This window comes from Panthera leo, chromosome D4, assembly GCF_018350215.1.
Source record: "Panthera leo isolate Ple1 chromosome D4, P.leo_Ple1_pat1.1, whole genome shotgun sequence".
Taxonomy (NCBI): domain Eukaryota; kingdom Metazoa; phylum Chordata; class Mammalia; order Carnivora; family Felidae; genus Panthera; species Panthera leo.
In genome coordinates, this window is record NC_056691.1 from 55101029 (window position 1) to 55226409 (window position 125381).

Consider the following 125381-nt stretch of genomic DNA (forward strand, 5'->3'; position numbering starts at 1 on the left):
GTGGTGGCCTCCCAAATAGACTGTGACCTAATAGTATTATCCGGCAAGTTAAAAAATCTTTATAAATGTTTAATGGGTTAATTAATTACTTGATTCACTGGGTCAACCAATTTATTTATCTAGTATTCATTTTGGGTCTATAAGAAAAAGCTAAAATTCTTGTACAATAAGGAAAAACAACCATTGCCATGCAAGCCAGGCCTGCCTCTGGAATTTACAGGTTCTAACCTTATAACAAGTTAGATCATCAAGAAACTCCCTGTTTTAGCTGCACACACTCCTCATAGAATTATAATTTCATGTAATGCTCTATTGTAATGATTAATTTTATGTGTCAACTTACCTGGGCCATGGGGTACCCAGACCTTTGGACAAACATCATTTTCGGTATATCTTAGTGTTTCTGGATGAGATTAACATTTGAATTAGAAGACTGAGTAAAGTAGATCGCCCTCCTTGGGGTGGGTGGGTCTCACTCAATCTACTGAAGAACAGAGTAGAACAAGAAGACTGAATAAGAGGAAACTCCTCTTTATACCATCAGCTTCCCTGATTCTCAGGCCTTTAGACTCAGACTGGAACTACATACATATTGGCTCTCCTGGGTCTCCAGCTTGCCAAATTGCAGATTTTGGGACCCCTCAGCCTCCATAATCACTTGACCCAATTCCTTGTAATAAATCTTATTTGTTTATTTCTTTAAATACACATCCTATTCTGTTTCTCTGGAGAACCATGGCCAATATAGTCACGAACTGGCCATTTGAAAACTATTTCTATATCAATCCCCATTGAAAACCTTGTCTATTAATTTAAGTGCTCCATTGAAATAGTAATAGATACAACTTGAGTGTGCTGCTGATGCCCAAATGTATATCACATCCCTGAGTTCCATACTTACGGATTCAAGTGTTCACTTTACATCTCAACTGAATTATCTCATAAGTAACTCAATTTGACCATGTCCAAAATAAAACTCCTGATCTTGCTCTCCAAACCAGCTTATGCCCAGTCTTTGCTATCTTAAAAGATGGATCATCACTCATCCATTTGTTCAAACCAAAAACCTAGAACAATCTCAATTCTCTCGTTCTCTTCATGCAGCTAATCAGCAAGTCATATTGATTCTGCTTCAGTCCAAACACTTAATCCCACCTCCACCAACTTCATCCTGGACCAAGTCAGCATTTTCTGTCACTCAGACTTTTGCAATAGTCCCAATAGGGACTCCAGTAGAAGACCCAATTGTTCTCCCTGCTTCCACTTTTGCCTCCTGCTGGCTGTTTTCCGTATAATAGCTAGTGGGAATCAGAATTAGACACTACAAAAGATAACAAAACTTTGCCTCTTCAAAATTTCCAAAAGCTCCCCAATCACACTTGGGGAAAACAATCCAAATCTCTACAAAGCCAAACATGGCTACCTTCTCTAGCTTCATCTCCTACCAGTCCCCTGCCACTCACACAACTGCTATATCCCTCTCCAAGTTTCCTCCAGTCTTACTGGTTGATTCTCAAATATATGAAGTTTTTTCCTATCCCTGGTCCTTGGAACTTGCTGTTTCCTTACCTGAAATGCTCTTTGCATGGCTCTTCTTATCATTCATGGTAAGTGCTCATATGTCACCTCCCCAGAGAGACCTTCCCCCTGCCTCCCCAGCACTCTCTATCCCATTAATCCACTTTGCCTTCAGAGCACTCATCACTATCTAATGAGTTCTTGACTCTCTCTCTTCACCAAAAACCTCATGAAGAGAGAGAATTTGTTTTTCTTATACACTTCATATCCATGGTCTGGAACACAGCACTTGCACAATAAGTAACTGAATGGGCAGATTCTTCTAGTATGTAATACCTAAAAAAATTCAATGTTTGCAAACTGATATGTATCCTATGATGAGACATGGAAATTATATAATTCATCATGTTTCTCTTTTTTCTTAACTTCTAGGAAGCCCAATTCCAAATTTTGTATTTAACAAAATTTTAATTAAGTAAAAAATTTTAATTTAAGTAAGAAAGCAAGAGTTATCTACATAAAAAAGAGAAATTGATTTGGTGAGCTGGACACGGAGGACCCACAGGCAGAGCTAAGCTTGACATAAAACTTAGTGGAGAGAAAATCTAGAAGGGATGAAATGTTGTCCAAGAAAATTCTCCTGGAAAAACTGGTAGAGAGAAAGTGACTCAAGAAGAAAATAATTTTAGGATGTCTGAGGAGGGCCTAGAAGAAAGGTTAAGGTATGGATTTAAATCTTGCTGGAGAAATAATGAAGAACCCTTGGCAAGGTGGATGGGATTGAGGGGAGGTGGGATAAACTTGGGATTAAAGGGATGGGTGCAATAGATGACTTTGTCATTAACAATGACTGAGGACTGGAGGTGGGGATGCTAAAGACATCCCTTCCATCTGCCTGTGGGCCCCAGACTGAGGGGAGAGACACAAGACAGGGGAAAAGACAGGGAGAGCTAAGTTCTGATAGAAACCTGGCAGGACTGCCCTTCTCTGTTAGTTCCTGACACTCAGCCTAATGTCCAGCAGACATGTTAAAGACCAGCACTAACTGTGAAGGCCAGGGGCAGGAGTAGATGCTGGCATGGTGGATATAGCGGTTGTCCCCAGGGGCATCTTTCCAGCTGGCTGGGTACTTCACAAAACTCTTTGGCAGTGGCTACAGTACTAGACAAGTGCAAGGTTTTGGATTTCTGTAGGTATTTCCCCATCCCCACATGCCCCTTGATTCCACAATTTGCCTCCCTCACACCAAGAGAGGGCCTTGAGATCCTCCTTATTAAACAAAATGGACAAGCACAATCGAAGGAACACAGTAGACATCCCACATCCACAGCCTGTTTCAGCACCCAGAGCCTTCTAATGGACACTTTACTCAGACATTACTGTCTATACAGGAGCCCAGAAATAGCAAGGACAAAATGTGAAGTTTCCCCTGAAAATTCTGCCAAATGACTGCATGTTAGTCAGAGTGACTCATATAATATGTTAGGGTCTTTGTAGGGGTTTTTTTATGCTGAGTACAGTTTTCCATCACTGAGACATTTACCTATTCTAGAGCAGGGAATAGATAGATGGTAGAGCCAGTTTTTCAACATGCAGGGGAGAGCACTTTTGCTCAAATGACTTTTGCCTTATTTGGGGCCAGACCTAGAACCACTGACATGTCATTTAAAACCCCTCATAAGCATTCTTTAAGAGACACATTATTAACCCTACCAAGAAATCAGGCTACACTGATGCAAGACCTAAGAGGTCATTCATAAATCTAATTGGTATAGGCAAACCAAATGGAATACATTCATGGTAAATCTTGGAAAAAATGGTCCACTAACAGCTTCCATTACCTTCCATATGGCACGCCATATGCATGGATGGAGGATCCCCTCCATCCTCAACGCACGTGCTCATTCTATACTTACCACACATACATACATTACATTTCATACTTACTATCTTCCAAGCACCATGTTTACAGCACCATCTCAAAAAAGCCTCCCAACAACCCTGTGAGGCAAATACCACTATTACCCCATTTCACAGATGAGGTAACTCAGCAAGGTTAAGCCCTCACCTGGTTGGTAGAGCCAGCATTCAGATCCAAGTGTTCGGACTCAGGAGTTCCCATTCTCAGTCTCTAGGCTATGCTGTCTCCCATCGGATGGCATAGGGCCATTAGTAGAAATGCCAACATGCAACTGCCTCTGAAGAGAAAGAAATGTTCCAACTGACCAGGATGGATTATGCGTCAGAGGCAGAGGAGATGGGTCATCTTGAAGCTCTGAGTATACTAACTCTGTATACAAGTGGTTTTGTTTGCTAAATTAAATCATATTGTCAGCTAAACTTACAGTAATGCAGCAATCACTTTCACTTTCTTCTAGTTTATAATATTTGAAGTTTCCTCCTAAAAAACAACCACTTAAGCTTAAGAAAACACCTTCTAAATGATTTCTGAAGAGATGAAACAATTGTAAAGACTTTGCTAACTGATCCCAATGCAGAGAGACTCTTAAACCAAAAACACTTTTTAATAATTTTTTATTTATTTTTGAGAGAGAGAGAGCCCATGAGCAGGGAAGGGAGGGGGCAGAGAGAGAGGAAGACAGAGAATTCAAAGCAGGGACCATGCTGTCAGCACAAAGCCTGATGTGGAACTCAAACCCACAAACTGTGAGATCATGACCTGAGCCGAAGTTGGATACTCAACCAATTGAGCCACCCAGGTGCCCCTTAAACCAAAAAGTTTAAGCTCTGAGTCTCAAATCCCTGCAGAACACCACACACAGACACACACAGACATGCACACATACACACCCCACATATTCATCACACAAACATAAAATGCACATACTACACAAACAACACACACCACAAGCAAACACACCACACACATACCACACACTCCACTCACACACCACAGCACACATTTATTCGTCACAAAAAATATACCATAAATAGCACAATACACCAAACACATGTACATAACACATATATGCCCAACACACAAACCACACACCCATCATATATACACACATATACCACACACACAACACACACTCAGCATGTACACACGGCACACATACACGCTAACAGTAGAGTTGCACCTGCTGCCTATGCTTGTGATACTTAATTGTGGTGTGATATTTATGATGGAATTCATTTTCAATTTGAAGAGTACAGCTCCATAGGGGCAATTGTTTAAACTTGAGAATAAATTAAATGACAATTTTAGTTAATTTTTATAGTCAAAAATGCAGTTTATATTAAAAAAAAAAGTATGAGGCTTCAAAAATCATACTCTTAAGCCTACTGAATCACTGTAATTTTAAAATCTTGAATCTGCTATTAGTGGGGGGAAGGAAATCTATTTTGCAATCTGGCACATTCTTATGATGAGTTTCTTACTGTGACTCATGCCATAGATACCTTGTGCAAATGTATAAGAAAATAACCAGACTGGTATGTGAGGAGAATTTCAATGATGAGAGAAAAGCTGTTTGGGTGCATCAAGCCCTTCCCAGCCTTCCCAGCCTTCCCAGCCTTGGGGCTACTAAGGCTGCACACATCATGCCAAAAAAAAAAAAAAAAAAAGTATTCTCACAGAGTGGGGAAGAACTTCATAGGACACCAGTAGGGAAAAAAAGGGGAAGAATTTTTAAACTTGCCCTATGTCCACTGAAAACCACTCTTAAATCTAATAGCTTATATTCTAGCTCTTTTCTTCTCCTAATTCAAAATCTTTTAGCTAAATAGAGCCCCTCAACTGTCTTCAAGCTTAGAGCTAGGGAGAGTGAATGGAGGTGACGCAAAAGAAGGAAGTTGAGGAAGTTAATGGGAGATTAGGCTTAGTGGCTTCCTCCATGAGTGGGCTTCTCAAGAGGGAGAAAAGAAAGGTTGAAGCGCACAGGGCTGAGGAAAGTGCAAGATGCACATAACTCAGAAGTTCTTGCCTAATTCTTGACATAGTATGTGCCAAAGAAGTTTATTAAATCCATGATGTACATTCCTTAGTGATTTGGGGTTACACTGCAATTTGGGGCTATCCGTGACCATGTAACTATCTCACCCTATTACTTACTACATTGTGTTTAAGTTTCAGGGGGCAAACTGTCAAGAATTCTTTTATCTTTTTAAATCTACTATATTGAAGAAATCAGGTGTATTTTTTTTTAGTTTTTTTAATGTTTATTTTTGAGAGAGAGAGAGAGAGACGGAGACAGAAGCAAGTGGCGAAAGGGCAGAGAGAGAGGGAGACACAGAAACCAAAGCAGGCTCCAGGCTCTGAGCTGTCAGCACAGAGCATAATGCAGGGCTCGAACCCATGAACTGCAAGATCACGACCTGAGCCGAAATCCAAAGCCTAACCGACTGAGCCACCCAGGCACCCCTCGGGTGCGTATTTTTATATAAATGTTGCTTACAACCAGTCTTTAAAGAAGATCCTAGAAGTTTACTGTGAATCATTTACAACAAACAACATTTGAGACATTCATTATTCTCTTTAATAAAAACCACTATTAAAATAATACAATTTGTTTAAATAATATTTCAGAAGTGTTAGAGACAGCAAATTAAACAATGGGTTTATTATGTGCTACAGGAAAGGAACAGATTTTTTAGTACTAGAAAAATTCTTATCTTCTCCTTGGGTGTCAGGAGCTTCAAAACAGTTACTTCAATGAAAGGAAATGCATTTGTCTTAGATACTTTTCTTGAACCTTCAAAATCCAACTAACAAGTACTTTACTGATAAGTTGATCTTCTGTTCTTAAAGTGAAAAATCATATTTCTGTTCGTATAATTTTCTTTCTTTCTAAAGAAGGATTTATGTGATTTTCTTCCATACCCCAGTTGACATAATTTGAAAACACATTTTCATGGTCCAGGTAATTTTCATGTTCTAATAATCCATTACAGAGCATTAAACTTAGGGAAAAATTCCCTTCATTTAATAAATTATACATATGCCTCGGGCACCTGGCTGATTCAGTCAGTGGAGCTTTGTGACTCTTGATCTTGGGGTTGTGGGTTCAAGCCCATGTTGGGTGTAGAGATTACTTAAAAATAAAAATCTGTAAAGTATACACAGAGATACATATACATATACCTGAATCGAAAAACAGAAAATGAGAAACCAAGCCCCTTAAAACATAGACATAAGTTTTAGGATCAAAACTGAAATATCCAATATTACAGCTATATTTAAAAGTTCCTTGAATATTTTGGCAAATGGGGGTAGGGAGAAGGCAATAAAAAAAAAGAATAACTATCAGAAGAGAGAAAGAATTCTCACATGAGGGTCTATTTAAAAGCTTCAGGATATCAACTAATCATAACTCATCAGAATATTCACTGAGGGGCTAGTTATGAAACAAATTATCCAAATTACTAACTTTCCTATATATTAGCAAAACCCAAAAACGCGATGAAAAATTTAACTCCAAAAGCAAAACTCTTTACATGTAAAGAATAACCACTATCAATAAACTCAAGAAATGTGGAGGATATACTTTGAGAGAAAATTACAAAACTATGCCATAAGACATAAAGGACGATTTGCACCAGGTCCAGGAATGTTCAAGAGTTGTACAACTGAAGTCCTCCCAAGTCCACTGAGGCCCCACTGAAGGCCAAAATCAGTGACTCTGTGATGCCCAAACCCAGAGAAATGGGCTTCCTTCAGGACCCTTCAGGTCATCCATCAGTGGACAACAGGTAAGAGACCATGCCAAAAGGCATGACCTGGGCCATTTGCCCATGTTAGTTCACACACACACACACACACACACACACACACACACACACACGTGGAGTTGAACTATTTCCACAGGCTGCCAGGTTTCCTGGGGTGGGACTATGCTACTTTATATTAGTGAAAGCAATGCTTGCCACTGTGAAGATCAACCCCATTTTCTTTTCTTTTCTTTTTTTTTTCTTTTTTAGAGAGAGAGAGAGAGAGAGCACAAGCAGAAGAGAAGGGAGAGGGTGAGAGTAAGAGACAGAGAGAGGGAGAAAGACAGAGAGAGAGAGAGAGAGAGGGAATCTTAAGTAGGCCCCATGCTCAGCATGGAGCCCGATGTGGGGCTCAACCCCAGAACCCTGGGATCATGAGCTAAGCCAAAATCAAGAGTCAGACACTCAGCTAAGCCACCCAGGCACCCCCAAACCCCATTTTCTCAATAGCTGAAGAAATGGAAATTACTTTTTTGCATATTTATAAGTCCAATCAGCCTGGGATAAGGAGAAAGGACAGGAACCAGGTTGATGGGGACCCTGCCATCAACAATACAAATAAGAAGACTCTTATTTAATAAGAGTTAATAAAATAAAAACTGATTTTTTTATAGACCAAAAAAAAAAAAAAAAAACTAGAGTTTTGAACTCAATCTCATAAACAGAACAACTTCCAGGAATATGTTGATGACTTTCTCCTTGGAAGACTTCTGCCTAGAAATCTGCTGGATACCATTTTTTTTTTCTTTTTGGATACCATATTAAACAGAGTTTCAAGAGCCATCAAAGTTCTGGCAAGTTTATAATAACCAGAGCCACAGTCTAACCTATACTAGAACTATGAAGAAAATGCACTTAGCTGGGAAAGAATTCTGGATAACTATACTGTGTTATAAAGGCTTTTCAGAATCCACTTCACTTTTCTAACAAAAACAGTGATCATTAAGTGTGTGAAACCAATATTTATTTAGTAGGTTTTTTCCTCCTGGTATATACTAAGGGGATTCCACAAGACAGCTTCTGCCTAGCATTTTCTCCCTATCATGCATGAATCTCTATAAACATGCAAATGGATTAAGGCATGAACTCCACAATACTCTTGTTTAAATGAATACATTCACTGGAAGAGTAATGTATCAGTTAAATACTACCACAAAAAAAATGCTGCTTAGCAGATTACCCCAAAACCAAGGAACATGCTACAAGCATTTACTCTCATGTTCATAAATCTGCAGGTCTGCTGAAACAGCTCAGCCTCACACTGTGGGTATGTGAGTCGGTTGGGGCAGCTCTGCTCCACGTCATCATTCTTCTGGGTCTAGGGGAGAACTTAGGATATATTTATGGCAACACAGAAGCACAGGAGGGCAAGCCAAAACACATCAACATATTTGAAGCCTTTGTTGTCATCATGTTCACTAATATCTCATTGGCCAAAAGAAATCACATGGCCCATCCCAACATCAGTAGGACAGAAAAATATACTACACCTCTGGTAAGAGGAACCACAAAGTCACCTGGCAAAGGGTGGCTTAGTCAGTTAAGCATCTGACTTCGGCTCAGGTCATGATCTCACAGTTCATGAGTCTAGCCCCTAAGCCTGCACTGTCAGTGTAGAGCCTGCTTAGGACTCTCTCTGCAGCCCTCTCAAAATAAAGAAATAAACTTAAAAAAAAAATAATAATCTCTCTGCAATGCCATCAGCAAGAGCCAAATTATGGAAAGAGCCCAAATGTCTATTGACTGATGAATGGGCAAAGAAGAATTCCACACACAATGGAATACTAGTTGGCAATCAAAAAGAATGAAATCTTGTCATTTGCAAAAATGTGGATGGAACTAGAGTGTATTATGCTAGGCAAACTAAGTCAGGCAGAGAAAGATTTCACTCATATGTGGAATATAAGAAACACAACAGATGAACATAGGGGAAGGGAAGAAAAATACGATAAAAACAGGGAGGCAAACCATAACAGATTCTTTAATACAGAGAACAAACTGGGGGTTGCTAGAGGGGAGTCAGTGGGAAGATGGGCTAAATGGGTGATGGATATTAAGAAGGGCACTCATTGGATGAGCACTGGGTGTTATATGTAAGTGATGAGTCACTGGGTTGTATTCCTGAAACCAATACCACACTGTATGTTAACTAACCTGAATTTAAATAAATAATTAAAAAAGAAGAATCATCTCTCTGCAACAATCCTCTCTATAAAAAGGTGTGTGTATGTGCACGCGCACGCGTGTGTGTGTATAAAATTTTTCTTTCAAACCAGGTAGATCAGAAACTTCCTAGAATTTAAACCTTGAACATAGTGACACAAAACTGAAAATGGTAAGAGTTCACTCATTCTTCTGGTTGCCCTGAAGATGCCATTTTGTGATTACTGCTTTCCAGATTCTCAGAGTTGCTCTATACTTCTGACCCCTCTGAGTCCCCCTCTTCACATTTCCTTCAACTCTGTGAACCACCCTTTCATCCTACCAATAAATATATTTTTGGGTAAATATATTTACCCAATGAGTAAAATTTATTTCTGTTGCTTTCAAAGAATTCTATCAGGTGCAGATCCCTTTCCATTTTCTAACCTCCAAGGAGATGAGAGAGAGAGAGAGAGAGAGAGAGAGAGAGAGAGAAAGCAAGTGCAGTAAAGATGTCTTAAAGCAAATAATAAGGCATGCCTTCACTCAAGAATCTAGTATCTAAAATCATTTCATGAAAACGACTGTTGCCGTGGCAACCTTTCAGTGTGCATTCAGTGACTTTATGTGCATTGATTAACATTTTAATGTAAACCAAACTGTATTGGCTTATTTGGCCTTGATTCCTTTTTAAATATAGATTGTTCTGTCTCATAAAAGTAATCAGAGCTTCTATTCAAGATGGCTGACTAAACAAGTAAATTTACTTTCCCCCTACAGTTCCTATTGGAATGACACTGTAAAGGAAAGCCCTCCATGTTTATCTCCCACCCACCATTCTATACACCTACATACGCACGTACACACACATACACACACACTCATGAAAACCACTAAAGTCCCAAGTCCTGTCATCAGAATCTGTTCTGATGATCCAACATGGTCAATAAGGTTAATATCCCTCCCATTAGTTGGTAAATTAAATACAGTCAAAGTCAAAATTCTGAGACTTTTTTATTAGATTCTGACAAGTTGAATAGGAAATTCATCTGGAAAAGAAACTGTAGACAAGACAATAAAATGTTAAAGAAGAACACTGATCAGACAGGCCATGACCATAGAGAAAGTCAAAGTGGATAGCAGAAAAGTGGCCCAAAGAGTCTAGAGAGATAAAGCTCTAGGGAGAGGTGTGCCTATTTCTCATCCTACTGAACCACCCACAAGCACTCCCTTATTATCTGCATCCAGGACAAGTTCAGCCAGAACTTTAGGTAGCAAATTGTTTCCAAGGCCGTATAAACCACTGAGCACCATGTAACATTCATGTGCTACCTGATTCTGAGATTCAGCAGCTCATTGACTCAGAAAACAATTTCATCCTTCCTGAAGAAACCAGTCAGGCAGTCAAAAAAGATAAATAAAAGGAAATAAAGAGGTGGATTCACATGTATTGATGTCAACAATTGATTTTACATCTTCAGAGAACTTAGGGAAAATGTTTAAATATAGTCATAAAAAGAAATAGATTTTATACACACACAAAGGATCAAAAGGATGAAGCACAAAGAACAAGTCAACTATAAGCAGCAATCCATCCAATGGCAGCATCTCACACAATGCAAGACCCAGAAAGGTGACATTAGGCAGCAAAGAAACGCAAAGGTGCTGAGTACGAGAGGCACAAAGATTCTACAGTGAAGAAAACAGAGATGGAAGCTTGTACCAGTTTGTCTCACCCTCATAGGAGTGTCCTACAAGCTCAGCTAGGTGAAATGAAAGTAAGAGTAGAGAAAGGAGGAGGAGTGGGGAGGAAAAGAAGAAAAAGAGTGAAGAATAAAGAAATTCTACAAAACCATGGTAACAAAAATTGAGAGTTTAGTAATAGCTCAATATAACTGAAATAGGGAGCCCATAACAGACTTGTGTATGTATTAAAATTTAGTTCACCATAAATGTGGCATTTCAAATGAATGAGAATGAAGGCTAGTTTAAAACGAGTTGGAGTTAGATAAAAATTGAAAAAATAAAGATGGATCCCTATGTCACACTACCAAAATTTAAATGCCACATATAATGAAGATCTAAAGTAAAAAAAAAACAAAAGTATAAAAGTACCAAAAGAAAATATGAGAACATATGGATAAGGAAGGCCTACTTGAGCAAAATATAAAATCCAGAAACAAGAAATTAGTTTTATAAAATGGAATGCCTGGGGTACCTGGGTGGCTCAGTCGGTTGAGCGTCCCACTCTTGATTTTGGCTTGGGTCATGGTCCCAGGGTCATGGGATCAAGTTCTGCATCAAGCCCACATTGGGCTCTGTGCTGAGCATGGAGCCTGCTGGGGATTTCCTCTCTCTGCCTCTGCCCTTCTCCCCCCTTCATGTTCCCTCCTCTGTATGATGAGAGCATAAAAAAATTAAAGATTATAAAATTAAAAGGTAATATTTGTAAAATATTTGCAATATAACTAAAAAATTTACTTTCCCCCTACAGTTCCTATTGGAATGACACTGTAAAGGAAAGCCCTCCATGTTAAAAGAGGGAACTCAAATTTTTTTTCATGTGCAAAGGAATACTGGTAGACACTGTTCAATGTCTCTAATTTACATTCTATGCTGCTTCTGTAATAATAAAAATTTTAACTGAGCATGGATTTACCAAAAATAAAGGTTATATTTCACAGCTGCCCTTAAAGCTTGGTCACCTTTGGCTTGTGGCTGAATTCTGGCCATGGTAATACAAAAAGAAGAATCATGGAGGAGATTCCAGGAAACTTCCTCAAAGAGTATGTGTGAATCCTTGATCCCCCTCTTCATCTTTTCTTCCATCCTCCTGCCCAGAACACAGATACTTCCATCTTGGACTTGTGGTCAAGGTGAGGAGTTGGATTTGTATAGGAAGGAGTTCCCCATATCCTGTGGAAGACAGTCAAGAATGGTATGCATGTAGATGAGTGGCAGCAAAGGGATGGAAAGTTGAGCAAGATAATACTTACTGGCCTCAATGTGCTTCATGAAGCAAGAGAAAACCTAGCTAAGAGTAAGGGAAGTGACAACTTAAGGACAATGGTACCGACATGGCACTGTTCTTGAAAACAATGAAGAAAGAACCTGAAAACAGCAATGCCACAGAATGAAAGGAGAGCCTAGCAAGAATTTAAGGCCATAAATGTGTAGTGGTACCAATCTGCAAGGTTTATTACAAGATCTACTGATACTTGTCTCTAACATCGACTAGCTTATCTGAAGATAGAAGCAAAGGAAGCAAATTGAAGCATCAATCCATGGTTGGGATATAATAGAGTGGGTTTAGCAATAGAATAGAAAGGAGTATTTATGGGAGAACATTTTTTTAAGATTTTATTTTTAAATAATCTCTACACCCAACGTGGGGCTAGAACTCACAACCCCGAGATCAAGAGTCACACACTCTGGGGCACCTGGGTGACTCAGTCAGTTGGGCATCCAACTCTTGATTTCGGCTCAGGTCATGATCTCACAATCGTGAGATTGAGCCCCACATCAGGCTCCATGTTCAGCACGGAGAGATTCTCTCTCTCCCTCTGCGCCTCTCCCCACTCACATGCTCTCTCTTTCTCTAAAATAAATAAATAAATAAATAAATAAATAAATAAATAAATAAATAAATAAATAATAAAAAGAGTCACATACTCTACCAACTAAGCCAGTGAGGCCTCCTTATGGGAGAATATTTTAGATGATCAAACATGAGGCTCATAGAGAAGAAAGAAAGCCTAAGATGGGTTTACTAAACTGGGAGGAAGTGGCAGGACCAAGAAATTGAAGATTTTGACAATGGTGAAAAACAGAGTGGAAATGAAGCTATAGAAAAGCTAAGGGCTGGACCCAAGGATCAGGATACTTGAATTTTACTCAAAAAAATGTAATGAAAATTTTCTTCTAAACATTTCTTCTGAGGTGCCTGGGTGGCTCAGTTGGTTAAGCATCCGACTTCAGCTCAGGTCAGGATCTCGTGGTTCACGAGTTTGAGCCCCACATCGGGCTCTGTGCTGACAGCTCAGAGACTGGAACCTGCTTCAGATTCTGTGTCTCCCTCTCTCTCTGCCCCTCTCCCACTCACACTCTGTCTCTTTCTCTCAAAAATAATTAAAAACATTTTTTAAAATGTTTAAATATTTCTTCTAAAAGGAAGATGTTCTAGAAGAAGGCCAGTTCCAGAATATGACCATGGAAGAGACAGGAAAAGTGTAGCACAGTGGTTAAAAGCACAGACTTTGAGCCAGGAAGAATTTCTGTTACTAGTTTTGTTATTTATCTTCACCATGCCTGTTTATAAGATTGTTGTGAGGAATAAAAGAAATAAGTTGCTTAAAGAGCTTTGTTCAGTGTCCAGCACATAATAAGCTTTCAATAATTGATAGATTTAAAAAAACAAAAAGGAGAAAAAACATAGACATGCCCTATTATTCTGTCTACTATTAATTAAGATACACAACACATTATGAAGTGGGAAAATGTAATACCTTTAACACTGATGGTAATTTTGCCTATGGGCAGCAAACATTTCCAAATTGTAATCAAATATCTAATAAGAAACAAGTGAAAAGCCTAATCCAATCATGAGCTCTTCTTTTACTCTGATTGAAAATGTCTAAGAAAATGAATACGCACTATAGTTCAGAAGGAATGCCTATTACAATGAACAAAGTCAGCAATTACAGCAAAAACTCAACCCCCTCAACTGAGCCAACATTTTGAAAAGAGGAAATAAGTATTTTTAAATGAAAGATATTTTTAATGAAAAATATTTTAAATGAAAAAGAACCGATTTCCAGACAACAAGTAAAAAATAATCGTAAGTAAACAACCATGGAGCCAGTAGGCTTAGAGATAGCAGAATTATTCTTGGTAAAGCTGGAAAGGATGTCAGAGTTACCTAGTGCAGTCAGCATGATTGGTGTCAGAAAGCTTTCCCTAGTCCATATGCCCTTATCACTCCTCCTTCACTCTTTAAATTATCACCTGAAGTATGGGAAATGTGTACTGCACATCAAAAGTATTAAATAAACCAATTCAGCAGAAGCCCTTACAATGCAGCTGGAGAAAAGGTATAGCCCTGTTATGGGCTAAAGGAATGACTGCACACTTGTTATCTGCTAGTTAGGTTTTAGGGCACATGGTTTGTTTGTTCTGTGATATACCAAAATCCATTTAACTCAAGTGGCTTTAGACCACACGACTATTAGGCAATACCTGCTGTTCAGTGCCTGGCACATAGCAGGTACTCAACAAAAGTTATTAAAATCCATTTGTTTACTTATGTACCCAACATTTAGTGAGTGCCTAATATGTGCCAAACATTATTCTAAACATTAGAAATACAGCAAACCCATTTTTAAATTTTGTCTTTATTTTGGTGCTATTTGCATTATGAAAGTAATGCATGATTATTGCTCAAAGTGAAATACAAAGACATATCAAAATTTTCTTTGTGGTCAAACATGGGATCAACTGTTTTAAATGTTCCATGAACATATGGGGAGAAAAGTGTTTCTTCTCTATTCAAAGGATGAAAGGTCTTTTTCCTATATTTATGAGTGCATGTGCACATGTGGGTGCTTGCATACACATGCAAAAAGTTTACTTATTCTACTGTTCAAGTCCTACATGTCCTTATTTTTTTACCCCCTGGAGATGTCCAGTTTTGTTATGCACACACCAAAATCTCTTACGATAATTATTTTATCTCACCAGTCAATGAAAATGGAGATTGAAGAATCATACAACAATGAATTGAGATGCAAGAGCTAAAGTAATCCCTTTGTTAAGCACCAAATGAATCAGAAAAACATTAAATGAGTTGTTAATAGAACTGTCTATAGCCAGACTTCAAGCTGTATTACAAAGCTAATATCAGCAAGACAGTATGGTACTGGCACAAAAACAGACACTCAGATCAATGGAACAGAATAAAGAACCCAAAAATGGACCCACAAATGTATGGCCAACTAATCTTTGACAAAGCAGGAAAGAATATCCAATGGAATAAAGACAGTCTCTTCAGCAAGTGGTGCTGGGAAAACTGGACAGCGACATGCAGGAGAATGAACCTGGACCACTTTCTTACATCACACACAAAATTAAATTCAAAATGGATGAAAGACTTAAATACAAGACAGGAAGCCATCAAAATCCTCGAGAAGAAAGCAGGCAAAAACCTCTTTGATCCTGGCCGCAGCAACTTCTGACTCAACACATCTCTGGAGACAAAGGAAACAAAAGCAAAAATGAACTATTGGGACCTCATCAAAATAAAAAGCTTCTGCACAGTGAAGGAAACAATCAACAAAACTAAAAGGCAACTGACAGAATGGGAGAAGATATTTGCAAACAACATATCAGATAAATGGTTCGTATCTAAAATCTATAAAGAAGTTATCAAACTCAACACCCAAAAAACAAATAATCCAGTGAAGAAATGGGCAAAAGACATGAACAGACACTTCTCCAAAGAAGACATCCAGATGACCGACACATGAAAAAATGCTCAACATCACTCATCATCAGGGAAATACAAATCAAAACCACAATGAGATACCACTTCACACCTGTCAGAATGGCTAACATTAACAACTCAGGCAACAACAGATGTTGACAAGGATACAGAGAAAGAGGATCTCTTTTGCACTGCTGGTGGGAATGCAAACTGGTGCAGCCACTCTGGAAAACAGTGTGGAGGTTCCTCAAAAAATTAAAAATAGAACTACTCTATGACCCAGCAATTGCACTACTAGGTATTTATCCAAGGGATACAGGTATGCTGTTTTGAAGGGGCACATGCACCCCAATGTTTATAGCAGCACTATCAACAATAGCCAAAGTATGGCAAGAGCCCAAATGCCCACCGATGGATTAATGGATAAAGATGTTGTATATACATATACAATGGAGTATTACTCGGCAATCAAAAAGAAGGAAATCTCACCATTTGCAACTACATGGATGGAACTAGAAGGTATTATGCTAAGTGAAATTAGTCAGAGAAAGACAAGTATCATATGACTTCACTCATATGAGGACTTAAAGACACAGAAGAGATGAACCCAAGGGTAGGGAAGCAAAAATAATATAAAAACAGGGAAGGGGACAAAACATAAGAGACTCTTAAATGTGGAGAACAGAGTGTTACTGGAGGGGTTGTAGGAGGAAGGATGGGCTAAATGGGTAAGGGGCATTAAGGAATCTAACCCTGAAATCATTGTTGCACTATATGCTAACTAACTTGGATGTAAATTTAAAAAATAAAAATAAAATAAAATAAAATTGTATACTGTAAAAAAAAAAAAGAACTGTCTATAGCTAAATACATTGTGGATTAAATGATAAAATGTTTTTTTCTTCAGAAAAATCCTTTTTCTGTTGATGTCAAATTAAATCCCTCAAAACACAACAACTACATATCAGATCATTTACTTCTTCTATGAGTCATAATTATTCCTGTTGGCTCATTTTTAATGTGGGCTTTTGTATGGTTGAAAATGACTGTGCAATTAGGTAATTCTGTTAAAAAGACAAAAATTAGGTTTTTCTCTCCAGAAACAGAAGCCATATGAATACAGTGATGAGAAACTAAAAAGCAGTTCAGAAACACTTTTAACTATAATACAAAGTCCTGTTTGGCTAGCCTACAAACATGATTGTGAGCAAATAATCTGCCTGCATTGTTCATCTTTAAAGGTCCTTCACTTTCCTTTTAGACAACTCCCCTTCAGGTTTCAAATAAGGAGCAAATAATGTGCAAAACACAATTATGTTACGTGTATACAGTAGCCCAATCCAGAAAGAAATGAGCCACAGAAGGAGATGCCCTGCTGATCATCTTTGCTATTAGTCACATTGTTTAAAGCTTCATAGGTTTTGTATGGATAGAACACAGAGAAAACCTTTCCATAACAAAGGGCCCAGAGGATGGATACTATGGTAAGGACAGGTGTTTATAGTTCTACAAAATGTTTATTTTTCATACAGTACAACAAATGAGTTCATCCACACCTGGCCAAATGACAGGGAGTTTAATCTTGAAGTTGACCACAGCTCCAAACACTTGTGAAGTAAATTCGCTTAAAATCTTCACTCATCAGATTATTTTCCCACTTCGAAAACGTAATACTTTATTAAGTAATGTAGAAACTAGTGCTGCAAGCCCTTATCTTTAGAGGAGGGACTAAAGATTATTTAGTTTTTCTTGAAATTCTTTTACATTAAAATGACTTGTTTTGTCAAGAACACTTTATTTGGTCTGAGGGTATATTTGGCACCTACCAAAATGAATCTAAAAACTATTCATTTCTGCATCATTCCTTATGTGAGCAAAAAAACAAAAACAAAAACAAAAACAAAACAAATAAGAATTCCTATGAATAGATTGAACCAATTCTACCATTAAGTTTCCTTTGAAAACAATTCTTTGCCATAATCATCATAGTTATTTAGTGACCATCTACCCAGTGCTTTACCCTCATTATTTCATTTAATACTCTCAATCATCCTACAAGGAGTGCCTGGGAGGCTCAGTAGGTTAAGCATATGACTCTTAATTTCGGCTCAGGTCATGATCTCATGGTTTGTGAGTTCGAGACCGACATCAGGCTCTGTGCTGACAGTGCAGAGCCTGCTTAGGATTCTCTCTCTCCCTCTCTCACTGCCTCTCTCTCTCTCTCTCAAAAATAAATAAACATTTTTTTTAAATATTCTCAGTAATCCTTAAGGGTAGACAATATTACAGGTGACCTTATGAAGAGGACTAAGGAAAGTATAACATAACAAGGCCATCCAAGTTACTGCCTTCACCTCAGCCAGGTTTAGTCATTCTCAACTTGTCTGCTAACGTGCCGTGACATAAATTCAAGGCTCAGTAATCAGTTTAAGGGAGATGTTATGTGTGGGTGCAGAAGGGGGCACCTAGACGTAAGGAAAGAGTTCTAACTTCGGATTATCCAATCCCCCACTCCCTACCTTAGACTGGGTCATTACCTCACTGAGCTGTAAATTCCTCAAGCAAAGTGAAACTAAAGCCATCTTCCCCGTGGCATTGCTGCCAAGGCTGGTGACTGGCACAAATGGAGCCTCAGTACTGTTTATCTAGTGCCTCTATTCCCAGCAGACCGTATTACCTAGTTCTTAGCAGGAGAGGGAAGAAATCTCATCTTGAAGGGACCAATTTCTATTTCTCATGGCAAACATAGCATGGCAATTCCTTTTGTCCCCAAAGACCTCCCTGTCCTCACTGCCCACCTCCATGCCTGGGCAGCCTAACGCTCTCTGTGCCCATCTTGCTCTTATGAATGAGTTCCCATCTCTTTCTCAAAAAGTAATGCCACTCTGGTGTCCCTGCCACCACCAGTAACTAAAAAACAAACTCTGCCTTTATAGAACACTGTGCTCAGCAGGTCAGTCAGGCTCCTGGAAATGCAAACTGGAGTTTCAAAAGGATGAAAAGATTCCTGGAGGATTTTGTGGTGTTTTGGAGAGTGCCTCTGGGCAGATCACACACTGTGACAAGTTCTTTCCAAATTGTAACAATTCAGTCACACCTTCTACAAAGAACTGATTTTTTCACAGTTACCATGGTGGTAGCTGCCCTTGCTCATTTTCCCCCAAATCTTGAAGTGACTTGGGATTATGATACTGACGCAAACGCATGGTTTTCTAAACACTGCTCCCATTCCAAGGTGCCTATGAACTGGCAAATAAGAACAGGCAGGAGGTGAGGGAACCCTACTGATGGCCACAATGGAGTTGGAAACAGTTTGGCACATCAGGCCCAGGGAAGGCGTCCCACTCCCCACTCCCACTGTTGTCAGAGGAAGAAAAACCAGCTGGACGGGAAGTGGAGGCCTCACATTCTAGTCTAAGTTGCATGGCCTTCTGCTGGCAGTTTTACGTTTCTCCCTTGAAATTCTTCTCTTTAATCACAGATTCTCATTACAGGGAAGAAAACATTGGGAGGGAAGGAAGAAACAGACACTTCATATAAAAAATTTTCCCCATTAGATAATGCTTAAAAATTCTTTAACTAGACATTCACAGGCAAAGAAATAAATGAATCTAGACACAGACTTTATACCTTTCACAAAAAATTAACTCAAAAAGATCACAAACCAAAATGTAAAATACGAAACTATAAAACTCCTAGAAGACTACATGAGATAAAATCCAGGTGACCCTGGGTTTAGTGATAACTTTACAATACCAAAAGCACAATCCATAAAAAAAAATAATAATAATAAGTTGTAAAATAAATAAATAAATACATACATAGTACTTCATTAAAATTAAAATCCCTCAACCGGGGACAAAATTTTTTCTTGTACAAAAAAAGCTGAAATGCGAACTCCAATCTTGAAAAGATAATGTTGAGGTTTAAAATCATACTAAATATAAAAGACTAACAGCAGATCCTTGACCAGGCCATACTGTTTCATTTTTGTGGTGAAGGTAAGGAGAAAAGAGATGAGACTACCCTAACACAATTATTTATAAGAAAACAGGAAAGAAAAATATCTGTGAAACACACAAGGAACAAAACCTTATCCTAGGGAGGGATAACATGATATTTTCATTTTACCACCTTGAACATATGACTTCTCTGACAGACACAAGGAAACCTGATGGCTCAGGTGCTGAAATCAGATTAAACATTTCCTTGCTATCAACAGCCAAGGCCATCTCCGTAAGTCTCAGTCCAACCCAGCATTCAATTCACAGTCTTAAATATTTTCACTATTTTAAAAATTCTGATAAAAAGAGATGTCTTAATACTAATGTATATGAACCCGGTATTTGACTCAAAAAATATAGACAAAATAATAAAGACTAAAGAATTAGGGCTAAAACAAATTATAAAGACAGTCATGAAAGTAACAAATCCAAGAGTTACTTTTCTGAAAAGTGACACTTTAATTTTTTTTTTTAATGTTTATTTATTTTTGAGAGACAGAGTGTGAGCACGGGAGGGGCAGAGAGAGAAAGACACAGAATCTGAAGAGGCTCCAGGCTCTGAGCTGTCAGCACAGAGCCTGACACGAGGCTCGAACTCACAAGCCATGAGATCATGACCTGAGCCGAAGTCAGACGCTTAACCGACTGAGCCACCCAGGCGCCCCTGAAAAGTGACACTTCATAATAAAGTGTCAAGAAACACATAATAAAGATATGAGAAATAAGAACAACAGAGATCAAAATTTCAAAAAAAAAAAAAAAAAAGAATATATAATCTTTGCTAACATCTATCAAAAACCATTGAATAGATCCAATTTCTATCCAGGGGGAAAAAAACCTTCTTCAAATTCCCCTCCTATATTCTGTAGTTTTCTAGACCTCTCCAAAGTTCCCACTTCCCAAAGGCCTCAAAGTCTTCCCCAAATGTTCACCTCATGTATCTCTTTTCATCCTTCTCCTCCCTCCCTCTTTATCATGTAGGGTTGGTTATCATGTAGAAGTCAGATCTCCATCTCTCCCATTACTGGAATTCTCTACCACAAAGGATACCCTAGAACTAATCCAGCAAGCCAAACTCCTAACCATTCTCCTCCTGATTTTCAGGTCCCATTTGCTCCTCCTCTTCTCCTCATGCTTTACATCAGAAGTCTGCGTTCCAGGCCACAAAGCTCTCACACATGAACTAATCTATAGAATTCACCCCCCATCCCCATCCATCAAAAATATATCCTCACGTCCAAGCAACATTGAAAGAGTAGCCCTCAGGAACCAAGAGGGTCATCCCCAGAACTCAAGGATGGTCCAAAATTGGAAGTTAATATAGCATGCCACATCAACATAATACTCAAGATAAATTATGGGACCTTAATGGCTGCTGAAAGACATTTATAAATACAAATAGGAAGTTGCTAGGACAAGAATTTTGAACAAAATATAGTTGATATCTCTGTGAAAGAGACAGAGATTAAGGTTGGGGGCAGACAAATATACTTCTCTAGATCTAGTAACAAGGAAATCGGATCCCAAACTTGAATTTACCTTCACTTGTGTCCTCCTCAGGCCCAACTGAATCTGTTATAGCCTGAAATTTGGCCTTGCAGGATGTCTTTCTGCCTCTAGAGGTCTGGAGAACTTATCTTATTAAAATTATTAGCCATTTTTTGTTTTATTGGCTATTAATATAAGTAACTGAACGTGGATTACATTCTGTGATCTATTTTTTAAAAAATAAAATCTAGGTTTTCTCACATTCCCAAATACATATTCATTGTACCTGATTAGAAATCTGCGTAATAGGGGAGCCTGGGTGGCTCAGTCAGTTAAGTGTCTGACTACTGATTTCAGCTCAGGTCACAATCTCAGTCACAGACTCACAGTAGTGAGATTGAGCCTCTCTTTCTTTCTCTCTTTCTCTCTTTCTTTCTCTCTCTCTCTCTCTCTCTCAAAAAAAAAAAAAAAAAAAAAAAAGAAAGGAAGAAAGAAAGAAAGAAAGAGAAATCTGTACAATATAACAAAATTTAAATTACCTACATTCTCACCATCCAAAAATGACTACTAATTAACATTTTAGCGTATTTTCTCCCAGCATGAATTTGGGAATATAAGCACTCTTGGTGTTTAATAAGGACATAAGTTTGTCACTGGAGTTATAACAATCATTTCTGTCTCAAACCATTCAATGGGACATCAGAGGCTACTAGATTAAAGAGTTTTAACAGAGTCTCAAGGCAAGAGATTAAACATTTGTCTACCCAAAGCACCAAGGGCATTAGATGCCCTTCCATGGTATTCACAGAGTGAATTTCTGTGTGTGGTTTGGAAAAAAAGCCCTACCAGATGGTTCAAAATAATTAGGGCCTATGTGACTTACACATCTCCACATACACACATGGACACACACACCAGTTGAGAAACTTTGCCCTAGGAATTCATCGATGACTGATTTGTTTGAAAATGTATGGAGAGGGTCCATAGCTTTCACCAAATTCCCTGAACCCATGACTACTTCAAAATGTCAGGAGTCCTAGTTTGTAGAATTCTTTCCAGCTCTAATATTCTGACACTGTTTCAGGCTGGGGCATTTTTCTGCCTGCTTAGATGACAAAACTCTTAGAAAAGCTGGAGGATATAAATGAAGCTGAGCTCTTTTATCAGAAGGAGATTTTGAGGGAAGCTAACCCATGGAAAATGCACACATACCCCTTTACCTTCCCTGTATATCATTTGTCTCACTTTGACAGTGCTTCTTCTAATATCAAAACACCAGAGACTTAACAACAATTACATCAATGTAAAAATAACCCCACTTTTCAAGGATATGCCCAGAAGTGTCTGCTCCCAGCACTACTGCTCCCAGTTATACTTTCTGATGAGAATAAGAGTTACTAATCCTGGGGTCAAATTAAGAAATGGGAGGAAATAAGCTATCATATTTTCAAGGCCTACCATGCATTTGACATGCCTTAAAACCTTCATCTGATAAATTCCAGAATCAGGCCTCAGCCATGGCTCTAGTTAATGTTAGAGTCTAACCTCCAAGCCAAACCTTCTCCCCTTATCATCAATCATGCAGGTTTTACATTCTTACCAATACCTTGGCTGTCTCTCAAACTTCTATCTTAATTAGGAGATCAGTTAAACACACACCAGCCTTATTAAAAAAAAAAAAACTTGGGGTGCCTGGGTGGCGCAGTCGGTTAAGCGTCCGACTTCAGCCAGGTCACGATCTCGCGGTCCGTGAGTTCGAGCCCCGCGTCAGGCTCTGGGCTGATGGCTCAGAGCCTGGAGCCTGTTTCCGATTCTGTGTCTCCCTCTCTCTCTGCCCCTCCCCCGTTCATGCTCTGTCTCTCTCTATCCCAAAAATAAATAAAAAACGTTGAAAAAAAAATTAAAAAAAAAAAAAAAAAAAAAAAAAACTTACATATTTTACTTTGAAGCATTGATTCTGAAACATAAAAGAATTTTGTAAAACCATTTTGAATTATAAAGCAGATTAAGAATTTATTGTTCAAATACTGCCATCTGGTGGCCAAAGATAGTAACCCAAAAAAACAGATTTCTCCTAGAAAAGATACGGAAAACCCCAACAGCCCTGATCACCTGGTTTGTTAGCAAAGATTGAAATCTGGAACGTTACATAGGAAAATATTATCTGGAACATTATATGAGAAAATCTTAACATGTTTATGTTCCACTAATTCTGATCCATAAGAGATACGCTGTCCATAAACAATGGCAACAGGATGTTTATCAAAATGTTTCTGAAAGTCAAAGATACAGCCTCACAACACATTTGACAGTTAAATTAGCTGTAACAGAAAGAGTTCTGTTTTCTTTTTGCTTTCAAAGCATGACATGAGGTTTCATTCACTCAACAAAATTTTATTGGGATATCGTTATGTTCTACGTTCACTGAATTTCATTGGTACTTGATGGAACATCAGTAACATGTTGTAGAGAACATCATGGCCTGGTGAAGAATAACATTCCCACCCTATACGATTGGGCATTTGTGCCGTACCTGGGCCTCTGCTTCAGGGGTGAGTGTGGGCTAAAAGCTCCCGCCTGCAGGGGCCACCTTCTTGTCATTCACATTAAGGGGACATATGGTCTATCAGTTTCTCAGGTAGGTAATTCAGATAGGTGTGCCTACTGGGGACTCTCCAAAACCTTGGGTCTCCTACCTAATGCCTGACCAGCCAGATGGATCACATTTTAGTATTTGACCTACTTCCTACCCTTGCTCTGTCATGAACATTTTCCCTTTTCTGGGTTCTTGAAAGCAAAAATAAGTTTCTGTTCCCTAGTCACTGGGCAATTCTCTAGGTACTTAGTAACCTAGAGAATATTTATGATAATGGAAATGCTGTCCATAGTGGATAAGAATCCAGCTGCTCAGCTGGCTTTTTAAGCACACCTGAAAGCCTCCTTCTCTGCCCTGGCCCTAGGCTCCTATCTCCAGAATGCAGCCAATGAAAGAGCAGCAAAGGCTGATGGTCTGCTGGTGAACCAGGACATAGAGATGCCCAAGGACGCTGGCAACTCCAACCAGCATTGTAAGAGTACACCCTATAGTTTCTGGAGAAATTTCTGCAAAAGGTCCTTGGCCAGTAGCTAGTCATTAAATTTGAAAATATGATATAGTTTTTCTTCCAATCAAAGCAAACAATACAGGACAATAGTGGGGGCAGTGGATTGTGTCAACTTTTCAACTTGGAGCTGCCAGAAGTCCAGAACTGTTTGCCTCCTTTTCAGTCTTAGATTCCATGGCAACAGTGCAGAACCAAAGAGCTACCAGCACATGGGGATGATGTGTGCAGTCCACATGAGTGGTAAACAACTATTGTTTTTGCAAACTGCTTCTCCCTCGTCCATGAAATTCTAGTGGGGCCAACAGTCTTTTGGCCCTCCACCCCTCACCTCAAGATAGTCCTGTTACTTGAGATGGCCAGAGTATGCCACCCACCTAAGAGACACAGTAATTAGTCTAGAGATGAGTATGTGACCTAAGCAAAGAAGTCAGGGTCCTTTCTGTGCTTTGGCAGAAATGTGGAGGGGTAAGGGATGGAGAGGATTGAGCTCTCTCACTCTGAGGCCCACAACTGTTCTTACTGCTCCCTAGACAGTCAACCCAAAAAAGCAGAACTAAGAAATGAAAAGGGAGCCTAATGATGTCATTTAAACCCCTAGAGATTCAGCCATGCTCTTTGCCTCCCTGATAGGTCCAGAACCAGCACAAAGTGGGACAAATGAAGACTTCTTTAAAAACTTACTTTACAGATTAAGGCAGGAGTGCAAAGAATTTCTTGTGCTTTAGAAAGCTTATTGGCTAATTTCAGTCTTAGAAAAAAAAGAAAAAAGACCCAGAGGACAGAGCAATGGGAGCTAACAGGCTGAAAGCTGAGGACTTGTATCTTACAGGGAGGGACTTTAAGTATAATCTAATCCAAGGCCCTGGTTTTAAATATGAGAAACCAAGGGGCACCTGGGTTGTTCAGACGGTTAAGCATGACTTGTGATCTCAACTCAGGTCTTGATCTCAGGGTTGTGAGTTGAAGCCCCGCATTGAGCTCCATGATGGGCATGAAGCCTACTTAAAATACATACATATATACATACATACATACATATGAGAAGTTGGAAGGTTCGAAGTGCAAAAGAGCTTGCTTGAGAGAATATTCACTGAGGGTTCACAGATCAGATGGGTTTAGTTTGGGAGAGGTGTTGCGACCGGCGCAACAAACACCGAGATCAGGGTCCTGAGGGTAGGGGAATGTAAGAAAAAAAAAGAGAAGAGAAGCCAGTTTGGGAACAGGAGGGTCCCCTGGGCTGATGGCCCAAGTGACGGCTTTATTGTTGCTGTACACAATCTTTTATATCAAGACTCTTATGGATCAGGTCATTCTAAGAATAAACAGGTTTCACATGATCGCTGCCAGCCAAAACATTTAATTCTGTGTACCTTATGAACTTTCTAAACGGGTCACAAGACCTTGTTGATAGATTGCTAGCAAAACACAGTTCCCCTGTTTGTTTCTCTTTGACCCAGGGTAGAAAAGGGGGATAACATTACTGCCAACACCCAAAGACCACAGGCTTCAGGAATTAGCTTTCTCAGCCTTGACAAGGCTTTCGTATGCCTTTGCAAGTGGGGGAATGGGAGGGGGAACCACCGGGTTGGCTGAGTCAACAGGGAGCCATTGCTCGACCCGGTCTCAGCCTGGCACCGGGGTCCGGCCTCCCAGAGAGGAGACTAGGACTGAATGCTGGACCATCCCACTACCAGGTCCTTTCCACGTTCATGCTTGTTTAATCCTCAGTCAACATGAGAGGTACATATTTTAGTTCCATTTCACAGATGGTGAAATTGATGCCAGAGAGGTTAAATGACTAACCCAGTGCTACACAGCCAACATAGAACAGAGCTGAGCCTCGAATACAAGCTTAAGATGATTTTTTTTTTCTACTCTGCATTTACATGAAAAAAATATTATGAGGCAGGACAGAAGTGAGTGGGACTTAGGAGAGTAGCCGATCCTTATTCTCAAATAAGATATCAGTGTCTATGCTGCCTGGCTGGCTCAGTCAGTACAGCATGCATCTCTTGATCTTGGGGTCGTGAGTTCAAGCCCCACATTAGGGGCAGAGTTTACTTAAAAAAAAAAAAAAAAAAATCTCAGTGTCTGAGAGGATCCGGGAACAAAGAGATGAGTGCAATAAAGGCCAAGATCTGGTTTAAATTGTTAAATGAGCCCCTTAAATCTCCAAGTCCCAGCTGCCTTCTAAAAATTGAGGAAGTTGAAATAGATGGTCTCAAAATAAATTTGCAAAATGGAACAGGCAAAAAGAGTTGAACAGTGAGTGGCCCAGAATCCTAGAGGTCTAAACTCCTTTCCCACTGCCCCACATCCTGGCCACTCCCTTCCCTAAAGTTTGGGTAGACAGCAGCTGCTGACAAAGGAACACTCAGGCACTTGAGTGTATCTCTGATTTGATGAGTCATTCAACAATGGCCTAAATAATGCTAATAACACATGAGAACACTAATCATTAGTAGACTCTAAAACTCAAAACCCATTCCTTTATGGTAGAGTTTGTTAAAAATTTTTAAAAAGAAAGGAAGAAGAAAAGACAAAGTTAAGAAATTAAGATATTAAGAGTAGATTACTCCCGTTCAGAGATTCTAATGGAATTTGAGAGCCCTTTTCCCCAGCTCTGACTTAAGATTTGTCATAAACTATTTAAGGTCTACTCTTCATGTTCTCATATAAAGCATTCACTTGTTCAGTTTCAGGTTTCCAGTTCAGCTCTGTCATCATATCTACCTTCTCTTTAAGCAACAAAGGAACTCCATTTTAAATCTGGTTTCTTGGCTAGAGTTGAAGTAACCATATTCAACCATTTTATTTTAATAAAACAGCTGCCTTGCCTAGGTATGACGGGGCTAAGGTAAGAGGATAGTCCCTAATGGAGGAAATACAACTTAGAGTCACAAAGGTGAGTTATGTGCATTTGTCCTATTTTTTCATGCCACTATTCCCTGTTCCTTGAGAAGACTCCACCCAACTACAACACAGTAATAAGTCTGGGATAAATAGGCAAAGTAAGACCATTTTTTCTAGTGATCATGTAACAATAGCCCACTTGGGAGAGGGGGTGGCATGGGACCTATATACCTAAATATTTCATGTCCTTTTTCTGACTCCTCATTTTCTCATTTGTTTTTCTAAAACTTCTGTTGTTCAAGGTCACAGGGTAGCCTGGCTAAACAAAGAATGTAAAGGTGGTCACCTCACTCTTCAACATTTCCCTCATTATATCTCACATGTATCACATATATCATCATATATCACATACACTGTGATGTAGTCTCTCCTTGGTTGCAGTTTCTTACCATTCTCATTGTGATTTTAATATCAACATGCTAAACTATATAACATTGTTGATTAGGTAGAAAATTAACTGTTTTGGCAATACCTATTTTTAAAAAGTTCACTGGGCACCTTATCTGAAGTTCAGTTAAATGTTCTGCAATTCCCAAGTACATTGGCTGAGGCCTCATCGAAATCTCTGCCTTAGTCAGAGATTACTTACTGAATCCAGCACAGTTTGTACTGTTAACATACTGTACCCAAGAGATACTGCCATTCCCACTATCCTGGGATACATTCATGATATAGCTGATCTATTTATGCAGATGACTGGTTTTAGTAATGTAGATTCACTGCCTTTTAGATAGCTCATGATAAGTCGGCCAGTCAGGGTTCCTTAACCCCTCAGACCTGCTGAAGATTTCTCCATTTCCCAAGATTCCTGCCTGAATGTGGTGGCTAAACTAGAGCGAGCAGCTCCTGGGCCTGAATTCCATCTCTAGTTAGAAGACCCCAAGATGTGCATGCACCAAAGGGCTGAGGAAGGAGCAATGACACCAAAGGAGAGCATCTCAGGGATATCCTGGAGATAAGGTCTCTCCCCCTAGTCCTCCATAGGAGGTGTCTGGGATCTCCAGACACCTCCATAGGAGGGGATCCCAGATACCTCCTAAGCTCCCATGCAAAGTGGTGACTTTTTCCTTCAGAGCAGAGGTTAAGTTGGGGTTCACAGACCCCTTAGGGAGTCCATGGAAGCACTTTAAGGGTACATAAAATGTGTACACATTATTCTGGGGAGTGAGCTTCATGGCCTTCATCATATTTTGTTTTTTAAATCTAGTCTATGGAAGAATCTTCAGAGCTCTGTGGAGATCTCCAAGTTGTAGCTACTGGGACAGAGAGAGGCAGTTAGGCCAATTCTGACAGAGATCAATGCTGAATCTCTGACATCCAGCCATATCCAGTGTATGTGACTGATTACCAGATGCCAGACTCCAGGAAGCATCCCTGAACCTGCAAGGACTCTTAGTGGACCATCTCAAGTATGGTCCGGTCCTGGAAAGGACCATTTGTACCTGGATATCTCAGACAGACCCAGAAGAGGAAAAATATATAGGCTCTGAGCCTAAGGTTAGCTGAGTTCATCACAGGTCCCAGACCAAGCCTTTGTGACTGATGTCTGAGCAAGAAGGGATGGGAGCCATTGAAAAGAAACAGTTGGGGTGCATAGGTGGCTTAGTTGGTTAAGCACCCAACTCTTGATTTTGGGTCAGGTCATGATCTCATGATTGGGTCTCATGATCTCATGCATGGGCTTCTCTCTCTCCTTCTCTCTCTGCCCTTCCCCCCTCATGTGAGCACATGATCTTTCCCTCTCTCCCTCAAAATAAATAAATATTTTAAAAAAGAAAAAAGAAAAGGAAGTCATCAGCACCAGGCCTGGTCCCAAAAAGCTTGGAGCCAGGGGCGCCTGAGTGGCTTGATTTCACTTCAGGTCATGAACTCAGGTTCATGAGTTTGAGCCTCAAATCGAGCTCCACACTGTCAGTGCAGCCCTGCTTGGGATTCTTTCTCTCTCCCTCTCCCTCTATACCTGCCCTGCTCTCTCTCTAAATAAATTTTAAAAATTAAAAAAAAAAAACAAACAAAAACAAAACATGGGGCCAGGGGGCCTCCCCCAAATCCTGCAGAAACAAAGGGCTGGTCCCTATAAGTAGTCATTCTCCCTTATCTAATGCCCAAAGTCTCCCTGGGTCCTGAAATAAAATTGACCATGCAGAGGGAAGGAAGGCCTGCAACTAGCCCAGAAAACCAACCAGGAAACTGTGTGTGTATCCTGGCAGGGGACAGTCTAATCTGGAACTTTCAGAAATGCAAAGTGCTTTGAAGCCCAGACTTCATTTATATTGTGGTTCTCAGACTTTAGTATGAAAACGGTCATCCTGAATGTTTTATAATACAGATTCCTAGGCCCAAAGGATTGTGATTCAGTGGTTTTGAGATAAAGCCCAAGTGTTTACATGTTGTAGAAGGACACTAGCAATTCTGATCTCAGGTATCCATGGAGTGTACCTTTAGAAACAGTTTCTAGGGGCTTTAAGGCATCAGATGTGGAAAAGGGGCTTTAGAGGAACTGACTGTCCTCAGAGAAATCAATGATAAAATGCCACGAAGAGCTTTTGGTCAGCACAGACCCAATGCCCCTATGAGTCTATGGCCCCTACTGGTTAGTAATACATTTATATTCTTCAACTAATAGGGAAAATGAGTTTGATGCCCCAGAACCAAAACCAACTTTGAAGCCCAGGGTCCTTTACAGATTATTAAATTCTTCCCCTTTAAAGGGTCATAACAAGAATACCTACCCCACAGAATTACATACAGTGAGAAATGGGATAATCTGAAAAAAGTATTAGAATAATGCCTAGATGCACAGGAGTTGAACAAATGTTAGCTGCTATAATCATTAATTACTACTATTTAGGACTATATGACTATACCCATGCTCAACCAAAAAACCACTGTAGCATTCTGTTTGTTTATGAAAGACTGAGGTCAGATACGGTCTCCACAAATTGGTTTTCTCCAGAGAGAAGTTATTATTAAGGGTATTCTTTTATTTTTTTAACAAACTCAAGAGCAAAAAGAGCCACATCCTCAAATGGATCACCAATGCAATCAAAAGCAACATTTTAGATTTCCTTTTACCTTTAGTTCTGACATTATCCAAAAACAGATTTGCTCCAACAGTGACATCCAAATTTGTTCTGAGTAAAAAATGAAGCTATGGGGTTCTATGCAACTTTTCAGTTAACGATGATCTCTACATGCATCAGAACGGAGTTTGTGACTATTACCTGAACTCCCAATAATTTTCAACTACCTAAGAGAGCTGCCCCAAACAAATAACTTTATTTTCAGACAAAAGATCCAAGCAGGCCAGCAAGAAGGCTTGACAGCTGAACCCTGATGAACAAACATTTGGCCGAGTATTTCCTCATCAGCCAGGAACCCCTGATATTAGAGGAAAAAACCCATCTCTCCACCCCCTCACCAAGCCTATTTGCTCAGAGTGAATAAGTACTGGTGAGACACTTTCTGAGAAGGAAGCATGGATGGTTTTGGATAGAAAGGAATGAAAGGAACAGAAGAAACTAATTTCTCCATGAAGAAAGGAAAGAGTCAGAGAAAGACAAATATCATAAGACTTCACTCATATGAGGACTTTAAGACACAGATGAACATAAGGGAAAGAAAGCAAAAATAACATAAAAACAGGGAGGGGGACAAAACATAAGAGACTCTTAAATATGGAGAACAGAGGGTTACTGGAGGAGTTGTGGGAGGGAGGATGAGCTAAATGTGTAAGGGGCACTAAGGGGCACTACTCCTGAAATCATTGTTGCACTATATGCTAACTAATTTGGATGAAAATTTAAAAAAAAAAAGAAAAAACCCTGAAGATTTAAAACCAAATAAATAAGCAAATAAATAAGTAAATTAAATTAAGTTAAAAAAGAAAGGAAAGAGAAAGAATATTACAGAACAGATTAAGATCAGAGAACAAGACCAATTAGTACCTTTAAGCTAAATACCAGACCTCTCGAGCTTCTCTTCCTCTGGGGAGGAAGGATTAAATGTACAGAACAGAAATATATAGCCTGCTCTCTGATTCCATATCTTGCATTAGGTCAGTGTGAACATGGCTTTGCTCCCCGTGAGTCAGACCTGACATGGATCCTGGAGATCAGGGCTCAGGCCTGTCCCAGCCACCATCACCAGAGAACACATCCAAAACAACCCCAAATTCCTAATTCTTGAACTATTTCAGGTCATCCCATATTGGAGCCACTCAGGAACAGAAGAAGCTTTGTTTGGGCGGGGGAAGCTGCATGTTTTAATTCAAGAAATAAAAGTTCACAAGCAATCCAGAACAGGTGTCAGAAATTTGCTCTAAACAATCAGCCACACCTGCTGCAAAAGTTCAGGCTCCACAGAATCACTTTGGCCAGTGTCTCCTGAGATGCTCTTTCAGCTGAGGAATGGAAGGCAGCAGCTGCTGGCATTCGTGACAACGGAGGGGCAGCTTCAAGAGCTCAGGCATCCCATCTCGGACACTCACTCTGCCAGTGGTCTGTACCATCTCTATCACAGCTGCAGGCAAAGGAAAAAAGTTCAGAGCCCAGCTACTCTAGAAATCCAATACAAGATACCCCCCCAGAAAAGAAACTCTGACTCCACATAAAAATATGCCAGGTATCCTAAAGCTAGTAAACTTGAGGTTAAACTCACTGCTGGGAATCAGATTCTAAATCTGAGCAATCTGTTTTTGAGGTAATTACATTCCTTCAGGACACACTGTAAGGAATCCATATTATTACATCAAAAGTTTGTATCATAGTGCTTTACCCTTGGTTAGCCCTTGGTCAGTGGTAGCTGCCATCATTAACATCCCAGCATACTGAAGTTCCACAGTACATACCCTGGGAAATGCTTCCTTCTATATATACACAGCCTTCCCCTGTTAATCAACCACTCCTCACATGAGGCAGCCCCCAAGCCCCTACCCAGCTGATGGCAGAAGAGACAACTGTTAAGAGCTTTCATGTCTATGAACTCCAATAATTCTCAGGACAACCTTTAAGGCCCCTGTTGTTAGAACAAAACGTACCTTTCTGACTCTGATATAACAGCTTTCTAGATCTCTACCCTCTAACCCCACCAAGAAGGCTGCTCACAGCAAAGTGGCAATCCTACTGAACCCAAATAATCCAGTTTATTTTAATGGGTGAATCTTTATAGGGAACACAAAGCTGTACATGGGCTTTCGAGGCCAGGTTATTATCTAGGAAAACAACTAAAGCAAATATAAGAACAGGTGAGAAAATGAAACAAATGTGAAAACTAAACAACACTGTTTACCTTGCGATTCTATGAAGTATTCTGTATTGAAAGAATTCCAATGTTTTTTGTTTTTGAGGCAAGGAGAATCAAAATCCTGGCTGATCACATGAAGATGTACATGGCTAGGTGAGAGGGGGGGAAAAAAAAGACCATTAAATCCATTAAAAACTATGGCTTAATCAAAATGACAAACAGTAAAAGTACAGGTATATAAAATATTGCTAGTGTTTCCATTTAATCCAATTCATTCACCCATTCACTGAAGAATATGTAATGCTTGTTAAAGGGCCAAGGATTATTCTAGCACTGGGAATTTATCAGTGAACAAAATGAGAAAGGCCTCTGCCCTTACAGAAATTATATTCTAATAATGAAGACAAATAAAAAATAAGTAAACACATAAACAAGGAAAATTCAAACCATTAACACTAAGAAAAAAATAAGCCAGGGAAATGGGACACAGAGTGCTCAGGGAGTAGAGGTTACCGCTTCATCTAGCCAAGAGTGTTCAGGGAAGGCCCCTGCCAGGCAGTGATTTGGTCTGAGAAAGCAATTAGGCAAGCAAAGATCTGGGGAAAGAGTGTTTCAGGGAGTGGGGAGGCCAAGTGCAGAGGCCCTGAGATGAGAAAGAACTTCGTGCAACTGAGGAACAGAAAGGTGATAAATACATCTGGAATGGCTGGAGCCAGGGAGGTAGGGGCCAGAACATAAAGAGTCTTATAGGTTGACAAGGGGTCTGCACTGTATTCTGCTTACATGGTCTCTGATTTGCACTTTTAAAAGATCACTCTGGCTGGCCTGCAGAGAAGGAACTATAAAGAGGACAACGATGGATACAGAGACAAGTTAGCAAGCTACTGCAGAAGTCGAAGCTAGAAATAAACACACCTTAGATTAGAGCTGTAGTATTAGGAATACATTTTGCACTCGAACCAGTAGGACTCCCTAATGTGGAAGGATTGGATATGGTTTGGGGGAGGTGCCACTTACAGAGATGGGAAAGCTTAAAAGAAAAGCAGGTTTGAGGAAGAAAATCAAGAGTTCTCTTTTGGACTTATTAAACCAAGTAAGATGCCTTTTTGTATAGCTTTGACTCTTAGAATCAGTAATATTCCTATCCCCGCAATAAATAATCAAAACCAACCAATACATGCAGGAATTCAAAATGGAATATAGGCAGTAACAAACCTAACAGTATTACAAACAAATAAGGGAACCACACTGAAGGGGGTCAGGAAAAAAATAACTTGCCAAGTGAACTTTGAACAACAGTAGTTTGGATACCGTAAAGATAAAAAAAAGCTGTATACAAATACTGTGCCCTAATGAGTAAATGTGTTTCTCACAGGGGTGTGGGTTAGCAATTCTGTAACTATTTTATGTGTACACTAAGATCGAACAGGTAAGCGAATTTATGATATCTAATGAGAGCCAGATTTTTCACTGTTGGACAAAGAAATTACAACAAAAGAAAGGGGGAGACAAGAATGAACCTTGCAGAGTTGAACTAGAGCGAGAGGTATTAGTATAAATTTTTGCTTTTCCATACACATACACAAGTAGAGAAAGAAAGAAAGAAAGAAAGAAAGAAAGAAAGAAAGAAAGAGAGGAAGGAAGAAAGAGAATGTCTGTGTGGGTTAGGATTCATGCATGTATTTCCAGGCTCTATCTGCTTAGAGGACCTAGGAGCAAAGGCACTCTGGAATCAACCACTTCTCTCAATATAGAAACTTAGTATGCATGTCTTGGTTTATAAATATCATTATCCAATAAAAGAACTAAATAAAATAAAAGGTTCCTTCCAGGGCTAGAACAGAAAAAAATATAAGATGAACCTGGAACATCTTGCTCCAGAAAATAAAGAAGTGCTCAAAAAATGTTAGGGCCATATCAAAATGATACAGGACCCAACGTAAAGGAGCTTCCAAGGACCAAAGCCAGAACAATTTGAGAAATAAAATGAGTGACAAATTAAAACCTATAGAATAAAATAAACATCCATGAGTCCTTACTGATAAATAACTGAATAGATACATAATGGGGGAGAAAGGACAGCTCTTCCATACAGAAGAATTCTAATAAATAAATTAAAGAGAATGACGGAAACATAAAAGCACCATTAGGTAATGTGGGAAATCAAATAGCTCTGTCCTGGTTAAGGAGATTATAGGGAATGCATTACACTGCTTTCTGGCTCTGCTGAAAACAGCTGACCAGTATCTAGTTAACGTGTATTTAGGGTTGCGTGTGCTCATGAATTCCTTAGACCATGTTATCTATGGAATATCTTATCTTGTTCACCACCCTGCTTTCCGGCATCTGCTCTTTTGCAGTCTGGGGAATACCTTGTTTTTTTGCACGCTTTTCTAGACATTCTTACTGGCACCTACGTGCCAATTTTCATATTGCACAGTGATTTCCCTATAATGTATGCCTAATAAATACGGGAGCTTGAGAGCAGCTTGGGGTGCCTTCCCTTAGCCTCTCTTTCACGTCTCTTGACTTTTGGAGTCTTAAGTAATCCTTTCTGCTGTCCTCAGCTTTGCTGGACAAAGCCAAAAGCCAAACCCACAACTGGTGACCCCGACATGATAAGCTAAATCAGCAAGATAAACACCACAGTAATAACTGTTGCAGGCAGGACCTACCAATAAATCCTAAAACCACTGGGTAAAAGTTTGAGGACAAACAGGATAGCAGCACAGTTCCAAACTATTCAGGATATTCATCAATTACAAAGGGAAAACAGTAACTCAAGAGAGAACCCTGGCAGACATCACCATAACAAAGTGATCAAGGTTAATATCATGAGTAAAAAGCCATCTCAGCATTATGCACTCCTTGATATGGTACACTTAGAGGGACCCAACATCATCTCTGGTGTTTTGAAAGGAGGAGAAAAAAAAGAAGAAAAAAAGTATAACCTCAACCTAAACATGAAAAAGTAACAGACAAGCCCAAAATGAGAGACATGCTATAAAACCAACCAGTATTCATCAAAAGTGTCAGGGTCATGAAAACCAGGAAAGGAGGAGGAAGTGTCACAGATTAGGCGAAACTAAGGAAAGACAATAAATAAATAAATGCAACACAGGATCCTGGACTGCATCCTGGAGCAGAAAAACATAAAAAAAAAAAAAAAGTGAAATTCAAGTAAGGTCTAGGGCTCAATTAGTGGTGATGTTATGGAAGATCTTTGTTCTGCTTCATACTTTATTTTTTATATTTTCTAAATTTTTTACAATAAAAAAATTTGTTACCTTTTCCTTTCCACAGTGTTTATTCAAAATTACAGGGATCTTAAAAGGATATGTAAGCAGCAACTTTACTTACTGCTCATTTTGCTTCCCACCCACACCTGCCATAGCTTTTTTTACCATTCTTAGCACAACAGCATTTGTTATATGATGAAGGTATGGACACCATGATTACTATGTGAAAAGTGCTCTACAGTCAAGGGCTCTGTTAGCCACAGGCTGCACAGCACTGGAGAAACAGAATTATGATTATGGGTGACTTTTGTCCTAAATTTTTTAGTAAGGTTCTAACAATAAACCTTATTAAACATATACAGTTGATCCTTGAACTGACCCCCCACACTATCAAAAATCCAAAAGTGTAACATTTGGCTTCCCAAAAACTTAACTACTAATATCCTACTGTTGACCAGAAGCCTCACCAATAACATAAACAGTCCATTAACACATTATTTTGTATGTTGTATTATATACTGAAGTCTTACACTAAAGCAAGCCAGAGAAAAGAAGCTATTAAGAAACTCACAACAAAAAGAAATACTTTTATAGTATTTTACTACACTAAAAAAAAAATCTGCATATAGGTAGACCTGCACAATTCGAATCTATGTTGTTCAAGGGTCAACTGCATTTTTAAAAACATTTTTTTAATGTTTATTTATTTTTGAGAGAGAGAGAGAGAGAGAGAGAGAGAGAGTGTATAAGCAGGGGAGGAGCAGAGAGGGAGAGGGAGACACAGAACCTGAAGCAGGCTCCAGGCTCAGCACAGAGCCTGTCATGGGGCTCGAACTCACTGACCGCAAGATCATGACCTGAGCCAAAGTCCGACACTTAACTGACTGAGCCACCCAGGCGCCTCAAGGGTCAACTGCATTTTTTTAACTGAGTACAACATACATCTACCCTTAGACCTAGCAACTTCACTTGTAGGTATTTACCCAAGAGCAAAAACATGAAGTATGTCCATGATATACAAGACAATATACATGAATCTCAAAATCACAATGCTGACTAAAAAAGGTCAGACACATTATATGATTCCATTTATATGAAGTTCTAGAACAAGCAAAACTAACCTATGTGGAAAGAAATCAGAACAACACGAGGGTTGAGGAAAGGACTAACTGGAAAGGAGCACAAGGGAACTTTCTGGGATATGACAGAAATGTTCTGTATCTTAATCAGAGTGATAGTTACAGGACGTATATGTTTGTCAAAACTGACCAAACTATAAATCTGATGCAGTTTGTTGCATGTAAGCTAAGCCTCAACTTTAAAGAAAGAGTACTGGGACGCCTGGGTGGCTCAGTTGGTTGAGTGTCTAACTCTTGGTTTTGACTCAGGCCATGATATTGTGGTTCATGTCCTGGCAGTGCAGAGCCTGCTTGGGCTGCTTAGGATTCTCTCTCTCTGTCTATCTCTCTCTACCCCTTCTTCGCTCATGTGCTCTCTCACCGTCTCTCAAAATAAATGAATAAACTTAAAAAAAAAAAAAAAAAAAAAAAAAAGGAAGAGTACTGATGGGGAAAAAATATGGCACAAAAATTTCATTTGGTTAAAGTCACCCATAATTTAAGTCATAATTATCTAAATAAAATGTGAAGAATGTTGTTGGGTAGTTAAAAAAAAAAAAATAACCAAAACAAATTCTGATACACGCTACCACATACATGAACTTTGAAGACATTATTCTAAGTGAAATAAGCTAATCACAAAAAGAGTTTCTGTAGGATTCCACTTCCATGAATCACCTAGAGCAGTCAAATTATTAGAAACAGAAAGCAGAATGGTAACTACCAGGGACTGTAGAGGGGAATGGGAGGTAGTTTGGGAAGATGAAAAAGGTCCTAGAAAAATGATGGTGATGACTGCACAACAATGTAAATATACTTAATGCCAATAAACTGTACACTTAAAAATGGTTAAAATCCTACTCCTGAAGTCATTATTACACTGTGCTAACTTGGATTTTAAATAAAGTTTTTTATTTTTTTTTTTTTAACGTTTATTTATTTTTGAGAGAGAGAGAGACAGAGCATGAACGGGGGAGGGTCAGAGAGAGAGGGAGACACAGAATCCGAAACAGGCTCCAGGCTCTGCGCGGCCAGCACAGAGCCCAACGCAGGGCTCGAACTCATGGACAGCGAGATCATGACCTGAGCTGAAGTCGGCCGCCCAACCGACTGAGCCACCCAGGCACCCCTAAATAAAGTTTTTTAAAAAAATGGTTAAAGTGGTAAACTTTGTTACGTGTATTTTATCACGAAAAAACAAATGAACAAATACAAGATAAAAACTGCGAAATCCAATTAATCTGCTTATCTTGTTGCTTAGCTCAGAAGAACTGGAGGGGTGCCTGGGTGGCTCAGGTTGGTTAAGTCCGACTTCAACTCAGATCACGATCTTTGAATTCATGAGTTTGAGCTCCATGTTGGGCTCTGTGCTTACAGCTCAGAGCCTGGAGCCTGATTCAGATTCTGTATCTCCCTCTCTGCCCCTCCCTGCTCACACTCAGTCTCTCTCAAAAATAAATATTTAAAAAAAAAAAAAAAAAGAACAACAACTATGGAGATCTGCCTTGGTTGAGTTCTTTGAACAGGTTCTGCATTTTTCTCTCATTTTATTTTAAATCTTAGATCTACTGAGCTATCATGACAAAAGTCAGTGATGTTTGTCTCCTCCAGAGCAATGGTCCTTAATCACTAAGGAGTTATAGATGCTTCTGAAAAATCTAATAAAAGTCACAGGCAAATCAGGGAGAAGGGTGGAAGTTTCAGCCCACCTTCCTTGGAAACATCCCACCCTACTCCCCTTGGCCTTGAGACTATCAGCACACCCAAGCTGAATCCATCTGTCCACTTAGAACCAGAATACACTAGCACTACCCACAACACTTACCTCATGCTGGGAATGGCATGGTAACCCAATCGGAAGCGGAGTTTGCTGGACCCAGCAAAATCTGTAATCATCTTTTCCCCCACAGTGTGCATGTGTTTAAGGAGCTCAAGATGTTCCCTGGTCACAGCCTTCAGACTGGAAATGGAAGCCCATGGTAAGACCAGCCAGTGGTGACGAGCCTTGGGGTATTTATCCTTAATCACCACCACCTGCTCATCTTTGTAAACCTAGGATGGGGCACAAGAGAAGGAAACAGATATCTACCACACATGTTCTGTGTGTCAGGTACTGTCATATTCACTAACTCACTTCATTCCCAACACAATCTTACGCAAAAGGTGTCAGTATCCCAATTTTGTCAGATGACAGCAGAGACTCAGATGAGTGTCTTGCACAAAGTCACATCATTACTAAGTGGGAAGTCTAGGATTTCAAACCAGATCTAGTTGACTCCAGAGCCTGTGTTTTCAAGCACTACACTACAGAGAATACGCAGGAAATTCACAGTACAAAATAGTTCCTATGGATTGGATGTAAAATCCCTGCAGGCATAAATTCAAAGGCACCCTTCTCCACTCTAACACAGCAGACCATGTGACACAATCATGTGTTCCAAGACGCCCTATCAGATCTGGCCCCTTGTCACCCCAGAATGTAACTTAAGAACTCACAGACTCCTCCCAGGATGACACCTGACTATTAATCCCGGGGCAGCCCAGCAACTGCAGTCACAATACATTACCTGACACTCCCGTGAAAAAAACCCCACAAAGGTTAACTCAACTTCCCTTAATAGCACCCAGAAGTTTAGGAGGAATAAGGAAGAGGAGATCTTCAGTTGAAGAACTTAGCTTCTCTCCAAAGAATTCCAGTTGCTAACTTACTGACGATGGGAAAAGCCACTTGTTCTCACCAAGTAGACCAATAAAACAAACCTCATTCAGAAGGATTGATCTCCTTTGCTTTCATTTATCCTCACTCTGTGGAGTAGTCACTTAAAAGACATGTAATACATTTCAATGCCAAAATTTTATTCTGACCTGCATTTTGGGATCCTGCATAGAAATTTTTAAGCCTTGACTCCAGTGGCCCAATGATTCCTGAAACAAAAAGGGGCAATGTAAATTGCAAATGTCAGTAGCTGTATTTGGCATTAGTTAATATTGTATGTGTCAGCAAAGTGCAACCAAACTTAGTAATGATTCATTTTTTTTAACCCTCTCTCAAAAGGTTACTGAATTTATTTATTTAATGTTTATTTATTTTTGAGACAGAGCATGAGTGGGGGAGGGGCAGAGAGAGAGGGAGACACAGAACCAAAACAGGCTCCAGGCTCTGAGCCTGACTGACTGAGCCACTCAGGCATCCCAAGTAATAAAATTCATTTTTAAGATTTAAACTATATCTGGGGCACCTAGGTAGCTCAGTCGGTCAAGTGTCCAACTTCAGCTCAGATCATAATCTCGTGGTTCGTGAATTCAAGCCCCACATCGGGCTCTCTGCTATCAGCACAGAGCCCATTTTGGATCCTCTGTCCTCTCTCTGCCCCTCCCCTGCCCGCGCCTGCTCACTCTTACTCTCTCTCAAAAATAAGCATTCAAAAAAAAAAAAAAAAAAAAGAACTCAACTATATCCACTTTACTCAATCTTTTCCCTTTATAACCATAAACCATTTCCATTTTCTTCCTATACAGTAGTGAGAGCTGTGTGTCTAGATGAAAGCTGGAAATGCCAGAGTGTGAACTGCATCTTCTTTGCCCTCTCGCACTCCATCTACAGCCTAACTACATTTCCACTTTGACATCAGGATGTGAATCAGATGATCTATGAACAGCGTTCCAATGCTAACCCTCTGCAGATACACATATGACTGACCCACTTTAGCAGTACACCGCCATTACCTCCCTACCTTCGGGTGGCTTACCTCAGGACTTCAAGAAAAATGTACATAAAGGGACATTCACCCAAGTGATTGGTGACACAAACAAGTGACTCTTTCATCATGGTTAATAACCCTTGTCATGGTTAATAATGCCTTACGAGTATTTGAGCTTTACAGTGTACAAAACAATCAAGCAGTCATTATATCTCATTTAATCTCCATGTCATCTATCAGGCACACCACCCTCACCTTTTTGGTAGATGCATCTTTCTCCTTCTTTGAGGGCACAGAGCATTGGCCAGGGTCACTCCCAGGTTCCAGTCCTGTATGGGAGTCAGCTTCCTGGGCAGCACCCCTTTCTATAGAATCATTGTTGCCTGACCTCTTTCTCTTCCTGTGTGTTTCCAGGCCAGGGCTCTCTGCCTCTTCCTCAAACTCTACAATATATGGATAAAGTTCATTCACCATGTGGAGAACCTGGCCAGGCTGCAGCTTCACCTCTTGGTCCTTCCCAATTATGACTGAATCAATGCTGGTGGGATTGACCCCTACCTATAGAAAAATCAGAAAATAATTACAATGCTAGCAATAATACCATAGCCACTGCTATGCTAACCACTTACTGTGTGCCAGATACCATGCTTAAGGTTCACTTCTATTACCCCATCACTTCCACACATGACAGAGAAGCTTTCACAGGTTGGTACAGACAGCATAAGAAAATCATCAAGTATAAAATGGAAATCCAAATTAGAAACACACATACCTGCTTTACCTTGACATATCCTTTGTTACACTCTGCTTTCAACTGTACTGAAAGAGATTGAAAAAAGTTCAATCTAAAGGCCACCAAGAAGCAAGCACATGCTCCTGTTCTTCCTACAGGACAATGAAGCCTCATTCCAGGAGGCAACTTGACAGGGGTTTCCTCAAAGGCCCATGAGCAAAATCGCCTATTATGGAAGTGGCTGGGCTCCAAATCCTTCCATAAAATTTCCAACAGCATACATACTCCTTTAGCTACTGCTAACATTCCTATGAGGCAGGTTTACAGAATCCCCACAATCCCTATTCCAGAGTCCTTGGCCCACTCAGGATCACAGACTCTGCAGTCAGGGAAGGGACCCAGTTGTTTCATAAGCTCTTGGCTCATTGTTAAATCAGGCTTCCATTATTTAATAAAACTATCAGATGCCTTCAATAAAGAAAGGTAAAAGATACATTATTGGAAAACAGAAGTTCAGCTGGCCTTGGGTAGGCAGAGTGCAGAGAATATTCTAGAAAGAGGACTGCAGGGACAGAACAGTCTGAGCATATGTGGGAAGAAGTAACATCAAACACTTGTGAGTGAGACAAGGTGCAGAGACACCACAGCTGCTCTTCAGGGAGGACAGGCAGTAGACAGGCTAACATATACATTGCTCCAGTTGCTGTTGTGAGAAGGGGACAAAGAGTGAGAAGCAGTGTCTCCTTCTGTCTTGGACCCAGCCAGCTCAAGCATGGCTTTCCCCCCACCCCTCACTTAGATTAACTCTTGTGGGAAAAACCAAAATCACTATTGCAGACTCCAAGCACTGAGAAACCCTGTTCTGAGGAACACACTGCAGGCGGAAGGCCTGGTTGCAGTGAACAGATCAAGAGTTTACATGGAACAAATAAGTACACGGTACAGCTTTTTCCTAAGGACCTTCATTTCATTAAATCCTAGGAAAGACATCTCAAGAGCTGGATGCCATAGTCTTATAAAGACGACACCCTCCGTGTGAGGCATTATATAAAGGATGGAAGTATCCCATCACTTCTCAGACATGGTTTCAGGCTGGAAATCCCAGAATGCAACTGTCTCACTGCCCAATGGGAATCTCCCCAGGCAAAGTAGGGTGCGGGATTCAGTTCCACCATACTAACAGGATGGAACCTGCCTGCTCCCAACACTGAATATTAACCGCTTCCAGAGGGTGGAATCAGGGGTGAATGGGGCCCTGATGTTGGCTGAGAGAGCTCAGTTCCTGAGTTTTGTTTATGGCAGACAAAAGGTTTCTATCAATAGCTTCCAGGAAATGTGCATCCTTGGTTATCATTATCCTAAGGAACAAAACACAGTACTGCACATTGCTATGACCAATTACCTTGCTGTCGAGAACATTTCTTGTCAATGATCTTGGTCTCTGGGCCACGCCCAACCACCACTGCCTCCAAATGTGGAAGTCTGATTCGCTGGTGCCGGCTATCCTGTCTCACCAACCAGCACACCCGCATCATTACTCTGAGAAACAAAACAGAAGAGAATCACTGGAAAAATTAGCACACCCCAGCACCACCACACATGCCAGCTACCAGCTATTCATCTTGAGGCCAGTGACTTCACCTAGGTCTCAATTTTCTCACTTGTAAAACGTGATAATGACAGGACTCATGAGGCTGTCGTGAGAATTAAATAAGATAATGTATGTACTTAACTCTGTGCCTAAATCATGCGAAGCAATCAAATATTTATGTTTACTGATATACTCTATATGCTGGCCATTAGGCTACAAGGTGAGGATAAAAGAATAATTAAACATTGTCTCTATCCTTGAGAGGCCTGGAGTATAGTGGGGTAGATAGACTCATATGTCAATTATTACAATATGATGTGATAAGCATTACAAGGGAGTAACCAAATATGGCATTTGCCCAGGGAAAGAAACAACCAACTCTTGTGGAGAGTATCAAAAATGGCTTAACGAGGAAAGGATATTTATGCTGAGTTTTCAAGGCATGAGAAGGAGTTTGCCTGGCAGAGAATTAAGGACATCAGAACAGAGGATGTTCTTCAGTCCAGAGGCATCTTTATGCGGATTAGAAGGTTTCCTTTCCTTGGGGTACCTGGGTGGCTCCGTCAGTTAAGCATCTGACTTTGGCCTGAGCCCTTGTGGGTTCATAAGTTCGAGCCCTACATCTGGATCTCCACTAACAGCACACACACACCCAGAGAGCCTGCTTTGGAGCCCCTCTGCCCTCTCTCTCTGCCCCCTCTCAAAAATAAATAAAACATTTAAAAAAATTTTTTTCCTTTCCTTAATCGTCGTAACATACCAACATTAGAACAATACATTTTACTGCCATCTACCAGAAGATTGTCATGATAAATACACAAACCTACAATGTCTAAAGAGTGAATGTGGCACCTTTGTGCTATACACAACCTGCACAATAGAGAAGGTGCCGGTTTTCTTTTGAAAACAACCTGTATGGCCATGGAGAGTATCAGTAGAAGGGAAAGAGCCAAGAAATTTGGGAGAGAGATGAGGCCTGAACAAAGGCCTGAACAAAGACAATGGAGAGGAAGAAGATCCAGAACAAACTGTGAAGGTAGATTTAACTACTGAGTGTATTTGGGGAATGACAAAGGAGTAGAGGGAGACACAAACCAAGACTTTGAATTTGGAAATAGCCATTGACTAAAATGAGCAATACACAAGGAGACATAATTTGAAGTTAAATGGCAGACGAAGAAGGGATGCTTTCAGACTGAAACACAATTAGATTACATTGCCTGTGAAAGATCCACAGGTCAAGGTAGGATATATGGGTAGAAAGCTCAGGGAAGGAATGGACTGACTGTATGTATTTGAGAGGCATCAACATGTCAGAGAAGGTGAGGCAAAGAGAGCATGAGATCACCCAGAGAGGTAGAGCAGGGAACTATGGATAGGGACAGGACTAGGATCTTTGGGATACCTCCCCCGACTCCAGAAGCTTACTGCTCAAGCCTCTAATACCCTCTCTTTGAGAAATGTGCCCTGCAGGCAAGGCAGCACTTATCAGGCGCTCTGCACAAGCTTTGTGTCCAAAGGGAAGAGAAAAGAAACAAGATTTTTGAAAGTCAAAGTTTCATTACCATCTGCAAAGGATAGTGCAAAGCAGGGCGAACAAATGATTGCTGAGGAGGTGCAAAGTCACAGATATTGGATCAGTCAGGAAAGGTTTTGGAAACCACCCAAATGAAAAGGCCAAGAAGACTGATAAGGAAAATAAGTGAGACGGTATATTCCATTTTTAAAGGCACAAGCGACAAGGCAGATTTCAGCAATAAGCCATGGGTGAGGGGTGGAAAGCAGACCCTGTTGGCTGACCCAGGGGAGCTGCTCCAGAGTCATCAAAAATGGCAAAGGTATTGAACACTATGCTGAAAAGTTTAGATCTGACAATCAAGAAGAGACAACTGCCAGGTTGCCAGGTTAATGAGCTGCATGGCAAAGTGAAATGACAGCTGGGCGTGGGCAGGCTGGAGTGGAGAAGTCGAGAGTCTGAGATTAGTCAGGAGGCAGTCAACATAATGTGGACAAAAGTGAGGTCCAAAAGTTCAGCAGGTCTTCGTGAAGGGGTGAATGCAAGGCATGAAGAGTCAGTTGTAAACCTAAAATCCTCAACCTGGGGCCTCAAGTGATGATGGTGCTATAGGCACGTTCCATTTTTAAATGCTATGTATTCAGAGGCACATCTGTTTGCACTTACTGGAAACTGATGAATGAGCAGGAAGTGGACTGAGAAATGAAGTATGTCTTCATCAGGCTTTGAGAAAGTAGTCACGTGGTGACTGACAACTCACAGTAATAACAAAAGAAATGTGAAGAGAGCACAGTTTGAGAGCAGGGACAGGAAGGAATCTGATGGGCAGCTGAGAGCATGGCTGGCTTTTGCAGGATAATAGAAACTACCCCTCCTGCCCTCCACACACACTCATTCTTGTCAAAGTTCTCAAGTTATGATGTTTCTATTTACAAATTCTTGAGAAGCTAAAGTAGTGACTCCACAATGCTTATGCAACTAACCTTGACCAACTTTTTAGCCCATTTTAGTCTTCAGATCCATTTTCTAGGAATGAAGCATTTTAGAATATGGGGAATGCATGAGAGGCGCTCCTGAATCTCAATATAGTCCATACATTGAAACTCCATAAAGTGCAAGCTCTAAAACAGCATCAGTCCATTTTTTGCTTACCAATATATCCCCAGCACTTAATACTTGACATACAAGAACACAGTACATACTTGCAAGTAAATGACCAGACAATAATCCTATCCAGGTTCTCTGGCCTTCCTTCTCTTTCCTCTGCTCTGGCTCCTCTTAAGCCATCTTTTGCTCCTCTCCTTGGGCAATCCCATCCTCACATCTATGTGGATAAATCCTAATTCTCTATTTTCCAACTCCCTACTTTTCATTCCAGAGTTGTCGGGATTAGTCAGGAAAAAAAAATCTAGTTATATCTTAAGGAACCAAGTGATCTGATAGGCCATGCAAGCCCAGCAATCTGAGAATGTAGAACAGTGATGTCCAGTAGAATTTTTTACAATGATGGAAGGGTTGTACACCTATGTTGTCCAATAATGTAGCTACCATGTGACAATCAAGCATCCAAAATGTAGCTAGTGTGACAGAAAACCTCAATTTCTTAGATTTTTTTTTTAATTTACATTTAAATAGCTACATGTGGCTGAGGGCTATCATGATATCCAACCCAACTTGCCCAACCCTGATCAGTCCCAAATTCCTCAAGCCTGAGGTTAAGACCCTCGTACTCTAACCCCACAAAGGTTACTTATGTCACCTCCTACTTCTTTCATAGAACTAGCCCCACCTTTCCTTTCCCCCAGACTCACATACACTCATTCTTACACACAAATACATCCCTCAGGTATGATATACTGAATCATGTCTCCCAAATAAGTCATTCTCAATATGATCTCCAGGCATTCGATCATACTCTTTCCTCCCCTCCAGAATTCCAAATCCTTCTCAACTTCCAAGCCCCAACTCCCCCCAGAGGTCTTCTCTGAATTATCTTCTCTTCCCTACCCCTACATCTTGCTATTGGGTGTGGTTAATTTACCTTCACAGTTCTCTGAAAATTAAATGTGGATGTAATTCCACTCTCCAAATGAGATTATAATCTCCTTGTAAACAGACTGCATCACTGCCCATCCATACAAAAACTCAGAGGAAGGGTCTCTTAAAGATCACTGCCCTGAGCTAAGCCTGGCCTTATACTTCTGGATCCCCTGGAGTTCAGCATGCCCTTATCAAGTGCATACTAAGTGCTAGGCACTTGTTAAATGTCTTGCTTATATCATCTCATTTAATTTTCACAACTCTCATCCTAAGAAAGAAAAATTTAAGGCTTAAGAAAAAATAGGCAACATGTACAAGCCACATAGCTAATACGTGCCAGAGTTAGGATTTGAATCAATTCTAAAGAATGGATTCTTGGGGTGCCTGGGTGGCTCAGTCGGTTAAGCATCTGACTCTTGCTTTCAGCTCAGGTCATGATCTCACAGTTCTTGAGTTCACGAATTCTGTGCTGAACTTGAATTCGGGCTCTGTGCTGGACCCTGCTTGGGATTCTCTCTCTCTCTCCCTCTCACTCTCTCTCTCTCTCTCTCTCCCCTCCTCCCCTTCCTCTGCTCCTGCTCTTGTGCACTCTCTCTCTCAAAATAAATAAATAGACTTAAAAAGCAGGGAGGGGGCAGAGGCGCCTGGGTGGCTCAGTTAAATGTCCGACTTCAGCTCAGGTCATGATCTCATAGTTCACTTCAGGCTCTGTGCTGACAGCTCAGCGCCTGGAGCCTGCTTCGGGTTCTGTGTCTCCCTCTCTCTCTGCCCCTCCCTTGCTCACACTATGTCTCTCTCTCTCTCTCAAAAACAAATAAACATTTAAAAAAATTTTTAAAAAAGAATGGTTTCTTAATCACTACACCATATACCTTTTGTCTTCACTCTTTTGATCAATCAAAATTACTGCATGCCTACTATGTGCCTTGTGGTATTCTAGTACTGTGAATAAAGAAATAATGTGTCTCACTCATATGATGCAGGTATATCATTCCTGTCTTCAAAAGACTCAGAGTCTTGTGAGGGAGAGAAACACAGAAACACTTACAACAATTGTAGTAAGTATAATGATTGGTCTGTGCAGAGTATTATGGCAGCAAAAGGCTGGAATACCCAATACAGACTTGGAGAAAGGAGATGTCAAGGAAGATTTCCTATAGGAGGCAGACCTAAAATGAGTCCTATATATAAACTAAGTTAACTGGTGAAAGGGTCATTCTAATTAGGGGAGAAGGAAGTGGATAGAGAAATGGAGAAGATTCAAGTCAAAGGGAACAGCAAAGGTAATGCATTAAGAAACAGCATAGTGCACATGAAAAGGAGTTCAGTGTTGCTGCAATCTAAAGCATGAAGCAGAAAAGAGGCTAGAGACACAGGCAGGTCCAGAATAAGCAGAGCCCTGGGTGACTGGTGAGTTCAAACTTTAGAACTTCCACTGGATTTTGCAATTCAGTAAACAATAAATATTTGCTAAATGAATGAGAAAAAAGATCAAATGAATGAACAGACAGATCTTTAAAGATTATGAAGCAGGGCTTTGTCACAGATTTGTTTTCAAGGACTGGAGGTGGGGAAATCCGTCAGAAGGCCATCATATTTCAGGTGAAAGATAATGGTACCTAAAGTAGTACAATAATAGGGATGAAGAAGAGAGCACAGATTTGAGAAATACTTAGGGAATAAAATCCTCAGGACTTAGGGATGGATGTGATAAGAGCAAGTTCAGGGAAGACACTGAGTTCAGTTTCAGGCCTGTGAATTTGAACTGTCTGTGGAACTGGTAGGCAGAGCTGTCCAGCAGTGCGGTGAGAAGTGAGCAGTGTGGTAAGAAGTGAGAAGGAAGGTTAGAAAAGAGGTTTAAGCTGACAACTTTGATTTGGGAGCATGTAGAAGGCAGTTAAAACCAACCTAGTTGATGTGCTCACTCAAACAGTGTGTACAGAATGAAAAGAGAAGTGGGCCAAAGTCACAAGCCTTGGAAGCACCTAAAATTTTAGGGAAGTAAAAAGACTAGCCCACAGGAGAAATGGCTGGTGAGAGAAGCATATGGAGAAATAGCTAGAATGAAAGCTCCTAATGGCACTTTGTCTTCCTCATCTCTGCATCATAATAAATATCTGTTGAATAAGTCAGGTCATAATCTCACAGTGAGTTCGAGCCCTGCGTCCAGTTCTGTGCTGGACAGCTCAAAGCCTGGAGCTTGCTTCGGATTCTGTGTCTCCCTCTCTCTCCCTGCCCCTCCTCCGCTCATGCTCTGTCTCTCTCAAAACTAAAACACATTAAAAAAAAAAAAAAAAGGCAACAAAGGGATCCAGTAGTGACTGAAAAATATCTATCTGATTTGATAATCACTGTGACCTTAAGGTTAAAATTTCAGGAGAATGATAGGTCTGAAAGCTAGACTGGAGAAAGGAGTGAAAGGTAAGAAAATGGAGGCAGAATTTAGAACACTCTTTAAAAAAGAAGGGGAATAGACTTACTGGATGAGAGCTAAAGGAAGACGGATCACTAAGAACTTTTCCTTCTTTCTAGTTTTGGAGGGTAGAAGCCAGGTGACCAGGGATCTCAGAAACCTATGTTCACATATGACTAGGACATAGTCAGGGGCAGAAAAGACAAATAAAAACAAGGTCTCATAGATGAAAACATAAACGAAAGGTGAGAAGCAAAGATAATGGGATTCACTTTGATCAGAAGAGACAGCTTATCCTCTGAGAGTAAAAGAAAGGTAAGAATGGGTGTTAAATGAGATGACTTTTCAAGAAGGGAAAGCAGGGGCAGAAATTTGAGGGAAAGCATATCCGATGACCTCAATTTTCTCCATAAAATAGCAGACAACAGAGTGAGGTGTTCGGGAGCTTAATGAACAGTTAAAAAAAAATCAATATAACATAGTGGAGAACATCCAGCCTCTTATGTGCAACTGCCTGAGTTGCAGCATCTAGTCACTGTGTGACTTGACGCCAATTATTTAACCTAAGCCTTTATTTCTCCAGCTGTAAAACATTAAGACTTGCTGTACAACAGAGAGGTAGCATGAAGACTGAACGAGGAAGTACGTAAAGCTCAGTGTCTGGTCAAAAGTATTCAACACTCCTGTCACTGGTGAACACTGAAGACAGGATAAAAGCAGAGGCTAAGGACGTATACAAAGATCGGCCGACAGCAGTGACTGTGCAACTAAGGTGGAAGGGCACAAATCCGTATTGTCTCTCCGTAAAGTACAGTCCTGTCTCAAGTATTCTAACGATTCCCAATGTAAGTTAGATTCTCTAAAGGCTCTAAACCTGGACCACATTGATTCCATGTAGAAATTATACCCCTGCTTTGTTGAACCACTACCACTGTCCCTCCTATTGGACCTGTTGAGGACGCTGTGAAGGCCCCTCAAGTTCCTTTCACGGAGAGTTTCTGGAGAAAACCATGTCCTTCCTAACAAGCCGAGCCGCCTCCTTGGGCTAGACAGTACCCACTCTCTAATCTTTTCTCTGCTTGTGTAGTGACCAAGCCAGTACAGGTGTCCGGGGTACAGGTTGGTGGGGCGACGACCAACGACGGGGTCGCCGAAAAACGGCCCAAGGGAGTTTGAGCAAAGTGAGAAGCCTAGAGCCCGAGGATGTAGCAAAGCCTGCCGGGAAAGAAGCCATAAAAGCGTTATTCAAAGAACATCATTCAAGGGTAGTAATGGCCCCGACCCAGGGCCCACACCCACGAATTTCAACCGGGTCAGTAGAGGAGGTAGGCCGACGACCGCCTTACCTCGAAACAGCGGACACAGACAACCTCACGTTTCTCTTCCGGGACGCGCCACTTCCGGCGCCGTGGGCTGACGTCACGAGACAAGCCTAAGAGCAACGAGTGACGTCACCAGTGCCTGTACAAAGATTGGCTGAAAGGGTCTTGCCCAAAACGCAGATCCGGAAGCGTCCGCTCCGATCGGCCCCTCTGGGACTGAGGCCATAGTGCGGTTCCTAGCAATAATCCCTCTGCGGACGACCACCGCCAGCCTCTCTCCATCCGGGAATCTCTTCCCTGTCACCATCTCTCAGTCTCTGAGTCCGGGGAGACTTTAAGCAACTATTCCCTCTGTGGCCGTTTCTAGCCAGCTGATGCAGTATCTTGACACTCCCTTCGTTAGCAGAAGCTCACTACCCTTAAGGCCATCTTTCCTGCTGTAGACAGTACCTGCTGTGACATTGTTTTTCTGCCCCCTTTCAAAACTGCAACCGGCTTTCTCCCTTTTCTGGAGAGAAAGGGCTGGAGGAACTAGCGGTGCGGAAACCTGATTGTTTTAACGCTGGCTTCACTAAATGAACTAGCTGACAGCCAATTAGAGAGGAGACAAGAAGCAGGATGCTGGGATGAGATGGGTTTACTGATTTTGATAGCAATTCCAGGATGTTCCCTAAGAGTCATGTATTGCAATTATTCGAAGTCATTTTGGCAGATGGAAAAATTCCTATCTTATGAGTGAAGGCATAGTTTATAATTTTTCTCAACCTCAATAAAAACCGAGGCTTAAGGAGTCACATTTCTTGATCAAGATTGTTTCCTTCCATAGAAAAGCAGAGTCAATAGTATGATAAAGATACCAAAACTATCAAAACAGGATGGGAGAGTCTTCCAGGAAACACAGAAAAGAGACTTCCTCTTTTTTAGCAGAGAAGATGCAGGTTTATATTAAGGTCACACCAGGAAGTGGGCGAGCACAAGAAGCATCTTGGCCACACAGCCCCCATGGTGGTGGAATGTGATTCACACTGCTCCAGGTAAAATGAGGTGGCTCTTGTCACCCGACCAGTTCCCTCAGAATTAAGCTTCTCTTAGCTTCAGCTTCTACCTGACCTGCCTTAGTGTGTCTTGCATTCAAAATGGGATTGGATTATTCTAATTGGATTATATACCATATATTGTGCAAAACTGGGCAGTTTCCATGCCCAGTATATTAGGTCTAGCCCTTCATCTATAGCATATTACTGGCCAGAGAAGCAGGGTCACATGGCACAAGGACATGGCAAACACAACTTTCACAGACCCCAGAACCAAAGATGTATCACAAACTGATACATAGAAATTAACAGAGTTGTAGTCTGTGGCACTATCTATCTAATGTAGTGGTCATCAAAGTGTAATCCTTGGATCAGTAGCAGTAGCCTCACAACACCAGGGAACTTGTTAGAAATGCAAATTCTCAGGCTTTCACCCCAGGCTTACTGATTCAGAAACTTTAGGGGTGTGGCCCAGCAATCTGTTTTAACAAGCCCACCAGGTTACCCTGATGCATGATCAAGTTAGAGATTCACTGTCAGAAGGCAAACACTTCAAAGTGCACATCATGATAAATTTTGTGAGCCTGCTTAGGGCTTTGCTTTTTTTTTTTTTTTTCTTTTTCAAATTCAAAAAAAAAAAAATTCTTAATTGTGGCAAAATACACATCACATAAAACTTACCATCTAAGCCATTTTTAAGTATACAGCTCAGTAGTGTTAACTATATTCACATTGTACTAAATGTATCTCCAGAACTTTTTAATCTTGCAAAACCAAAACTACATGTTAAACAACTATTTCCCCTCTTCCAGTCCTTGCCAACCACCAATTTACTTTTGGTTTCCATGAGTGTGACCATTCTAGATACTGCACATAAGTGAAATCATGCGGTATTTGTCTTTCTGTGACAGACTTATTTCACTTAGCATAATGTCCTCAAATTTCATTACTTGTAATGTGTCAAAATTTCCATTTTAAGGCTAAATAACACTCTGTTACATGTATACACCACACTTTGTTTACAATCTATTTGTCTATCATTGGGTGTTTGGATTGTTCCCATCTTATGGCCATTATGAATAATGTTGCTATAAACATGATTGTATAAATATTTCCCCAAGATCCTCCCTTCATTTCTTTTGGATATACACCCTAAAGTGGGATTGCTGTGTTGTAAGATAATTCTGTTTTTGATTTGAGGAACAAAATACTGTTTTCCACAACAGTTGCATCATTTTACATTGGACACAGGGTTCCAAATTCTCTACATCCTTTACAACACTTGTTATTTTCTGGTTTGTTTTGTTTTTTTAATAGCAGTCATCCTAATGGGTGGGAGGGGCTATCTCATTGTGGCTTTGATTTGTATTTCTCTAATGATTAATAACGTTGAGCACCTTTTTGGTTTGTTGGTCATTTATGTATCTTCTTTGGAGAAATGTCTATTCAAGTCAATTTGCCCATTTTTTTCTTCTTTTTTGGGCCCCCATTTTTAAATCAAGTTATTTTGTTGTTGTTGCATGGTAGGAGTTCTTTTTATAGTCTAGATATTAATCCATTGTCAGATATATTATTTGCAGATATTTTCCCCATTTCATGACTGCCTTTTCACTCCATTGATTATGTCCTTTGATGCACGGAAATATTGTATTTTGATGTTGTCCAAGTTATCTATTTTTACTTTTGCTGCCTGTGCTTTTGGTATCATATCCAGAATCATTCAAAGATTTTCCCCTGTTTTATAGTTTTAGGTCGTATATTTGGATCTTTGATCCATTTTGAGATCACTTTTTACATGGTGTAAGGTAAGGCTCCAACTTCATCCTTTTGCATGTGGATAACCAGTTTTCCTAACACCATCTGTTGAAAAAACTGTCTTTTCCCCATTGCACGGTCTTGAAACCTTTACTGAAAATCATTTGACCATATATGTAAGAGTTTACTTCTGGCTTCTCTGTGCTATTCCATTATGCTATATGTCTGTCTTTATACCAGTACCACCTGTTTTGATTACTGTGGCTTCATAATAACTTCTGAAATCAGGAGTGTGAGACTTCCAACTTTGTTCTTCTTCAAGATCATTTTGGCTATTCTGCTCAGGGGTTTTAATTATTTTTTAATTCCAACAGTTAGAAATTGAAAGATCTTGCATGAAAATCAGGATTCTTGGTCTTTTGGGGAAAAAAAAATGTTTTAATCCAGCAAATTACAGTAAAAAGTAGCCAGAACTGTTAGTGACCACCATGTGCTCCCCAGTTTGCCACTGTCTCCACCCACACATTTATATAACCTGTCTGGTCCCTGAGGGCCCTTCTTTCTTTGAGAATCCTAGTCTCACGGAAAGGCAGTTGGAGCCAGAGGACCAACCTGGGGAGATTGCAGTGGTCTGCTCCAGAGATCTGCTCAGAAGGAAAAGTACAGAATCCTGGGAGAGGATATAGCTAGGAAACTTCATTCTGTTTTTAGGGTTTTTTTTTGGGGGGGGGGTAGTGTAGGAGGAGATTGGGAGGGGTGTCAGAAAAGACCAATCTGAGGAAAGGAAAATAAACCAAGCTCAGAAAGATGAAAAGAAAACAGACAAGTGAAGACCTGATAGAAGAATATTCCAAGTCTATGATCTAGACTGAAAACAAGAGCAATATACAAAAGCCCTATAGCAGTCCTTAAGCACATTCTTTCAGACATGACAGAAGTCCAGTGGAGCTGAAGAGTAGACAGTGAAAGGAAATGGTGAGATCTGAGCCAGGGTCAGATAGTAAACCATTTAGGAACTGTATGTGGATTCGTCCTATATTCAATGAAAAACCCCTGAAGAGTTGGCCTGGGGAATAATATTATTTGATTTTTGTTTTATTGGATGTTGTGGCTGCTGTGAGGAAGAATGGATGGGGTGGGGGTAGGGCAAGAACAGAAAGGCTGACAGCAGTTAGGAATATAGTGATGTAGTGCAAAGGATGTTCACAGCCTGGACATGAGGAAAAAGGTATACTGATTCAAGAGATATTTTGGAGGCAGCATCATCTGGACAAGACATTTTCTTCTCTGGGGGCAGGCCTAGGTCAGATGCCAAATAAGAAGACACTTAGTGGGGGATAGGAACAAAACCTAGTGAGCTACAGAAACTTAGCTGCATGTTTCATATATCCAAAAACTTCTCACTGCAAGCATCCACAACTCTGCCTGCAGGATTCCTCTAGCCCCAGGAGCCTTTCCTAACTGCAGATAGGCCAGAAATGAGGGGATCTATGCCCCTGCGAGCACTTGTGAATAATGTAAGGAAGTGGGTGGGTAAACTTGTTTCCTCACCTCAGGATGAAACAACTTTGAAGTATGTACAGCACTGTCTCCCAGAGGCTCTCCAGCAAGACTAAACCCCAGATGCCCTGAGGCGCAGCCTGCACACTGGCTTACTTCCCACCCCAGCCTTGCTTCTCCACTCCCCTACTGGTACTTCTTGGGATCAAATCCTAAATGACATACTCAAATCCTTGCCTTAATGCCTGTTTCTCGGGGAATCCAACCTAACAAACTCCTCCTATTTTCTAAGATAACATTTTATTTCCCTTTTTATTTAAAAAAAAATGTTTAATGTTTATTATTTATTTTTGAGAAAGAAACAAGAGCGTGAGTGGGGGAGGGTTAGAGAGAGAGACACAGAACCTGAAGCAGGCTTTAGGCTCTGAGCTAACAGCACAGAACCCATGAACCATGAGATCATGACCTGACCCAAAGTCAGATGCTTAACCAACTGAGCCACCCAGGCACCCCTTATTTCCTTTTTTAGATAAGCTAGTAATTCTCACTGATTCCCAACTTTTTTTTTTTTTTTAACGTTTATTTAGTTTTGAGACAGAGAGAGACAGAGCATGAAAGGGGGAGGGTCAGAGAGAGGGAGATACAGAATCCGAAACAGGCTCCAGGCTCTGAGCTGTCAGCACAGAGACCGACACGGGGCTCGAACCCACGGACTACGAGATCATAACCTGAGCCGAAGTCGGCCGCTTAACCGACTGAGCCACCCAAGTGCCCCGGTTCCCAACTTTTTAATATCACAGCACAAAGATTAAGTCACATTCACAGAATACACTAGGGTAAACTTATGAGAAACTAGGTAAAAATAAATGACTACATTTTATTTATAATTAACTATGATAAGAAAAATTAAAAATGGAGTACTTGGAAAAGTAGTATTTATTTTGGCTAAATATTCAAATAAAATATTTTTAATGTTTTTTTTAATGTTTATTTTTGAGAGAGAGAGAGAGAGAGACAGAGCTCTAGTGGCGGAGGGGAGGGGAAGGGGGGGCGGGGAGACACAGAATCCAAAGCAGGCTCCAGGCTCTGAGCTGTCAGCACAGAGCCCAACACAGGGCTCACACCCACGAACCATGAGATCATGACCTGAGTTGAAGTCAGACACTTAACTGACTGAGCCACCCAGGAGCCCCAAAAATGTTATTTATTTTTGAGAGAGAGAGACAGAGACAGAGCATGAGCGGGGGAGGGGCAGAGAGAGAGGGAGACACAGAACCCGAAGCAGGCTCCAGGCTCTGAGCTGTCAGCATGGAGCCCGATACAAGGCTTGAACTCACGAACTGCGAGATCATGACCTGAGCTGAAGTTGGACACTTACCCGACTGAGCCATCCAGGCGCCCCTCAAATAAAATATTTTTAAATTTTTCATAAGAAACTTTAGCATGTTTCTGAAAATAGCATTTTTTTTGACATTGGGTTTCATGATGAAATAAAATACATATTTTCTGATTAAAATTTTTAATGATAATTTTTTCAAATTCTTTGTAGTCACACCTATAATTGACACACTAGTAGAGAGGTTCTGTCCCATACATTGCAGTGTAAATGTGCTAATGTATCCATAAACTATACCCTACAATTTAAATTTTTTTTAATGTTTATTTTTGAGAGAGACAGAGACAGGATGCGAGTGGGTTAGGGGCAGAGAGAGAAAGGGAGACACAGAATCTGAAGCGGGCTCCAGGCTCTGAGCTGTCAGCACAGAGCCTGACACAGAGCTTGAACTCACGAGCTGTGAGATCATGACCTGAGCTAAAGTTGGATGCTCAACTGACTGAGCCACCCAGGCACACTTATACCCTACAATTTATTTTAAGATCTTCCACCTACAATTTATGCCTTATTGTTTTCAACTCCTGCTTTTGGGACTAGGTTAACTTCCTACTATGGGTTGATTTCATAGCTTAACTCCCCCAAGGTTCTAAATTTCCGAGAGTTCAGGAAATAGTCACCATAATCCCAAGTAGTGACATTCATACCATTGATGGTTCATGTTGGAACTTTTATTTCAATTCAGCAATTCTTATTTGTATAAATCACAGATGTTGTGCTGGTCTCTCCTTAAATTTCTTACAAGCATACTAAGAAGAAAGTCACAAGAAGTTTTTCTAACTTATCCTGCCTTACCTCCCACCATTTCTTCATTGCCAGCCTTGTACCAGTAATACTGAACTTCTTACCGTTCAACCCCTTTCTCCCCAATACTCTGAGATATATAAGCTGTCTCTCCTTTTTTTCCCACCTAAATAAACAAATATTTATTGAGTATCTGCTACAAGCACAGTTTCAGGCATGAGGAATACAGAAATGGACAAAATAAAGTCCCCCCTCCAGTCTAGTGGAGAAAGAGCTGACAATAACACACAAACGTATGTCACAAGGTGATTTAAGTGTTATAAAGGGAAATAATACATATTATACCATGATGATTAAAAGAACCCTACTCAAGGGACCCCTGGTGACTCAGTCAGTTAAGCGTCCAACTTCAGCTCAGGTCATGATCTCAGGGTTCATGGGTTCAAGCCCCACATCAGGCTTTGCACTGACAGCTCAGAGCCTGGAGCCTGCTTCAGATTCTGTGTCTTCTTCTGTTTCTAACCCTCCTCCACTATGCTTTCTCTCTCTCTCAAAAGTAAATAGGGGTGCCTGGGTGGCTCACTTGGTTAAGCGTCTGACTTCGGCTCAGGTCATGATCTTACTGCTCATTAGTTTGAGCCCTGAGTCAGGCTCTGTGCTGACAGCTCAGAGTTTAGAGCCTGTTGCAGATTCTGTGTCTCCCTCCCGTCTCTGCCCCTTCTTATGTTCTGTCTCTGTCTCTCAAAAATAAATAAATTAAAAAAAAAATTTAATAATAAATAATCATTTAAAAAAAAAGAACCCTACTTAAAAGCATTCATACTGATGCCATTTATATTAGGATCTAGAACAGGGAAAACTAATCTAAAATTATAGTAGAAAAAAAATCAGAACAGCTATTGCCTCTCTAAAAGTAGGGACGGGGATTGACTGAAAAAGGCACTTGAGAGAACTTTCTTGGTGATGGTGATATTCTGTATCTTGATAAGGGTTTGGCTTAACCCATATGTACATTTGTTGAAACTCATCAAAACGATACAGTTAAGACTTGTGCATTTCTTTCTATGTAAACTTTACCTTAAAAAACCTTAAACAAATATCTAACTCTAGTTAATGATATGCAAGCTGAAGTGTTGAAAAGCAAAATATACTGATATCTTCAATTTATTGAATTGTATTTAAAAAGCAGATGAATAGAGAGAGATGAAGAGAAATGAGATAGAGCATGCACAGTAAAATACCAATTACAGAATCTAGTGGTGGTTATATGAGATGAGCTAAGCTCTGGCCCAACTGCAATGCCCAAATGTATTCCTTGATGTTGATGCTATTTTCTGGAATGTTCTTTTCTCCCTAACTCACCCTTGCTCCCTCTAATCCATTCACACTGCAGCTATAGAAAACATTTCAAAACACAATCTGACCATGTCACTCCCCTACTTAAATCCTTTCTGTGGCCCTCCGCTGCCCATCCAATTAAGACTAAACTCATTGTTCATTCTTACTTTTACAGAAGGCCAAAACCCATCTACCACTCTCCCCTTGCCTGTCCTCATACCCAAACACAGGGCCTTTCTTTCAGTTTCTTGAACCCATACAGTCAAGGTTCTTGAAAACTACTCTAGCTAACTTAAAGATGATGGGGCTGCCATTGGTACAATTCCCAAACCATGAGTCCTCTACTATCCAGACCCTCAACCTCATAATTACAGATGGTTAACAATAACTCCCAGAACAGAAGGGCCTAAGATCTTAGAATTGTCAAGATCAGCTCTTCCCACTAGTAAAGGGACGTGACTGTAGGAACCCACATGGACACCTGCATCCCACATTCTCCAGTGTCTTACCTCTAGCCGGATGAAATCAGAGAGTTCTAGTTCTCCATTGGCTGGTACACTTGTTTACTCATTCAACAAGTATTTCTGAGCACCTTCTACTTGTCAGGCATTGTTTTAGATATATGGCTACCACCATGAACAAAACGTTCCTGCCTTCAAAGAGCTTACAATCTATTGGAGATGGACAGACCATAAACAAAGAAATATACATGTCATGTGGGGATAAATGCTATAAAGAAAAAGCAGGACAGAAAATTATGAGGATATTCTGTGTATTATGAAAGGGCTTTTTTGAGTACAGACCTAAAAGAAGCCATGTGGATATCTAGATGAGATAGCAAATCATCAAAGGATTTTAATCAGAGGAGTGACCTTTTTTTTGAGCTCCACCACCACCAACCACCCCACAGTGACATATTTTTAAAGGATTATTCTAATTTTTTCATGGCACGAGGATCTTAAAATGAGAGAATGGTTTGCAACTCTGTAGTTTCTTCAACCCCTAATGTCTGCCTGCATTCGCCACTTAGAGTGCCTTCTCTGTATTAGGCAGGGAGCTAAGTGTTGAAGATGGAGAAGTCAAGTGAGACACAGCTCCTCCCTTTAAGGGACTTTCAGTCTGGTGAGCACAGGGCCAGCATATACCCACCATTCACAGACTTACCTCTGAGCTATTCTACTCTCCTGAGCCTGTTGGTATCCTTCCTTCCTTCCAATCCTTCAGACACTGATCTAGCTGCTCTTATACTTCAGATTGGATGCCCAGTGGCATTTTGCTGACCATGGTTTGGCTCCTCTTGGCAACAGATTTGTATGTCTACGCTTTTACACTATTCAGACAACCCCAGGACACTCCTACCTTGTCATTCTTTTCACCAGCAAAGCTCCATCTCTGCATGTCAAAACAACATAGTTTAATGAAATTTAATCTTTCTTTCTATACACATAGAATAACATAACTCTAAATTATATCATTTGTAACAAAAGTTTTTAACCACTCTCCAGATGGCTTTTGATACAGAAGAGACCTCACCTCCCACCTATGTGACTTCTTCCTGATGTCTTAGAGATAGCGAATATGGCAAACTGATTGAAGAGAAAAAAGAACAAAAACATTTTTTGGAAAATGTAGATTTACCCTGTCTGTGGTAATCTATTACTTTATTAGACCCCATTGATTCTCATCTTGCAGAATTTTTTCCCTTATACAGTCCCTCCCCACACTGACTCTGTACTTGGCCAAAGGACTGGCTGTAGCCAGTGGGACGTTAACAAGTCCAAACCTTGATAAGTGCTTGCACATTATGGCCTATCCTCTTGGGGTACTCCTCTTCAGAACCTAGCTGCCATGCTGTGAAAAGCTCAACTTAGCATGCGAAGAGATCATGTGAAGGAAAACTGGGGTCCTAGCCAACAATCCCAGCTGAGCTCCTGGCTAACAGACAGCCTGTGAATAATCCAGCGTGGAAGGCCCCTCCAGCCCTAGTTAACCCTTCCCAGCAGTCACCACACAGAACAAAGATGAGCTATCCCTGCTAAGCCTTGCTCTGATTACAGAATTTTGAGAAAATAAATGACTGTTGTTACATTTTGAGGGCAGCTTGTCCCATGGTATTAGATAACCAGAACACCCTTTTCTTAAAAAAATAAAAACAAAAGGGCACCGTTTCTACTGTATGCTGGAATTCTTAAGACTGAAATGTATGAATTTCAGGTCAAGGTTCAACTTCCTTAATAAGAGAACTGCCTTATATACTTGCGTAGCTGTTAGCTTAATGTCTGTGCCCCCATTCATCTGTAACCTCCACTAGGGAAGGGATTTGTGTGCCATGGTGAACATTGACTCCTTGACCTAGAAAAGACCCTAGCACATAGTAGGCACTTAATGAATAATTTAGTAAATCAATATCACGTTGACTCACTTACCTATATTAGTTCCTATGTTTAAATAAAATAGTAATTCTTTGACCATTATTATTATTAGCCAAACATTTGTTCACTACCTGTAAACACTGTTCTAAGCATTTTATACTACCTCATTATCTATTTAGTCTTCACAATAACCCTATGAACTAGGTACTCTTATCATCCCCTTTTACAGATGAGGAAACTGAGGCACAGAAAGGATAAATAACTTGCTTGTTGCAGGGCCAGGGTTCTAACCCAGGGAGTCAGTTTCCGGAATCCATATTCTTAGCCACTACATCACCTCCCCCAGTTTCTTGTCCTAAGTCTGGCAGTGCCATTGCTGTAAAAGCAAGAATAAGGTAAGGTTACACACTAGAAGATAAGAGCGTCATTGTGATGAAGATATCACTGTAGTGAGTCTGTAGACAAAAACCTACACATAGAGACTCAGTTCTTCCCTGAAACACTTCACAATGTCAATGACATTAGGAATGAGAGATGGTGACATCCTCCAGGAAGACCCTTATGCCAGGCCCTACCCCCAAGCCTCCAATTCTGCCAGCTAAAATGACCTGGAGTGCCTGGGTGGCTCAGTCAGTTAAGCATCCTACTTAAGCTCAGGTCATGATCTCACAGTTTGTGAGTTCAAGCCCTGCATTGGGCTCTCTGCTGTCAGCATCAGCAAAGGGTCTGCTTCAGATCCTCTCTCTCCCTCTCTCTATGCTCCTCCCCTGGCCTGCCTCTCGCTCTCTCAAAAAGAAACATTTAAAAAATTAATAATAAAATAAAATAACCTGTGAACTCAGCTCAACCCCATTCTCCCTACAGGGCTGTGAAGAGCCCTGAAACAGTGTCTGCTTGTTCAGCACTCTTTTTTTTTTTTAAGTAAGCTCCACACCCAGAGTAGGGCTTGAACTCTTGATGAGATCAAGAGTCGGATGCTCTACCTACTGAGCCACCCAGGTGTCCCAGCACTGGGTCTCTTTTCATGCCCTACTGAACCTGCAACTGGGTCCTCCTGGTGCTCAGCACAGAAACCAATGACAAAGGTGCACCCTGGCATCATCGCAGGCCCTACCTCTACTCTAAAGGAAAGCCTGGACTTGGGAGTCTGGATTTAAGCCAGTAGCACTCGCAAGGTCACCTGCAAACTGAGTTCCAAGCTTGATGTGTACAGTACTTTCTAAACCCAACACCACCACTAGCACCACCAGCAGGCATACATATACACAGATGCCTCTGGCTTCACTCCTATATTTGGGGAAAACATAAGAAATTTAACATGAAAATACTGAAATGGCAGTTTAACCCAAGAGTAGAAGGATTCTTTCATAACTGTATTGCTAGATAGCTACAAAAGGGGTGCAGAGTTGGGGAGCAGGATGTTAGGTCTTAGAAATTAGAGGGGCCTTTCTAGAGAGAGTCTTCAACCTGGGCCTTCTCCATTTGACATTCACTCAACAAATACTTTTTGACACCTGCTATATGCCAGAAACTGGGGTAGGTGCAGGACATAAAAATGTTGCGGAGCCATGATCACTGAGATAGCCCTCCACCTCAATTTAACCCATTGAATCTCTTTTTGGTGTGTTGCCATACGGCTGTAATAGGCATCCTTGTGAATTGGCCACCCTGTCAGGGATGCTGTCAAGGACACTGCTCCTGATATAACACAATGTTCTCTTTATGAGCATCCCTGGGAGACAGTCCAACCTGATCTCAGTTCAAGGAAAAGTGTTACTTCTCCAGAGTAATGGGTTTGTTCATTATCAATGGACATCATGAACTGTGGGACCCATGAGGCTTGAGAGTTTAGAGATAAATTCATGTGCCAGCTGTAGCAAATGTGAAGGTCATTCCTACTCCCATTTTTAGCTTTGTCCCTGACTCTGTTTTGCCTCTACCCGTGTTTTTATTTCTTCATTCTTTGCACTTTTAATTTATGGCATCTTGGTGTGTGGGGGCGTGTGTGTGTGTGTGTGTGTGATTTTTTGTTTGTTTGGTTTTTTGGCTTCTTCTTGTATCCCTAGAAATGGCTATGAACTCTTCTGGAAGTAGACATCACCATCAATGTTTATAATATACTATACACATTTACATTTATACTATGTTAGAGGTATGTCCACAGCATGATGTGGCAACACAAGAGGGCTTATAAATCTGTCAAGAGCATTACAGAAGACTTTGCATAAGGATCATTACTTGAGTTGAGTCTTTTGTTTGTTCTGTCAAAGATGTTATAGAGTTTATTCACAATGTGACAAGTGTTAAACAAAATTAAGTTGCTGCCAAGTGCAAAATACTGAAAAAAAAATCTTGCAGACTAGATTTTTATGTCATTTCAGAGGTTCATGGGACACCACAGAAATTGTTTACAACAAATTGAGGCTACTTCCACAAGTTTCCTCTCACCAAATTTTCTTCTGACAAAAAGATCATGAGGACAAACAATTCATATCTACATCAGAATTTATGTGCAGACAAGGAAATTCAGATGGAACATCAAAATTAAATTGGAAAATGCTTGATAGCAAAGTGAGATGAAGAATTAAAATATTTACCTACAAGATATATATATATATATATATATATATATATGTGTGTGTGTGTGTGTGTGTGTATATATATACATATATATGTACATACACACATATATATATACAAAATGTTATCAACTAGATTATTCAAATAAAGGAGGACAAACAAAATTTAGGAATTCGAATTATGTAGATCAAGAGTCTCAGTTTGGAAAGGATAGGATATTAAGAATCATTTAGGGGCACCTGGGTGGCTCAGTGAGTTGAGTGTCTGACTTTGGCTCAGGTCATGATCTCACAGTTCATGGGTTCAAGCCCCACATCAGGCTCTGTGCTGACAGCTCAGAGCCTGGAACCTGCTTCAGATTCTGTGTCTCCCTCTCTCTCTGCTCCTCTCCTGCTCATGCTCTCTCAAAAACAAATAAATGTTTAAAAAAAAATTTTTAATCATTTAGTTCAGTTGCATACCTGTACAGCAGTATTCTTCCTTAATTCTTCATTCCATCTTGCAGGTAGACCCCAGCCTTGGACTTTCCCTGGATTGTGTGGCTGCCTGTGTGAGAACAGGTGAGAAAAAGAATAGTTGCTGACACATTGTTTTAAGTGTGCTGGATCAGCAGATTATCTTTAAATACATGCAATTTGAGCTCCTTTTTTTTTTTCTTTTCTTAAAAAAGAGGTCTAGCAATATAAAAATTCATATTGACCAACTGCATAGAGAGGACCTCAAAAAAGAAATGTCAGGATCTCATGTTTTCTACAATTTACAAAAAGACAGCAAAAAACATGTTTACATCCTCTCATTCTCCAACAGTATGAAAAATTGCAACCATCTTCCTTCACATTAGAAAAAGAAAAAGAAAAAGAAAAAGAAAGCCAGCTATACTTCATGATGCCTTTCAGTTATCAACCAGGCCTGGCACTTTAAAGGGGATACTATTCTGTCTTTGCATTGGGAAAAATTGTTGACTTTTAACTTAGAGAGACTAAGAGAATGCATTATTCTTTTTGCCCTGCTTCCTTTCTATTAGAATAAAAAAAAAAAACTTAAAACTATCAGAAAACTGCTCACTGCTAAGAGGAAAGGCTACTCTGAACCCAGCAATTAGTCATGCTGACGTTTCCTGGAAGAGGGCAGCCCAGGCCCACAGGAAAGCCACTCTTGTGCTAAGCTAGACACTTCACGAGGGCAGGAACCAACTCTGCTTCTGCACGACTATAGATACTCAGCACCTAGCTTAAAGTCTGGCACAATTCATATTCATTTATTCATTCAATGAACATTTATTGAGTACCTACTCTGTACCAGGCAATGTTCTAGATGCCTGGGATGCATCATAAAACAAAACAAAGATGCCTGCCCAAGTGAAATTTTAGTTCTATTGGGAAAGGGGTATAGAGAGAAGAGACAACAGGTAAATAATGTGCTATGTCATGAGTGCAATGGAAAAAAAAAAAAGTAGAGCAGGCTAAGGAGGATTTGGAGAGCTGAGGAGGAATAGGAGATCACAACTTTGATTAGGGTAGACATTGTAGGTCTCACTGAGGTGACATTTAAACAAAGCCTTGAGGGAGGTAAGGTGCTCAGTAAATGTTGATGAAATAAATGAATTAGAGAAAAATTAAGAAAGCAGAAAAGTGTTAAGGCATGTTCAGGGGATGATGAGGAAGCCACTTTGGGAAAGGTAGGTTACTGGAGATGAATCTGGGAAGGAGGTGGAGCCTGATTTCAAGAAGTGCCCTGGGTACAAAGCTAAAGGGTATGGATTTACGAAATTTAAAGCTTACAAAGATCTTTCACTTATAGTTATATCTCCAGCAAAGTAAATTTCATCTCCATTTTGCCAATAAGGAAACTATGTTCAGATAAGTTTAGTAATTTTCCTGAGATCACATAGCCAATAAGATGCAAAGCCAGAACTTAAACCTGACTTCCAACTTCAGACTGTCCCTACTGCCCTGTAACCTCCCCCAGAAAATGTACACAAGTAATAGAAAGAAAAGAGAGTTATAAAATATACTACGAAAATATAAAAATGATTACATGTCGGTTATCAAAAACAGAGATATGTAAAAATAAAAATTTAATGTAAGCCTTAATTTAAATTTTTTTTAATTTAAGCTTTTAAAATTATACATTCTATAGAGCAACAGATAGATTGTGGGAGCTCAACAAAAAATCAAAAGACAGTAAACTATGAGCCTATTTTGAATAATGTACTATGGTATTGGCAACAGAAAATATGTGGCTACAAATCTATTTCTACCATAAATGCCTTTCTTTTACTACAAACTTTTGCAAACTTTTACTTTCAGATTGAATATATGTCTCTTATAAACACAGTAATACTTTGTAACTTGTTTTTCATCAATACAAATATTATTTCTCAATTATACAGAAAATACATGAATACTTTCTTTAAACGGTTAAAGTCTTCAGTACTATCAGATTGGAACACTCTAATTCTCCAGCTCTTTTTCTCTGTATATTTGTAGATCCAAGTGTTCCTGACTACTTGTGGATACTAATGTGTTTAAAACTGAACTTACGGGGCACCTGGTTGGCTCAGTTGGTTAAGCATGCTACTCTTGATTTCAGCTTAGGTCATGATCTCATGGTTTGTGGGATCGAGCCCCAAGTTGGGCCCTACACCGACAGCACAGTCTGCTTGGGATTCTCTCTCCCTCTTTCTGCCTCTCTCACTCTCCAAATAAATAAATAAATAAACATTTTTTTAAAAAAAACAATGCACTTACCACTTTCCCCTCAGAGCTAACCAGGTCCTCTGATTTCCAGTGTCAGTAAAAGGCATCACCATCAGAAACCTTACATTCCATATTTTATCTGCCCACTCATCTATCATATCTGATCATCAACCCAGTCCTGTAAGTTTATCTCTGTAATATCTTGTGTTACCACCCTCTCTTCTCCATTCTCACTTCCACTTCTTTCATACTGACTCTCTTTACCTACTAGTTCTACTACTACAGGGCTAGGTTCATGGGTGTGTGTCCTATGGAGTCACACAGGGTCTCACACTTAGAAGGGCCCCATGTTTGATTTAATGCTCTGCTGTCACTGTCTTGAATTTATTAATAATTTTTTTAATAAGGAAGGGCCCTGCATTTTCATTTTGCACTGAGCCTCACAAATTATGTAGCCAGTCTTATACTATTGTAATAGTATCCTAACTGGTACCCATTTTCCCATTAAGGCCCTGATACAACCCACTCTCCACAACTTTGCAGGGAATTAAAAAGAAGATTTTCCATTGGAATTAGATCAAGCAATACATGGCACAGAAGTCTGCCAAATTTGAGGCGGAGAGGTTTGAAGTAAAACTTTAAATTGAAAAGATGAATTATTGAAGAATTAAGTTTCCATGTAACCAAAGAACTCACCGCATAATCTATGGACACTTTTGTATTACAAGTACTTAGGGAAAATGGCCAACGTAAACACAACCCTCTATGAAGCCAGAGCGGTATGGGGAAAGAACACAGGCTTTGCATTTAGAGAGACTGAGTTCAAATTCCAAACTTGACCACTTACTGTCTGACTTTGGGTAAGTTACTCAAATTTTCAAATTTTTACTTTCCTATTGATAAAATAGAGAACACTATCTGGCAGGACTTTTGTGAGACTCACAAAATAATAGAGACCCAGTTCAGTTCAACAAACACTTACTGAATGCCTACTTTATGCCAGACCATGTTTTTACACCAATGGCATCAAGATAAATAAGACTTCCTTCTAAAGGGTACATTATGGAAAGGGGGAGAGGACTGAGGCAAGGAATAAGTTTATAATGGAAAAACCTACCAAGTGCTACCTCACCAGGTGGGATCAGGCAAACATTGATAGTGATAGATCATGTTCATAGTATAGGCTTTGATATGATACGATCAAACTAAGCACTTTAACTCTGTGGTGTTACTCTCCCAAAGTTGTTGTAGAACCAAACTAAAATGGAGTCACTTATGTCAGGGGCAAAATGGAGATGGTTAATGCGGGCATATAAAGGAAACTTAACCCAATCTTACAGGAATTTCCAGTTCTCCTCAGAAATCAGAAAGCACACCAGCCAATCCCCAAATGCCAAGTTTGTTCATGCCATCTCTGGACTTCCTCATTCCCCTGACTCAGCTACCCTGACCCAAATAAGAAAAGACTGCTAAGAAACCAATCATCTGAAAAAACCAAACAACTTCCACATTTACCCCACAAAAAATCACTTAGACTGTGGCAACTTGAAACTCATTCCTCCAGTTGCCCTGAGTTCCCCAGCTTGTAGGTAGAAAGCCTTGCAATAAACTCATCTTTCTGGTTTATTTTCTCAGTGTGCAGAGTTTGAGTTTTGACACTATAAATCCAATCTCACCATGAGAAAAACATTAGACAAACCCAAATTGAAAGGCCTTCCACAAAATACCTAGTGAGTGCTCCTTAAAACTGCTAAGGTTGGGGAGCCTGGGTGGCTCAGTTGGTTGACAGCCAACCTCAGCTCAGGTCATGACCTCACAGTTCGTGAGTTAGAGCCTCACATCGGGCTCTATGCTGACAGCTCAGGGCCTGAAGCCTGCTTTGGATTCTGTGTCTCCCTCTCTCTCTGCCCCTCCCCCACTCATGCTCTGTCTCTCTTTCTCTCTCTCTCTCTCTCTCTGAAAAATAAACATTAAAAATAAACTGTCAAGGTCATCAAAAATAAGAAAAATAAATTTTAAAAATCTGAGAACTGGGGCACCTGGGTAGCTCAATTGGTTAGACGTCCGACTTCGGCTCAGGTCATGATCTCTCGGTTTGTGGGTTGGAGCCCTGCGTCAGGCTCTGTGCTGACAGCTTGGAGCCTGGAGCCTGTTCCGGATTCTGTCTCCCTTTCTCTCTGTCCCTCCCCTGCTCACACTCTGTATCTGTCTCTCTCAAAAATAAACATTAAAAAAAAAAATCTGAGAAAGTAACAATTAAGAGGGATTTAAGGAGAGGCACCTGGGTGGCTCAGTCAGTTAAGGGTCTGACTTCAGCTCAGGTCATGATCTCAACGATTTGTGAGTTCAAGTTCCCCGTCGGTCTCTGTGCTGACAGCTTGGAGCCTAGAGCCTGCTTTGATTCTCTGTCTCCCTCTCTCTCTGCCGCTCCCCTACTTGTGCTCTCTCTCTCTCTCAAAAATAAATACTAAAAAACAAAAACAGTGACCTAAGGAGACATGATGACTAAAAGCAATGTGGTATCCTGGATGGGGTCCTGGAACAGGAAAGGGACATTTAGTAACAACTAAGGAAATTCAAAAAACAAACAAACAAATAATGAGCTTTAGTTACTAATTACGTATCAGTATTGGTTATTAGTTGTGACTACCATTTTAACATGTTGACAATAGGGAAAACTGCATGCCAGGTATAAAGGAATTCTCTGTACTATCCCTGCAACTTTTCTGAAAATCCTCAACTATTCTAAAATAAAAAGTGTATTTAAAAAATAACACATGGGGGTGGGGGTAGGGAGCACCTGGGTGGTTCAGTCAGTTCACGCATGGGTTTGAGTCCACATCAGGCTCTGTGCTGACAGCTCAGAGCCTGGAGCCTGCTTCAGATTCTGTGTCTCCCTCTCTCTCTGCCCCTCCCTGTTCGCACTCATCTCTCTCTCTCTCAAAAATAAATAAACATTAAAAAAATTTTCTTAACACCTGGGGGGGGAGGTGAGGGGTTAGAAAGAAGAAGAGTTCATAAAGAAAACTAAAACTAAACCATGTATAGTCACAGAGGTAAGAGGAGAACAAGAACAAATTGGTGATCCTCAAAAAAAAAAAAAAAAAAAAAAATGTTTCCAGCCCCACTAGGCCCCACAGTCAATTAAAAACTAAATGTTTCTGGGCACCTGGGTGGCTTGGTTGGTTGAGTGTCCGACTTCGGCTCAGGTCATGATCTGGTGGTTAGTGACTTTCAGCCCCGTATCAGGCGCACTGCTGTCAGCCTGTCAGCACAGAGACTGCTTCAGACCGTCTGTCCCCCTCTCTCTGCCCCTCCCTGCTTGCACTCTCCCCAAAAATAAACAAAAACAAAAACTAAATGTTTCATGAAATTTTTTTTAAAGACAGTTTTTTTAACGTTTATTTTTGAGAGAGAGAGCTTGCACACAAGCACACATGTGTGCAGGGGTGGGGCTGGAAGGAAGAGCAGAGAGAGGGAGAGAATCCCAAGCAGGTTCCACACCATCAACTCAATTCAGGGCTTGAACCCATGAACCGCGAGATTCATGACCTGAACAGATATCAAGAGTGAGATGCTTAACTGACAGAGCCACCCAGGGACCCCATCAAGAAATTTAACTCTTGATTTCAGCTCAGGTCATGATCTCACAATTCTTTGTAAGATCTAGCCCTGTGTTGAGCTCCATGCAGATTTGCTCTCTCTCTGTCTCCCTCTTCCCCTCTCCCGCTCACACACACTCACTCTCTCTCTCTCTCCAAAAAAAAAAAAAAAAAAAATTAATTTATACAAGCATAAGAAACAGCATTTTAGCTGAGATTTACTTTCTATTTTATGTTTTCCAATAAAAATTTTCTTTTTTTAATCTAAAGAAAAAAGTACAGCAAGGGCACCTGCGTGGCTGAATCATTAAGCATCCAACGCTTGATTTTGGCTCAGGTCATGATCACACAGTGCACTGGCAGCATGGCGCCTGTTTGGGACTCTCTCTGTCTCTCTCTCTCTCTCTCTCTGCCCCTTCCCCGCTCTTGCTCTCTCCCTCTCTTAAAATAAATAAATAAACTTTAAAAAAAAAAAGAGTATAGCAGTAATTCTACACATCCAAAATTGGACTCATCTTCACCCTCCCCAATTCTGACCCACCACAGCCTTCTCCTCCTCCTCTTTCTGGGCTCCCCATCACAGGAAGGGCACCCCCAACCATCCTGTTGCTCAGGCCAGAAAGTTGGAAGTCAGCCATGATTCCTTCTCCCTCATCTCTGCTTCTAGTTACCATGACCTGCAGATTCCACCTCTATGTTTCTGTTTCTAGTTCTCTCTCTCTCCATTTCTATCACTTAGGCCTCAACACTTCTCATCTTCTCTCTCACCATAAAAGTTTTCTAAGAATCCTTCTTTCACATTAGCACCCAAATGATTGTTCTAAAATGTAAATATGATCAAGTCATCTATAAAAATGGGGTTGCTGTAAGGATTAAAATATGACAACATTTGTGGAAAGTTTAGCACAGTGCCTGACAGGCACTCAGATAGATAAAAGTCAGATCTTAGAGGTTATATCACCATCCTCCCTAGGATCCTCCAGTATTTTTTCAAGATGAATTTCAAACTACTAGCATAGTGCTCAAGCCCTAATGACTTGGCTTCTGCCATGCCTCTAGCTATCGCCAGCTACCTCCTTGGATACCTGTATCCTGGTCACATGGTTATGGAAAGTTATGAAGCATCCCACTGAAATAAATCATAATGGTAAAACAAGAGACCATTCATGATAACAACAAAAAGACAATGTTTAGTAACAACTTCAAGAAGAAATGATCAAGGGGTGCCTGGGTGGCTCAAGTGGTTAAGTGTCTGACTCTTGATTTTGGCTCAGGTCATGATCTCACGGTTTGTAAGATCAAGCCCCACATCAACCTCTGCACCAAAAGTGCAGAGACTACTTGGGATTGTCTCTGCCCCTCCCCCAACTTGTGCCTGCAAAAATAAACATTAAGGAAAAAAAAAAAAACAGAAAAACTAGCTCACCATTTGAAGAAAAATAAAATTCAGTTACTTACAAATAAGTAATCCCCAGAGTTTACACCAAAATCAATTCCAGATAAAATGAAGACTTAAGTGTAAAAACCGGAACCATGAAAGAACTAGAAGAAAACCTGGGAGAATACATTTATAATGTTGGATTGGTGAAAGCTTCCTAAACATAACAAATGAAGGAGTGGGGAGAGGGAGGGAGAAAGAAAAGAAAGGCAAAAACCAAAAGAGGAAAAGCGTACTTACTTATTACAATTTTAAACCTGCATTTACGTTGACCCACCAATTTCCATTCTAGATGTCCATCTCACAGCAATACTGGCATGAGTGTCCAAAGCTATATTTGAGAATTTCTCAGCAGCACTGTTTATAAAACACTGGAAATTGCCAAAATGTTTATCAGTAGGGGAATAGTTAAATTATAGTGCCTGCATACTATATACTAAGAAGTCATGGAAAATAACAAGGGGCGCCTGGGTGGCTCAGTCAGTTAAGCGTCCAACTTCGGCCCAGGTCACGATCTCATGATTCGTGAGTTCAAGCCCCGCATCGGGCTGTGTGCTGATAGCTCGGAGCCTGAAGCCTGCTTCGGATTCTGTGTCTCCCTCTCTCGCTGCCCCTCCCCTGTTCATGCTTGCACTCTGTCTCTGTCAAAAATAAATAAACTTTAAAAAAAAAATAAACAAATAAAATAAAATAAAAATAACAAGGTAAGGGACTCCTGGGTGGCTCAGTCAGTTAAGCGTCTGACTCCATTACTGCTCAGGTCATGGTCTGATGGCTGTGAGATGGAGCCCTGCATTGGGCTCCTCACTCAGCATGGAGCCTGCTTAAGACTGTCTCCCTCCTTCTCCTTCTGTCCCTCCCCCCGATTGCATGCGAATGTGTGCACACATGTTCTCTCAAAAAACATTTTTAAAAATTAATTATTTATTCTGACACGATGACAATAAATTAAGTGAAAAGTACAAGTTGCAAATAGCATGTATGATATACCATATCTTTACCAAAAAAACTCACATACTAACTTACTGCTAATCTTTTCATATTATTTTATGTAAATAAGAATGCTTAAAAGTGCTGAGTTCTTTTACTGAAAAGCTAGATTTTTCATGAAGACATATTTTTATTTTTTTATCAATTTTTTAAAGTTTATTTATTTTGAGAGAGAAAGAGAAACAGAGCACATGAGCAGGGGAGGAGCAGAGAGAGGAGACAGAGAGAACCACAAGCGGACTCTGCACTGTCAGCTCAGAACCCAATGAGGGGCTCAAACTCACAAACCTCGAGATCATGATCTGAACTGACACCAAGAGTCAAACACTTAACCGAATGAGACACCAGATGCCGCAGGACATATTTTTAGCATCATTAAGTTTCTATGAAGGAAAAATATTAGAACACATGTGACTACAGTTTTAAGGCTACCAAGAATTACCCAACTTTGCTACTGGGGTGACAAATTACTAGTTCAAAGCTTCAGTTGACAGGAGAGAATTTTACACTTTTTAAATTTTTTTAAGTTTATTTATTTATTTTGAGAGACAAAACTCAAGCAGTGGAGGGGCAGAGAGAGAGAAAAAAAAAATAGAAAATCCCAAGCAGGCTCTGCATGGACATGGGGCTCAAACTCACAAAACTATGAGATCATGGCCTGAGCCAAAATCAAGAGTTGGACACTTAACCGACTAAGCCACCCAGGCACCCCTTAAGTTTAATTTTTTAAATAAATACTACAAATAAACATTCCAAAGTTACAAAATGATAGATTGTGAAATATCTCCCTCCCATTCTTCTCTCCCCAAAGGCAACCATATTACAAGTTTTGGGATATCCTTGAGAAATATTCTATACACATACAAGCAAACAAGCACATAGTTTTCCTTCTCTTAAAACCAACTTTTATACCCCCTTTTTTTTTTAATTTTTTTAAATGTTTTTATTTATTTTTGAAGGAAAGAGAGACAGAGCATGAGGGGGGGAAGAGCAGAACAGGGGCAGAGAGAGAGGGAGACACAGAATCTGAAGCAGGCTCCAGGCTCTGAGCTGTCAGCACAGAGCCTGACGCGGGGCTCAAACTCATGAACTGTGAGATCATGACCTGAGCCAAAGTCAGACGCTCAACCGACTGAGCCACCCAGGGCCCCCTATTTTATTCTTAATAAAGAATTTAGCTCACTTCGCTTGCAGGTTTTAGAAGAATTTTCAATATCACATTTTATAGCCTTACGTTGACTTCCATCTTTCTCAAAGTTGTGGGAATTTCAACTGAATTCCTGAGGCTAAAGGAAACACTAAATACAGTAATATTTAAGAAACACTAGACTTAGTACTATTTATTGGGGAAACTCAAAGTGATTTAACATATATATTATACTTATATGCTTAACCAATGTTAGATTGACAAACGCATAGTTTATGCCATGGTAAAGTCGGAATTTTAGAACGAAAACACCTCAAAACATATGAACAAAATTTATTGTTACTGTTCTCTATTAATTGTTCATATTTTTACACTTGCTGGTCTCTTGATCTGGGATACCCATCTGCATGGTGCAAAGTTCAGCACCTCAATACTCCTTTACTGGCATTTAGAACACAATTCGTCCTTTTTTGTGTGATGAGGTTCTTGAAGGCAGGGAACAGAATTTAAATGATCTTTATATTACCAAACCCTAGTACTCTGCCTGGCAGTATTAGACTTTTAATAAGTGTTGGTTAAAATAAAAAAGTTTATACCAGAGCTGATAAGTCGAGAAGGTAATGACAAGACCTAAAGATTAGGTCTTGTCAGGGGCACCTGGGTGGCTCAGTTAAGCATCTGACATGGGCTCAGGTCATGATCTCATGGTTTGTGGGTTTGTGCCCTGCGGGGGGCTCTGTGCTGACAGCTCAGAGCCTAGAGCCTGCTTCAGATTCGGTGTCTCCCCCCCCCCCCCGCCCCTCCCCCACTCATGCTCTGGGTCTCTCTCTCAAAGAGAAACATTAAAAAAAAAAAAAAAAAAAAAAGGTTAGGTCTTGTCAGCCAGAGCAAAAGCACAGAGAAGTAAAGCGTTTTTGGAAAACAGCAGATAGTTTGGTGTGACTGGGTGCCCAGTTTAAACAAAAGAGTTATTAAGTCTGAAAAGGTGCTTATCAGGAGGCCTCCAGAGTCAAGTTCAAAATCCTCAGCTTAGCAAGATACATCAAAAGGGTGTTCCCCCAAATAGCTCTGAAGACTAGCCTCCGGCCACCAGCAACCTTAGCTCTGGCAGTATCCAATTACTTGCAATTTCCAAGAAGCATCACATTCTTTCACCCCTTAGCCTTCCCTTGTGCTTTGTCCTTTGCTGGGAAAGCTCTTCTCCCTTCTTTAAAACTCAGCTCAACTGCTACTTTCCCATGGACGCTTTCCCTGTTCCATCAGATTTGATATAGGAGTCTCTCCCCTGCTGACCTCTATTTTGTGGTTCCCTTAAGTCCATTGACATGTCTGGTTCCCCACTAAAGTCTACGCAACATGAACCAGGTTTCATCTTTGCATCTCCATCTTCTTTGGTTGTAGATACTCCGATGTTTGGGATTACTGAATATAACAGACTCCGTTTTCCATTATGCCCCCGGACTCATTTGAAAGCGCATATACTCACTCTACAGACTGTAAACGCAAGTTTACAGACTGGTAGGGCTTAAAATTTAGGTCAATTAAAACGACTTGTTAGCCACGCTTGCTGCCCCTCTCTAGCCAACAGGGTGAATGCCAGGCCAGGAGTCCAAGGCCCTAAGTTTGCACCAAGGCATTTCCAACATTTCCCTGTGTCCAACGTGTAGGACACAGCCAGGGCCAAGGCAAATAACATGTGTACAGGAGACAGGACTTTCACAAAGAACTCCTCCCACTTGCAACTTGATGGATTACAAGGCCACGGGCTACGCGTAAAAAGGAGCAAGATCCAAGGCCTGTGAGGTTGCCCAAAACAAGCCCAAACCCCTTTGCTCGGCATTTCTTCCCCAGCGGGCTTCCAGAATCTCAAGGCTGAGGAACAAAGCCAGTTAGAGACGCCCAAAGAGGCAAAAGAGGGGCCGGCGGGGAGGAGGAAGGGAGGGCTTTGTTCTGAGAGGTTCTCGTTCCGAACTCCGCTCCCTCACGGGGCTCTGTTCCCAAGCCCTCCACGCCATCACAGGCCGCAGCCACGGCCCCGCGCATTTGGGATTCCGGAATTGGCCGGGTACTGCACCGCTCCTAAGCAATCCCCGCTCCCGCCCAAGACTTCCGCGCTCCCCGGCCCACTGGGTGGAGGAAGGAACTCCAGAAAGTTCCACGAGCTCCAGGAACCAAGGCTTGCGCCCACCCCCACAAGGCCCTTCGGCACAGCTCCTCCCAGTCCGAGCGCCCCCGCGCCGTTGCCTAGGTAACCGCGGGGCGGTGGCAGCGGCGAAAGGGGCGGGACTTCCGTCGAGTGACGCGCCAGGACTCGGCTACAAAAGACGAGGGCTGCGGCGCGCCGGGCGGAACTTTCCAGAACGCTCGCTGAAAAGCGGAGGAGCGGCGGCTGCCCGAGCTGCGCCCAGCAACGCGCTCCTTCCCGCTCCCCCACACCGGCCTCGGCCCCCTCACCGGTGAGTTTCAGCTCTCGCGCTTCCTCTCGTCCCAAGGCCGGCGCCATTGTCAGCACGGGGAAGCCGGATGGAGCCGCGGTCGGAGGCGGTTGACTCCGCGTGGGCGGGAGGGTTGTCGGTTCCTGTATTCACGATTTTCTTTTTGGGAGGGCTGGTGTGTTGCCGCAGCAGTCCTCCGCACGCGGTGAGTGGGCTCGAGATGTTTCCTGAAGCATTTTCCACTCTATTTAGCCCGAGGTCCCCAAGGACTTGGAGCCCTCAGCTTTCCAATCGACCCCCCTTCCGTGCGCGCCCCCGCGTCCCCGCGTCCCCTCTGCTCCGGCTTGCTGGGGGTGGGCGACCATTCGCGCACGCGCGGAAGGAGCCAGGGGGCGAGGGGCTGCGGAGGGAGCGGGGCGGAGGCTGCGGTGGCTTCTCCGAGCTCCTCTTTGTTGAGGGCTGGCTGGGGTTCTCCCACCCCTTCGGTCCCAGGTGGGAGGAAGAAAACCGTAACGGTCTGCACCTAACGTAGGGGGCAACCTAACACCATGGAAACTACGCTGACTCGTGGGGGCGAGAGGTGTTCGGTAGTGAAAGTAGAGATGCTATAAGTTCTTTGATTGAGAAACACCCTTAAGGTTGCCGGGGGGAGAGCCTGCTTTGTGGTGGCTTAAAATCAGTTTCATAAACCACTCCTTTCCCTCCTCCCCCGTGTCCAAATGTTTTTTTATCTAGGGAGTGTAGGGCTTATCCGATTTACCGGAAGATAAGGATAACGTAAGAACTGAGCCTATTGGTGCTCTTTTTGATTACTGCTGTCATACTGGGAAAGAGAAACAGGAAGAATCCGGATAATAGTGGCGTTAAGTATGGAGCTTTCCTGTGGGAGAGTGGGGACCAGCTGCTACAGAGAAAGGCCTGTGAATTATTCCCTGATAATTACTAGCCGACATTTAGTAAGAATTTATCGCTGAATTACCAAAGGATTTGTTACCTTCTCTGAAGTTTAGGGAAGGTAGTGTTCTATCAGATTTGGGAAAGGGAAGATTTCTCTGCCTTAATTCTGACTTTTCCTAATTAAAATTAATAGTTGAAAGTTAAAATCGCATTTTATTTCAGGCTGTAGAAAATGGTGAAAGAAACTACTTACTATGATGTTTTGGGGGTCAAACCCAATGCCACCCAGGAAGAATTGAAAAAGGCTTACAGGAAATTGGCTTTGAAGTACCACCCTGACAAGAATCCAAATGAAGGAGAGAAGGCAAGTGATGTACTCCTACTTTTTTTTCTCTTACGTGTTCAGTCTTAAATGTAGCTGTGTAATTCTTTGCCAGGTATATACTATTTCCATTGCAGTCTGACAATGAGTATGTGTAATACAGTGATTGTTTTTGCAACACTTTTTTTCTGAAGGGAAATTTTCTTTCTCAAACAGTTTAAACAGATTTCTCAAGCTTATGAAGTGCTCTCTGATGCGAAGAAAAGGGAATTATATGACAAAGGAGGAGAACAGGCAATTAAAGAAGGTGGAGCAGGTGGTGGTTTTGGCTCCCCCATGGACATCTTTGATATGTTTTTTGGAGGAGGAGGAAGGATGCAGAGAGAGAGGAGAGGTAAGAATAACCTAGTCCACATGCAGCAAATTAAAGTAGCCCTTTGTGAAAGTAAATTGTTGAGAAATCACCTGTTTGAAATGCTTGTTTACATGTTGGTATAAAGTTGCAAACTGACAAAGTGCCACTTTGATGTAATTTTTTAAAGTGAGATGTAACCAAAAACAGCTAAGTCAATCAAGTTGTAACAAGTGCTTGTAAAGTTCTCCAATATGTATGACATTTGGAAGGTTAGCAACCCTTAGGTAAAGGAATAGAGTATAGGAACATAGTATTCAAAACCCTTTTTAGAGATATTTGACCCCTCCCCCACCCTCCAGCCCAGTTGGAGGTGGTGGCCTTGTTAAAAGTGAGTTAAAATTCAGAAATTTAAAATTTCCTCAGGGTCATATGTAGCAAGGCATCAGAGTCAGGATTAGCTTTTATTATCTCCCAGAAGCTTACAGTCTGTTTAATCTCGCTTCAATTTAAAATATTTTAAAATATGTACCCCTAACATTTAACAAAAATGTAGTTAAGGAACTTAAAACAATTTGTAATCAAAGTTAATTACTTAGGATGATTTGTCCCACAGAAAAACAGCTGGGTTTTTTTTGTTTTGTTTTGATTTTTTAATTTTTTTAAGGAATGGACTAGCAAAGTCTGACTCCCATTAAAAGGTTTTTTGGTCATGAAACTGGAGGATAAGTCACACTTCAGGAATTGTTTGCTCTCCCTTCTCTGTAGTCTCAAATCTATAAAGGTAAAGAAGGGCAGTTTTTAGCATGCCAGAATCAACTACATGGACCTGTATTTGACACAGAACCAAAGGTGGAGCTAGGAGTTAAAGGATGCAGTTAATGGTGCTTCATTGGAAACTAATAATACTCTTTAGGCATGCTCTGCAGATAAGAGTGAGGGAGGTTTTTCACTGAGGCTTAAGGCAGTACTCATTCCTGGTGGATAAAAGTCATTGTGGAAGAATCATTAGCTAGGAACTTATTAACTATTGGCAAGTGACTTCTTTGTAGCCTTTGTATCCTTATGCAATCTCTATTTTCCGTTTCACATTTTGAGGTGAGATATGGCACTGCTTTATAGCCACTGGCCACATTTAAATAAATTTCTGTATAGTAGCCATTCTTAGGTGCTAAATAGCTACATGTGATTAGTGGCTACTGTATTAGATATCATGGATATAAAACGTTTCTATTGTTGTAGGTGTATTGAATAGGACTGTATGAGAAATACAGTCTTTACTGTTGCCCCAAAAGTAAATATGCCACGCTTCAGAAAGAAGTGGAAATTAATAGCCTTCTGTAGAGACTGAATAAATATGTCTGCTTTCCTGGCGAATTTTGTTTAGTTGGAACTCTGTGCTGAAGGATTTTTGGATGAAGAAATGGTTGGCCATGTTCAATACAATACTAAGTGAAAGGTTTAGAGTATATTAGGACAGAAATGCAGTTTGGATTAATTTATTGTGAAACCTATTTAAATAACATCGATTTCCCAAGTGATTTTGCAGTTGAGGTTTTTGATTAGCATGGTTTATAGGATGGCCACATATATGTCCTCGGGCAGATTATTCAATATCACCCAGTTTTCCTCAACTGAAATTACATCATAGTTCGTGGATCACGTGTGATAATGTGGCCAACTTCTATGTATGTGATAGGTGCTCAACAGATGTGTCCTGTGAGACTAGTCTTTCATTATTCTTTACTATTTTTAAAGTGCAATGAACACAAACATAAGAAATGTCTTCGATTTTTAACGAGCTGTCATTCATTCTAGGTAAAAATGTTGTGCATCAGCTCTCTGTAACCTTAGAAGATTTATATAATGGTGCAACAAGAAAACTAGCTCTGCAAAAGAATGTGATTTGTGACAAATGTGAAGGTATGGTCTTTTCACACCTTTACTATAAGTGAAAATGAGACCAAAGCTCTTCTAGATAAATAAAACTGACAGTACTCTACCTAAATCTTGGAGAGTACGAGTATGAAGAAAACCTCCTGAATCCACCACCTTTTTCCACGTGTGTGTTTTATTCCATTTTTTTTTTTTAACGTTTATTATGGATGGGAGGGGTGCAAGGAGAAAGGGAGACAGGATCCGAAGCAGGCTCTGCTGTGACAGCACAGAGCCTGATGTGGGGCTTGAACTCATGAAACATGAGATCATGACCTGAGCTGAAGTTGGACCTTAACCAACTAAGCCACTCAGGGGCCCCTTGTATGTTTTAAATACAGTTGGGATCAATCTAATTTGTGGTGTCTTTTTTTTCCTCAACATTATTCAGAGTTGAACACTTCTGTTCTCTTTAAAACTCTTATGTCATTCTAATGGCTTCCCTGATTTGTAATAATGGTTTAAACAGTGTCTTCTTTTTTGGACACTTAACTGTTTAGACCAGTTTCTGGGTGAGAACATGTAATCTTAAGTTACTTGTTTGAAATAAAGGTATTTTCTAAAGAGAATACATGCTTTAAAATGTTCTCATCTCACAGATAAAGTATTCCTAAAAATTGTGCTTTGGGAGCACATGTTTAAAACAAAAATCTGGGGGCACCTGGGTGGCTCAGTGGGTTAAGCGTCCTACTTCGGCTCAGGTCATGATCTCACGGTCTGTGAGTTCGAGCCCCACATCGGGCTCTGTGCTGACAGCTCGGAGCCTGGAGCCTGCTTCAGATTCTGTGTCTCCCTCTCTCTCTGACCCTCCCCCATTCATGTTCTGTCTCTATCTCAAAAATAAATAAACATTAAAAAAAATTTAAAAATCTGAAATGGTTCTTTGGAAAGACAATAAAAATGTTATCTATTAACTGAAGCTGGTGGTGGCTATATTTTGTGAAATATAAAAAGGCTGAATCGTAGATTTTTAGGACAGCATTCCATCAAACCTTGGAAACTGAATGTAGTGTTTAAGAACTTTGATTAATATTAAAACATTCATCATATCCAATACTAAATTCCAACATTTCTTTTTAAACTGTTTAGGCCGAGGTGGTAAGAAAGGAGCGGTAGAATGTTGTCCCAATTGCCGAGGTACTGGAATGCAAATAAGAATTCATCAGATAGGACCTGGAATGGTTCAGCAAATTCAATCTGTGTGCATGGAGTGCCAGGGCCATGGGGAACGGATCAGTCCTAAAGATAGATGTAAAAGCTGCAATGGAAGGAAGATAGTTCGAGAAAAGAAGATTCTAGAAGTTCATATTGACAAAGGTGAGTTCTGAGTCACTTTCTTATTTTGATAGAACACTGATATCAGCAAATGATTGAATAATGTTCTAAACTTAATTTTCTTCTATTAAATCATTAGATCTTCCACTTGTAACTGAAATAACTATTTCTTTGGGAACTGCTAGATTAAAGGATATGCCTTTTTTTTTTCTTTTTTTGTAAAGATTTTAAGTATTCTCTACACTTACCAGTGGGGCTCAAACTTGACAACCCTAAGATTGAGTCATGGGTTCCACTGACTGAACCAGCCAGGCACTCCAGGATGTGCCTTCTTTTAAGGATGGGGGGGTTTAGGTGAAGAATTCAGGGGGTCTCCTATTTTCTTGAAATTGTTCTAAGCTAATGAACATGTTTTAACTGGTAAATAAGAACTTATGAACATGTAGCAATGTCTTTCAGACATGGCTAATTTAAAATGAAACTATTACATAATGTGCATACTAATACGGAATTGTCGATATGAACCTCATTGCATATTACTACGTAAATCTGCATTAACTTAAGCCTCTGTAATGTTCTTTTGTGTGATTTATGGTACTGCCCTCCTTTCACTTTTTTTCCCTCTCTCAGTTGGTCCATGTGTAGTCAGGTTTGGATTTTTTTGCTTTGATAGAACATCCCTTTTGCTACCAACAGTGTTTTTAGGAGAGCATTAGTTGTAAGTGAAGCCATATTTGCTGCTTTTATCCATGCTTTTTACAGTAGTGGAACATCGAGCAAAACCAAGTACAGTTGAATTGCTTCACTGCTGTAACAAGACAGCAACTTGGCCTCAAGAATAAAGACAAACTGTTCGTTTTCTCCTATGTAATACTGGTATTGTGGTTTAAGTTCTTAGTTTTTTAGAGATACATCCTCACGCATTTAGATTTTGCTTCAAAAAGGGATTGGGGGAAGGGTGTCTGAGTGGCTCAGTCAGTTAAGCATCCATTTTCCTTCAGGTCATGATCTCTTACGGTTCGAGTCGTGAGTTCAAGCCCCATTTCCCCGCATCTGGCTCTGCTGACAGCTCAGAGCCAGGAGCCTGCTTCAGATTCTGTGTCTCCCTCTCTCTCTGCCCCCTCCCCTGCTCATGTTCTGTCTCAAAAATAAGCACTGAAAAGAATTTTTTTTAAATGGAGGGGGGAACATGGGTGAAGGTACTATAATACATGAAGGATTAGTCATGAAATGATCTGCTGGATCTAGTTTGATGGATATTCATTACAGTTTTGGCTACATAATAGAGGTTTCATATCTTTCATAATATGTAAAACAGTGGCTCTTGTTTGGGTCCCCTCAGTGATTGGTTCAGGAGACAAGCTGGATATAAGTAATGTTTATTGTTAATTGTTATGGTTATGTTTGCCAGTTAACTGATTTGGTGGCAGCATGGGCTTTTTTATTTAATCCTCGAAACAGTCCTGATGAGGTAGGTGTCTGGGAAAGTTGGTATTTTGGAATGTTATGCAACTTGCTTCCCCAGGGTAATCCAGCTAGCAGTAAATAGCAGCTCTGAGATTTGGAGCCTCACGTGGGTTTGCGTCTATGGTTGGTGTTCTCCCCTATGATCACTTTCTTCAGTAAGAAATTGGCCTGATTGAATCATGTGGGCATTCTTAGTCATTTCGGTAAATTTAGCATCCACAAAGACTTTGAGCATTTTTTTCCAGGCATACACAAACATGCACCAATTTCTTAATAAAGATTCTGACATTGGTTGGATGTTAAATAAGAGTGTAAAACTAATCTTTTGTTTTTAGGCATGAAAGATGGCCAGAAGATAACATTCCATGGTGAAGGAGACCAAGAACCTGGACTGGAACCAGGAGATATTATCATTGTTTTAGATCAGAAGGACCATGCTGTTTTTACTAGGTAAAAACTTACCAATTACTCAAACTGACAAATTGCATTTTTTTTAAATGTGCTTTTCATTACTCTAAAAACTTACTGGAAATACTGTAGAAAAGTGTAGTAGAGTTAGGTTATATGTGATACCTTTTCTAAAAGGCTGTCAGCCATTGTTTCAGTAGGCTACAAACAAAAAAAGATCAGATTTTGGTTTTTGGGTAAATTTAGGTAAATCGTTACCTAAAGGATATGCTTTTTTTAAAGAAGTGTTTTGTATGAATATAAATAGTCTTTGTGTAAGCAGTTAATTTGAAATGACCTAAACCTTTTGCCCCTTTTAGTCCAGAGTTTGTGATAAGTTGAGTTGCTTTTAATTGTAAATAAATGTATAGAAACTTCTCTGTAGAAAACTAAATTAGTATATAAATTGAGGTCTGTTGCTGTGAAATGATACTGTTTATGATCTTACAGTTAAGAACAAGGATTTGTTAACCCATGTGTTAAATATATAGCTATTGCTAATTTAAAGCTTTGGACGAGAGTAGGGATCCTGTAAATCTGTTGGGAATGACATCTGAAGGAACTGGTTTTGAGTTAGTGAAAAAGAACATTCCTATAAGTGTCTTAAATAATGGGAAATGCTATCAAAGTCAGGATTTTGATAGGGTCATTTGAGGTGAATCTACTAGTTTTGTTTTTGTTTGTTTAATGCTTGCTTTTGAGAGAGAGGGGGAAACAATCCTAAGCAGGGTCTGTGCTGTCCCCACAGAGCCCGATGTGGGGCTCGAACTCAGGAACTGTTGACCTGAGCTGAAATCAAGAGTCAGATGCTTAACCAACGGAGCCACCCAGGCACCCCTGAATCTACAAGTTTTATTTGGAGAGTACTCTGTGGATAAGTTATTTTACTAATATGAACTGGAAAAGAAAGTCTAAGCCCAAGGAGGAAGTGGGCTATACAAAATACAAAAGGTATTTCATAATATGCAAAGCACTATATTAGTAATTCATGTAGGTCAGTAAAAAGTTCTTTTATCATTTGGAATTGGTCATCCCCATTATTTAATTTCACAGAACCTAAATCCAGGACCCAGTTGGGAGTCTGTTCTGCCTCACACTATGTCCTTTCCTTCTTAATATCAGCACTTTTTTTTTTTTTTTTAGCTGCAGTTGTGGGAAAATTTTTTCCCCCTTGTTAAGAAACCAGATTTAAAATTAGGTAATGGGTTTGGTAAGTAGTAGAGGCTACCTAGAATGAGTGGAAAGATTCTAAAGTCTTATCCAGGAAATGGTTGGCAGGGTTCATATATTTGCTGTTTCTAGATCACAGCTGTTTTGAGAATTGGGAGAGAGGACTTTTTTGTGAAAGATACCCTTGCTTGCTGTTAAGAAAACGGATTTGCCTGTTGTGGTACTTCTAATCACTGGTGATTTGAGAGAATTGAGTGTATGTCATATTTATGTTGATAACAGGCGAGGAGAGGATCTTTTCATGTGTATGGACATACAGCTGGTTGAAGCACTGTGCGGCTTTCAAAAGCCAATATCTACTCTAGACAACAGAACCATTGTCATTACCTCTCATCCAGGTATGATAACTTAGATGAGCTTGTCTGTTACAGTATTTTCGCGGTCTGCTGCTAGCTAGTATATAGGCACTGAGAAAACTAGTATAATTACTTGTTCAATTAAGTCTCTCCCGTGAGCTGAGCTGAAATTGTATGGTAATTGGGTTTCTTAAGGAAGCCCCTAAAAACTGAAAGGTAATTGGATTGCTTCACATATATTTATTCCTGTCAGTGAGCTAGGACATTCCTCTTTATTTTCCCCACCTCATAAAAATGTGACTGTATTTAATAAAACTTGGCTTCTATGTTTTTAGGTCAGATTGTCAAGCATGGAGATATCAAGTGTGTGCTGAATGAAGGCATGCCAATTTATCGTAGACCATACGAAAAGGGTCGCCTAATCATCGAATTTAAGGTAAGCTATAAAGTAGCCTGGGAATACTTGACAATGATTAGCTTATTAAAATATAACCATTACATTTCTGGATGGTAAAGCACATTATAGTCTCTTGTTCGGGAAGAAATGAGCTAACACAAGGCTATAATTAGGATCTTATATTTAGTTCAGCAGAAGTACTTAGCTATTGTGAGTTTTTGGCAAAATACTACAGTACTTGGTTAATAGGATGGTTCATAAAGCAACCCCCAACCATTTTTTTTTCAATCTTAAATTGGCCCTTGACCAACAAATACAGCTTTTCTTAAAAACATTTTTGGGGTTGCCTGGGTGGCTTGGTCGGTTAAGTGTCCGACTTCAGCTCAGGTCATGATGTCGCGGTTCATTGGTTGAGCCCCATATTGGGCTCTGCTGACAGCTCAGCCTGAAGCCTGCTTCAGATTCTGTCTCCCTGTCTCTCTGCCCCTCCCCTACTCATGCTCTGTCTCAAAAGTATACTTTTTAAGAAATTTAAAAAACATTTTTGGGAAAAGAAGGACTGCTTTTGTGAAGATGAATAGCTTTGTTTAAATTCTGTTACAAGGAATTAGTATGTTTTAGTGTGGGTTCTTACATTGGCTGAATAGAACCATAATCATCACAGTGCAGTTTTACTCCGATGAGGGTTTGTTTTTTTTTTTTTTTAATGCCTTAAATTCTAGTTAAGGCTATACTAGCTAGATGTTTTTGTGCCTTTTAGAACATGTGTTCTAACTTGGGATTGGCAGATTCACCAAAAGATAATGTTCTCAAGTGTTTTTCTGGGGAAAATGGGTCAATGGTAATATGTCTAAGGAGCTACTTGGTTAAGTAAATCAAATGGAACTTACAGTGGAGATTTCTTTTTATAGGTAAACTTCCCTGAGAATGGCTTTCTCTCTCCTGATAAACTGTCTTTGCTGGAAAAGCTCCTACCTGAGAGGAAGGAAGTAGAAGAGACTGATGAAATGGACCAGGTAGAACTGGTGGACTTTGATCCAAATCAGGAAAGAAGGCGCCATTACAATGGAGAAGCGTATGAGGATGATGAACATCACCCTAGGGGAGGTGTTCAGTGTCAGACCTCTTAATGGGGCCAGTGAAGAACACTGCTGGCATTTTATATGCAGTAGTGAACGAATGAAGGACTATAATCATAGCTCACTACTTGCTATTATTGTTTTTGTTTTAATATTCAACTATAGTAGTGTTTTAAAAGTTAAATGAAGAATAAAAAATATAAAAGCTCTGACTTTGCCCTGTATGTATGATGAATTCAGTGTGCAAGATAAGTTTAATACTTGTAAAAACTACTTTTAAAAAATCTCCCCTAGCATTTGTTAGAGGCCCGACCTTGTAATTGATTTCAGCTCTATGTACATGAACTAGTTTAGACTGAAAATGCTAGGTAAATGTATTGACTTCAGTGTATGACCCTTAATTGTTAAGCTATGAAGTTAAAACTTGTTTAATTGGCAATCAGAAAAAGAATTTGTAGACAAGTGTTGGTCTGTAGTTCTATTAAGTGGGATTCATTGTGATGCTTCTGCATTTATTCTGTTGCCTCAACTGTTACTTAAAGATGGCATGCTGTGTAATTTGGCCTGTGGTATCAGTGGTGGAAAGGATACCTTTCTAAAGAAGGGGTTTATCATAATCTGCTGTTTGAGGACTTGCACTTGTAGAATTGCATTCCCTTCTGCTGTGCCATCTTTTTTTTTTAATATATATATATTTAATATATATATATATATATATATATATATATACACACACACACCAGTCCTGGTTACACTTTTTTTCCTTCTCTTTGGACCATGATAAGCTTCAGAGTAGTGACTTCGGGAGCAGGGTAACTTAGAGTGAAGAGATATTTACACAGAAAAGTAAATTTGCATGTATGAGCTAGGAAGGTGTTTTAGGTATGTTACAGGCTTACTTTAAACAATTTAACTTACGCTCCGAAGTAACTGTAATTTAATGTTGGTAGTATAGCAAATTATGATGAATAGCTTTAATTGTATGTTTAAAAGTCATGTTCACAAGCTTAAATCTGGATATCAGAATTAAGCAATTCTTGAAATGTATGAATGTCTCCTTAATATACTGATTACAAAGCATTTCCAGTGTGTCACTACAGGCTTTTTTTTCCCCTAGATTAAAAGCATTGGCTTTTCACTAATTAAGATAGGTAATTTGTCATTTAACTAGTTAAATGGGTAATTGAAAATGGTACTTAACTATAGTTGAATGTTAAACAAGGGTGGGGAGTGAAAGTGGGTGAGGGGTAAGTAATGAGCCAAAAGGGTTTTTAAAAACTTTGCAAACACTAGTGTGAAAATGTGAAAGTTTTTACCCATTTATCCTGATTGTGCTGCATCTCCTGTAATCAGTAAGGTTAAACATTTCTCCAGAAGTGGCCCACATCGAAGTTTCCCTCATAGAGCACATTTGAGTTAAAAAGGAGAAACTAAAACATAGTTTTCACACTTCCAGTGTTTGTCATAGTGAAATAATTAATAACCTGTTATTTTTAAATTGTCATTTTTAGTACCATACAGCTACCCTTCTGTTTGGGTATGATGCCAGGTACGCAGGAAAACACAACAAAGTATGACCAGAAATCTTAAATTTCTCCAAAGAACCCTGAGTTGTAATACATATAACATCTTAAAAAATTGAAATCCTCATGTTTAACATCAGTCATTGAGGGCAACTATAAATTACAACCACAGTGAAATACTACTTCACACCTACTAATCCAAAATGAAAATAGGTGAAAACGTGGAGAAATTGGGACCCAGTACCTCACTGGTAGGAATGTAAAATGGTGCATCTCTTATAGAAAAGTTGAGCAGTTTCTCAAAAAGCCTACAGTTAGTAATTGACTCCTTGGCTAAGTGAGATACTTGTTGCCAGTGTTGTTTGTAAAATTCACAGTAGCCAAAGGGGGAGCAAACCCATACCCAACTAATGGACAAAATGTGATGGTACGTGTGTGAGAGGACAAATTATTGTATGTGTATGTGTACTTAAATGACCTATCAAGGCAAATTCATAGACCAGTTACCAAGGGCTAGGGGGAAGAGGAATGAATGGTTAATGCTTAATTGGTTGTGATAAAGTTTTAGATGAAACAGTGATGGTTCTACAAGGTTGTGAATGTTACTAATGTAATGCTACTGAATTATACAGTATAAAAATAAAAGAAAAATAGAAATCTGAAAAGGAAATAGTTAACCAGGAAAGGCAGAAACAGTTTGTAGTCTAAAAGCTGCCCCTGAGAACTTGGACCAAGGTCATCTCTTACAACTCTGACCAAGTCTGCTACAGGAATGCATGTGCATCCACCCAAGTGGAGTTCCTGGCCCTAGCACTAATGCTTGCTCTGATGCCTTCCCCATCCACTCATACTTGTAGGGAATAAGAATGTCCCATGAGGGTGCTAATGGAACATGGTGGCAGATCTTCCTGTATGTGAAATTAGCATCAGGTCTTTTTCTGCATATGGTACTGCTTCTCAACCTTGGCTACACTTAGTTACCTGGGAAACTTAAAAACATGTGAGCCCCACCCCCACCCCACGCCAGGATTTTAACATCATGGAGCTGGGTGTAGTAGCTTAAGCACCAAGATGTTTATCAACAGCTAAAGTTCAACACTACCAACATAGGGACATAGTCCTATTAACCATCTAGGGTAATGCATTGGTAAGAGAAAGTCCAATAATGGCAGCCTTTGACACTGCAGTTAGAAGTTTGAGGCTCAGACCAGGGAGCTTCCCAGCTTAGATGTACACTTCATCACAATATCTTTTTTGAAATAATATAGGAAAAATGTGTAGGTTGTAAAAATACAGTGAATGAAACCTAACAAGCTACAGCAAAATAAAGATGCTCTTTCAAGGGCTTCTTAAGTCCTGAACAGTTATCACTTAACTGGATTATATCTACAACCTTGTGAGGCAGAACAAGAATCAAAACATCCGTTTTAGGAGTGGAGAAACTGCCCTCTAGTGTTCTGGATCTCAAAACAGCAAGGTTGATGAGCCCCAGTGCCACGACTGCAGATTCCATAGGTCAGGGACAGGACCTGAAAATTTACCTTTGATTTATTTACTGGATGACAGAACCACTGCTCTGGCCCAAGTAAGTTAACGGTAAAAACTGCAGTCCCAGTTGTCAGTCAATGCTCTTTTACTCATCTCACTTCCTGTGGCTGGGTTAGGTAAATAAATAAATTGTAATGGATTGTGGAGACACAATTCACGCATTCTTTGCCTGTTCCCAGACCTAAAGAGAAGCAGCTAACAGCCAGATTCAAAGAATAAAGAAATTGAGCTTTGGAATTGCACCTGGCTTTCAGTGTGTGCTCCATGAACAAGGTATGGGAACCTCTGGAAGTCCCTTTCTTCATGTGTATTATGGAAACCATAATAGGCTGTACTTCATAAGAGTAATTCAGAGAATTAAACAAGGCTGCTTACATAGGAAGGAAGGGCTCTTAGTACAAGTTGAAAAGCAACTGAAGAAGATAATTGTACCTGAGATTTAAAGAAAGGTTGCCTTGAAATCCCATCCTCAGATTTCAATGTATCCAGAGTCACAAATTTATTTTTTTATTTTGAGAGAAGCCAATGGGGAAAGGGCAGAGAGAGCCAAACAGGCTCTGTGCTGATAGCCCAGTTGCTGACGGGCTCAAACCCACGAAACTCATGACCTGAGTGGAAATCAAGGGTTGGACACTTAACTGAGCCACCCAGGTGCCCCCAGAAATACAAATTTAACAACTGAATGGGGAATAGGGCAAATATCCTTACCCTACTGAAGGAAACTTTACTGCCGTGTATTTTAAGTTGTAAGTGCTGGAGACAAATACCAGTTGTATCTGTAGGCTGCAGCAGAGTACCTACTTTCCTAGCTACCTGATGGAACATGTTTTCGGAAGAATGCGGGTGTCCACCTCTGCCCCCACCCTGCCACACAGTTTGGATATGTTCCAGGACCCCCAGTGGAGGTCTGAAACCTAGAAGAGTCCTGAGCGCTATGCACTGTTTCTCCCTATACATACATACGTACCTATAATGCTTATAAATTTAGCACAGTAAGATTAATAGCAAAAACAAAATAGAACAATTATAAGAACATACTGTAATAAAAGGTGAATGTGGTCTCAAAATAGTACTGTACTCACCGTTGTGATGATGTGAGATGAAATGCCCACATGAGATGAAGAGAGGTGAATGATTAAAGCATTATGACATGCTGTTAGGCTCCATTTGATTTTCTGATGCTAAGTCAGGAGGAGGATCATCTGCTTTCGGGCCGCAGTTGCCTGCATGTAACTGAAACCAGATGAGGGACTGCCGTATGCCATTGGTTACTGCCATCAAACTCCCATTTGCTTATCCTCTCCCGTTGATACTGGTTAAGAGGCCAACAAACATGATCTCTGCCATCTCTTTGTAAAGTGAAAAAGCAGTCCAGTGGTACCATCAGACAGACACCTCCAGCCTCTGACAGTTGGCTCCAGCCAGTGCACAGCACCCACAGCTCATCAGAGACTCCCTAGCCCAAGGATGCAGGCCAGCCAGGTTCCAGCACTGCTCTGCTTTACCCAGACCTGGAACAAGGGCACAGAGACCCCACTGTGTGCCTAGAGGGTCTAAGGCCCTCAAGCAGCTCACAGAGAGCTGGACAGTGGTACAGGCTGGCATGGGAGTCCAGAAGCCAGGGTGGCCCTTCTCTCACCTCAGCCTCAGTCCCTGGGGCCCCTCCCATAAGAAAAGCTATGTGCTTGGGGCGCCTGGGTGGCGCAGTCGGTTAAGCGTCCGACTTCAGCCAGGTCACGATCTCGCGGTCTGTGAGTTCGAGCCCCGCGTCAGGCTCTGAGCTGATGGCTCGGAGCCTGGAGCCTGCTTCCGATTCTGTGTCTCCCTCTCTCTCTGCCCCTCCCCCGTTCATGCTCTGTCTCTCTCTGTCCCAAAAATAAATAAAAAACGTTGAAAAAAAAAAAAAAAAAAAAAAAAAAGCTATGTGCAGAGTAAGTGCAAATACCTTTTAGGTTTGTACAAAAGGAAGTTACAGACAGTTGCACAAGGGTTTCCTGGGAAAGGTGGAAGACTTAATTTTTTTTTTACTTTTGTTATGTTAATTCATTTAAGAAAAAAGTTACATTTAATGACTCTCAATCCAGGCTTCTCTTCACCTGGTCTCCCAAGACACTGCATGCATTGCAAGAATCCCACACTGCAGTGCCTGGAAGTCTCCTTCAGCTAACTTTGACCACCAAACCCCTTTACCCACAGCTCCTGCTGGTCCTTTTATGGTCAACTTCAGGAAGCCTTTCCTAACTCAGTGGGGCTTATTATCAGGTGCCCTTCTCCTATCCCACCATTTCAATTACACCTTTTAGCTGGCATTTCTTCCCTGTTCTGACAGGAACTGTTCTTACTAAGCCATCTTCAGCACTAGGTACAAGAACAGATGTCTGATAAAATTCCAAGAAGGAATAAGTGAACATGTGCTGACCAACTAGATTCTTGTTCTTCGTGAGCACAAAGTTACTGTTAAAAAAACAAAATTCAACTGAGTAAATTTTGAGATCCAATTGACTTACTTCAGCAGTTAATGAATCCAGCAGCATCCCATCTAACAGGAGTTCTGAAGAACTGCACAGAACAAAAGGCTTTTATACACAGAAGGGGGTGGGGAAAGGAGATCTCTAACAAGAGTGGATTGTTTCAGGCAAGGTTACCTTCCTATGGGGGCCAGAGGGGGTCTATCAGGTAGATTACCTCATAAATACTGAATTCCAGATTCACTGGTTAATGATTACAGTCCTGGGACAGGCCGAAACTGCAGTTTGGGTAGGTATTAAATCTTGGCCAGTGTGGAGCTTAGCACAAGGCCAGCACAAGGGACTCCACTTTAGGCCTGTTGTTTCTCATTCTTAACAGTACTGCTCAACCATTCACAAGGTCATGGGCTAAATATAAAATCCCAATTTCTTGAAGATATTTCTAAAGGATTCTTAGCACAAGCTGTTTCCTCTTTCCACCTTAAACTTCTTACATGAAAACTTTTCACTGGGCTGTGAAACTACATTCACTTGAATTCATGGATTTATGGCTAATGTTTAACTCAAAATGGCACACACTGTCAAAAAGCTGCAGGTTTAATGGCAAAAGGAAAAAAAAGTTTTGGGAATATGACTGAGGAAGAGGGATTTCTTAGTGCTGCCAAGGATTAATTCAGCCAATATTGAGCATTACTGTGCCAGGCAAAAGATCAGGCTATATTTCACTCAAAGGCAAATTAGAACACTATAAAACTTTGTTTTTTTAAGTTTGTTTATTTTGAGAAAGAGAGCGAGCAGGGGAGGGGCAGAGAGGGAGAGAATCCCAAGCAGGCTCTGCACTGCCAACCCAGAGCCTGATGTGGGGCTCGCACTCACAAACCGCAAGATCATGACCTGAGCTGAAACCACGAGTCGGACACTTAACCGACTGAGCCACCAAGGTGCCCCAACAATGTAAATCATTTAAAAAACTTTCCCCACTCATTTGTACCTAATGAGTGCTAAACTTAAAAGGAGGCATAAAAGGTCTACACAAATAAGGTCTCACTTTCTTGAAATGACACCTGGCACAGCCCCTCCAACATCAACATAAGCGCACTCAATACATCTTTGGTTCAAACATAAAAGCACCCCATTTGCAAAGTATTTTCAAGAGTTTTACTGGCTTTTAACTGGTAAGGATGCACATACCTAAAAAGACTTCTCTAAATCTCAGGTCCTTTTCTAATTTTCTTCAGAACAACAGCACATTTTCAATGCCAAACCCTCAGAGATGCCAAAGCGGAATTCTCATAGTGGATCCTACAACTAAGTTCTATCCAGAAGATGAAGATGATGTTCCCTGGAGTTGGCCAGAACGCATGAGAAGGCACAGCTAAGAAGAATGAGTGGACAGTGAGGGCAATGAAATGAGATCCTATCAATACCTGGCCTTTTTACATTCAGTCTATCCTTCTAAACAGGAACTGACTTCCTGCTAGACTAGAATGTTATGTCCCACCCTCCATACTTAACTAGTAAATATGTTAACTAGATGAGCACTTATTTACATTTAAAAACAAAACCTCCAAAAAAGGTGTAAAGTTTATTAACATCTAAAAAGAATGGACCAGCAAAGAGCTACTGAATATGGGATAGTTACTTATTTACAATTTTACTGTAGGAGATACGTCTTAATCACCATTTCAAATAATCAAAGAGTATAACTCTCTTCTAGAAACAGCAGTATTTCACTCTCCAGGTAGAAGACTACTGAAAACATCAAATGACCGCCCCAATTAGAAACAGATAAATGAATACCTTAAAAAAATATAAAAAGGGTAGCTGCTACTTGAACATGAATTTTCACAAAATTATTCTTGTGCCTAATTCAGACAACTGCTTAGAAAAGGTAGCCTAGAAAGAAAAAAGCAATACATGAATATTTCTTCACTTAAGTACATGCTCTCAAGCGAGTTGAAGAAAAGTGGAATTAGGGTTTCCAGAGCTTTAGAAGTCCGTCTTCACTGTAGGTTGCAATCAGATTCTGATGAGGGTGATGTGCAATACCGATCACATCCTTCTCGTGAACCTGGGAAAAGTAAAGCACGGATTTAGGGGATATAGGTCTATAAAAAAGTGACTCTGAAGAGGTTTCCAGAGCTGAATGGAAAGGAGGAAGAGTGAAGCTTCACTTCTCACCAAAGCAATCAAACCTAAGGCAGCCTTGAGGATGGCTAAAACACACATACCAAAAACTCAAATGAGGTTATCACACTGCTGGTTCGCCAATTTTTGTACTGTTTTTCATAATGTGTGAATAATGCTTTGTCCCACGTCACTTTTGCATGACAGCTGATCCTACTCCCAATCCCTATTTTGTAAATTCTAGGCCAAGACAGTAGCTAAGACCAAATGATTCCTTCAACTCCATGAACTTGTATTTTCCAGGCCCCTCAGCTGGAGAACACTCTCCACCTCATATTATTTTGCTCACACCTGAGATCTGCACTGGAGGCTTCATAGGGCAAGTGTGCCAAGAATCATGTGATGCAAGAGATTATATTCTAATATGGTATGTATATCATTTTTTGTATGTTCACCATACTATACTTCCAGGACCACAGAAAACTACATTTTCCCTGTCCCCCTTGCATTTGGGTTGTGGCCATGTGAGTGAATTCTAACCAAAAAAGAATGAGGAACAAAGTAATATAAACTACTTCCAGATGGGAGTCTTAAAAACATCTGGCATAGCCCTCCAGCTAGTTTTTCTCCTCCTGAGACCTTGGAGTCCCCATGTTCCAAATGACACAGCTAAACAATGGAGGAAAACTACCCAACTATCACATTGAAACAGGAAACAAACTCACATTGTGTTAAACTACTAAAATGTGGGGATTGTTTGTTACAGCAACTGGCATTATTTACTCCTTATAGTGGCTTGTACAACACAGAACTGCTAAATACACCATAAATCAATTTGACAGGATAGTGTAAAAGTAATTTGCCTTTGAAAGGACATGGAGAGAACTAGCTATACCTGTCACTGTCTGATCCCCTTGGGGAAGATATGACTACTATAACCAGCCCTTCCTTATTCTCTGCTTTATGTACACCCATCCTATCCACTTGCTGAGGGCGCACTGAAGGATAACTTCTGAGAGGAGGTAATTCCATACCATTACTTATGGGCCCTTTATTTTATTTAGTGATAGAATTTTTACATTTTTTATACCAAAGTTCACACTTACAGCAGTCTGGAAAAGGTTTACTTCAGAGTTCAGAAAGATACCAGTATTAATGAAATTTCTTTAGATGGCCTTAAGTCAGTAATACTCACTGTCAAAGTTCTCTCCAGTTTCCCAGTGACTGTGCTGAAACAATAGAGCACAAAGTCCTCCCCTACGCAGTAGATCCATTCACCACGGGGAGATAGGGCACAGCAAACAAAATCACCACCTTCTCTCTTACCAGAGCTGAAGCTTCTGACAATCTAGATCATACCATACCCCAAGACAAAAACAAAACATCTGGATTAGCAGCAGTTCTAAAGCAGCAGTTTTAACTGACATCCTTATACTGTTATTTTGCATTCTGGTTTTACGGTCATTGATAATTAGATCACCAATACCACTCATTGTGTGCTAAATCCTCTGGCCTGGGAAACAGTCCATGGATAAACTATCTCAAGTTAATCATGTGTCGCAAGTTACCAATCCCTGCTCTTTAGTCTATGGAGTCATTTTACCCTGAAGCAAATTCATTGCCACCCAATTTCTAAATCTATACCACGATTCTCAATGCTCTGTGGACTTACACTCTGTCATTTCCTCTATCTAAAAGAATGAGGTGCTCTCCTCATGCAAGATGGAACTCTGTCTCCAAGACCTTGCTTGCTCTATTTTACACACATCACCATAAATCAAGCTGAGAAAAACCAATCTCAAAAGATTAGAAGGTTGGGGCGCCTGGGTGGCTGAGTCAGTTAATTGTCTGACTTCGACTCAGGTTATGATCTCACAGTTCATGAGTTCCAGCCCCACGTCAGGCTCTGTGCTGACAGCTCAGAGCCTGGAGCCTGCTTCAGATTCTGTGTCGCCCTCTCTCTCTGCCCCTCCCCCGCTCACATTCTGTCACTCTCTCCCTCAGAAATAAACATTTAAAAAATTATAAAAAAGAAAAGTTATAAGGTTACATACATATGATTCCATTTTTATACCATTTTCAAAGTGACAAAATCATAATAATGGAAAGCAGATCAATGGAAAGCAACCCTACCAGGGCTAGGGTTATGGGGGGGAAGGTTTGACTGTAAAGGTATATAGCATGTAGAAGTTCCTTTGGGGGTAGAGAAACAGTTCTGTATTCTGATTGTGGTGGTAGTTACATAAATCTACACATCTGACAAAATTTCATAGAGCTATTAACTTGTCACCTCAAAATGAATGCATTTAAAACTAACGAAATCCAAGTAAGGTTTGTATTTCAGTTCATTATATTGTATCAATGTCAACTTCCTGGTTTTGATAATTGTACTATGATTATCAAAGATGTTATCACAGGGGAAAGGGTGGGTACACAGGCACTCTTCGTCCTATACAAACAGGAACGTAGGAAGTGGGCAACTATAGCTATTATGCGGGGGCCCAGTAGATACTGCAGACCAGCCATCTCAACCATGGGCTCTTTGTGTTAGTTAGTTAAGTCAGTCAATTTATTTATTTATTTAATCTCTTCACCAAACATGGGGCTTGAACTCATGACCCGGAGATCAAGAGCTGTATGCTCTTCTGATGGAGCCAGACAGGTGCCCCTCAACCATGGTTTCTAAACTACAAATGTATCAGTGACAGGGACTAATGGAATGGAGAGCGAGTTGTAGACACCAGCCCCTAGTTCTTCTCCATGCTCAGCAAGATCCCCAAGGGCCCAAGTCAACATTTCAGTAGCACAACACATTCCTAGGGCCTGAGACCTCAATCTTGACACTCCTCATGTCGTTGGCACTGCAAAAGTGAGGTTCCTTGGGAAACACGCAGGTGCCCTGATTACAAATACTTATCATGAAAGCACTGTTGCCCTTCTCCTATGAGAGTTCCACCTTAGATCATGTGGTAACTAGGAGATATCCCAAATTAGTAACCCACATACTGTATCTCCCTTAGTCAGACCGGCATTGATATCTACAACAAAGGTTTGAATGGGCGGGTCCACTTACAAACACAGATTTTTTAAATTTTTTAATGTTTATTTATTTTGAGAGAGAGGGAGAGAGAGAGCACATGCACCAGTGGGGGAAGAGGCAGAGAGAGAGGGAGACACAGAATCCGAAGCAGGCTCCAGGCTCTGAGCTGTCAGCACACTGAGCCACCCAGGCGCCCCAGATTTTTTTAATTTAATATTTTTTTAGTAATCTCTACAGCCGATGTGTAGCTCAAACTCAAACCCAAAATTAAGAGTCACATGCTCTTCTAAGCCAGCCAGGCACCCCATGGATTTTTTTAAAAAAATAAATACAGGGGCGCCTGGGTGGCTCAGTCGGTTGGGCGTCCGACTTCAGCTCGGGTCACGATCTCGCGGTCCGTGAGTTCAAGCCCCACATCGGGCTCTGTGCTGACAGCTCAGAGCCTGGAGCCTGTTTCGGATTCTGTGTCTCCCTATCTCTCTGACCCTCCCCCATTCATGCTCTGTCTCTCTCTGTCTCAAAAATAAATAAAGGTTAAAAACAAAATTTTTTTTTTAAAAAATAAAAAAATGAATACAGTATAGTACTATAAATGTATTTTCCCTTATGATTTTCTTAACATTTTTTCCCTAAGCATATGTTATTGTAAGAATACAATACATTGTAAGATTACAGTATATAATATTAAAACATGCAAAATATGTGTTAGTCAATTGTTATTGGTACAGCTTCCAGTCAACAGTAGGCTAGTAGTGAAGTTTTGGGGGGAGACAAAAGTAATATGCGGATTACTGTGCAGCGGGTCAGTGCTCTAACCCCTGTGTTGTTCACAGGTCGACTATATAAGGTTTTTGGAGTGATGAACCCATATTTGGTTACTGGAAGGGCCAGGACCAAGACTTAATGATTTGCAAATGACCCACAGGATCTGTGCAAGGGCACTTTCGGAGCACTCACCTGCCCCTGCATGTTCATGATGACCACTGTATTCGATCTGTTGCACACCACGAAGTGCTCTGGATTTTTAGGAAGCAGGATCACACTGTTGACAGTGATATCTGTCCCTGCAGTGCTGCCCAAAGACTTAAAGGTATTTGAACATTCTGTGGTCTTCATATTCCAGATCTATGACACAAAAATTCAAGGCATAAACATTTTTTGGGTATAAGAATGTCTAAAGTTTTGGGGTTTAAAAAAATGAAAATTTGATTACTAAAATCAAATAAAACTGACTCAAAAAAGCTTCTTGATTTTTAGTCCTATCAAATACCTAGCTTTGCCATATACATAGTAAGTAAGCTGTTACCATCTGTTTGCTGATTAATGGGTATCAACAAAAGTCACAAAGCTATTTAATAAAACCTTTTAAAACCTATCTTTTCTTACAAAATTCTCCTAATTGAACTACATATCTTTAAAATTAGCTATGTGTCAACCCTGCTACTGTCAACCGGAAAGCTAGCCTCCTCTGGACATCAAATCAAATGTGGGCTTTTAGAATTAGATGCTTGGGACCCTATCCTGCGACTGTAATTTGACAGCTCTAGGGCTGTCTAGGACATAGCCATGTCCATTTTTAAACAGCTCCACAAATGATTCCAACGTACAGCTGGAACTGCTGAACAGAAGCCACAATGTTGACACTCACACACGAGGATCCACAAAGTGGAAGCCACTCTTGGCCACGCGTATTATCTCTCCCAGCCCAGCATCTCTTTTGGTAATAGTTCCCCACCCTAATGCTTTTTTTCACCTTGCCCTTCTGGGCTATTATAAACTGAAGGGGTTAAATCAGACATCACAGTTATTGAAATCTGAGATGTGCTCAGAGAAGGAATGGACCAAATATTGCATGGCACTGTCTGGACACCACTCACTCAATGAGGTGTATGTATGTATGTATGTGTATACATTTAAAGTCTCAAAGGCATGGACTATGTTGTGTTTCCTTTGTACTTTCAACAGAGCTTAGCAAAAAATGGATGTTGAATACCTATCAACAGGAGGAAATTACTGCCCCATTAACTGCCACAGTGTTTATTTTCATAATAAACATTGTTATCATCTGCCCTAATCTCCTCTCTAAAGCCTGGCTGCCTAGAAGAAAAATGAACATTTCAGGGATCAAGAGTTCTAAGGCTTCCAGTGTTTTCTGTCCAAAAAGTCAGTGAGATGCTTACCCAACTCACTGAAGGACTAAAGGAAAAGACCACAAAACAAAGCTAAATAGGCCACCTCCCACTGGCATTTTACAGACTGTAAGGCCCATATTCAAAGCATAAAGAGGGCAAATCCCATGACTAAAGTACTAAGAGCTCTGTATGTTTCCCCATCCGTCCTGAGAAAGACTTCTCCAATCCTCAGGTTTCTGGTTCAATTCCCAAGCCAGAACAAGCAATTTCAGAGGGTGGTGTTTTAGGTATTTGTGTTAAAATGTTTCAGTCTTCTGCCAAACTACACACTTACATAAGGCAATTTAAAAGCAGGTCCAGAATGTAAATGGAGTGTCTCAAAGATCTCCAGCAATTTTCTATTTGGATTTCTCATCGTTTCTAGGAATTGAGGCCTGCTATTAAAATAACTAAATCTCTTAAGGTACTGAAGATGCATTACTTTCAGCTGAGCACTGAGGACAATAACTATTTGAGAGAGGGCTTAGTTCCACTCTACACCTCTCCTGCCCCTCTGTAAGTGCTGTCAGGAAGGCCCCTAAATGTGGGGGCCCAGGCTGGGGCAGGGAGGCTGTGCAACAAAAAAGAGATTTATTCATCTGGTCACTAAGCACTTTATAAACTTGACTATTGTGGGTGAACCATACCTTTAACAAGACAATTTAACCACTATACATGGGGGATGACTTACATCCAGGCCTCCGTACCCTTCCTCTTTTCCTACAAATGATAAATGTTTTGATTATGTAGATTTGAAACTCCGGGTCCTTCAATAGGAATTCCCCAGAGAATATTACTATTGTCTCAGACTCACCTCATTTATGGCTAAACAGCTAGTAAAGAAGTTTACTCCATCACAGTCATCACCATTATCACCACTGAAAACTCTTCAAAGGACAAAAGCAGAAACCCCAAAATAAACCAGGAGCAAATACTTAACCTTTACAGTGCCATCAGAGGATGCACTAATAATATAATGTCCATCTTGTGTAAAAGTTGCTTCATTAACAAAGGAGGAATGGCCACGAAATTCCTTCAGGGTTTTCCCAGATTTTAAACCATGAATTCTATCACAAACAAAAGGATATGAAAAGAACAATTAATATTCTATACATTACAACTGGGACCGAATGTTGAATATACTTTCAAAGAATTATAAAAGCTCAACTTATAATATCATGGGGAGAAAGAGGATTATGCAATTAGGTATGCAATATAATTTTCATTATGTCACACAAAACCAAAACAAAAGCTAGGCACAGAGACTGCAAGAAAACATGCCAATAATACCATAGGCTTCTGTTCAGAGACAGATTTGGCTATATTTGTAATATGCCCTCTATGGTGATTCTGATGCAGGTGAGCCCAAAATCACACTTCAAGAAACACGAAACACAGCTATAATCCCTTTCTAATCTCTCTTCTGGGTAGACTCAAATGGAGAAAATAATAATGAGGTCTCACATATCCTCACACTCTTCATATAACACCATGCTAGTGAAAACATAAGGAATCACTAGTACCTCCCTCCAGCACTTCATCATAGCAAACTCAAGTAAGGGCAGTGTAGGGACTTTTACTTACCTAATTGTCTGGTCAAAAGAGGCACTAAGGATCTGGCTGCTATCCTTAGAAAAGCTTAGACAGGTGACACCTTTACTGTGTGCTCTTTCAAATCTCCTTAAACACTGTCCACTCTGAATCTTCCATACCTTTATTAAAAAAAAAAAAAGTAAAAACTTGTAAACAGAGTGACCTACTCTAGCCTGCAGAGTCAAGCAACATGCAATGCTCAATAATGTACTAAAAAAGCATTAAAAATGCATGCTAATAGCTGAATATGTCTGCTTCACAATGTGCAATAAGTGAATCCTCTGAAATTTAAGCCTCTTTCCTTGTAAATTATTAACAAAAATTTAGACTCAAAGTTCACTTAAGCAGAGACCATTTCTGTATTTTATCTAGCCCTGGGTGTCTCACCAGCAATTAAATACAAACTACGTCTAATCAAATACAGAGCATCCTATTCCCTAAAAAAACCCAAAGTACAATACATCATATAAGGTGAGCCAGGGTGATACAGCAGAAAAGGTGTGATGAGCAGACCTGGACTGAAGTCCTAATCTATCGCTTACCAAATGTGTGACCTTAAACTGATTACTGAACCTCCCTAGGTAGAGTTTTTATTAGAATTAAACAAGAAAAAAGTAATTAGCATAAATTTCATGTTCAACAAACAATACCTATTATTAAGCTATCACATGTAAAACACTACCTCATTGCAGAGGTTTCAAAATGTCTATATGTGAAAGTTTCTGCCACTAATAAATACCTTGATTTTTCCATCTTGGGCCCCAGTTGCTAACATTTCTGTATCTCTGCTAAAACACATGCAGAGGACAGCATCATCCATCATCATAAAGTTATCCTGGGCCTGGTACTTAAGATCCTAAAGGAAACAAAGATAAGCAGTTACTAAAATAACACAAAACCCCCAGTCATTCCAGATCTCTAAACTTACTAAAAGCAGAGTAATGGATTGTGCCTACTCTAAATTTCCAAAGCAAATACTAGTGCCATGCACACAGGTTTCTAATGAACTGACAGTGCTGGGAATAAATAATTTTACACAACCTAAAGTAATACTGTAAAAAAAATTCCAACATAATACCCTACATCTTTTTGCTTACTGATCTTTTTTCTATGCAAAATCCCCCTACAATTTCATAGTGTACATTTTTTTAAGTCTATTTATTTATTTTGAGAGAGACAGAGAGCATGAGTGGGGGAAGGCGAAGAGAGGGAGGGAGAGAATCTCAAGCAGGCTCCACATTGTCCATACAGGTTGATGTGGGGCTTGAACTCATGAACTGTGAGATCATGACCCAAGCCAAAGTTGGATGCTTAAGCCATCCAAGCGCCCCCATATTGTACACTTTTAATATATGTGAATTTATTTGAGACACGATGTGAAAAAGCAATGTCTTTTCCAAATTGCCAGCTACTTTTCCTAAAACCATGTATTGACTAAAATCTGCTTATTTGTGATGTTTCCTTTTCATCCTTATTGTTCAAAATAAAGTAACTTTATTTTTTCCTAATTAAAAAGTAAGACTGTGTCATGGTTTAAAAAAAAAAGCAGCAAACTATAAGGAAACATATCAAGTAGAAAGTGAAAATCACTCATGAATTCACTATCCATGGAGTGGAAGTTAGTACTCTATGGTAAAGATTACATTTTAAACCAGTAGATATAGTCAATAAATACCTATTTAGGAAAAAAATTAAGTTGAATCTACAGCAACTTCATCCCCCTAAACAAATTCCAGATGGATCAAAAATTAATATAAAATACGAAACATGAAAAGCACTACAAGTTGCAGAAGAAAAAGATGGATAAATGTGATGACACAAAAAAATTTCAAGTCTATAAAATAAAATGATGGGCAAAGTCAAAAGACAAAAAGTCACAATTGAAAAATATTTGCCATACATATTACAGAGACTGATTTCTTCCAACTATAAAGAGTTCCTAAAAATCAGTAAGAATCCAAAAGAAAAATTGGCAAAGGATGTGAAGACTTCACAGAACAGGAAATACTCCTGGCTTCTCACATATAAAAAGATATTTAACTTCATTCATAGTAAGAGTACACACAATTAGTACAATTACTTAGACACTACTTATATAGCTAAGGTATTGCTACATACCTTATATGTAAGGTATTGCTTACATATACCTAGAAATTCCAGGAAGGTTACATAAGAAACTGATAACCCTGGCTGGTCCAAGGAAGGGAACTGACCAGCTGAGGGACAAGGGTTGGAGCAAGACTCTTTACTGAGTAACTTTTCTATTTTATAAAATGTTGTATCAGATGTATATATTATCATTTAAAAAATAAATTTATACTATAAAAATAACAGAATTAAACAAAACTAGATAATTCTCCCACTAGAAAAGTTAATATATTTTAAATACTTCACCTTTCTGATTTTTCCAGTCGTAAAGTTCCAGACTTCAATGAATCCATCAACAGACCCAGTGACCAAATACTGACCATCTGGAGAAAATCGAGCACACTCCACATGTGATTTCTGACCAAACTGTTTCAAATGAAACAATGAAACAGATGTATTTTTATCTAGTTGACCTTAAAACAATTTTCATTTTAACCTTTTGCGAAATCCTGCCCTAGCAAAAAGTCATGGCTGGCCTATGTTACAGAGTATCGGAGGAGCATTTCTGTATCTGGACACAGAGAATGGATATATTTTCTCTGACCAGTTTTAGGTCTAGTTCTCAGTTGAATCTAGTTTTTTTAATGTGAAGTTGGTATTTCCAAAGCGATGTAAAAAACTATTTTAGCACAGGACTTGGAACAAATAATCCTATTAACTTAGTAAGTTTTTACCTGAAGCAGCTACTATTAGCATAACTTTCACACTCAACTTAATGAGATAATGTTGTACAAATATGGGAAAAAATCCATTTTCTTCAAAATAAATGTCTGTTTTCCTATACTACTTTGTAAACAAATTTTCCATCCTAGTTCTTTTCATGACCTTTATTTAATTGATAATGTGCAGCTGACGAACACTAGAACTAATTAAGGTGACAGAACATTTGCCTAGGTGATGTATCCTGAGCATTTACAGCAATGATGTTCCCAACAGACGAAAACTACAGAACATTAGATGACAACAGAGAAAAGCTCTATTATGAATTTCATTTTAAATGGCAAAAAAGGAAAATGTATATGAAAGAAAATCTTAGCCCAGCAGCATAATTTTAATGGATTTCTTTTTGTCTCAAGGCTTCAGGCAGGTAAATATGGTACTGCTCAAAGATATCTTTACTGCTCAAAGATATCAAAGATATTATATATTCAGAATATATATTATATATTCTGAATATATAATCCAGGAAAGATAAATTCAAAGCTAAATTCAATCCAGGAAAGATAAATTCAATATATATTCTGAATATATATTATATATTCAGAATATATAATCCAGGAAAGATAAATTCAAAGCACTAAGCCAAAGTCCCAGATTTGAGGAACATGAAATATTTTAAAATCCATGAATTCAGTAAGAGCACAAACCAAGAGAAAATGTAATATAAAGGAGATGCAAAAGTAGCAAATATGCTTGTAATTCTGGGAACTGCAGCAACTACTTGATTGTGCCTTTTCCTAGAAAAGTCTCAAATTAAAAAATTTAAAAAAACAAGAACGAGCCCTGAGATGATAAAATTATTTTCCTCAAATGCCGCACTTGCCTACTTTACAATCCACGCCTGGTACTTTGCCTGACACGTAGCAGGCAAAAACACCAATGTTGAACAGGACAAATGCACAGAAAGTTCATTGTTAGTTCCAAGCTTAACCAAAGAGCTAACCATTTTTCTAAATGAAGGCTTCCTGGGAGGAAGTGCAGGGCAGATGATGGGCCAGCTGCCAAATTTATGTCCACTTGGTTATACATCTGAGGTGTGTCACTGCCAGACCCCAGCAGGACCCCAGTGGTCACCAGCAGCAACCCTGAATGTTGTCAGAGCTGGAGAATGAGTTCTGCTCCCAAACCCAAGCTCCTGGCACAGGGCTTGGCTGAGCAAACACATGGAGTCCCCAACAAATGATTACAAAAAGGCTGAGTATCTAAGATCCTACCTTAATGTGCCTGCTCAGTTGGGTAGGAAATTTTTCTTCTTCCACATCTTTGACAGCTGCTTTGCCTCGGAACAAATCTATTGTCATGCCAGGAGGAAGCAACCCCTGGTGCTGCTGCCACTTCAGTGCCTATAGAAAAAAAAGTACAGCAATCTAACCTACAGATCTTGTAAGATCTAGTCCTGATTGCTCAAAGCCAAGCCTGAAAGGATCAGGTTAACATCCAGACCCAAATATCTTTGGCCATTCAAATATAACATAAGCTATGTGACTCTGCGTGTCGCAGGAAGACAGGCTGATCTCAGTGGGGAAGGGAATTCTGAGAGCCAACAGGTCCATATTTCCGTATCTATTTTCTTATAGGTTTGACTCTTCTGTTATAAATTTCTAAGCTTATTTATTTTGAGAGAGAGAGAGCAGGAGAAGGGCAGAGAGGGAGAGAGAGAGAGAGAGAGAGAGAGAGAGAGAGGGAGGGAGAATCCCAAGCAGGCTCCATGCCATCCGCTAGGAGCCCAACATGGGGCTAGAACCATAAACCACGAGATCAGGACCTGAGCCAAAACCAAGAGTTGGATGCCTTAACCAACTGAGCCACCCAGGTGCCCCAACTCAACATAAACAAAATTTGGAAAACAAAAATCTCCCATAGTTCCAACATCCAAATACAGCCACTATTACTTAGCATTTTATGTATACCTTCTAGTGTTTCCCACTTTACATGTGTTTAATTAACATAATTATACTGTAATTATACCCTATATAAAATGTTATTTTCTTCTATTTTTACCTATCAGATCATGCAATGACATACCTATCATTTATGGCTGTCAAATATACCCTTTCTGGTGAATGTTTAACAGTTTAATTAATATATTAATGGACAGTCAACTGCTACTAGTTTTTCACACAGCTAAATAATACTGCCATAAGGGAGCCTGGGTGGCTCAGTTGGTTAAACACCTGACTTCAGCTCAGGTCATGATCTCACAGTCCATGAGTTTGAGCCCCACATCGGGCTTTGTGCTGACAGTGAGGAACCTGCTTGGGATTCTCTCTCTCACCCTCTCTCTGTCCCTCCCCCACGTGTGTTTTCTCTCTCTCTTTCTCAAAATAAATAAACTTAAAAAAAAATAATAATGCCACAACAACACTTTTGAACAATAAGGCCTTTTCTATTTGGGGGATAATACTCACTTAGAATAGATTCCTCGAAGAGGAATTATTGAATCGAAAAAAGAATATGAATGGTTAAGCCTCTTGCTACACACTGACAAACTGTTTTCCCAAAAAGTTGCAACTTCAACAGTGTTTATGACTGAATATGGGAAGTGGGAAAATCATGGATTTTGGAGACAGTCCTAGGCTGTATCATTTGCCAACTCTCATTTTGACTCCCAATTTCCTCTTTGTGTTTACTATTTACTCATGTTCTCTTCCCTCTTACCTGTTGTATTTATACTACTTTTCCTATCAATTTGTGAGCTTTTGATGTGATCCAGGTATCTGTTTACAGTTGCCAAAAAGAATGTTCTCCCAATCTAGTTTTGATTATAGCTTTAGAGATTTCTATCTTAAGTTAAACTCTTAAGTCATTAAATTTGTTTATCTTTCCCTTGGTGCCTACTCCCTAAATATAGGAAGTCCTTCCCTATCAAAAAGTTTGATACATTATTTTCTGGTTTTTCTATTTTCTTTTTCTTTTTTTCAATTTTTTAATGTTTATTTTATTTTTGAGAGAGAGACAGAGAGTGCGAGCAGGGGAAGGGCAGAGAGAGAGGGAGACACAGAATCTGAAGCAGGCTCCAGGCTCTGAGCTGTCAGCACAGAGCCCGATGCGGGGCTCAAACTCATGAACCGTGAGATCATGACCTGAGCTGAAGTCGGATGCTTAAGTGACTGAGCCACCCAGGCGCCCCTGGTTTTTCTATCTTCTGATATAACTTTCAATCTATCTGAAATTATACTGTATAAAACAGGAGAAGAATCTGATCTGACCTTTTCCCCTCATTCAAACGTGCCCCAGATTTATTGCAAAGAGGCTATTTATATCATTATTAATCACTTGCATCTTGTGCTATTTATAAACATCTCTTACTCTAGGTAGCTTTCAGTAACAACGCTAGTAATATTACTACTAAAAAAAAAAAAAAAAAATCACCAGCAGCAGCTCCCATTCACTGATTGTAAAACAAGGTGCCAGGCAGGGGTACCTTTGTGGCTTAGTTCGGTTAAGTGTCCAACTTCAGCTCAGGTCATGATCTCACAGTTTGTGAGTTCAGGCACCGCATCGGGCTCTCCACTGACGGTGTAGAGCCTGCTTGGGATTCTCTCTCCCTCTCTCTCTGCCCCTTCCATATGCACGCTCTCCCTCCCTCTTTCTTTTCAAAATAAACAAAGTTAAAGGGGTGCTTGGGTGGCTCAGTTGGTTAAGCATCCGATTTCGGCTCAGGTCATGATCTCGCGGTCCGTGAGTTCAAGCCCCACATCGGGCTCTGTGCTGACAGCTCAGAGCCTGGAGCCTGTTTCAGATTCTGTGTCTCCCTCTCTCTCTGACCCTCCCCCATTCATGCTCTGTCTCTCTCTGTCTCAAAAATAAATAAACATTAAAAAAAAATGTTTTAAAAATAAAGTTAAAAAAAAAAGTTTACAAGGTGCCAGACAATACAGGAAATGCTTTAAATGCATCATCTCATTTAATCCTTACTACAATACCATGATGAGTAAATGGAATCAGAAAAGTCAGAGAGGCATCTGGCTGGCTCAGTCAGTGGAGCACGCAATTCTTGATCTCGGGAGTTGTATGTTTGAGCCCCCCACGGTGGGTGCAGAGATCACTTAAAAAAAAAAAAAAAAAAAAAAAAGTCCTGAAAAGTTAGGTAATGTGCCAAAAACCACATTAGCTGGTAAGTGAGAAAGCTCAGATTCTAACCAGAATAAACATTTGTTCCAATTTGCCTTTGACAGTGTCCTGGCACGATGATCAGTGACTATCCCAAATGGAATGATAAATTCTATGGTCACCCTAATTCTAACTGACATTAGAGTTTATGCTCCAAAGTAATCTCTACTGCTTCTCCCAGAAAAGAGGAGGCTGGCATGATGGCATAGCTGTTGGTACAAGCAGCTCTACCGCTAGTCCCCAGTTCTTAGGATGTCCGACTTCTTTAGCTTGCACATACACTTTATATGAAGAAACAGTACCAGGAGTTCAGGGTAATTTCAGTTCCATAGACTCTGAATTACCTGTCCCAGCAATGCCATGAGACGAGATGGAGGCACCACACTGACCTCCCCAGCTAAGGCCTGGGCAATTGCTGCTCTTCTCTTCTCTTTGCTACTTCCATCTGGGTATGCCTGAAAAAGGAGAGGGAGTAGTATTATTTCTAAGACGCGGCCACAGGATATGAGTGTGCTTATTTAAAGACAACAGTAATAACCAAGCAGAAACACTTAAAAAAAAAAAAAAAAAAAAAAAAAAGGTAAGAACAACCTAGTTTAAGAAGGGATTAATTATATTAATTAGTTAAGATGACTTCCCAGTTCTCTCCACTTGCATTTCAAAAGTATGAGCTGAGAGAGAATTGAGGTCAGCCAATCCACACCATTATTTCCAAGAAGAGTCCAAGTAAACCACATCAAACCCAGCATTGTTTTTCCACTTTTTTGAAAAATCTGCAGAGCTGAGGATTCTTTTAGTAATTCTTTGGTAATTTACGACTCCCAGCCCAGAAGTCCTTCACCACCTCTAAGCTGAATCCTGTGATGGTAATCTAAATTTCTTTCCTTTATCCTCATGGTTTCTGTGTGTTTACCCTAACTCCCCATTATCCAGTACCTATTAAATTTTTTTTCCTCCTAGACTAGTATAAGGCTGAGTGAGAAACAATGAAACTATACATATAATGAAGTTTGGGAAAAAGAAAAGAATATGAGTCACCATGCTCTACAAGTAAGCATAACTGGCTAAGACAAAAGCACGAGCTTTCTAAGAACTACAAGAGTTGAGAGAAAATTGCCCTTGTTGGGCCAAGGGACACAAACACATAGTGAATATACTAGCAGTCAGGCAGCACTTCAGAGTCAAATAAGTACTTGGGCTAATGTGGAAATTATATAGGAATAAATCTTCTGCTTCTTTACTTATCAACATAAAACCGTCTAAAATGGGGTGTGTAGGGGAGGGAAGACCTTCAAATACTCAGAAAACTGAACAAGATTATTCTCTTTAATACATGTAAATTTCAACCAACATATATAAACAGAAAAGTATCATTTTCAAAAACTGAATCAAAATCACAAACAGCACCCAATAAAATGATAAAAAACATTACATTGTTTCTAATGTTAAAAAGAGTTTCTAGTCATACCTCACGAGGATCAAAATAAGACCTGGCCAAGAGGTTCTCCAAATGAATATACCGCTCTGGCTGTGTTTGTTTTAACATGATCATGGGATCAGTCTGTCTCAGGAGTGACCTTGCAGCCCCCAATTCACGCAACTCTATCAATTCCAGAACAACCTGGACAAAATTAAAAGAAAATGTCTGTTTTATCGCATTCTCTTAGTACTGTTTCTTTTTCAGTACAATTTCTGGTTCAGAAATGGCCTCCTAACATGATTTCCAGTATTAGGAAATGTTCCTTCCTCTTTCACTAGCATTTTCAGATGGACAACTGAAGCAATTATAAGTAGTAACTTCAGGGGACCTGGATTGCTCTGTTAAGCCTCTGACTTACAGTTCGTGAGTTCAAGTCCCGTGTCAGCTGTGCTGACAGCTCAGAGCCTAGAGCCTGCTTCAGATTCTGTCTCCCTCTCTCTCTGTCCCTCCCCCACTTCCACTTGATCTCTACAGAAAAATTTAACATACATACATACATAAATAGTAACTTCAATCTTTCAACTTCCATCCTTCATTTTTATCCACCCATTTCCACTCCTCTCAGGCTTCTTGTTCCGAATATAGAAGCTGAAGAAAGCTAAAGGTAAGAATATATCCATGGGCTCCAGAGAAACCTTTCTCCAGTTAGCTAAATTTTCTTTGAGGAATTACTGAACTCATGTGGACTATAAATAAACACAAACCAACTATCCTATTTTTATTTCAAACAACACTATATTCTTATTTCCAGAAAGCCCATTCTGTTATCATACAAATGTATAATAACTAATTTGTATGATCTTTGTCCTGATTTTCTGGCATGGAGCTTCTAAAAACCTGGGAATTTCCCCAGTGATAGGAATATCTTCATTATTAACGAACTCCTTGCATCACACCTGAGTTTATGCTAAGATGACAGCTCATGGAAAGGGCTGGTTGCCCAAAAGACCAACCTGGTGATCAGAAGATTGAGGCTTTGAGCCAGCCCAACCTCCAAGGAATGCTGGGGAGCTAAAGGTTGAAAGAAATTTCAATAAAAACCCCAAAGAGCTTCCTGGTTGGTGAATACATTAATAAACCAGGTGAGAGAAACACTCTGATTCCACAGGGAGAGAGCATTAGAAGGCATAGAGAGCATTCAGGACCCTTCCAGATCTCTTTTATGTGTCTTCATTTGGCTGGTCCTGATCTGTATCCTTGATAATAAAACTATAATCATAAATGTAGCACTTCCCTGAGTTCTGGGACTCATCCTAGTGAATTATTAATTCTGAAGGGGTCACAGGGACCCCCAGATATGCAGCCAGCTGGTCAAGAGTGTGGGTGGCCTGAGACCCCAAAAAAGTACAGCTTGTGTCTAAAGTAAGGGCAATCTTGCAGAAGACTGAGCCTTTAACTTGCAGGGTGTATGCTAACTCTGGGTGGTTAGTGCCAGAACTAAATTGTAATATACACTAGTTGGTGTCAAAACAGTTCACTTAATGATCACTTAAAAAATAAATTTAGGAACACTTGGGTGGTTCAGTTGGTTAAGCACGACTCTTGATCTCAGCTCAGGTCATGATCTCGTAGTTCCTGAGATTAAGCCCTGCATCCAGCTTTGCATTGACAGCATGGAGCCTGCTTGGGATTCTCTCTCTCCCTCTGCTCCTACCCCACTCGCACATGCACACACATACACGCACAGTCTGTCTCTCTCTCAAAATAAATAAATAAACATAAAAAAAATAATTTTAATTTAGTATAATCTTGGCTTTTAAAAAAAAGAGGAAAAAAATACAAAGTAGCACTCAAGCCTTGACAGTGTTAGTTTTAAGGGCTGTTACAGTCCCACAGTGCTTCATAATGCTTCCCAGTGAGGGGGCCCACAAAAAACCAATTCAAGGGGACTGGCATCACCTCCCCTCTTACCTGTTCATAGAGGTCAATGAGGGTTTTGTCTGGCAATTTCAGAGATTGTATGGCCTGTAAAACAGTATCCCAATGGCCACTATTAATGTCAGCCACAAAACTCTCAATGCTGTCCACGGTATTCAGAGACACCGTAGTCTCTTCCTGTAACGTGGCTAACGCCCGATGTAAACTGTTCTCCTTCAGGTACTGCATGATAAGACGGATCACACTGGAAAAAGAAAGCAAGTCACCTAGGTCAGGAATCCTCACTCACCAAAGAGGCCACACAGTAAAGACCACCCCAGCTTATGTCTTCTATTCAACCATCCTCCTTTTACTAGTTACTTCCCACTTCTTTATCATGTAAATATAACTTTCCCAAAATCACAGAATCTAAGTTACAAGAGACCTTGAGGATCACCCAGTCCCACCTTCACCCCAGAAATCCAAGAACTAGGTTTTGGAAAGGGGAAATAATTTGTCCAGGGTCTCACAGTCAGCTAGAAAGGTACCAAGGTGACCCTTCCTTCCAAGACCCAAGATCTTTTTATTATGCCAAGTTTCTTATTAATTTGTATGATTATATTGTACACTTTTGTGAACTATTTAAACCCAGTCCAGTCATTGACACAACATACTCTAAATGCTTGTAGGATGATTTGGTCTACTTTTTTTTAATGACAACCAAAAAATATGAATTGGAGATTTTCTCACTAGGGATTTGAACACAAATGAGAAGAACTATATACTGTATGTAAAAGCAAAACAAAGTAACACCTACCCACCACCTTTATTACCAAATTTTTAAGACATGTAAAAAAAAAACAAAAAAAAAAAAACAAAAAACATTGTGGATTCACTTTCACAAGTAAAAGAGGAGCCAGGCAATTTCCAAATATTGGGAGAATAAGCAACCACTTTCAACATGTGACAGAAAACTTAGAAGTCACTTATAGTTAAATATAGTTATTTATAGTTAAAACTTCTTGCTCTTGGACTTAATAATAAGGAATCTGGTGAAAGATCTGTTCATACAGACTATAAAACTTCACTGTACAATGCTGTGATACACTGTTTCCCTTCTTTCTTTAAAAGCACATGTGCCTCACACTGTATTTCTACTGGACAGTGAGAATACAGTAGGTCAGACTGTCCCAGTTGGAAGGGATTTCAGACTGGAATTTAGTCAATTCCCTCTATCAGGTAGAAATAATAAACATAAAACAATGACCAATGTTTATTATGTATTTTGTCCCAAGCATTTTAGACATTGATTCATTTACTCCTCAAAACAGGCCTATGAGGTAGGTATTACCAGTATATCCATTTTATAGATGAGGATTTGACCAAGTAAAGAGATAAATGGAAAAATGAAGGTTCAATCTGACAGTGTGGCTCTTGAGCACATATCCCTGACAGGAAAGCAAACACTCTCTTCTTAAAAATTCCTCCAGAAGGAAACTGATTACTGCTACTTGTAGTAGTAGTCTTTTCTCTCATGACCCCTTAAGAGATACTGAGGTTTAGATCACTGCTATTCTAGTACCTACTATCCTCCTTAGCACACTTCCATTTGCACTCCCAAATAAGACATGCTCCCTGTAAAGATCTATTGTGTGACATACCTCAAATCAAATTTACTTTCTTCAGACACAATGTACAACTGACTCTTGGACAACATAGGGGTTAGGGGCACTGACCCCTGTACGGTCAAAAATCTGTGTTTAACTTTCAATTCCCCCAAAACTTAACTGTTAATAGCCTGCTGTTGACCAGCCTTATTGATTGAAAATGTTACAAAGAAAATCCTAAGGAAGAGAAAATACACTTACAGTACCGTACTAAAAAAAATCCTCAGATAAGTAGACCTGTGCAGTTGAAACCCACGTTATTTAAGGGCCAACTGTAATACATAAAGACCTAAAACCTTTGGCAATAGGCTGGGATTTGAATCAGAGTTCTGTCAGTTACTGTGACCTTGAGCAAGTCAGTTAACATCTCTGTGCCTGTTTCCTCATGTGTTAATAAATATACCTACCCTGTAGGGCTAGTGAAAGGGTTGACTATACTGTTTACAGTGCAACTAGCACAGAAAATACTGAATAGTAGCTATTATTGATAATAAAAACATGGTAGGGGCATCTGGCTGGCTCAGTCAGTAGAGTGTACGACTCTTGATCTCAGGGTTGTGGGTTCTAACCACACACTGGGTGTAGAGGTTACCTAAAACTAAAATCTTAATTAAAAAAGGGGGGGGGGCACCTGGGTGGCTCAAGCGGTTAAGGGTCTGACTTCGGCTCAGGTCACCATCTTGCAGTTCACAGGTTAGAGCCCCACATCCAGCTCTGTGCTGAAAACTCAGAGCCTGGATCCTGATTCGGATTCTGTTTCCCTCCCTTTCTGCCCCTGCCCCACTCACGCTCTTTCTCAAAAATAAACATTAAAAAAATTTTTTAATTAAGGAAATAATAATAATAAAACATGCAGCAACCCAAGGATGGGAGAATGGTCAGTGTATACTATTTACTTAGACCCCAAAGCAGGGAACCCTTTCCAACTCCTGCCCTGACTTAGTAGTTGTCTTAGTTACCAGCACTATCACTATTCTTTGCTTTGTCTCCACAACACTTATTACTATCTGTTAAGTCTCATATTTTACTTATTGTTTTTGTCTGTTGTCTGCCTTCCCTATCACTATGTACATTCTTTAAAGGCAAGGATGTTTGTGTTTTGTTCAGTGTATTCCCAGGGTCTAGAATAGTACATAGTAGACTTCAGTATTTGTTGAATGAATAAACCTCCCTTCCTCCCGTGGCAGATCTTCAGAACAAGCCCTCTCCCTTTCTTAGGCTAAGGACACAAATGTTATGTCTGCTGGTTTAATTAGTAAGTGTCGGCAAGGGCAAAGTAGAAGGTGGAGTCCTGAAGAAGTTCACTGAAGACCTTCTTCAGTCACTCATTAGCTCCCTTCCCCTCCAAGTCGATCATTCTTCTGCCCCAATCTTCAGATTCTCTCTCTTGGTCGCTACAGAGAACTCACCGACTAACCAAAACTCAGCGCCAGATAGCGTCTGATAAAACAGTTAATAGCTCATTCATTCCAAAGGCAGTAATTGAGCCTCTACGGTGTGTTAAGCTGTGGGACTAAAAGGGAAAGGAGCTCCTAGGCGCCTACACAGGTTAGTAGGGTGGCTAGAGAAACAGTGACAATACTGGGTAAGTGCTGGGCGGAGCAAAGCTGAGGGGACATGTAAGCACAGAGGAAACGAATCATACTGTTTAAGGAGGTGCGGGAGAGAAGGAAGGCTTAGAATCCAAGCTCCCTTGTGCAGGTAGTTAGACTGGAGTCCAGAACGGATGGGCAATTTGATCAGCCACAGCGCGCGCCAAGAGTCGGCGAAGGCCAGAACTCAGATCTTCAAGGCCTATCCTTCCTCCTAGCCCCGTGCAGTATCCCATGGGGCTTTAGACTTCTCATCCGCCACTTTCTTGTGGGCCCGCCTCCGAGGTAGCCAGATCCAAGAAGCATCTTTGTGGGCCAGGAAATGTCCCTCCACTCCCTAGGCTCTCAGAAGCCTCTCCCTGAGCATCTTACACCCCACACCCTTCACCTCCCGGCCCCCGCCACTTCGCCAACTTCCGCCACCGCAGGACTCACTCCGAGGACTCGATTTCGATCGACATAGCGTTATCTTCACGGGCGCACAGGCCACTCCACTCTTAGACCCAGTCGCGCAACACACCAACGAAACCTCCGGCGGCCGCCTTACACCACTTCCGCTCGACGTCCGACGTCCGCTCCGGGGACGGCATGCGCGACAGAGGGGCGTGGAGTGCGTGAGGGGCGGAGCTTCAAGCGAATGTTAGGCGTGTGTGTCTGCACGCTTGCTAAGAAAAGATTTAGCCCGGGGCGCCTGGGTGGCTCAGTCGGTTAAGCGTCCGACTTCAGCTCAGATCTCGGTCCGCGAGTTCAAGCCCCGCGTCGGGCTCTGGGCTGATGGCTCAGAGCCTGGAGCCTGCTTCCGATTCTGTGTCTCCCTCTCTCTCTGATCCTCCCCCGTTCATGCTGTGTCTCTCTCTGTCTCAAAAATAAATAAAAACGTTAAGAAAAAAAAAGATTTATCCCCTCTCCTCCCTGGGGGATAGCTACTTAGAAGCACCGGTTTGGAAATTTTCTTTCTTTTGAGGGAAATTAGTTGACTAGGTTTCAAAATAGAATTTGCAATACCTGACTGGGAGGTGTTTTAGAATACAATCGAAACTAGCCAACATTTGCAGGAAGAGTTAATTGAGAAGAAATAAACATAGATTTAAAAGAATAATAAGACTTTGAAGCTAAAACAGTTTAATCAGTCTAATTATGGAAAGTTTGGGAGACGGTTGGGATTTGTATACCCACTTCTTGGGAAGAGCTAAACTATTTACAGTATTTCCAACTAAGTATTTAGTTGAAAAGAGTTTCACTGCAGTGGTAGGTTACTGGAAAAACAATGAAACCAAATGCAAATGTTTAAGGAGATTTGAGACTCCTTTTTACAGACTTCAGACGATATACATTATTAAATTAATAGAGGCAAATGAAATGTATGGATATCAATGAAATTCATAAAGGCTGGTTTTTTTAAATATTTTGTTGCCATTTATGTAAATTAAAAAATATTTGCAGGAAAATGATAAGTCTATGTTGTGAAAATTACACATTGAAGTGATTTATTTGGAGATTTCCTGTTGACTTTCAGTCTTATACCTTCCCCAAAGGTCTGCACACAGTTTCTCTCTAGCCTCTTAAATACTGCCTTCCCCCGCCCCCCCCCCCCCCCCCCCCCCCCCCAAATCTTTCTCTGTTTCCCATCAACTCTTCGAGGACCTGGTCTTCAAGATCCCAAACGTCTTACAATCTAAATATTTGCCCCAACATGGGGTGAGATAGCTAGAGAGGTGTGTATGATTTCTGAGATTCTTTCACTATTCCATCCCATGACACAACATAGATTATTACAAAATCTTCCTTGAAAAGAGCCAGCTTGGGGCGCCTGGGTGGCTCAGTCGGTTGGGCGTCCGACTTCAGCTCAGGTCATGATCTCACGGTTCCTGAGTTCGAGCCCCGCGTGGGGCTCTGTGCTAACAGCTCAGAGCCTGGAGCCTGTTTCAGATTCTGTGTCTTCCTCTCTCTCTCTGCCCCTTCCCTGATCATGCTGTGTCTCTCTCTGTCTCAAAAATAAATAAACATTAAAAAATTAAAAAAAAAAAAAAAAAGAAGAGAGCCAGCTCATTTTCAACAATAGAATACTCATTTTCTTCACCTAATACTTGCCATGTCGTTTTTAATTCAACTAAGGTTACTTCCCTATTTCAATTATACAAATAAGTCTTCTCTATAATTACTTAACCACATGTTTTAATCTAGTGTCCACCACACTTCTGCTTTCATTTTATTTTATTTTATTTTTTACGTTTATTTATTTTTGGGACAGAGAGAGACAGAGCATGAACGGGGGAGGGGCAGAGAGAGAGGGAGACACAGAATCGGAAGCAGGCTCCAGGCTCTGAGCCATCAGCCCAGAGCCCGACGCGGGGCTCGAACTCACAAACTGCGAGATCGTGACCTGAGCTGAAGTCGGACGCTTAACGGACTAAGCCACCCAGGCGCCCCTGCTTTCATTTTAAATGGTATGGCTTCTCTTCTTGTGACTCCTACTAAATCCAAACTTGTTCATTAAATACACATGCAAGCATCTCATTGCTTCATTATGTCTTTAGTAGTAATGGCCAACGATTTAAATATTGAAATACGTACCACTATATTTTATAACAAAATTTTCCTGTGTATGAGGCATTATATTTTTTCATTATCTATATGAGTAGATGATATTATCTATGAATTTCAGGATACCAAAGGGAATGTTACCAAATATGTGGAGGGCCTTGAGCCTAATAGTACTTAAGAAGATGTAGGGAAGATCTCCATCACAAATAATTCCAACATGACTCCAATCTCTTATTATTTTTCTTACTCCTTTTTTAACCTTAGAAAGATATTCTAGAAAATAATACTTATTTTGAAAAAGAAACATTTATGTAAAGTGAGGCAATTCCTTTGGTTTCACTTCTGTTTCTTTTTATTCAGTCAATTACAGGTACAATTAAGTTAGTTCTTTTTCCTCTAGAAAAATAGCATGTATTATAATGATCCCATTTTTATGACAACACAGGTCCACAATTCCTTCCTAAAATTCTGAAATCTAAAAAGTTGTGAAAATTAAAGGTGTTTTATAAGTCACTTGGCAGCACAGTGTGTCCTGAATTTAAATAAGGCTACTTGCAGTTTTTTAAACGTCTCTTAGTGTGAATATTCATATGCAGAAATGTTAACATTTAATTATGGAGTACTGCCTAGATCCTGCTGAGAGATATTATAAGATATACAGCATATAAACCATATTATCTTTCCAAAATATAAAAAATTCTAAATTCCAAAATATGTCTAGCCTCAGTATTTTCAGAAAAAGTGTTGTGAACCTGTCCTACCTATCTATGTATCTGTCTAATCTCCTATTATATATATATATATATATATATATATATATATATATATATATATGTAAAGGCTCTTTGAAGTGAGAGTTAACATCATCCATCATCTAGGTGATAGGATTTGGACTAATATTTTATTCTCTTCATTCTTCTGCATCATTAAAATTTTTCATAAGCATGAAAAAAATTTTTTTGAATTTCAAGATGAAAAGTTACAGTAGTTAAAAGTGCAAATATCAGTTATCTGAAAAATTGACTTATATGGAAAAATTCAATCTCTGATAATTCTGATTTCAGAGAAATAAAAATTGCTTCAAAACCAAAGAAAAAAGAGACGTGTGGGGCAGCGAGGGGTGAGAGGGTGCACATAAACTGTATTCTTTCTGTACCGCTTACTGCTTAAATCCCTGGCGCCAAGAGGCCTGTTTCAAGTCAGAACTTATTTGTGGCTGTGTGTGGTTTATGCACCCACAACATCAGGTCACCAGACACGTTTCTTAAGAAATGAAATTTTATTACAGTTAGCAGCCTCATCCTTTACACCTTTTACATCCTTTACACTAAGAAGTGTGTTGGATTTTTAATCTCTGATTAACAGTCAACATCCCTCGCATCACACATGCTCTTCATCCACGTCTCCTCTATAATAACAGATTTGAAATTGGCATTTTCATTACTGTATCATAAAACTGTAATCTGTACCAGCTAGGAAGGTTTTTCCTCCCAAACTAGCTGTTTACGTAAGTCTCCTATAACCCAAGTGTATAATCCATCAATTTCCATATTCTTTTCACCCCCAAAGCATAAGATTTAAAATCTTGCTGATCTCTTATTAGCAAAATTATAAACTTTAACAGTTACTAAAGATCAATTTGTCCAGGAAATTTTCACAACACAGACAACTTCTAACCTCTAAACCAGGCAGCTGGGCAGTTGTATTCAACAGAAAGCTTCCCATATTCCCCTCAAGGCCTAGTTTACAGCCTCCTAGACCTGATTTCTGGTGAACATATGGCCTAGGGTACCACCAAGGGAAATCCCAGTCTACTGATCATGTCCCCTTTCCAGAAAGCTAGCTCTTCCCAAAAGTCCTTGTCTCCAAAGTCAATCCCCGTAATCCAGCAGAGGGCAGGCTGACCACAGAATAGCTGCCATTGAACTGATCTCGAGATGTTCAACTTGTTTTTAAGGAGGAGAGGTATAGGGGAGAGAGATCCTCATTCCAATGGGCAAATGAAATAGAAAACAAGATCAATATTTGAGTGCCAAAATGGGGTGAAAGATTTGTTCTTCCTATTAAACTAGATCAATTTGATCTGACATGGTAATAAGGCAAAGTCTAGAGAAAAATTATCATACAATTCTACCTGTGTGAGGCAGGACATGACTTACAAGTCTTCTAACTCAACCTTCACCTTTTTAATTCCCACCTCCTCCAGAGCAGCAATTCTCCACATCATCCATAATGAAGAACCACCTTCTTCCTCCTCCTCCTCCTCCTCCTCCTCCCCTTCTTCTTCTTCTTCTTCTTCTTCTTCTTCTTCTTTTTGTATACCTACTTGATTGAAGGTATTGAAGCCACCTGTTCCAACTTGGAGTAAAATGTGCTTTCCTGTAACTCCCAAAAAGCAAGCCTGTTCCCTTCAGAGATTGCAATGTGGCCCTGGCCCTAGAGTGAAAAGGGCAGTTCCTCAGGGGTGCATGGGTGGCTCAGTTGGTTGAGCCTCTGGCTCTTGATTTCAGCTCAAGTCATGATCCTAGGGTAGTGGGATCGAACCTTGCATTGGTCTCTGCCTTGAGCATGGATCCTGCTTAAGATTCTCTCTCTTCCCCTGTCCCCCTCCCCTGCTCTGCATTCTCTCTCTCTCTCTCTCTCAAATAAAAAATAAAAGGGCAGTTTTTCTGCATGGATTCATTTTTATCAGGGACAAAAATCTTTTCCAGAAACCCTTCCCCCTTCAGCTGATACATTGGCCAAGGTGGCAACATATGTCCGTTCTCAAACTGAGCATTTCCTGAGCATCCAAATACAATCACAGATCATCCAGCAAGAAAGAAGAGATGGAGCTAGTGGAATGACTGTTGTGTGGAGCTAGTGGTATGACAGCCAACCATATCCGCAGGGTCTGGTCTGTGAGGCTGGTAAGAGGCACTGAAGAGTCCCATCACACAGACAAGGAAGTGGAGAAGAGGAACTGAAGGGATCTACCCAGATCTCACAGTGAGTGAGTCCCAGCTTGTAAGAACTCATGCTGATTTCTGCCCCTTCCCTCCCTTCTCTGACCAACGTCCAAATCAGTGGCTGCAGATGCTGTCCTCAGTGGGCCAGCCAAGTCCAGGCTTACAGGACTAGAGAGAAGCATAAGGGGAAAGGTGCCTTCCTAGGCAGGCAAGGAAATGGGACTGACTTGGGGCAAAGAGAGTAGTTCTAGCCTGATGACATGATGCTTGGACAGGACCCGAGCCACGCATGCCTATCATGGAGGCACATTCTAAGGAAACAGCCTCACCCACAGCACCACCTAAAAGGGCAAACATAGGCAACCAGATTTTATAGCACGTGACTTCAATCTCCACCTCCGTCTGAAATGATAGGACTAGAAGTAGATACCATACCCAAGAGCAGATTTACCATAGCCTGACTGGCATCCTATGACTTAAACTGGCTCAAAAAAGATGAGTTGAGCCAGGCAGTTTTTCTCTCTGTCTCAGCATTATGACCTTGAAAATATAGAGAGATCTGTTGAAAGGTTCTAAGGGAGGGGGAACCATGAGATGAGGAAGAAAGAAGTGTGAGGCAGCTTTAGCTGAGAGAGAAAAAAGATATTTAGCTGAGGGAAGGAACACCAGTGAGTATATACGGTGAGCCTGGAGCACACACCTGAAATATGTTGAGCGGTGTTAATGAAGGAACTCTGGAGCAGTGAGCCTTGAACCCCACCTTGCTGCTGAGGATGCTGAAGTGACCTCTGAGCCCTAGAGAAACTCCATTTCCAGATTCTAAAAGGCCTGCACCATAGTGCCTGTATTTAGATGGCTAAGCTTCCATCTCTTTCTTTTAGCCAACTTCTATCCTTGAATAACTCCACCTTTGCTTGAGGTAGCTTGTGGGAGGCTTCTTGCTTGCAGAGCCTAAGCAATACACACCATTAGAATGAGAGCATCAGTGTTGAGAGTAGTTAAGAGCCCAGACTGCCTGGGCTGGAATCCCAGCTCTGCCACTTACCAGCTATGTGACTTTAGGCAAGTTACTTAACTTCTCTGTGCCTTGTCTCTTCATCTGTAAAATAAGGATAAAGATAGTACCTACCTCAAAGGTTATGAGAATTAGGGGCACCTGGGTGGCTCAGTCAGTTAAGTGTCTGACTTCAGCTCATGTCATGGTCGTGAGTTTGAGCCCCGCATGTGGCTCTATGGTGACAGCTCAGAGCCTGGAGCCTGCTTCAGATTCTGTGTCTCCCTCTCTCTCTGCCCCTCCCACACTCATGCTCTGTCTCTCTCTGTCTCAAAAATAAACATTAAAACAAAGGTTACAAGAACTAAATAAGTTAATATTTATAAAACACTTAGAGAGGATTGCCTGGCATATACTAAACACTGAATAAGAGTTTGCAGTTACTATTATATACTATGAAGTAAAAGCCCTTCTTTGTGTTTCTTAACGCAGTAAGAAAAGTAATGCTGAAGGTCAAAATGAGGTCTAAAACTTGTTGGGGGCATCTGGGCGGCTCAGTCGGTTGAGCCTCCAGCTCTTGATTTCAGCACAGGTCGTGACCCCAGGGTCGTGGGATTGAGCCCCACATTGAGCCCCCAGTGGGGCTCCACACTGGGTGTAGAGACCCTCTCTTTCTCTGTCAGCCCACTTACCCTCCCCCTTTCTAAAGTACAAAAAAGTTAAAAATTAAAAAATATACCCTTAAAATTTTAATTAATTAATTTAAAAAACTGGTTTGTTTTGGAGGGAGGGATTCTTTCCCTCTTTCATGAGATGGTGCTGTCACAGATCGGTTTGTTCCCACTCATGTGCCACCAGGTGGTGAATAGCTGTTGCCCATAATATTCCACTTTGTCTTTTTTAAAAAATTTTTTAGTTTATTTATTTTAATGTTTATTTATTTTTGAGAGAGAGAGAGAGAGAGAGTGCACACACCAGCGGGGGAGGGGCAGAGAGCTCGGGAAACACAGAATCCGAGGCTCTGAGCTGTCAGCATGGAACTGCACGTGGGGCTCGAACCCCCAAACTCCTGAACCGTGAGATTATGACCTGAGCCGAAGTCGGACGCCCAACCAACTGAGCCACCCAGTCGCCCCTAAAGTTTATTTCTTTAGAGAGAGAGCTTGCATGCATGCAAGAGGCACAGAGAGAGGGAGAGAGAGAGAATCCCAGGCATGCTCAGCACTGTCAGCACAGAGCCCAGTGTGGGGCCCCACACAGGACCAACGCAGGCCCAACGCAAGCCCTGAACCCATGAACCTCGAGATCATGACCGGAACCAAAACCAAGAGTCCGGCTGCTTAACCGGATGAGTCACTCAGGGGGCCCTTCCACTTTGTCTTGATGCTTGGAATCCCTGTCTGTGTCACTGCTGGCCAAGTCAGCTTCTGTGACCCAATGCCACAAGAGAGTGTGTGGCCAGCACCTCCTCTATTTATACAGAAAGGGTTCTTCCCACAAGCCTGGGGGCTTGGATGGGAGGCCAGGGTTGGAGAGCCCAGTTCCCTACACCAAAGACTTGTTAGCACTTGTGGTTTCCAGAGGCTTCCTTTAGCATGTCTTTGATCTAGTATCTGTGCAAATAGAATCAACAGGGCCAAGCCAGGATGAGCCCCAGCAGCTTCATGTACTTCCCCACAGGGACTTCCCACTGTTGTCCTTTTTTGTAAGTAACATCGCTGATCTCCTCACCCAGGCTACTTTCCTCCAACCTCCAGGGACTCCTGGGCATTATACACCTGGAATACTTGGCCTTTCTTTACATCGAGGGGAAGGTTCTAGCTCCATTCCCCATATTATTCCTGCTCATAAAGTAGATCAGGATTCCCCACCATTCTCCAAATGCAATGGACACCTTTTGGGTCATCTGGCCAACTCACAATTCTCCTTTCTTTCTGAGGTGCTCCAGCGACCCTCAGCAGCGGGCCTGCTGCAGTCACATTTCACAAGGTATTTCTCTTCCCACCGTACCTAAGTGGCCCCCCTGGTGGACACCGACCCAAGCTAAGCTGATAGGATTTTCTCTCCCAAGTATTAAGGGTTGATCAAAATATTCTAGTTCCAACTGGCTGATATGCTGAGGAGTTGCAGGTGGCCACTTTCTCTGCATGAGTGGGAAGCAAAGAAAGTCAGGCTGCAGAGAAAAAAATGAAACCAGCTGCATAGAAAAAAGATGAGAGCCACAAAGAGTGGTCTCTGGGTTTCTGATGGCTTTTTTTCCTCACCAAACTCTCTGTGGTAAGGACTATTAATATCCCATTTTACAGATGAGGGAACTGAGGCACAGAATCATGACATTATCCAGGTGTTATGACATGAGCTCCTGGATCTAGGTGTTCCTAAAAATAATACAATGTGGGGCATCCTAGTTGTGTGAGCTGGAAAAGGATCTTTTTTTGCCTCCTTAGGCTGGTTGAGTTGGGATTCTGTCACACTTGATTAAAGAGTACTGACAAAAGAGAATAGAGATGGATTCTTTATTCTCTATGTGAGATATCTCTAACTGAGATCCTTTTGGGTGGATCTAGACTTGGATGTGAGGAAGGATACCCAAGGTACAGAAAAAGAGGATGAGAATGGGTGCAGCTGCAGACAAGTTGTGGGGGGAAGCTGGAAAGGGGGGAAGCTTAACCTCAGGGTTTTTTGTGGGTTTTCTTTTTTTTTTTTCTGTGAGGAGATCAACTGAAGCACTTGCAATGGGGCAAAGATTTCAACTGAACAAAGGAATCGCTTGTAAATAGGAGAAGAAAGGCCATTTGTATCAGGTAGAGGAATCCCCAGCTGTGGTTACAGGTGGTAAACTTTATTTAGGTAAACTCATCCACCCAACTGTATATGATTTTTCTCCAGTAAGACTCAACTACAGTCCTGAGGATTAGCTGGGTGGGGTAAAAGTGGGAGATTAGGACACTAACCTGAGCACTGAGGAGAGAGTAGTGGAAGCGATACACCTGGAGGCCAAGGCTGAAGGGGAAAGAGAGCCATGAAAGGCTGGTAGCCCCAATAATGTGGAAGACACATGCGGTGAGGGTCAGAGCATGGAAGAACTGAAGACAGGGCATGTCAGAACCTGGAACATTGGATCTTGAGACTTCTGAGGTGGAGCCCTTCTCACTGATGACAGGATTCAGGATAGGACTACAAGAGGGAGTGGATAAAGTAGAGTCAAGAAGAAAAGTTCAAAGGGAAGAAGTCATGGAATGCGGGGGCTAAATATATATAAACATATAGACTTAGAACACATGCAAATATATATCAGATACACCCAGAAACATGATACAAATATGCATGCAGATATGCACGGGCACACAGCACAGGCAGGCACACACTAATTCACGGATACAGGACACAAAACAGACCTTCCCCTCACGCCTCTCAGCATACCACACTGACAGGCACACACCCAGGAATGCAGGGACACACACACACACACACACACACACACACACAGATGTGAAATGCATATACAGAGGCACATATAATCATGTGACAAACACGGAAACTTTGACACATATGCACACCACGGCACTGTGACTTAAGGGAGTAGGTTTTTCCCCTGGGTATTGTTTTTCCTGTTGAATTTGGCCCCTGTAGTACCCACGTGGCTCAGCCCCCTTTCTTAGAAAAAAGAAACCTGAAGCCTCGCCCAAGTTAGAAACAAAGGCCCTGGCACAGCTCAGCCCTGGCTCACCAACCAGGATGTCTGCCCCTACCTTTGTCTCCCTGGAACTGGAGTCCTGGCTCAAATGCTGCCCCCAGAGACTCTCAGCCAATGGAAACAGAGCCTTCCCAGCCACAGGGTAGCCCTGGGACAATTGGCTCAGGCTGGGCAGACAAGCTCTGACATCCACTGCCTCTGCCTTCCCCAACCCAAGCATCTCTTTCTCAGTCAGGCCAACTTGATCCCACACAGTGGCCTACTGAGGAAAAGGATCAAAGGTGAAGAGGGGTGAGGCTGGGAAGACAGATAGGAATTAAGGCTTCACCCAGAGGAAAATGGGGAGCCGAGGAATATTATTACTAAGTGAGACACTGGCGTGTTTACATTTGCACTTTAGAGCTCTCAACACTTATATTCATACTTGGCACATAATATATATGAAAGGCCTGTAGGAGGGGTTGGGAACTGGTGACCCTAATGGTAGGGACCTCAGGAGAATCAGATCAGGTAAAAGTGAATGGAGGCTTAATCTAGGGCCAAGCATGGTACTGGAATGAGTAAAAGAAGAAATGAAAGTGACTAAGAGATGTGATAAGAAAGACTAGCTAGAGCTGGACCATGGGACTGGCAGGGCTCATGGGCTTTGACTGAGGCTAATTGAAACACCACTATGAGGCAGACATAGAAAACCACCTTGTTAATTTCACTGTCATATGGGTATAAAATATACCTATCATGAGGATAGCAAATATATATATCATCATACATTCCCAGCAGCTTACAAACATGCTCTAGTATCTCTTACTCTTAAAATGCTTGTTTGACCAACATCATTCCTCTTCACCTCCTACCTCATTTTTCTTCTTTCCTGCATAGCCACATTTCTAGAAAGATTGTCCCCAAATGCTGTTTCTACCTCCTCACCCCATTCACTCTTAACTTATTCCAATCTGACTTTCATTTCTACCATTCCACAAAGTGTGCTTATGTCAAGGTCACTGGTGACTCTCATGTTGCTAAATCCAACAAGCACATCTAGGTCCTTGTCTTGAGAATTAAAGTTCAGAAGGTTAAGTAGCTTTCACTTCTTGTAATTTGGCCCATCCGCCCCCCTACTGAGGAGAACTGGAAAATATAAAACAAATCTGCCAGAAGGCATAGAAGAGATAATAAATTAGTGTTGGGCCCACTTTTCCCCTGAGGGATATTTGTCAATGCCAAAGAGGATGACCAAAAGACAAATGGCTTTTTTGAACACAGGGCAGGGATTAGAGTTTACGAGTGGCCAGAATGGGGAGCCCTGATGAACCTCTCTTGGTTAATATACTGAAAGGCTGAACCTTAAAAATAAGGCTGAATTAGAAGTAGATAGGCCCTCCTCACAGGGCTCAGTTTCAAATAATCTCAATCCTTAAAATTGGAAAATATTAATTCTAGAATGTCAGTAACCAAGAGCCTGGAAGAAGCAAGTTTCGGTAATCCTTCCTGAAAGAAGACAACTTAGGCCTCAAATTATTGCTATAAACAATTTTTTGCATTGTGTTTTGCAAATAAAATGGCCCATGTACAGGCAATAGAGCATAAATGAAACTCAACAAAAACAAGAGACAATAGAAACAACTCCACGGGGTATCCAAATATTGGAATTATAAGACACAGACTTTAAAGTAACTATATTTACCGTATTACCATGTTCAAAGGGAAGATTGAGAGTTTCAATGGAGGACTGGGAACAATAAAAAAGAACTGAATGGAAATTTCAGAACTAAAGATCTAATAATAAGAAGAAATCATGGATAGATTTACCAATTCATTTGACAAGCTAAAGAGAAAACTCATGAAGCGGAAAATAAGTCCTTAAAAATTAGTTAGAAAAAAGTACAGGAAAATAAAAGTTTTGAAAGTACAAAAGAGAGGAATAATTCATAAAGAGGGTAATGAAAAGATCTAACAACGAGTAATTCAAATTCAAGAAAGAAGAGACAGGGGCGCCTGAGTGGCTCAGCCAGTGAAGCATCCGACTTCAGCTCAGGTAGTGATCTCTCTGTTTGTGAGTTCGAATCTCACATAGGGCTCTGTGCTGACAGCTCAGAGCCTGGAGCCTGCTTTGGATTCTGTGTCTCCCGCTTT

At 40.5% G+C, this 125381-nt stretch overlaps 3 protein-coding genes across 15 annotated transcripts; 1 reads left to right on the top strand and 2 right to left on the bottom strand.

Moving 5' to 3' along the window:
• Positions 1 to 416: 416 nt before the first annotated feature.
• Positions 417 to 75739, bottom strand: APTX (aprataxin). Of its 12 annotated transcripts, XR_006196166.1 has the most exons (10): positions 42815 to 42951; positions 41452 to 41498; positions 40935 to 41237; positions 39844 to 39903; positions 38804 to 39030; positions 32667 to 32770; positions 31716 to 31898; positions 12096 to 12306; positions 3587 to 3716; positions 417 to 484 (listed from the first exon to the last, which is right to left on the bottom strand). XR_006196166.1 is itself a non-coding variant. In XM_042914143.1 (9 exons), exons 3-9 carry the CDS (start codon positions 42945 to 42947, stop codon positions 31744 to 31746), a joined length of 1029 nt encoding a protein of 342 aa, XP_042770077.1. In that variant the 5' UTR covers positions 42948 to 42951; positions 63472 to 63556; positions 75341 to 75739; the 3' UTR covers positions 31210 to 31743. The 12 variants fall into 12 exon arrangements, 10 of the variants coding, with proteins under 10 accessions (XP_042770074.1, XP_042770075.1, XP_042770077.1 ...); XR_006196167.1 differs by lacking the exon at positions 12096 to 12306 and having other exon boundaries at positions 424 to 484; XM_042914143.1 differs by lacking the exons at positions 417 to 484; positions 3587 to 3716; positions 12096 to 12306 and adding exons at positions 63472 to 63556; positions 75341 to 75739 and having other exon boundaries at positions 31210 to 31898.
• DNAJA1 (DnaJ heat shock protein family (Hsp40) member A1) lies at positions 75198 to 88331 on the top strand. Of its 2 annotated transcripts, none has more exons than XM_042914138.1 (9): positions 75198 to 75342; positions 76441 to 76582; positions 76757 to 76934; positions 78711 to 78815; positions 79917 to 80144; positions 81905 to 82019; positions 83469 to 83584; positions 83878 to 83978; positions 84851 to 88331. In XM_042914138.1, the coding sequence occupies exons 2-9, from the start codon at positions 76451 to 76453 to the stop codon at positions 85067 to 85069; spliced, it is 1194 nt and encodes a 397-aa protein (XP_042770072.1). In that variant the 5' UTR covers positions 75198 to 75342; positions 76441 to 76450; the 3' UTR covers positions 85070 to 88331. The 2 variants fall into 2 exon arrangements, with proteins under 2 accessions (XP_042770072.1, XP_042770073.1); XM_042914139.1 differs by lacking the exon at positions 75198 to 75342 and adding an exon at positions 75447 to 75526.
• Positions 88332 to 92123: 3792 nt separating this feature from the next.
• SMU1 (SMU1 DNA replication regulator and spliceosomal factor) lies at positions 92124 to 113756 on the bottom strand. The gene is made up of 12 exons (XM_042912956.1): positions 113501 to 113756; positions 109861 to 110071; positions 107938 to 108090; positions 106814 to 106924; positions 103571 to 103699; positions 101883 to 102002; positions 100228 to 100344; positions 99480 to 99607; positions 98836 to 98962; positions 96682 to 96849; positions 93880 to 94032; positions 92124 to 92628 (listed from the first exon to the last, which is right to left on the bottom strand). The coding sequence occupies exons 1-12, from the start codon at positions 113524 to 113526 to the stop codon at positions 92530 to 92532; spliced, it is 1542 nt and encodes a 513-aa protein (XP_042768890.1). The 5' UTR covers positions 113527 to 113756; the 3' UTR covers positions 92124 to 92529.
• Positions 113757 to 125381: the final 11625 nt, after the last annotated feature.

Coding starts and splice junctions, on each gene's coding strand:
- APTX (XM_042914140.1), bottom strand. CDS start 42,947: ATGATGCGGGTGTGCTGGTTGGTGAGACAGGATAGCCGGCACCAGCGA. Junction 41,499..42,814: donor GAAATGTTCTCGACAGCAAG/GTAATTGGTCAT, acceptor AATCTCTTTCAG/TACAGTTGAAAGCAGAGTGT. Junction 39,904..40,934: donor AAGATGCATCTACCAAAAAG/GTGAGGGTGGTG, acceptor TTTTTGTTTCAG/GAATCATTGGGCCACTGGAG.
- DNAJA1 (XM_042914138.1), top strand. CDS start 76,451: ATGGTGAAAGAAACTACTTACTATGATGTTTTGGGGGTCAAACCCAAT. Junction 78,816..79,916: donor GATTTGTGACAAATGTGAAG/GTATGGTCTTTT, acceptor TAAACTGTTTAG/GCCGAGGTGGTAAGAAAGGA. Junction 83,979..84,850: donor GCCTAATCATCGAATTTAAG/GTAAGCTATAAA, acceptor TTCTTTTTATAG/GTAAACTTCCCTGAGAATGG.
- SMU1 (XM_042912956.1), bottom strand. CDS start 113,526: ATGTCGATCGAAATCGAGTCCTCGGA. Junction 100,345..101,882: donor CGACTGGAAAAATCAGAAAG/GTGAAGTATTTA, acceptor TGTTTCCTTTAG/GATCTTAAGTACCAGGCCCA. Junction 96,850..98,835: donor CCTCTGATGGCACTGTAAAG/GTTAAGTATTTG, acceptor TTTGTGTCATAG/ATCTGGAATATGAAGACCAC.